We start from the raw sequence: 116,457 nt of genomic DNA on the forward strand, positions 1-116,457 counted from the left end.
CACCCATTTTACAGATGAGCTAACTGAGCCCAGAGAGGTGAAGCAATTTGCCCCAGGACCTTAGCTGGGCGGGTCTGGCTCTCAGGAAACCAGCCCCACGGAGGGGGTTGAGGTGATCCAGTTTCAGATAAGTGAAGCTGTGATGAGACCCAGGCACCCAGCAAGCTGCCCCCACCCTAGGGCTGGACTGACCACTTCAACGCCCCCCTCATGGCTTCCCCCAGCCTGGTGTTTCCCCAGAGCCCACCATGGTGCTCTGAATAAGAATAAAGATTCTTATTTATTTCCAGCAGGCGGACATTTCACCCAGTTGTGCACGTATATCGATATTTTCTTAAGGGTTTTTGTTTCTTTTTTAAACTGAAAATGTAAGCTCTCTCCTTCCACATTTATCCGCACAGTCTCCACCCCGCAGGCGCTCCTTTAGGACAAACATACTTGCTTCTCCCCTCCCTCTGAGTTCCTCTTCGATGGGTCAATTTCAGCATCTCTAAACCTACCCTCAGGCACTTGGATCCTGAAATTGCACTAGCCTGAAGCCAGGAAATGGGATTTTTCCAAGCTCACCTCATCCCAGCTTCTCCATAACTTGCCAGGGTGGGTCCTTGCAATATCCCGTGCTCCTGATGAGGCCAAGAAAGGTGGGAAAGGTGTTTCTGGGCTGATGGGTGGCAGAGCCTCGTGGATCCACCCAGACCTGGGTACTTGGGTGGGGTGACCTGGAGAGGTGGGCTCCCCCATGGGCAGAACTCATGGGCTAGTATACTTTTTTAAAGGGCATTGAGGAGACCACCATAGGTCAGCAAATTTTATTGTTTATTTATTTATTTGGGTGCAGGATCTTAGTTCCCCGACCAGGGATCAAACCCATACCCCTGCAGTGGTAGTGCAGAGTCTTAACCAATGGACCGCCAGGGAAGTCCCTGGTTAGTAATTTTTAAATTGCCAACAAAGAACGTTTTGCAAGTTACTTTCTGCGGTCAACGTCATCTCCTCGGAGGAAGAACTCTTTAATATCAACAAAATGGAAAGCAGCCTATCTCTGCAGAAAGTTCACACATCCCCCTGTTGGTCTCATTTCACAGTGGCCTGATGGAAAGGTCATCCCAGACCAGAAGCAGTCCCTAGCCCTGAGAGGGACAGTCACTGGACACGTTCATTTCTCTGAGCCTCAGTTCTGTCATCTGCAAAATGGAGATAAAAATAACCGCCGCCCAGGGCTGTTCTGCAAGCTGGCAGACTCATCCCTAACAGCGCCCTGCACCTTGCGCTGTGCTGCCCGCGGGAAACGGCTGGAAGGCTATAGAAAGGAGCTGCAGGCAGCTCTTCACACAGGGCTCGGCTCAGAGCCAGGCTCGTCAGTGGCCGCTACCCTGGCTGGGGCTGCAGCGTCGTGGGTGTCACTATTACTGCTGGAGTTGTTGTTGCTGCCTTCATATCCTTCCCCCGAGCCCCATCCTATCTTCTGATTCCAAATCTGAGTCCTTCCCTTAATCAGATCCCGTGTCTGTAAAATGGGGACCCTACGGAGGCCCACGTCGCAGAATTCTTGTAAGGATCTCGTGAAATAATGCAGGTAGAGACCTGAGAACGGTGCTTAGCACGTGGCAGGAACTCAGACTAAATTCACTGTCATTATTGCTGTGGCTGTAAGCCAGCCCGCCCAACTGCGGACCCCATGCTCTTTCCACGACGCCATCTGCCCTTCTCTCTCCCTCCCTCCCGAGTCCATTTGATTAAAGATGTCAGGACCCACAGGCCAGAGTGCCAGGCTGTCCTTGGCCGTGAATGCAGGAGCACTGAGGGGCCCTGCAGGTAGACGCAGTGTGGTTTCTACACTGACCAACTGAGACCTTCCCCAGAAGGAACCAGACCCTCCAGGAAAAGGAAGCCTGGGCCACCTGTCCTTGCAGAACCCAAAAAAGTCCCCCAAATGTCAAACCAAGAAAGCAGTTTGGCTGTTGGATGGCTCCTGAACTAACAGGTGAGGCTGGTCCTGCCGGAGGGGCCCACGCGGCCCTGCTGACCTCGGATAGGTGTTTCCCATCCCCCCAGTCAGGCTGCCTCGGTCACTTTGAACCCTGATACCTCACAAAAGCAGTCAAAGCACACGGCACCCTAAACGGGGCACCTGATGACCCACCCCACAGGAGAACGCAGCAGGCTCGGACATCTCCGAGGCCAGTTTGCCTCCTGGGGAGAAGGCCCGAGTTCATCTGACACATGTTCATTCAGCAGCTCTGCTGAGCTCTGTGCCGGGCAGGAAGCTGGGGTCATGCAGCAAACAAGCCAGACGGGCCCCTGTCTTTGCAGCGCTTATAGTTGGTGAGGCAAAGACATGAACAGCAAACAAACACACACATTCGTACTCAGGGGTTCTTGCTAGGGGCCCAAGGGAAAGAAACAGGGCGATGGGGTAGGACACAGCAGGAGGCCAGGGGGAGGCTTCCAAGAGGAGGTGACACTTGAGCTGAGCCCTGAACGACAAGACGGAACTGGCCGTGAGAAGACCATTCTCAGCAGAGGGCACAGCAAGAGCAAAGGCCCTGGGCTGGGGTGGGTCGGGAGGTGTCACGTCCAAGGTCACGCAGCTTTGGATATGGAGCAAGAAGCAGTGGGAGGAAACCAGGCAGGGCAGGTGACGGGGCAGGTCACGGGCAGCTTGAGTGCCACAGGCAGGGATGTGAAAATACAAGAGGAAGCGTCCAAAGATTGCAGCTGCCCCTGCCAGGTGGCTCTCCTCAGCCAGCGCTCCTAAGGCCCTGGCTGGCAGGAGGCCTCATCTGTCTCAGAGATTCAGCCTGAGGTGGGAGAAATGTGATCTTCTCATCCAGGGGCAACACGTTTGCAATCGGATTGCTTTGTCAGCCTTTGGGTGAGGAGAAAAGGGGTAAGAGTTGAAATCTGGTCCAGGATGGGCATTTGTGGTTTTGCCTGTTTCCCTGACAACATCTGCTCCCAGAGGCACGAGCAGAGTCAGGGGACTCAGATGTCCTTTCTGATCGCTGGACCACAGGCTGCATGAGGTCAGAGACTGCGTCTGTTCTGCTCCAAACCAAATCAGCAGGGGCCTGAACGTGGATGAACACATGAGATGAAGGAACAGGGAAATTCTGGTAGGTGTTTTGGCTGTACCTGAGTTCTTCGAAGCAAACTTACAGAGGCTTTCCTAGGGAGCAATCAACACGCCGTGGATTCGAGAACACCTTTTCCAGGAAAGGGAGCCCTGAATGATACATGCCCATCCACTGCAACTTATGTTCCGTTTCAGAAACCGAGGACTGGACCTCCTGGAGAACAGGGTGGTACCGGGTTGAACGGCAGCCCCCAAATTCGTGTTCACCTGGAGCCTCAGAATGTGACCATATTTGGAAATAAGGCTGTTTCAGATCTCATGAGCTAAGATGAGGTCCTACTAGATTAGGGTGGGCCCCAAATCCAACGACAGGTGTCCTTATAAGGACAGAAGAGATTGGCGTGGCATCTATAAACCAAGGATGCCAAGGGTTGCCGGCAGCCACCGGCAGCTGGAAGAGAGGCCCCTCAGAGCCCCTAGAAGGATCCAACACTACCGACACCCTGATTTTGGACTCCTGGCCTCCAAAACCGTGAGAAAATAAATCTCGGTTGTTTGCAGCCCCAAGAAGACAAGGACCCTTTCGCATCTCCCTTACCGTGGCCCACAGCGGCTGATGACTGGGGAGCCGTGTGGTCCAGACATTGGAAAAACAGCATTCCAGACCTTCCACATTCAGTTCCTGGGGCTGCCCAAACCAATTATCACAAACTTGGTAGCTTCAAACAACAGAAATTCTTACTCTCACAGTTCTGGAGGCCAGAAGTCTGCAATCAGTATCACGGGGCCGAAATCAAAGTGTCTCAGGGCCACGCTCCCTCCAGAGCCTCCCGGCGAATGCATTCCTGCCTCTTCCAGCGTCTGGTGGCTGTCTCTGTGCCATGGCTTGTGTCCGAATCACTCCGATCTCTGCCTCTGAGGTCACATACCTTCTCTGTGTGTATCAACTCTCCCTCTGCCTCTTGTGATACCTGTGATTGCCTTGGGCCCACCTGAATAACCCCGGCTAACTGCCCCATCTCAAGATCCTTACTTTCATCACATCTGCAAAGAGTGGATGGTCAAGTGACATGATTTTCAACAAGGTACATGGCTGGCTTTCCTAATCAAATGACCGTCCTGGAATCCCCCCCAGTCACATTCTAGAACAGATCTGTGAGAGGCCCTGCCTCAAAGGCCCAGAAAAGGAAGCGATGCGCAGGCTCTGGCAAAGGTCCCCTCGGAATAAAGGTCACTTCCATTTTCCATCAGCAGACCCGACAGGCAGGCTGTGGTGATGCTCTCAGGCCAGGCTGCAAAAGCGGGGAGTGGGGAAAATGAGGCAAGCTCGGCCTGAGGTCCTCACCCCCAGGACACAGCACCTGCTCAGCTCTCACCCCGTAGGGTCTGATCGATTGGTTTATCAGGAACAGCCAGAAATCCAGATTTGTTAAGGTGAAATTTCCTCATTAAGTAAGCAACTAATTTAAAAAATTTAAAGTGCTCTGTAGATCAAGCAAGACACATCCAGTGGGTGGCCAGTTCCCAATGCCTGCTGTTGACTGGGGTCTATCAGAACCCAGCCAGCGTTTAGGAAGGTCTTCTCTGGAGCAGTATGGGAGGAGGGTCCACAGCTGAGGCTCTGGGGACAGATGGACTCGGGTCCAAATCCATCCTTCACCAGCTGTGGAACCACAGGCAAGCTACAACTTCCAAGCCTCAGTGTTCCTATCCGTAAAATGGGGTGATAAAATCAACCTGCCCGGAATGGGGACTGACATGTACATACTACTATATATAAAATAGATAACTAATAAGGAACTACTATATAGCACAGGAAACTCTACTCAGTACTCTGTAATGGCCTATATGGGGAAAGAGTCTAAAAATAGAGTTGATATATGTATATGTATAACTGATTCACTTTGCTGTACAGCAGAAACTAACACAACATTGTAAATCAACTATACTCCAATAAAAATTTTTTTAATTTAAAATATAAAAATTAAAAAAAATAAAATCAACCTCCCTGGGAAGTTCACATTGAGATGCTCCAGGCCCCCAGCACAGGGCCTCCCATAGTGAATGTGCTATAAGGACTGGGCGTTATTATTATTGTTGTGTTTCTGAGATGCATCCTTTTGCATATTTTAATCATTCATACATTTGGCTGCAACCTACAATCACTGTGTACATTTAACATCTGTTCTGCCCCCTCTTCTCTCTTCCAAAGATGTTCTTAAATAGATTGTGTGACTTTAAAAAGATCGGATACCTTCCTGCTCAAGGTGTGGAAACGAAGTGCACGATGATCACGTCGGGAGAGATCAAAGACTCGAGACCCAGCTGGGGAGAGAAGTGTCCAGGAGGAAGCTGCGGCTCTCCCTGCTCTGCGGTCTGTCCTGTTCAGAGTTTCATCACTCACTTAGATGAAGTCCATGCTTGTGAAATTTGCAAGTGACCCCAAGGGGGAGGGGGAGCTCCAGGGCTGGTGTGTGAAAGTCCAGGGTTCGCCAGCGGTCAGGAAGGAACAGCAAGTGTGAGTCGCGGCACTCGGCTTCCTTAGGTCAGTTCCAAGGGTCAAGAGTGACATCACCAGCATAGCTGCAATGAAAACAGTGGCGATGGTGAGTGTCGGCGAGGCTGTGGAACACCAGCAAGGCTCACGTGACTGCTGGCAGCAGTGCACGCTGGTACCACCGCCTCTGGAGACTCTGGAAATATCCGCTAAAGCCAAACACAGGCCGACCTCTGCCCCAAAGCCCCACCCCTGGCAGTGACCCCAGGATAACGAGTGCACATGCACGGCGAGCACGCCGAGATGGTTCCAGAATGCCCGCGGCAGCCCTGCCTGCGACGGCCAACAGCTGCAAACAACCAAAATGAACCGGAGGACCCACAGGAGAATCACGGTGCGCCAGGACTGCTGCAGAGCAACGCAAAGGAGCAAACCACGGGTAGAGCGACGAGGATGAGGCTCCCAGAGTTAACAGTGAGTGAAGAGGCCAGACACAAACAGCACGTACTGTAGGATCCTGTTTATATAACGTTCAAGAACAGGAGAAGCGAATCCGCGGTGAAACAAGGTAGAATGATGGCTACCTGCAACTGGGTGTGGTGGGTAGTAACCGGGAAGGGACTGGAGGGAACTTTCTAGACTGGTGGGTGGTGGTTACATAGGTGTATACAACATAAAACGTCATCCAGCTATAGATTTTGGATCTGTGCACTTTACTCTAGATATATGTTCACAAAGACAGACAAAAAGTCGAGTGCGGAGAGCGCCAGCGGCTGTAGGGCAGGTGGCAGGGTAGGATCTGTGAACCAGGACTCCCGAGGAGGTGTAGACCATGCCAGCCGGTGCCTTTCCCTGGGCCCAGCTGGAAACCCTCCTCATTCCGTCCTGGTCCAGGCAGACCTCTTCCAGCAACATGCGGATCTGGAGGACATTACAGGGCCAAAGACCACCCATGGGAGCAGGGCCCATCCATGGGGTGTGACATGGGCAGTCACATGGGACTCTGCCCTCAGAAGGGGCTCTGAACTCTGCCGTCACCACCTCGACATTCTTACTAATTTTTGAACCAGGAGCCCTACATTTTTAGCTTGCACTGGGCTCCACAAATTATGCAGCCGGTCTTGAATGGGAAGCCGTGATGTGTAGCTGGGTCCTCAATTTCTGAAGGGCTATTCTATGGAAACAGAAGCACATTTTTGGTGGCAAGAGCATGAAGTTATGGAAGTTATGGAAGTTATAGAGCAACTGGACCTCAGCTTGATGTAAGGAAGAACTTCCTGCCGGTGACAGTGCCTCCCAAAGAAAGATCAGCAGCCCGTTTGATGAGTGCCTGCTGTGTGACAAGCATCTTCCCTGCATCATCTAACGCTTCACAATAACCCTGAGAGGAGGGACGATTGTTATCCCCATTCTGCAGAGGAGGAAATGGAAGCAAGTTTTTATGGTCGAGCGTCACTCAGCTGCTTAGCAGTAAAGCTGGGATTTGAACCCAGGTTTAAATGAGTCAGAGTTGGCATCCACCACCAGAGTTTTCAGATATTCCAGTGAGGGCTGCACGTCACATCAGGGGCCAGTGGAGGGGCTTTCAGCTTTGGGAGGTGCAGGACTCCAGGGCTCAAGGTGGAGATTCTGGGATTTTAAATGCAGACAGGGGGCAAGGTAAAGAATGCCAGAGCCTCACCTGAGTGCCACCCCTGAGGAGGCTGGTCTTCAGGTGCCTGGCCCCACCTGGGGGCTTCCTTCATGGTTAAACCAGGGGACAGAGACACTCAGGCGCTGGCAGGGACCCTTGAGTAAAGGTAGGCATGTGTGATACAACAGGGAGGGGTGGGGACTGTGGCGACTTATGCTAAAAAGCTTAGAAAAATTGCAAACATTAGGCAGGCAGAACCTAAAACACTTCCGCAGGCTGCCCACAGGTCACCAGTTAGTGGTTGCTGGTTTAGACTGCCAGCCCCATGAGGGCAGGGATGGATCTGTCATGCCCATCAATGTACCGCTGGCCCAGCCCAGCACAGGGCCTGGCGCGCCCCAGTGGCAGCCTCTCTGTTCAACCCTCTTTGACCTCTGCTACCCAGCAGAGCTGGGCAATGTGGTGGGTGGCAGGACTCCAGCTCACCTGGCTGTGCCACACCCACCTGATTCCTCGCTTTTCTCTGAATTCCCAGGAGCACAGGGCTGATTTACGAGAATTTTCTTAGAAAAGAAAAACAAGTACTGGATAAATATTGGGATAAGGCAGTGGTTAAGACCAAGGCCTCTTGAATCTAACCCCACCGCCTCCTAGCTACAGGATCTTGGAAAAGTTACCTGGCCTCCCTCTGCCTCGGTTTCCACATCTGTGAAATGGGAATAATAATGGTACTTAACCTGCTTGTTGTAACTCTTAAATTAGGGAAAACTTGAATCTTGTGACTATTAAATGAGGTAATACATGGCAAGTGCCCAGAGCGCCTTGCACACGATAGGCGTTTAATCAATACTAGCTATTGTTCTTTATTGCACAGCTACCATTTATCAAATCTACTACCTGGCAAGCCCTGCGCTAAAAATCGGTCTTTGAAATAATTATTCCACAAGTACATGTTGAACATGAACTATGGGGCAGACCCTTCACAAGGCACACGGTATCCCCGTCACTTACTCCCCTGGGAAGCTCACATCTTGGGAGAGGTACTGAGTTAGCGCTAGAGAGCACAGCAGGGTGGAGGTAACGGTAAGACACTTGCTGGTCGTTACACAGGAGCGTGGATTCTCAGGGTATCTCTCCTGGGTTCTACCTTATCCCACCAGGCCCTGCTTGGCACACAGTAGAGGCTAGCAAACATCTGTCCGATGAACGAATGCCACTGGATACTCACAAGACCCTATACGGTACCTGCTGATACAAACAGGTGCGGTGAGGCTGATCACCTGGCCCAGGACGCAGGAGGCGTGGAGGATGGCACCCACGCACACCCTCCAGGGCAGAGGACTCTCTCCCCAAAGGCGCCGCCGCCACTGCCGCCCCGCCCTTCCGCCACCATGTGGATTTAAAACCCACGCTGCCGCCGGGCTCCTGCCCCTCTTCTGCCATTGGGCGAAGACGCCCGCACTTGTGTCCAATCGAATGGCTGCTCCCAGAATGCAAACTTGGGATTGGCTCGTTCGCTGTGTCATTTTGGGCTGCTTCTGACGTCAGTGGTGTCTGGCACCCCCGCCTCTTCCGCGTCTTGACTGGAGTTAAAGGAGCCGCAGGGGAGAAGACGCGCGAGTTGCTTCAGAGACACCTTTAAGTAGCCTTTAATTTTTTTTTTTATTAACGTTCATTGTAAAAGCTACAACAAACAGTGTAAGAGAAATATAAGTTTCATTTAATCCATTACACAAAACTAACCACTGTTAACATTTTGGCAGTTATCATTTCATTTTTTTTTCTAATAATATAATTTTATTTGTACAAAATTCGGATCGGTTCTGAAGCCTATTTTAAAATTTACTTCATGAAGGACTTCTCTCTGTATCGTCAAATAATCTTTGAAAACATGTTTTTAAACAGTTGCATTATCTTTGATCTTTATTCAAGCAATCCCCTATATTTTTCTTAATTTCATTGAATTTTGCTTTTCCAAATGAAAATAAATATCCTTGTCCTTAAAAATCAGTTCTCTGATTATTTCCTTAAAATATGTTGTAGAAATGGAACCAGAGGGTGAGGACACTCGTCCTTTAAGGCACATTGCAAAATTGTCTTGCATTCATTCATTCAGCAGGTACATACTGAGCAATTATACCTGCCAGTCGCTGCTCGGAGCTGTGGATACAGCAAAGAACGAGACATGTGTAGCCCACGGCTCTTTCAAAAATGCTGCGCCAGTTTCATCACCTCTGAAGCCAGCTCTGTGTTCCCAAACCCCTTATCTGAGCCCAGGGCTCTCTGTGCAGAGAGGAAGAGGTTGTACCTCCAGCTCTGGCACAGGGACTGCAGACAGAAGGCATAGAGCATATGCTGGGTGCCACACCCCTGGGGGGAGGGGGACTGTTGGGGTACCATGATGCCCCATTCCTCTGGACTCCAACAGTTCCTGTCTGGCATTCTGGAGGCCCTGGGGACATCTGAGCATCTGTTCCTGGGACCAAACACGGGACACGCAGGGCACAGTCCAGCAAGAGACACTGAACGAAGCAACTCACAAATTTATTTGAAAATTACAATTTGGGCTAACTTCTCCAAAGGGAAGGAGGGGATTTCTAGGGTTCATTTGTGTTTTGTATGGAACAGGGAGCTCCTGCAGCACAGAGCATGCAGTAATAACAATAATGAAATTTTTTCAAGAGCTTCTTCCTAGCCAGGCCCTATGCTACCTGCCTTACAGGAGTTTTCTTATTTAATCCTCCCAATAGCACTCTAAGTTCCTTGATGATCTCCATTTTAAAGATGATGAAACTGAGGCCTGGAGTCATTAAGTAACTTTCCCAATCAAGGCCATGCAGTTAGAAGTGGTGGCCTATACTTGTGTGACCCCAGGTTTTGGCATGCAGAATTCAGCGTTTGGGAAATGAATCACTGAATGACTGAGCCCCCAGAGAGTAAACTCTACAAAGGCAGAGCCTGGCTTGCCACGGCTGCAGCGTGGAACAGTCTCTGTGTGCCAGGTATGGTGCCCGTTGCTGGCCCAACCCAGCCAGGCGGACGCAGCCCTCCCTGCACCCTCTGCAACTAGCCTGGCCTGTACCCTCATACCCACCTCCTTCTTCACCAGCCCCCCTAATCCCAGCAGCAGAGTGCCACTGCCCAGCCTGGCACAAGTGCCTTTTATGCCACCAAGTATCACAGGTTTACATTATTACTCACTTCTGACAACAGTAAAATGTATCGTTCATGAGAACAGAGACACAGAACATTTCTGCCCCAGTATTTCTGGTCCATGAAATCAGCTTCAATGACAAACAGTTCTTTCTGGACATGTTTTAGACATGAGCTGAACATCTGGAATCTTCCAAACCCCTCTCAGGCTCAGCCTGTGGCAGGAAAGTCTGTATCCTAAGCTACATAAGGTAACCAAAGACCCCGCAGGGCCTGCGCCAGGAGTCAGGAGCAGGGTGCTGGCTCAGCTTGGCCCTTCTCCAGCAGCTTGACCTTGGCCAAGTCATGTCCCTGCCTGGGCCTCAGTTTACCCATCTGTCAGAAGACAGGATTTAGCTGAAATGTTTCCTTCCGTCCTTTCCTTCGGTCCACCCCTCATCTCCCTGCCTTGGTCTCAAAGCCCTGTCTTCTCTGCAGAAACCAGTTCCCTGATGGAAATGAGAAACTACACAGGAGAGAAGGAGGTGACTCCCCGGTGGCATCTGTGACCAGTTTAGCAGGGCTCCTTTGCTGGTCGCTGGAGAGCTCAACCATGTGACATCCGTCCAGGAGCTAAGCTCCTGCATCAGCACCTAAACACGCACAACACAACCAGCAAAACACACACACACACCCCTCCCCACAGCACGAGTGTGTCTCAGGATACAGCCCACACACGTGCAACACGTATATGCGCACACACACACACACACACTCCTCGCATCTTTATGGTACGACTTCTGGATCACTTAGAAGCTGGTCATTAGGAGAGCACATGGAGACCGGAAGTGGAGCGAGTGAGCCAGCCAGGAAGACAGGACTGTCGGCCAGGCAGGAAGGTGGCCCCAAGTGTGGCTTATCTGTGTACGTGTGCGAGCGCCACTCATTTACTCCACGGAGGTTTGCCAAGTGCCCGCTGCATGCCAGGCCCTGCTCAGTGCACTCGCCAGGGGTGCATGAGGGACAAGCCAGACTGTCCTGCCCCCGTGGGGTTACCACTCAAGTGGAGACAGACGGTGAACACGCAGACACGTGTCTGATGCTGCTGGTCACTGTGTTGAGGCCTTGAAACGCTCTCCCCTCCCCACCCCATGAAATCCTGTTGCTGCCCCGCTGAGGAGTAGAGGAGATGTGGCTTCCACGAGGTGAGGCAGCCTGCCGGGGTCATCTACGGGGCGCCCGGAGGTGCCCCTGCAGAGGTCAGCTGCTCTTGGTCTTCGAAGGCGAGGTTTTACAGACAGAAATCACCAAGCAGTGGGGCAAATGGTGGAGCTGGGGAAGCCTCTGTGGAGCGCAGGACCAGCGGGAAAGGCAAGGCGGACCTAGGCAGAGACAGCGAGGATGGCGCAGGGGAGCAGAAACACCGTTTGCTGAGGTCAGCCCACGGGCTCTGGGGCTCTGCCTTCACAGCCTGCTCCACCTCGTTCATGGGCTCCAGACCCTCAGCGGCCCCATCCGTCCAATGGAAATGCTTCACAGGGCTGACGTGGGGATCCAGTGAGCTGAGCCCTGGCTCCCTATAGAATCCCGATGCACAGTTGTTGAATGATGAAATGTACAAATACGAAGAGGCTAGAACAGGGCCTGGCACACAGGCAGTGTCCGATAAACATTAGCTCTTACTAGTGCTTAAAAGCAAAACAAGACAAGAATAATAATAAAAACGCAAAGTCCAAAGATGCTGACTTGGGAAGATCGATAGGCCCATGAAAGCACCAGTAGCACTGGGGGCTGGAGGAGCTGAGGGAAAAAGTGACTCAGCGGAAGGGGTTTCCAAAATTGGCGAGGCGGGAGAAGAAGTGGTTAAACCACTTCAGGCCACCAGAGACTGTTTCTGAAAAGGCAGCTCTGTCCCGCAGGCCTGGGGATGGCATGAGGTGAGGGGGCAGGGCTGGACCTCACAGGCCGGGGTCTGCTTTGTCCCCACTGGCCGCTGTCAAAGCAGGCCCCAGCGAGCACAGTCAGGACACGGCCGGCCACCCTCGACCACGACCCAAACCCACGCTTGTTTCCCTGGTCCCTGCAGGGCCGCCGACGAGGGCCTGGCACCTGAGTGGGACCGTCTGCAGGACTCGCAGGGCCCATTGTTCAAAAACTATTAATTATGAAGAACTTCAAGGTGGTGACAATAGAACCTCAAACCAAGCAAGGGGCCCTTCGGAGCCCGGGGCCTTGGCATCTGCCTGGGCTGCACACCCGTGAAGCCGGCCAACAGTGCAGCCCAGACGGCAGGTACTGGCAGGGGCGAGGCCTCCTTACGGGGCTGGACCTCAACGTTTCTATCTAAAGATCCCCCTGTGGGAGATCCAACCCCTGCTAGGGGCAGACAGCCGCATGTGCTGTCTGGAGGCCCAGAAAGGCGTGTGCCAACGGTCGTCTGGGGACACACACCCATTTCACAATCCCACAACCTGTAACCGGGTTGGGAAATGTATTCCAAGTCCCAGATTTCCTTTAGTTCCTCTTCCACCAAGGGCTCTGGCCTGGCCATGTGCTGCCCCCAGCCTGGGGCTCCCTCCCTGCTGTCCCACCTCCCCAGAGGGGCCACCTGACCCCTTGGGCTCCAGCTGCATCCAGGCCGGGTTCCTTTGTTTCTTTCCAACTCTTGTCCCTCTGAAACCATCGCTTGGACTTACATGTTTACGCATCTGCTGTCTGTCTCACCCGCAAGAATCCGAGCCCCAGGAGGGCCGTAGGAAGGTGCTCGGTACACATGAGTTGAATGAAACACCACCTCCTCGGAGTGGGCTGCCCCGATCGGCAGCCCAACCTCTAGCCCATCATTACCGTGTCTGAAGTAACCGAGTTTAGCTACGGGTTTTCGGGCCTGTCTCTAGTCTCTCCTGACTCCCACGATGTCACAGGAGGGTAGGGAGTTTGTTTTGGTGGCTGCCCTGTGTCTAGTACCCAGCAGAGAGCCTGGCACTGAATAGAGGCACAACATTTACTGAGCGAAGGAAGGAAATGTCTTTCCCTGACTTTCGGTCTCCTTCCCACGGACTCAGGCTGGCCCAGCAGAGGTGGGCCACCTCCCAGTACCCGCACTGCCAACAGAGTGAGCTCTCCCATCTCAGTCCACATCACCTCTTCCCGTGCCCAGCCTGAGAGCGCACTCTGTCCCCCGATCACTGAGCTCCCGGCACCACATAGGGTCATGCCTGGCACACAAAGGGTTGCCAGATTTAGCAAATAAAAACACAAGACATCAAGTTAAAATTAAATTTCAGGTAAGCAGCACATAAATTTCCAGTATAAGTATGTCTCAAATCCTGCACAAGATACACTTATGCTAAAAATTGTTCATGGTTTATCTGACATTCACATTCATCTGGCAGCCCTAGGCACACGTGAAGCCTCCCATGAGTGTGGGTAGTCAAGTGTATGCTTCTTCCAAAGCATCTTTGTCCTTTCCTGCTACCCACTCAGCCAGGGGCCCTGTCATTGTGGGAAGGCTTTCCAACTGTCAATATTCTCGTCTGCAAAAGTGAAAACAACATAAGGCCAGAGCCTCCCCGGCCGGGGTTCCATGAGGATTAAATAGCAAAACTGCTAATATATATTCAGCCCTCTTCTTATGCCCTTCCAAGGCACTGCCCCCCTCACCCCCTCACAATCACCCCAGGCAAAGCCACCTTTAGCATCCCCACTTTGAAGAGGACGAAACTGAAGTCAGAGAAGTGAAGATACTCAGCAAGGTCACATGATTGTGTCCCACTCGTCCTTGGAGGTGCCGTTGCCACCGCCATACTGAGACCCTGCATTAGGCCTCCAGGCAGAACTAGCTTTGGAGCCAGGACGGAGACCACTAACTAGTCCCAGGTGTCACCATCAAGACAGTGGGGTCACATTATAGGTGCTCATTAAATGTGACCAGTGCCGTTGCTCCAGACAGATGAACCAGAGGTCAGTGTAGTGGGTTTGTTTTTAATCCACTGAATTAACTGGTTATTTTTGCCTGGTGGCAGTTTAACCTGAATTGTGTAAAATGTTGCCTCATTTCCAAGACAGTCAACGGTGTGTGATTCTTGCTGCCAGACAGGCCAGATCGGCTGTAAGAGAATTCAGGAGCGCAGGGGCTGCCCCTGGCCTCACTGAATTCCTGGCACTCAGGGCTAGCTAGAGCCCAGTGAAAGTCTGTTGATTGAATGAATGAAGGAATGGCTGAAATGAGGGGCAAGGCTGGTGGTCTCCTTTGGGGAATGAGTGGGATTCAAGGTCATCCCCAGGCCCTGATAACAATTTCAGGGACTCCCCAAGGCATGTTCCTGACTCTCCAGCTTTTTCTCCAAACTGCTGAGGTCAAATTGCAGCCAGACCTCCCCTGTTCCTTCCTTGGACCTGCTGGTGAGATCGACCCCTCCTTAAGGTAGGGGCTGAGACTGTCCAGCCCATGGCAGGGGCGCCCTCCACCGTAGGCCCTGAGCGCTTCCCCCCTTCCTGGCCCCTGGGCTTGGCTCCCTCACCAGTCAATCACTCCTGAGCTTGAACCCTCTAGAAAAAGTTTCTGGGCCTGCCCTCCTAAGAAAGCAAGAGGCATCACTGTGCCCCCTTGGGGAAGAGACCTCACCACTTTTGGGGCTGCCATTCAGTGAGTTCTACAAGATACAGCTCTGGTTCCAGTCTATTAAAAGGAAATGCCAGTAACTTTTAACACCTACCCCTCCCAAATGCAAAAGTATTCTCCGCTCATTAGGAAAACTCCAGGCATTACAGGGATCTGTGGGTATTTAAAGAACTAAAAATATTTGGGCGGGGGCCAGGGTGGGGAGCTGACCTGGGTTCAGCTTAGACTCCTCCATTGTGTGACCCTAAGCAAGTGACCCCCCTGGCCATTTTCCGTGTCTGTAAAATGGGGATAATAATATTCCTGCCCCTCAGAGTAGGCGTCAGATTGCGTTCATGTTGATAAGTTTCTGGCGCGTGGTAAATAAGTACTTGTTAAATAAATGGCGATTTCGGGCAGGGTCTAGGAGAGGACACACCGAATTGCTGAGAGGATGTGGAGATGGGCCAGGGAGGGGGGCCTCTTACGTAATATTTTAATATCTTTTTAATTCCAGGAGAATGTGTTCTTGCAGCACTTCTGTAATTAAAACTTGAAATAAAAGTACACCCCCGCACTTCCTCCCCCGTCTTTAGAACTCCCGAGCTGTGCCCCTTCCCCGCCCCCCCGCCCCAAGCCGGTGGCCCCTCGGGCAGCAGACGTTGGGTGTGGATTTGCTCCGGGCCCCGCCGGCTGGGAAGTTACGAGTCCCGGACACGTATTTACATGACAAGGGCTCCCGGGCGTTTCTCGGAGCTGTCCGGGGCGTGCCTACGCGAGTTCCAGTTCTCCCCAGTCTACCTCCTCTCGGTCGGGTTAAAGTGCGCGGGGGGCGCAGTGGGCTTGGGGCCTCCTGGGGCTGCAGATCTGGAGTCGGGGAGCTTACTGCGAAATCAGGTAATGGGTAACCTGGAGGGCTCCCCCCTTCCCTTAATTTCCCCTGCCCCGAGTCCCAGGGACATCGTGCTTCTCTGGGGGGGTGGGGGACAAGCTTCCCCCCGAGAGCCTCGGTCAAGGACCCCGGGGACCGGGTTGGGAGGAACGCACCCGCGATGGCTGGGACACAATCCCGCTGCCCCGGGCCTGGTCTGTGCCAGGCAGAGCTTCCTAACGGACCCCCGTAGGGGAGGGGACGCTGCGCCCTTCCTCCGCCGCGCGGGTCCTGGGTCTACGCGGGCCGCCTTGCTCTGGCCCTTTAAGAGCCCGCCCCCTTCCCCGTCACCCCGCCCCGCGGCCCGGGGAAGGGGTGCGGGGGAACCTCGGCGGGGATTGGCGCAGCGCGCGCCCCCTCCCCGGCCCCCGCGCGGTGGGAACCGGCAGCCCCGTCTAGCGCTGACGTCAGACCGTCTGCCTGCCTCCGACCGCGGTCTCGGAGCGAAACCCGATCTCCTTGGACTTGAATGAGGAGGAGGCGGCGGCGGCGGCGGCGGCGGCGGAGGCGCTCGGCTGGGGGAAGCCAGCAGCGGAGGCTCAGCCCCGGCGGCAGCGCGCGCCCCGGCTGCCAGCCCATTTCCCGGACGCCACCCGCGGGCACTGCCGACGCCCCCGGGGCTGCGGAGGGGCAGCCGGGGGGCGCAGGGGAGCGCGGCCCCGAGCACTGAGTCCCGCGGCGCCCCGGGAACTTGGCGGCGCCCCGAGCCCGGCGAGCCGGGGCGCGCCTTCCCCGCCGCGCGCCTCCTGCATGCGGGGCCCGAGCGCCGGGCGCCGGCCGGAGCCCCCCCCGGCCGCCCCCGAGCCCTCTGCGCCCCGCGCCGCGCCGCCGCGCCGTCCATGCACCGCTTGATGGGGGTCAACAGCACCGCCGCCGCCGCCGCCGCCGCCGCCGCCGGGCAGCCCAATGTCTCCTGCACGTGCAACTGCAAACGCTCTTTGTTCCAGAGCATGGAGATCAGTGAGTGACCCCGCGCCCCCCTCCCCGGAGGCCCCGTCAGGCTCGGACCCCGAGTCGAGGCGCAAATGCGGGCGGGGGCCTGGGCCGTGCGCGCCCCCTCGGGCCGTGCGCCCCGCGCCCCGGCTGCGCCCGCCGCGCCCGGGGCGCGCCCTCCCGGCTCGCGGCAGCTGGCGGCCGTCCCGGCTTTGTCCCGCGGCGCTGCGAGCCTGGCACGGCCCCCGCTGCCCGCGCCCCGCCCGCCAGGACTCGGACCCGGGGCCGAGCTGCGCAGAGGGCGGCGGGGCGCCCGGCGCGGGAGGGCTGGGGCGGGTGGATCCGTGAAGTTTCCATTTTATTTCCCTAAAGGGCAGTCGCGATGGAGCAATTAGGCCGGCTCTTTATCAACTTTGGATTGGGGGCAGGGGGGTGTCAGGCGTGTGAGACACTGTCTGGCCTGCGCGGTGCCTGGGGCTCCGGGTGTGTGTCTGGAGCGTGCGTGGCTCTGTGGGTCTCGGTCTGTGTGAGTGGGTTTCCGTACGTCTGTGGAGTGTGCGTGTCTGGGTGTCTCGGTCTAGGTCTCGGCGTCCCTCTCTCTGTCGTGTCTGTGTGTGTGTCTGGCTCGCGGGCTGCCCCAGGAGTGTGTGTGCCCGAGTGGGTCTCAGGGTCTCTCTGTGTCCGGGTCTGGGTGCCTCTCTTGAGTGTGTGCATCTCTCTGGGGGTCTGGGGACCATTTGCGTCCAGGTGTCTGAATCCAGGGCTCAGCGCTGGCGGGTCTGGCGAACGTGGATCCTGAGTGTGTGTCATTGTGTGATTGTCTGTGTCCCCGACGCACCTATAAATAGCTTCTGTCTGGACAGCTTGGCTCAGTCTGGCTGGGACGGTGGTTACAAATGAGTCAAAGTTTGGGGCTGTCTGTATTTGGGACTGCCTTGCTCTGAAAGGGGGAGGTGGACCAAGGGTGGGGAGGGGAGTGTTGGAAGCTTGGCGCTGACTCGCCCTGTGCTCGGAGAAGTTGAGACAAATAAGCCTGGACGTCCGTCACACATAGCCCACCCAGGTGAACACTGGGGTGGATGGGCATTTGACTGGCACCCCCAGGGGACTGCCTTCTAACCTACCCTTTGGAGACCTCTTGTCTCTGAGCTTCAGTGTCCCCTTGGTCTCCCCTAATCTCCCCAGGCGAGGGTGGCACACAGCCCTTCCCTGCTGGGGCCAGCCTTCTTCCATCTGGGACCAGGAGTCCAGAGGCAGCCGCCACCGAGCGAGGGCAGTCACTGGGTGACTCATAAGCCAGTTTCCGCAGGCGGCTGCCACAGTTTTCGACCCCTGAGCCTGTACAGTGAGGCGCAAGGGGTAAAAATAACCCATGACCGGCCCTGCTGGGGCAGGCTGGCTGGCGTTGGTGGTGGGTCCTTCCATCTGCCGGTCCCCACTCCCTCCAGTCCTGGAATTGAAAGCCTTGCTCTCCCTCACCACCACCACCACCACCACCACCACCACCACCACCACCACCCCTCCCCCCCCCGCCCCCCCGCAGCTGCCTCTTGCCAGGCCAGCGAGATGCCAGGAGAACCTGCCCAGAGCCAGCGTTTGCGGAATTGAGTTGCATTAAACCAGATTGCTTCCCAAAGGCCCTTTGTGAACTCGGGAGGCTAATGAAATGCAGGAGGATATTATTAAAATATGTTCGCACATGTTTGGAGAGTCTCTCTGGTGCTAAGTGGATTGGTGCTCAAGTACTCCTCGTGCCTCATTTTCCCCCTCCCGTAAAACTGCCTTGGGGAACTCCCCGCACCCCGGTCCACACTGTCAGGTTGAACTTATCCGTGATGAGGGCTGAGCATGGCCGGACATTCTGCTCTTCTTTCTTTGTGTTCAGGACTCTTTAAAAAATTCATTTTTATTTCTGTGCCTTCTTGGGCTGATCAGCCCTGACAATATTTTGGCCGCGACACCGAGAGGCCGTTAAGTCCGATGCCTGTTTTGACCGCTGTGCTTCAGCGTCTGAATGGGACCCTTGAGGTTATTAGTGCTTGGAACCCTGGCCCGCTCCAGCTGGCCCTGAGGTGGCCCATTAGTCATCATGCTCAGTGTATTTTTTACACACGGCCCTCTACTTCCTGGAAGAAAGCCCAGGGCAGGGAGGGAAGCGGTCTTTAGAGCGCAGGTATAATATAACAGTTTGTTGCGAGTGCTAATCAGATTTCCCGGAAACAGTCTGATGAGGACTGCTTTAAAGGCCTGGAGTTTCTTTATACAAAAATAAGGAAGGAAGGAGGGAAGGGAAAATTGAAGGGAGAAAAGAAACGGGCAGTGGTCGCTGTGCCTTTCTCATGATCTGAGCTGGGGGTTCAACTGGAACGTTAAAGTTGGATTTGGAGTTGGTCTGCAGGGCAGTGCCCGGGTGGCTCCTCTTTTAGAAGAGAAGAGGTTGCCCTTGGTAGGTCCGTTAAGCCCCCTGGGCCTCAGTTTCCTCATCTGAAAAACGAGACCATGATGGTTGAAATAAAAAACTCTACCGTCTTTCAAGACGAGACCTCTGCTCTCCAAAGTCTGGCTGGGGGCACCAGTGCGGGAAATGGCTTCCTGCCCCTCGAATGGCGCTGGGTCCTTGGTGTGGGTCTTCAGCGGCCCCAAATATCAGACCCGGGCGGACCCCGGGCAAACTCGGGGTTCATACCCTCGATTTATAGATGAGGGGAAGTGGCGGTGGAAAGCTTTGTCCCAGGTCCCCAAGCAATGCTAGACTCAGACCCAGGGTTATTTCTCATGGAACGCGCACACCATCTTGAAAATGGAACAGGGGCCCCAGAGTAGGTCCACCTTGAACTTGGGGGCTGGAGGAAATCAGCAACGTCTCCTTTGCACCTGGAAGAACGGGAACTGGGTCGGCCCTGAGGGAGCCAGATACCTGGGATGGTCTTGGCTTTGACAAGACACTGCCAAGACTCTCCAGGGGCCCCCATCTTTCCTGAGGGTCGAGGGCTGTGGGCTGCTGTCCGATGGGACTTTGCTGTTCTCTGAACTCACCCCACGGAAAAATACACCATTTCGGAAAAGAGCCAGGGTTCTTGGACTGGAAAACAACCAGCTCAAGTGACAGCCCACCGGAGATGACAGCCAGCGAGTTCGATGTGGCAACTTTTGAGGAAAGGATTCCTCTTGGCACACGTATTTGCATTTTTCTTGGCATTCTTTGACCTCTTTGCAGTTCTGCTGCATCTCTTAGCAATTACCCCCTGTCTTTCTCCTCCAGCTTCTGCCTGAGGCCGTTGGGGGCAGACAGATGCTAACTGTGCCTTCTGGACAGAGCGAGTTGTAGGGCCAGACAGCTGTTGGCTCTCGTGGCAGCATTTCTGGAGGGTCCTGGGAGGTGCCCCTGCCCTGGCTGCGCCCTGCACCTCTGCAGACAGTGTCTATGGTGGTGGCTTGGTTTTTTAGCGCAACCGGAGCCATTGAGCCTCGGATTCCTCTTCCCCGACCTCTCCTCCGATTCCAAACAGATATCCCCACGCACTAGAGACTCCGAAACTCACAGGAAGCCCACTTTCTGGCGGCTTGTGTGGCACATGGGCTGTGCATGTGTAACGCTGGAATCCAGGGTATGTCACCCTTGGCACTAGGACGCCCGGGCCGGATAAGTCCCTGTTGGGAGGGAAGGTTGTCTTGTGTGCTGGCTGTTCAGCAGCGTCCCCGCCTCCACCCTCTAGGTGTCAGGAATAGGGTTGTACTCCCCCCAGCAAGTGGCAACAACCAAAAATGTCTCCAGCCTTTGCCAGATGCCCTCTGAGGGGCGCATTGTCCCTGGTTGAGAACCACCGTTTTAATCACTTACTGGTTTTTCCAAGGGGGCTGGAGGGGGCGGGAGGGCAGATCTCAGTGGAGAGAAGACGATCCTCAGTTCCTTTCCAAAATCAGCCCCTGTAAACGCCCAAGGTGACACCTGCCACTCCTCCACGTAGCCTTTATTGAGCGCCTCTCGTGTGCCGCGCAGGGAGGATTGGGGCTCCTTCTTGAGGAGATTTCCGGTTTTCGCCTTAGGAGGAAAGACTCGGGCACCCTTGAAAGCTGATATTTCAGGTTTCCGGTTAAACTGTGGACGTCCAGCCGGCACCAGCTTTTACCCCCGTGGACCCTCTCACCTGGGACTTTTAACCCATATGTTTTCTGGCTGTCCGGGTTTTAGGTTGAGGCGCCATAGGAGGCTGAGTTTTGACTGGATCTCAGGTCAGGCCGTTGGCCACAGCTTCCCAGGAAGTCTGGGTTAAGCCAGCTACCCCGCCCAGCACGTCCTGCGGGCAGGGGTGAGCTTAGTGTTTGTCAAGCCACAGAATAACTAATGGCTTTTGTGCACACACGCAGACACAGGCACACACACGCGTGTGCACACACACCCATGCCAACACACACGCACACGTATGGGCTCACACACTCAGCTGCTACCCCTTTCTACCTTTCCGGCCAGCTTCTCTCGAGGTTGGGAATGGTTACAGCTTCTTCTGGGCGTGTGAGACAGACACAAAGGAAAAAAGTACACATACACATACTTTCTCCCCTATAAGTTGTGCAAATGTGTGCACTCTCCCTTTGAAAGAGAGGAAGGGAGATGGAGCTGTGTGTGAGGCTGCCTGGAGAGGAGGCTGGCGGGGCGGGATGGCGGGGGCTGCTTAACTTCGCGACAAGGTGAGATGCACTTGAGCCCCAGTAACCCCAGAGCGGCCAGCTCAGGTGTGCCCAGGTACCACCTCCGTGTACCAGCCCCACCTCGTCTCAGGGTTTTTAAACGTCCATGGTTTGGTCAATTGTTAAAACATAAGGAAGTGTTGGAGAGGAGGACACGGGGCGGGGGGGGGGGGCGCCCAAGCCAGAGGGCCCGCGTGGCCTTGTCTCCAGGTGTCATCACCCGGAGAGAAGTTTGCAGGCAGCTTGGCACCTGGGGTCCCACGCAAAGAGAAAGAGCTCTGGCGCACCGAGTCTCGGAGACTGTGCTCCTGCCAGCCTTGGGCTCCTGTATGGCACACGTGCTGAGGAGGAGATCAAGGCCGAGGACACATTCTGTGCTTTTTAAAAGGTGTCGCGTGCATGCCCGCATGTGTGCGTGTGAAGACGCTTGGCTAGGGGTGGGGCTGGGTGCCACGTGCCCCCTCCTCTTGGTGTGCCTGAGGAGCAGAGGGGATGCACCCCACTGCTCCGGGCCTTCCAGAGGCCAGCAGAGCACGGTTCAGGGTGGCAAACTCAGTATCCTCTGTTTCGGAGCGGGGAGCTGCAGAGAATGGCGGACGGAAGTCCTGCCTAGAGGGACCACTGCCACTGGGCTCACCGTTGTCACGTGGGCCCTGTGAGGCCAGATCTCTCCGTTTCAGGGACCTGGACAGCTAGGTTTTGTTGTAAAACTCCTGGATTTTAAGGACTGACAATTCCTTCTTTTCTCACCTGCTCGCAGGTCCTCTCTCTCCCGAGGGCTGAAGTGGGTTAAGAGGGTGACCCAGGGCCAGAGGGATGGAAGCTCTGCCCCACTCCCAGACTTGCTGGCTGTGTCACCTTTCACTGTCACTTGGCCCATCTGTAGGTCTAGGTGACAGCAGCTCCGGTGTGCTGGGGTGTTGGGAGGATTCAAAGATGATTCTCGGGGAGTGTGGCCTGGCGTGTGCACGGCCCTGCGTTCATGGGAGTTGGTGGTGACAGTGCGGTGAACTAGACCCGATGACCCACTTGTCCTGTCCCCTAGCGGTCACACCCTGGCACTCTGCCTTTTGAGAAGGACTTCAGAAGAGGGTTCCTCCACCCTGGGGCTGGGCTGCCGGCACTGGTTGGGGATGTTGGAACGAACAGGCCCATGTGGGTACCATGACCTTGAAAGTGGAGGTAATTGAATATTTGTGTGAGTTTCCTTGTCCCTGGCTGGCAAACCTCCAGCAGGTCCAGCCTTGGCCCAGGAAGGCCCAGACATCTCTTAGGGTCCCCCGCTGGGTCACTGGAATCCAGAGCCTGCTTTGGGGGCAGAGACTGGGCTCTGGGGGTGGAGGGTATGTGGCCATGAAGAAGCACCACCCTGACTCCAGATACCCCACAGGGTCCATTCCTAAGACAGTTGGGAGCACACAGCCCAGAAACTCCAAATGGTTTGAGGCTCTCACTTTGAAAATTCATGTCCATTTTGAACAAGTGAGGGTGCAGGGGTGGAGGACGAGCCATCAGAAAGAGACCGTGATCTTTTCTTCCCCGGTGGGTTTCACTGCTCCACCTCTGAGCACCCGCGTCTTCGCTCCTGCCCTTCCACCTCCCCAGGTGGGCTGTGCCCTCCATGAAGTCACGTCGACTTCACTTTCCTTTGGGTGGCACCACAAAACCAAGCCCTGACATGGCAGGGTCTTGCCAGGGCCTCGTCAGGCACCGGTAGAGGTGTCTGTCACCAAGCCGGGAAAGGTCCCAGAATGGCTTGCCGAGAGGAGCAGGGGCTTCAGCACCGTGGGATGGGTTGAGAAAGGTTTGGGGGCATCCCCAGGCTTTCCAGGAGCCACAGAACAGCTTCTGTCTCCTGTTTCCAGGGTGACTGATGGGTTTTTGTTTCCACTCGCTTTCCTAGTTGGATATGAAGAGCTTATTATGTGCCAGGTACTAGTGACGCATTTTTCTCAATCTTCAAAACAACTCTGTGAGAGAGCTGTTGCTATCACCAATTTGCAGATGCAAAAACGGGATCAGAGAGGGTAAGACACTTGCTCTGGGTCACACAGCCAGGAACTGATGCTCTGTTGGGATTCAAACCTCAGCTCCCTGACCCCACAGCCCATGCTCCCGTGGTCTCTTCCCCATGACACCACACCGACTCCCATTCATGAGGGAAAAACAAATCTCAGAGCATGCAGTCGGACAGCATGCTGACTGACTTTCATTGGAAAGGTCTCCCCCAAACATGTGTCCCGCATCAGGCTGTCTCTGTCTCCTGCTCCTTCCTGCACCCCCAGACCACCACCATCCAATCCTGTGGCAGGGGCTTGCTAAGTGGCCCAGGGCTGTTCCTGGAGGGACCATAGCTTAGCTTTCCTAGGATTTCCAGGCCGTCCGGGGTCTGAGCACTGCCAGCCTTCTGGCCAGGGTGAGATGATGAAGATCTAGACTTTACGGGGGACCTACGTGGGGCAGAGCATCCCGTAGGTGCTGAGTAATTCAGCGCTTCATCCTGCACCGCGGGCGCTGTTCCAAGTGCTGCTCTGGGCACCGCAGAACATCAGGGGACAACTACGCAGATAAACGTACCCTCCAAGGGCTGCCGTTCTAGTAAGGACAGGGACAAGAAAATGAGTTCATTTCGGGGAGGAGGGCTGAGAGGAAACCGAAACAGGGGCAACCTCAAGGCGTCTTTCGGGGAGGCCCCCCGGGCTCCCAGACCGGTCACTGTGTTTGGGCTCCCAGAGCACCCTGTGGGTCTCTTTCCAGACCTATCATGTGGTATCGAATATTGTGTAATGAGTTGTGTCATCTCTCTTCCCTCTGGTCGCTGAGAGGTTGGGGTCCATTTTGTTCGTTATATCCCCGAGCCTGGTTGGTACCTTGTGTATGAGGGGGGAAGGAAGGGGGCAGGGCGGGCCGGCAGGCTCCTAGAAGATTCCAGGCAGGACAGGAGGTGGTCAGGATATAGACTTGGAAAACCATCCTTTTGGGGATCCCTCCTAAGCTTCCCCGCTTGCCCCTCTGCGAAACAGAGGGGAGATTAACACCTGCTTCATAGCTTGTCAAGACAACTGCCCAGCAATGAAAAGCACCGCGGGCACAAAACATTTTGAATGCTCCAGTGACGTTTCCACTGTCTGGGGCAGGAAGCCGTGCCTCAGCCCCCTCCCCACCTCTGCCTCGGAGGCAGGTACTGAAACCCACGCAGAAAGGGGTCTCTCAGCGTCACTTTAGTACCACTAAGAGCTTAGAGATGACACAGGTGCACCGCCGGGCCTGCCCCTCGCCCCCAAAAGGGGGATTTCTAGGACGATTCTTTTCCGCACACAGCTGTTTCAGACTCGGAGGGTTTTTTGATTGCTCTATCCATTTGTCACCCCCGGTGGAGCTGGCGTCCGCTCGGATGTGACGGTGAGACCCACACGTTGCAAGGAGTTGGGCAGCTACTGTGACTCACCGTCCGAGGTAACCAGGTGGTGATCGGATCTTCTGGACGTTCCGCAAAGTCTGATATGTATTTGTTTTTCACTGGAGTGGGAGGGGGGAGGAAGGGGGTGGTTACCTGGCTTAGAATCGGTGCCTCTGCAATGCACTTGTAGGATGTTGAAAGCATTGGGAAATGTGGAGTCTGATTTTCTTTACCTTCAGATGTATTTTAACTATAGTCATTTATTACTGTAGTCGGTGGGTTTGGGAAGTGGTTCTCCTGGCAGAAAATAGAGTTTTAATTATTTGGTAACAAGTGTAAACTCCCAGGGGCTCTGGGATCTGAACGTTGTGGGTAAAGTTCGCTTCTGTCTTCCTTGAGCCACAGCTGTTCAAGTTACACTGTCCTCCGGAAACGTCTCCTGGTGCCCCATGCCCGGCACCGGCGCTGGGCTCCCCGGGGCTGGACAGATACACCTTAAACCACTGAACAGTCATATGAGTTCAGGACACCAACGTGCCTTTGATGTTTGGAGAAACGGTCCCATATCTTCTGTCCCTAATACGGACTTCGGTGGTGATGGGGCTGGGGGCAGCTGTGCCAGGTTCTACTTAGGATGCGTACAACTTTTGCATGATCTTGGCACAGAGTAGATGTTCAGTAAACAATGAGGCAGTGAGTGAAAGGGTGGGTTTATGGTGTTCCTTCGTCACCCCCGTGGCTGCTGGGAGCGTGCACTGAGGTCCTGTAACTGCCGGCATTTGATCCGTCACCTTCTGTCATCACTGTCACGCTTCAGGGATAGGAGAGTCTCTGTAGGTCCTTAAGGTCTGCAGGAGCTGATGTTTCTATCCCTGGCTTTGCGGTTGCAGGCAAAAGTGACAGATCCAGCTGTGGATCTGTGTGGGTGTCAGTGGTTAAGAATGCAGAAATATGTGCTTTAATATGTAAAACTGCATATCATTGGGTATAAAAAATACATACTTATATAGACTTATATTTATAATATAAAATATGCAGAATATTTTAAGACGTGTGCATTCCACCCAAGGCTAGAAGACTTCTCTGAGGTCCCCCGACTGGAGGCCACAGCGGGAACCACATCCCCACACCCCCTGCAGGTGTGCTTTGCCCTGGGCTCCCCCAGGGAGGTAAAATCAGGGTTCCCAGGCTCTGTCCTCAGAAGCAATAGAAACGAGCAGCTCAGTCAGTTTTCCTGCACGTTGTGGGCAAAGCAAACTGCCCTTTCCCAAAAGAGGTTTTTTCAGCCCCGCTGGTCTTGGGTACCTGGTTGCTGACTGCTCATCTGAAGTAGATTCCGCAAGACGGCCGCGTCGCTCCCCTCGCCTTGCTTTGCCTGAGAGGGTCCGGGCAGCTGCTGGTAAGTGGGGCTGCCCTAGAGCGTCAGCCAGGCGTGAGCTCAGTTTTGTTCTCGCTTATGTCACTTTGCCCACCAGGGTCAGACATTCCTGACGGGGATGCTTTCAGACTGTGCTGAAGCTGCCCTATGACGTTCAAACGCCTGACCAACAGCGTCAACCCAAGCCCTGTGGGGTGATTCGTCCCAGAGGCCACATTTACACTGGGGAGGCTCAGAATTTGCACGTGGCCATAGCAAGCGCTCTTTCTCCATCTGCCTAAGCTTTATAGCAGGTAGAGTAGCTTTGCTCTGATGTCCCTCCAGTGGACGTCAGTTGAGAGACGGTGGAAGAGTCTGGTGGTTGTAGATGATGTATTTCAAAATCCCGATCACAGAAGGGAGAATCTGTGTGGTCTATTACGGCTGCTCCACTTCAGGAATAAAAAATAAAAGTCAACACCAAGACGTTTAGTAAAACTAAGTGCGTACATGCGTACTTCCTTTACACAGCTCATGTGGCTACACAGCAAGGCTTCATCAGGGTCTTAAATAACCCTCCAGAAGAAAGTAGAAAGCGAAGGAGGCAGGGAGGGTCCATTCAGCCTGGGGAGCCCTGCAGGAATTTGGTATCTGCCCCTGCCCCAGTTTGCGAATTCCCAAGTCTGAGAATTCAGGCTGAGGTCCTGCAGCTGGTCACGGGTCTAATCGCCTTCCTGAAAATAATTTAGTCGGTAATAATTCTGTAAACCTATGAATCAACTTTGCGCAAACACCCTGAGTAATTTCTTTGTTCTTTTCTTTCTACTCTGTAAATTGGTGTCTGTAAAAGCCAAAGGTTTGGTCTTGTGGAAGGCATGATTCATTTATTGGTGTCTGTGCTGCCCCGTTATCGTCCAGTCATTTCAGAACCCAGTCGCGGTGAGCCGGGAATGATTCATACGGGGCTGAGTTGAGCAGCCGATGGGGGTCACAGCCACAGGGGAAACAATTTTTTCTAATCTGTTTGCGGTATGGGAGAAAAAGATGGCTGCATCGAGATGATGGAAAGGGTGTCAATTACATCGGTGAGTGTAGCCGATGAAATGACACCAGCCAGCCCTTTGAACACCCCTCCGTTTGCTGCTGTTGATCGTCCTGATGGACCACAGCTAAATGCACTCCTATCTCGGGTGTATCTCTCCTGTGTTTTGTGGATCCCAATCTCTGAGCAGGCTGACATCTAGGGACACCCCCAGGCAAACCTAGAGCAGACTTTCAACCCAAAAGCCACAAATGCAGAGAACATTGCCTTTTTAAAAAGTCTATCCACTAGGTTCACCGCGGGATAGTTCAGATGTCCAGGCTTAAGGGTCAGGGACCACTCCCGTCCCCCCTCTCATGTCTCTAACAAGGACAGTTATTAGGTGTTTGCAGTTGTCAAGTCTCTGCATTAATCTGTAGCGTGTGGGGACTTACACGTGGAACTGCTAATTTTGTCTAATTTTATTAGTTACTTTTCGCCCTAAATAAAATTGTCACCATCCTCCCATCCAGAGGGTAATTAGAGTCGCCTGCGACGTGGCGCAGAGGTGTAATTATGAGTCCAACTTCCAGTCATCCACGTGAATCTGGGCCCTGCCTGCAAGTGCATAACCCAGAAGTCGCTTATGTTTAGTTAAGGACTATTTCTTCCTGTGGCCATTTCTCTTCTGAAGTCTCCTTGTCTGGTTGATTCTCCATCTGTGTGACTTGCTCCACTGTATCCTGTCCTCCGCATCGCTGAGTAAGGTCCTGGCTCGGGTATCTGTGGATCCCCAGCTCCTATAACTCTTTAGTTAGAGGAGAATTTAGCTGGTACTTATGGAACCACTTTGTGACTTTCAAAGTGTGGATCAGGGATGAGTGCGTGGTGTTTGAGCAGCACTCCCCTTGCTGCCCGTGACAGACATTGCTAATCGATCCCAGCATGGGACAGTGGCAAGGGCTGCAGAACTCCTGGAAGGGAAGGGACTGCTCCTGCATGCAGCCACCGGGACTCCCCACCTGCTCGTCATGTCACATGGAGGCCCTTGGGCTGCCTGACGAGTCGGGGACAGTCCCTACTATGAGTTCTTAAGGCTGTACCACCACTTTGATGTGACCCAGGCCCCGGCTTCAGCTGTCAGGCCTGGGTCCCTCCCAATCCTCTGGGCTCATTCATGGTGAGATCTGGAGCAAGCCCCCTACCCATGTTACTCTCAGCTCCCCAATATTACTTCATTTGTCTTTCTTTAAAATCGGGGTCACCAACTCAAATGTCACAGAAGCCTCCATTTTTACCTGGGATGCATGTTGCAGCGTTCTTTTGCAGTCTAGTGAGAATGAGCTCTGAACCCTCTCCTGGAATAGACCCAAGTGAGTGGGGGTGGGCTTCAGGACGAAGAGGAAGAAAGGAGAGGAGCTGGGCAGTCAGTATTCAGGCAGTGAGCCCCCAGTGTCCAGCAGCTCTGTTTCCTTGATGATTTGCCTTAGTGGCACTGTGGCTTTTCGAACCCCAGCCATTCCTGCCAACAGTCACAGACGCTCACCAAGCACCATGTACGCCCTCGGGGCAACCCCGTTGGCACAGGAGGAAGCGGAGCTAAGGCATGTGCCAGGGGGCGGAGATCACCAGCCAGGAGCAGAGCAGGATTTGAACTTGGGCTGCGGGACTCCAAAGTCTGTGCTTTGCCCGCCGTCCCCCCAGCTTCAGAACCGCCTGTCGCCCGTGTAAGGCTGTGGCCGACTCCAGGCCTCTCCGCCTTTGCCCTCGGGCTTTTGCAGCTGGGCCTGCGTCCTGTTCATCCCTCCTGCACACGCTCCCCTTCTTGGAATGGTCACCGGCGACGATCCCGGGGCTCCGTGCCAGCGAGAGCAGGAATCTGTCCCGTGTCGGGTTGCAGCTGACGGGAGAAAAGGGTCATGGTGACCTGTGGGGCGCTGGGCAGGGCCTGGGCTCCCCAAGAAGGGTGCCTCGGGAGAGGGCGCGAGGAGAGGGTCCAGAGAGCATTAGGACTGAGGTCCCTTCCCAGCCTTCTTCTCAACAGCCTTTCTCCATCCTGCTGGTCATGGAAGCCCTGGGGGGTCTGCAACCCTGACCCTCAGGCACACCCCAAGGCAGGAGTGGGGCTTCTTAAAGCTCCCCGGCTAATTTCCAGGGTGCGGCTGTGGTTAAGCCCCGCTGGGCTGGCCCCCACCCCGTGCCTACAGATGGAGAAACTGAGATTCAGTCGAGGGAAAGGAGGAAATCCGGGCTAGTTTTCAACCCGAAGCCTTTCTGTGGCTAATCAGAGCGCTGCCACTAATAATGTCGTCATTGTAAGGACAGCAGGCTGGCGGGACTCCGTGTGAGCCAGGCCGGAGCTCACACTTGCACGTGTCACTGTGCGCTGGGCAGCAGGACCGCGGGGCCCGTGAGCCCTGGCGTCAGCCTCATCTTCCAGCGTCTGTCCTGTCCTTCCAGGCCGGGTGCTCGAGCAGCCGAGCGACCCCTGAGGCCTCTGCCAGCTGCGGTGCAGGGGAAGGCCTGGGGTCTGGTGGGTGGAGTGGGGACCCGGGGCCTGTAACTTACCGTCTAGTTCAGGGAATGGTAGGGGCCCCCGGTTTCACCAGGATCAGGCTGGGCACCCACCGTCCTGGCTTCCTCTTCTGCCGCCTGTGGCTGCCGGACGCGCCTTTAACCCACCCTTCAGCGTGAGCTGCCCCTACCTTTGCCTTCTGGGTTCTTGGCTACCAACGTGTGGCTTTCTGCTTCACCAGGGGCGCACGTCTCTTCTCGAAGGGTATCTTTCCCGGGGGGTGGGAGGGAGAATCCCGCAGAGGCGGGAACAGGGCACTGGTGGGCTTGCAGTTGAAGGCGGAATGTTCCAGACACAAGATTTTCTCATCCTGGAAGCCCCCAATGAGCCCTGCTCATACCTCTCCCCCGACCATTTCTTTCCTTCCCCTCCCTTCTTAATTTTGTTCTCTGTACAACGGGCTTCATTGAACCCTGAGGCTCTTGTGAGAAGGAAGGCGCAGCAAAGACCCAGTCAGACCTCACCGGCTGTCCCTTCCCTTCCCTTCAGTTGTTAAACTTCCTCTTGGAATCTGCACTTCCCCTGCTGTGACGTGTCTGTTGAGGTATAATTCATAGACAGAAAGCGCACAGACGTAAGGGTGCACTGTGATGAGGTTTGGCACGTGTCTGTGCATGTTACCAGTGCCCAGATGGAGACGAGGGACCTTCCGTCTCAGCACCCGGCCCCCGGCCCCTCCCAGGCTGTACCTGCCCCACCCTGCCCCTCACCGAGGCAGTCACCGCAGATTCAATCACAGAATCTCAGAGATTGAAATTTAATCTCAGGGATTAAATTTTCTGAGTGGAGAACTTTGCATAAATGGCGTCACACTGTATGTTCACTCTCTTTTTTTAATTAATTATTTATTTATTTATTTTTTGCGGTACGCGGGCCTCTCACCGCTGTGGCCTCTCCCGCTGCGGAGCACAGGCTCCGGACGCGCAGGCTCAGCGGCCATGGCTCACGGGCCCAGCCGCTCCGCGGCATGTGGGATCTTCCCGGACCGGGGCACGAACCCGCGTCCCCTGCATCGGCAGGCGGACTCTCAACCACTGCGCCACCAGGGAAGCCCCGTTCACTCTTTTTGTTTGGCTTCTTTCCCTCGGCCTCCTGACTTTGAGATCCATCCGTGTTGTGTGTCTCAGTAGTGATTCCTTTTTATTTCTGAGCGGCATTCAGTTGTGTGGATGAACCACAGGGCTGCCATTCAAACAGGGAAAAGCCCCGTAAAAGGGGCATGTGGACCCAGAGGAATGACTATCTAAGGGTGGAATTCCAGGCGCCTTCGTGGGGAAGAGCTTTTATAACCTGAATCTGAGCCCCATAAACGGGCACTTGGGGCCCGGGCACCTGTCCAGCCCTAGCCAGGGAGACTCAGGGTGGTGGCAGAGGCTTTGGAAACTCAGCAGGCCACACCTCTGCCGCCACCTGGCACGGCCCCGCCAGCCACAGATGCCAGCCCGCCAGCCCGCCTCACCTGGCCCGCATTCCTTTGCAGGGAATGAGGATGTGGGTGACCCCAGACAGGTATGAATCACGTCTGGGGGAGGTGGTTACTCAAGCAGAGAGCACCCAGGCTGAGTTCCTGACGGCTGACGGCTGACGGATGGCTCGGACCTCGGGATGGAGCTGTATGTCCTGGGGGTTGGGGCATGCCTCACTGGAGAGTGTGGAGCTGGCAGACGGGGTCCCCGACACTGGGACTCGAGCATTCCCTGAGGAAGAAAAGGATACCCGCAGAATGGCTTCCGAGGCCAAGTGCCAGTTCAGAATCGTGGCTGTGTTGCTTACCAGCTTCGTGGCCGCCAGGCCTCAGTTCTTCGTCTGTAAAATGGGGATGTTAGTAAGCGTGCTGAATTTTGGGGGCTGTACGTGACAACACATAGCTCACCCCAGGTATTTAGTGAATGCCAGGCACCGTGCGACATGCAGTTTTGCAGGAGCTGCCGTTCCTAGATCTGTTTTTCAGACTGGCAGGCTGGGGCTCAGAGGACAGAAGTCACTTGGGTCATAAGTACCTGACCTTGTAAGGTCAAAGAAATCGACAGACCCAAAGCAAACTGGCAGCCCATGAGAAAATTTTAGATGGCATGTGGATGGGTATTTCATATTTAATGGTTCTATTCTTAGGTTAATGTATGTTAAATGTAAATACGGAAGAGCGGAACAAGCAAAAACAGCACATCATTGACTTCATGAGTGTTGTTTAAAACGAGGCTAACTAGTAAAACTCAGTCGATCGAGTATTTATTTTTTTAAAATATCAAGGAATATAAGTTCCTTTAACGGGGTATTTGGAAATGGCAAAGGTCAGGAAGGCTGGTTGACGTGATGTTTAAGATGCGCGCCCCGAGGAGTCCTCGGGGGTCTTTAATAAGCAATTACAGACTCACGGCACCTCCTGCAGAGTAGAAGCACTTTGCTCTTTGCCCCTCTAAGGTCACCCGGCCGTTTGAAGGTCGGGGTCAACTCAGTTCTAATGAGATCTAGGTCACGGGGTCGCGTCATGGGCGGGAACCCGAGGGGAAGGTTCACGGGTAGAGTTATGGATGGAGGGGAAACTCTCATCCTTCCCCCAGACAGACAGCTCCGAGCAGCTTCCGGCAGGTGACGGGCTCCAGCTTTATCCTCAGGAAGGTGCTAGTGGGGAGAAGCAAACCCATTGCCCCACCAGATCTCAGGGCCGTGGTTTGCACAGGAGTGCTCTGGGGCCGGGGTGTCCACGACCTGCCCCGCACAGCTGTGCGTCATCCGGATCTCGGTGTGTGTTTGAATCAAAATTTCTACGTTCTTTCTTTGTAATGGGAAAAATCTCCTTAACTTAATTGCCCCGCGCTGCCTGAAATGATTTGATGTTTTGCAGAATAGACCTGTGATTTATTACGTAGCCTGCTAATGCACCTTTTCGGCTCTGGGGAGAGGGAGACACAGTGGGAAGAAAGGGAAGCGCAGGGCCCGGTGGGTCCAGCTCCGGCCGGGGCCTCGCGGCGGGTGTGGGCTCCTGCCCTCTGGCTGAGATGCCCCCAGCATCACCTGGTCACTGCTGGGACATGTCCCGTCGTTGGGGGAAGTTCTGCCACCTGCCTGGCTTGGGGTTTGGCAGAGCTGTGCTTATTTCTCCTATTTTCCGAACAGTTTGCATGTCGAAATCCCCTAGCGGTCCAGTGGTTAAGACTCTGCGCTTCCACTGCAGGAGGCGTGGGTTCCACCCCTGGTTGGGGAACCAAGATCCCGCCTTGCCCCATGTTGCGGCCAAAAAAATAGAAAAAAATCAATCAATCAATCAGTGTTAAAAAAAGAAAAAAAACAGTTTGCACGTGACAGACGGTGGCGGGAGCTGTTTGAAGACCCCACGTGAGACTAGAATTGAGCCTCTTGGTGGTGTCAAGGCTCCCTGGGGGCCCGACCCCGTGAGGCTGCTCCAGCTGGGGTGTGAGCTAGGCTTCTTCCTAAAGAGCCCCTGACTCGGAGACCTTCCCGCACCCGGACCCCAGGTCTCAGACCCTGGGCCTGGGTCTGGTCCTAAAGAACTGAGAGGAAAGGGCAAACAGGTGGCTCCTTGAACCCACTGACCCTACCCGTGGGGCAGCGGAGAGCACACGGCCCTGGTCCCTGCCCTCCCTGCTCATCTGGGGCCCGCCTCGTCCCTGACTACCTGTCTAGGAATTTTTATTGCAGCCCACAGAGGCATTGCAGCTTGGCTGGAATGTGAAAGATCCTGGTGTGCGGCGGGCATCCGTAGGTCCCGGCCCCTGGGCGGGAGTGCAGGGGCAGAGGCACCCGGCCTGCTCACAGGTGAGCATGGCCGGCGTGGTACCGCTGCTTCGGGCCCCATCTGGCCTTTGTGCTGCCTCTTTGGGCCCTGATTCCCCTCTGGGTCCATTTTGCTTTGACCGTTTCCCCCGAGACCTCAAACCACAGCAAGGACTAAATCAACAGTTGCTTGCAGCACTTAGGCAGCCCCACCGTGTCCCCAGGAACGCGGCCCGGGACTCTCCCTGTGACGTGGGATCCTCCCGGCGCCCCCGGCAGGCAGGACGAAGATTGTTAGTCCCCGTGTACAGACGCACACGTGCCGAGGTCGAGAGGGCGCCGGGCTTCCGGCTCGTGGCTGCCGAGGGGCAGGGCCGGGACCTGAATCCCAGCAGCGTGGCTTCAGCTCCGCTTATGTATCCGTGTGGGCTACGGGCTCGGCCAAGGATCTCATCAGCCTTGCCGGTCAGCAACAGGAAGGAGGGATGGTGGCCTGGGGTTCCCAGAGCTCTGCCTTTTCCCTCCACCCTGGAGAGTGGACAGAGGGGCCCCAGCCTCCAGGCTTCCGCAGGCCACCCTGCCAGTGGGTGCCGAGCTCGCGGTGCCGGCCGGCGTGGCAGAGCCGTCCTGCCTCTGCTCCATCTGGCAGCCTCAGCCCTCGCGGAATTCCTCCTGCGGCCAGGAGTGGCCATGTCATCCCCTGCCGGCCACAGGCCAGGTGGAGACCGGGCTTCCCTGAAGGAGCAGAGGAGGGGGCTTCTGGGGGGCAGGACCAGGCTGCCCCGTGGTTATCCACTCCGCCCCCATGATTCACGGGCACATCTGATCTGCCCTGAAGCGACAGCAGCAGCATTTGGAGGCCTTGGTGAGGCCAGGCCCAGCGTGCAGGGAGTGAGTGGTCACTGAGGACCCAGACCCAGGGAGCAGGGGGCATGGGTCTGCCCGCCGCAGCTTAGGAGACGGTCCTCGGTGCCGCTCCTGCTCTCGGGGTTTCTGCTTCCGCCTCTGCACAGTGGGGGTGGTGAGAGGCACCCACGCTATGGGGTCGTAGTGAGAATTACAGGAGAGAAGACATGCTTAGCTGAGCAATGGGCGCCTCGTAGATGCTTCGGAAATGCAGTCTCTTCTGTGGTTTAAGACGTGGCCAGTATTGAGAGAGAGATGGCTACACCCGCCCCAGGACCTGCCTGTGAGAAGGGAGGGGAGAGTGATGTGGAAGCCCTTGGCTCCAGTGGGAAAAGTTAGACGGGACCTTGAGGCATGAGTAGGAGTTCTACCCAGGGAGAGGTTTCTCCTGTGAGATTACAGGGACCAGCCCCTCCCAGGCACACTCAGGGATGTGTTCACCCCACTCGCCAGAGGAAGTAGAGGCCCAGTTGTCCACGGCCGTGCAGTCGGGGCGGCGTTAGAGCTGAGGCTGTGGGCACCAGCGAGGTGATTCTGGGCCCCTGTGTTGTATGTGTGTCAGGGACAAAACCTAGACCAGGAGACGTGGACCCGGCCCCAGATTGCTCTGCAGCCTCGGGCCGGTTTCTTCCCTGCTCTGGGAGTGTGGAGGGTGTGGGCATCTGCCCATCTCCACTCTGACCTGTTAGTTTTCCACAGCAGAGGAGTGATTTCTTTGGGGGAAAAGTTTGCCCTTCCCCCACCCCTGAGGGACCAGGAGAGGAGTTCTGGGGGATGGGAGGAGCTGCTGCCTCAAGGGGGCCTCTCCAGACCCTGCCCATGGGCCTGCCAGCCTGGGCTCCCCCAGCACCTCCTTCACCTTCCTGTCTACCGGCCCAGAGACCCTTGATGACTCAGCCCTGCAGACCCTCCTGAATCCACCCCTTCCGCTACAGAGCCTGCCCAGGGCTCCTGACCAGTGCCCCACTCAAGGCATCTATGGGGCACCCATCTGTGGATGCAAGAGCCCTTGGCCCATCCTAGGGGTACTGGAAGGCTGGATGGGGTGGGTGTGTCATCTGTAATTTTGTGCTCATTAGGAACCTTACTGATGGGTAGTTTACCTGAATATTTCATTCCTTCACTCGTGAATTCATTTGACACATTTACTGAGCACCTACTATGTGTTGGGCCTAAGACTCTGGAAGTTCACAGCCATGTAAAAGGCAGACTCACTTGAGTGGGGCAGACAGGAAGTAAGGAAACCAATGCAAGTGTAACAGCTTTCCCAAGGTCCCACAGGAAAAGGGAGAGGCGGGCGGGGCGGGGGCCGGGACCCTCTTTCTCTGTTTCCTTTGCTTTTCCATCACCCTTGTAAACTGAGGTTATCCTGTGGGACCAGTGCAGCCCGTTTTATCACGTGCATTTGTTCTTAACTCAGATATGGAGCTGAACAAGAGGAACTTCGCGACTTTCCCTCTGGGGCACTGATCCAGAAACCTGGGGTGGGCCAGGAATCAGCATTTTTATAGGTTTTCTTGTAGGAGATACAGATTCAAGAACACAGAGTCCTGGATTCTCGTCAGCTGGGGCCCCAGCAATGCTGGCATCCAGGGCCCATCCCCAGGGGTTCTAGTGGGTCAGGGCTGGCCTTGAAGCCTTTGTCCCCTCTCTGAGGTTTCCTAGAACAGATAGATGCCAGGCAGTGGAGTCACAGGGCTAACCCGTGTGTTTGCTCTTCAAGCTTCTGCTCGTGTTTCTAAACGGACCCCTCGGAACGCCCAGAGCAATGTATACCAGCCCTAAAGAGATAACGCTGATTTCACAGTGAAAATAGCCCGGTTCTGGTTCTTCTGATAGAAAAAAGTGATATGTGCTCCTTATTTAAGAAAAATTCGAAGAATTTGATAAATGACAAAGACAAAAGTGTAAACGCCCACAGCCCCATCACGTGGAAATGAGTTTACTCCGCAGGTCTGTTTCCAGGCATCTGCACTGCAGGCTGATGAAGGGCAGGTAGCCGTGGTTGGAGGGAGGGGTGCAGCTCCCTCCCCTGCAGCGGTTTTTGCGAGGGGGAGGAAGACGTCCCCTCCAGCTTGCCCGTGCCTCGTCTCCCCACTGAGACATGGGGTCTGAGGCCCGCCTGGGGACCTCCTGCTGATGCTGGTTGCCTGGACAGCAGCCTGCGCCTTCACCTCTGATGGCCGTTGGAGAGGCCGGGCCAGCGCCCGCTGGACCTCAGCTGCTATGGGAGACGCAGCCTCTCACCTCTGGGGCTCACATCGGCCGAGTAGTGCTGCTTCTGTGCCCATTTGATACCGCGAAGCTCCTGGGTCAGACTTTCATTGAATTGAAGGTCCTTGCTGGTGAAACATGGTCTGAAAAACCACAGATCTTATTCGAGCCTCTTTTTACAGACAAGGTGTCCCAGAGGCCCAGAGAGGGTGAGTAGGAACCTGGAGTCACACAGCCAGTGTTCACCACCCAGGTGTCCAGGAACACGTCCCCTCCCCTACTCGGAGCAAGGCCTTCCAGATGCTGGAAGACGCCAGGGTCCCTGCTGGGGACTCTCCACCCTGGTCCCCTCAGCCCAAAATACACGTGAAGCTTCTAAACTGATCAAGATGAACAGCTGACATTTATGGCCACGCCTGGATTCAGGCACTGCTCCGGGGCCTTCCTGTGAATTAGCTCCTCGAGTGAATGAACGTTTTAGTGACAGGCTAAGGAATTCCCTGCATTTAGTTTGGAGATGGCATGCCACCCAGGCTGGATCCTCGGGGCTGAGCTCTGGCCACGTCTCTGTCCCAGGAGGGACAGGCAGCGAGCGTAGGGGACCCGAGAGGTGTCAGGCCTTCACCACGCCCCTCCCGCCCCAACCTTTCCGCCTGGGAGGCCAGGCCTCCGTCCTGGTCATACAATGCCCCCTTCTCACATTCAGACTGGCGGTCTAGACACTCACGCTCCCTTTTGTTCTGGAGGGTCAGGGGTTGGGGAGAGGCCCCAGAGAGTGGGATTTGGGCCGAGGCAGGAAGAAATCTTCCCCGAAAGAAGAAAGGGGTGGGGGTGGGTGAAGAGACACCCATTTCAAAGGAGGCAGCCCATTGTCTCCCCTGCGCGGCCAGTGACCAGCCTCCCAGCAAAACATGCACCGATTTATAATGACGGGGGCAGGTCCCGGCGCAGACGCGCCGTGAAACCCGACGGAGCTACGCCCCCTCGGGCCTGTGCGCCCGAAGCTGCCCAGCGGACGCTGTCTAAATAAAGTCCTGCGGCCCATGCCAGGAGATCTGGGCCAGGCCGCCAGCCAGGTCCCAAGGGCAGTGCTTGGCCCGGCCTGAGCCCAAGAAACCCCGTGGGAAGAGACACAGCCGAACCACATCCCCCGGCCTCCAGCCGCCACCTGCTCAGGGCGCTCCCGATGTCTGGGTGCTTCGTCAAGGGTGAGGCGGACCAAAACATCACTAAGCTGGGAGCCCAAAGCCACCTTGTCCTGTGGCCTTTGTCGACAGGAAGCTCATTGCCCGGGAGCTGGCACTGGCCGAGGAGAGATGCAGAACCTCCAGTTTGAAGCTCAGGTTCTAGGCCTGGTTCTCGGCTAGCAAAGTCTGTAACCACTTAGAGCCTCGGTTGCCTCATCTGTGAAATGGGGACACACATGAGATTGTCCACATTCCCTGCCTGGCACCAAGTGAGTGCCGTCCCTCTTGCTGTTGGTGATTGTGACATCGTTCAGTCTTGGAATGAGCCCCTTCCCCTGGGGAATTCGGAGGCAGTAGGCAGCCTGGGCAGAGGCCATCGCAGTTAGGAAGAGAAGCATCTTCGAGTGGAGGATGGCACTGGGAGGTAGGGGCAGCCGTGGAGGCCTGGGGCTGGGGTGGGGGCGACATGCCCAGGATGGGAGTCAGGCCAGTGGGGCTCGGCTCAGACCAGGACTTGGTGCTGTGTGATGTAGCCAGTCGCTTGCCCTCTCTGAATGGCGTGTTCTCACCAGGAGGCCCCTCCCAGCTCTGCTGTGCTAGGGGGAAGCCCCCAGAATCGGAGTGCCACATAGGGCTCATCACCCAGTCAGGCCACAGTACCTGTTGGCCCAGCCTTGGGGAAGGAGAAGCAGGATTCCATCTCAGGGATGAAGATTTCCCGCTGAAGCCAGAAAAAGCGTGCAGTGCCTTTGGGACCTTCAAAGCCACCACGGTGGCTGGAGCTGATGGGTGAAGAAGGGGCCGTTAGAGTTGGGAGGATGGGGTCTGATCTCGCCTGGTTTCAGGGGAGTTTGGGTACTGGGGAGCCCTGCAAGGGTTTAGAGCAGGGGAGGGGGGCGGGTAACAGGGTCCAGTGGATGCCCATCTCCAGCTGCAGAGTGGAGAACGGGCTTGAGGCGGGGGGGCAGCGAGGGGCGGTCCTGTCGAGGTCCATGATACCAGGGATGACGCTTGGACCGGGTATAAGGGGAGGGAGGATGGGCTCAAGGTTATGGTGAGGACAGAGGTTACAGAAGGACCTGGACCACTAGGCTGACCTCAAGGTGCTCAGAGCTGAGGGCAAGACAGAGGGACACAGGACCCAGAATGGTCAGGGACAGAGGCTGTCCCTGAGCCTGGTGAGGAGAACTTGGTTTCCGCCCCTGGACACTTTCCTCCACTGGTGGAGAGAGCTGCCCCAGCCTCCCAGGAGCCTTCTGGGAGGCCCTGGGGGTCTGAGATGAGTTCGGGAAAGCAGAGCAGGGTGGAGAGAGGCAGGCAGAGTAGGAACCCGTGTGGGCAAAGGTGTGGAGAGAGGCTGGACATTTCTGTGGGTGTCTGTGATCCCTGGGGCCCAGCCCATCAGTGGTCCTCCCAGCTGCCCTGGACCTGGTCCTGCAGGAGTTCTCCTAGTTCCTGCCCGTATTTTATCATTTCCTTTCAGGTCAAAGACTCCCCACGACTGTGTTTGGAAAAGAGTTGGCAGAGAACATTTTACTTACTTCCTGGGACACTGGGGACAGGAGGCTCCCAGAGGCCTGTGCTGGGCTCGGGGAATGTGCAGTTATTGATTAGTTATGTCTGCTGTGGTTGCCAGATGAGAGTGGCAGCAGGTGTGTGTAGGAGGGACTCACCAGTGCAGGAAGTATCTGGGTTCTTTCTAGTTCTGGCTGGGTCACCTGGGCAAGTCGCATCCCCAGTGGCCCTGGCCTTGGGGTCCAGTTGTTAAATGGCTGTGCTGACCCAGCTGGCCTCTCCCATCCTTCCAGAGCTTCAGCCCTGTCCCAGGCGCAAGAGACCGCGTGCTCCCGTTTCCCGTTGCCTCGGTTGAACCCCTTGACCAAAGAGAACACCGTTCTAAACCCCGGTGTCATATACCCCGTGGCAGTGGATGTCTTGCAGAACCTCCACATCCGTGTGTCTGGGTGAAACCAGAGGTTCTGCCTACAGACGGCGGAGCCTGTGGGCTGTTCACTGTGGGAGAAGCAGCCTCTGGAAAAGCAGTTATTAAAAATGAGTCTGGAAACCAAAACCAAATAAGGGAGGAAACACTCCATTCATTAGTCCTCTGACATATAGCCCACAGTCAATCCCCCGTTTATTTGAGTGGATCAGGGTCCCTGTAAGGACCAGCGTGGGAGGCTGCTGACGCTTTATGTCATCAGCACGCTGACCTCCCCAGTGGACAGTGTAGACAGCTTTCATTGGTGAGCCTCCCAATCCTGGCGGTGTTTTGTTTACGGACCGTGTGCCTTGTGTCCTCACTTTCGCCTCCCAGCGTGTGAAGGAGGCCGGTACCCACTTCACAGGTGAGGGCAGCGAGGCCCGGACCTGGGACTGGGCCTGCAGGATGCCGGGCCAGTGGCGGGGGCATTTAATCCTCACGACAGCCCTTCTGGGCAGGTGGCCGGGACCCTGCTGCACAGGTGGGGAAACAGGCTCAGAGAGGCAACCTGCTTTGGGCCACGTAGCCTGAAAGCGGTGGAGCTGGGGTTTGCTCTGTGTCCGTCTGGCTCCAGGGTCTGGACTCCGCACGTTTGAGAGACGGGGGAGGACAGAAACCCAGCACCCTGGCAGAGAAGGCGGTGAGGGTTGATGGAAAGAATGACCCCGCATTGGGCACCAGTGGGCACCAGGCCTTCCTCTAGAAGTTGGCAAATCTGAATTGAAGAGACCGGAGACACCATGTCGGGGACCCGCCCCGTCTGGCCGCCCCAGGTCCTGCACACGCCCTGGGCTGGAGCCCACGAGCTTGGGTGCGGTTTCTCCTCCCTCTGACCTGACCTGGCCGAGTAGAGGCACATCCTCTGGTTTTGGGGGCGTTTGGGGTACACTGAACGTGTCCAAAGGATGCACCCCTGAGGCCGGCCCACCCCCGACACCGTCCTTGCCTGAGAAGGGAGGACTTTTTGCCTGTTTTGCTGCGACTCTACAACAGGGGCAAGGGCCGCTCCTGCAAAATGCACGGTTGGAGGTGACGCCAAATTCCTCCTCCCCGTTTATTCTCCGTGTCTTTCCCCCCACAGAGGCAGGTGGAGACAAGTTCTCATCCCACCCACAGCCCCCGCCCATGCTTTTTTTTTTTTTTTTTTTTTTTTTTTTTGCGGTACGCGGGACTCTCACTGCTGTGGCCTCTCCCGCTGCGGAGCACAGGCTCCGGATGCGCAGGCCCAGCGGCCATGGCTCACGCGCCCAGCCGCTCCGCGGCATGTGGGATCTTCCCGGACCGGGGCACGTACCCGTGTCCCCTGCATCGGCAGGCGGACTCCCAACCACTGTGCCACCAGGGAAGCCCTGCCCATGCTTTTTAATGTAACCCTGCCCAGCCTGGGTGTTAGCAACATTTTAGCAGCCGGCTTCTTAGAACAAGAAGAGCGAGAATTATGTGCCGGTGGGCCACGTACAAGTCCTCTTCTCCAGGCCACCTGGAGGGCGGCCCAATCAGAGATGATGTGTTTTCTATTTCTCCGGGGCGGCCCAAGCCCCTCCCCGCCCCGTCCACCGGCAGACCCCAAAACAGACCATTAACTTAGCGTTTTCATTGAAGTCCATCTGACAAATGGTTTCGACGGAGAAAGCAATACTGCATCTTTAAATGGCGACTTTGTCAGCGCGTCTCTGGGCCGCCGTAAAAAGTCCTTTGTTATCTGTGTCTAGACAGCACGCCAGCGGGATATTTGGTCTGCGTGAGGGAGAGCGATCTGACAAGGTTGAATTCATTTACCGGCTTATTTAAAGCAGAATTTCCAAACACTTGCTCATAAACTGTTTTCGGCCCAGACTGCCCCGGCCTCCCCCTCGCCCACGCTGCCTCTTCGTGCTTTTATAATTTTTCGCCGGTTTGGGCAGTGAGCGGGTTGCACCCGGTGCCCTGGCGAGGGGAGGTGAGGGGCGACGGGGGCTTGCGGCTTTTTTCTTTCTTTAATTGTCCTCTTTATGACTGTCTAGACACCCTGCAGATGTACGTTCGCAGGGAAATGGCTTTTCCCTCTGGTTACGGGACACTGAGTAGGAAGGTTGCAGAGCTCCCCGCCCCCTACCATCTGACTGCCCTCCCCCTGCCCAGAACCTTCTCCCGCCATCTTCCCTCCGTTAACTTAAGGCACTTCGCCTTCTGGCAGCGTCTTTGTGTTTATAACACATTTACTTGACTGTGCTAATTTTATACCGCCACCAAAAAAAAAGAGAGAAAGTGACATCCAGGTTTACTCCTCTCGGAAGGGTGGGCCGAGACCCCTCCCATCCCTTCCCCCAACTTCCCCCTCTTCTTATCACTCTTTGGCATTCCTTCCCCCCGCCCCTGGGGCATAGGCTAATAAAACGAAACATATAGGCATAGACTAATAAAACGAAACACCAGAAGTTAGCTTTTTAAGGATGAAAGTATCAGGGCGACTTGAATGGGGTCCTAGGTTTTAGTTATTCGAAATAGATGCATTCATTAACTTCCTTGCCATAGCGACTAGGGGACTGTTGCCTCAGTGAACAGGGAGCAGCCTGTGCGCCTGGAGGGTCCCCGGCCCCCAGACACCCATCGCCAGCCCTGCAGGACCTGAACCTGCAAACAGGCAAGTTGTCCTGCCAGGAAGGGAGAGTGGGTGCTCTGGGCAGTTTCCAGACCCTGCAGTGCAAGTTGGGCTTGGAGGCGGGACGGGGGTGGGGGGGTCCTTCTCAAACTCCCCTCGCCTTGGGGGCAGCCACAAGGCGCTGGCGTTAGGTAGGAAGTCGAGTTGCTTTGCAGTCCAGCTATACGTTAGGCTTAGGCTGGGAGGGAAGCAGACACCAGACCTCCCGTCCGGAGCGGGTGAATGTAAGACGGAGACAGGGCTGCACTGCCTCCCTGCCTGCCCCCCCAGCCAAATGCCACAAGGTGCCCCCCAAAAAACTATTGTCATCGCTGTTGACCTGGCTGCAAAGCCATAAATTTCCACCCTCCGCCCCGCGGTCACGAATCGGCCCTCTGGGTTTTACATGGTAGGGGGCACAAAAGGTGGGGAGGGGTTTGGAGGCGTCCAGCTGACCAGATGTCTCCTGGGATCCCTGAACTGCATCTCATTTCTGCCGGCCCAAGCAAACCCAGCATATCAATCTACTTCCTTGAGTGGGGGTGGGGGGGGGATTGGACATTTCATCCGCAGGAGATGGGAGATAAATTACCCAAAACACTCTGGGCTTCTCGGCCCGATCCTTTCATTTCTTCCCCCAAACAGACAAAACCCACAGGCAGAGGGGCCTGTGACACTGCTCCTCCCGTTGTACCCCGGCACTGGTTTATTACCGGCTTTGTGCGGGCAGCTCAGCGACGGGCGAAGGAGAACTGGACCGCTGTGGGGTTCCAAGCCTGTCCTGGTCATCGCCTTAGCCTGGAATTCTGTAAGTCCAGATCTATCAGTTCTGATTTGTGACTGAATTGTAATATTTTGAGTTCCACAGTCATTGGGGTCTCTCCCCGCTCCCACATTACTATAACGTACGTCTTGAAGGAGAAAAATCCAAAATGAAGGTCAGGGACCTTTTTAAAACGAGGGCTTCCCTGGTGGCGCAGTGGTTGAGAGTCCGCCTGCCGATGCAGGGGACGCGGGTTCGTGCCCCGGTCCGGGAAGATCCCACATGCCGCGGAGCGGCTGAGCCCGTGAGCCATGGCCGCTGAGCCTGCGCGTCCGGAACCTGTGCTCCGCAACGGGAGAGGCCGCAGCAGTGAGAGGCCCGCGTACCGAGAAAAAAAAAAAAAAAAAAAAAACTAAAAGAGAGAGCCCAGGACAGCATCACCAGGTTTGTACTGTGTGCAGATGCACTGCTGACCCTGCTCCCTCCTCCAAGCTCCCGAGCAGGAATGGTCCTTAAGAAGGATGGGCTATTAGATATCCTCAGGCTGGCAGACGTGTCTGTGCTGTAATTGGGTCTGTCTTGGAGTAATTAAAGGAAAATGATTATATTAACCCAGTCACCAAGCCATCGTGGCACAGAGAAACGAGTGCCACCGGTATTGATGTTCACTCCAAAAATTGGCCTTTTTCAGCACATCAAAAATGCACTCTTGGCTTGAGTTTGGGGGGACTTTTTTTTTTTTTTTTTTGCATTTTTTTTTTTATACTTGATCATATGTCTCTTGGTCTTCTTTTTCCTTTTAAAGAGCAGCGGGATCCCCATTCCCTCTAATACAAGCAGCTTCAGTTCACACAGGGAGATGGGAGCTTTGAAAGCCGAGCTTAAGGATGTGCGTGGCACAGATGCCCCGAGAGCCTGCAGCTTGAGAGATGAGATTGAAAAGAGTCTCGTGTCTCAGTCTCAAATCTGGGAGGCCTGGCCTTGTTTTTTTCTTCTTGGGGAAGCTGCAGTTTCAAGACGGCCTTGCTGTGCTGCCTTATTTAGGAGGCGACTTGCTGCTCATTTGTCAGGCAAAACAGATGTGGTAGGGAGACAACATCTATTTTCATAATTCGAAACAAATCTGGTGGCCGCCTTCCTTTTCAGTGGGGCCTGCTCATCCACAGGGCCCAACTCCCCGGCAGCGTTTAGCAGAAATATTTATAGCTCATCAATTGAACCTTTCTTCTTCCAGGAGAAGTTGGTTTCTGCTGGCGACTGGGAACACTGACTCTTGCAGGCAGTGGGGGCTTGGCAGGGATTTTTTTTAATGGAGGATTGGGGGTGCCAGCCAGTCCGAGCAGCTGTGCTCCACCCCATCAGCAGGTCTTCTCAGAGTGGGCTGTTCGCTAAGGAGCCCTGCTTTCCTGTCACTGCACCTCTTTGTCAGGAGGGGCAGTTGGAGGTTGGTCTTGGGGGACCCCTCTGGGCAGGCAGCTGGCACCCCCGACACTCCAGGAAGACCCAGGACCTGGGCCACTATCAGTGGGGAGTTCGTGCTTAGGTTTGCAGGGTAACCGGGGTGTCATCTCCCCATTTTATGGTTGAGAACACTGAGGCTCAGAAAGGAACAGCTTGCCCAAGATCATGTGATACATTGATGGTGGAGCTGGTCTCCTGGCTCAGGGGCAGGGTACAGAAATGACCCGGTTTGTTCAGATTCTGCTCAAGCATTCATTCCCAACTGCAGCTTTCCAGGTACCATAACCCCCAGCTAAACATAGCCCGGTGTCTGCGTACATGCAGTTTATGGAGGGAAAGAGAGTGGCCCCAGGGTTTGGGGAACTGGCCGTTGCGTGTTCATCCATCAGATGGTTGGACTCCTACCGTGTGCCACTGAGGCAGCTGGTGATGGACAGTGGTGACCGAAAAGGATCTGTGCCAGTCCTCGCGGAGCTCAGGCGCTCACGGGGGAGCAGACGGTAGTTTCAGGCGCTGGTGATGCCAGGGTCACGTGACTGTGCCTGGGGGCGTGTGCTGGGCGGGAGCTGAGAGGCCTCTCAGAGGGGCCGACACACATGCTGAGATTTGAGGGATGAGACCCAGCCAGCAATGGGAAGCTGTGGGGTCTGCTGGCCGTGGCACCTGGTGGAGGGAGAGATGGGGTTCAGTCCCCTCGCCTGAAAAACGCACGTTGACCAAAAAGTGGGGAAGTTTCAGATTCACGTGGGAGAGCCACAAATGATGCAGTTCTGCAGGTTGGTAACCACTGGGGACACCTGGACAAAGGTGTAGGGAGATCTCTCTATAGTATGTGAATCTATAGTTATCTCAGAATAAAAATTGTGTTCTAAAAAGCGGAAGACCTGGCAGGACCCCTTCCCTTCTCGTTGCTGGGACCACCCTGATGCGGGTCCCTTAGTATCCTTACCATTGTAGCCCAGGAAGAGAAAACGTGGATAGCTTCTGTCTCGCGTTCACCTGCAAACTGTCGGGTGGGGGCCCTGGGCAGCTTGCACACTGCCCCTTGTGGCCCTGGCAGAAAGGAGGCCCATGCAAGGGTCAGGGTGACTTCTGGGCCTCACACAGGCAGCTGGTTTGGAGGGCATGGTGGAACCCAGTGAGGCAGGGTTTCCCGTAACCACCAGAAGTTGGAAACACACGCATCTCTTGTCTGTCCTGCCGGCCCCTGGGGCAGACATCACTAATCACTCGCAGCACCCTTTGCTGTGGACCTGGACACAGCCTTACCCCCTGTCGGTGGTAGAACCTGGGGTGGATGAGTAGGGTCTCGAGGCCCAGGAGGACTGGTCGTGAAGATGACCACGCAGAGGGCCCCGCTTTGCATCTGGAGGCTAAGGTCACCCGGGACATTGCAGCTGCCTGTAAGACTGAACGAAGACACTGTGTTTCTTTGAGGCCCCTGAGCTTATGGTCTTTGTGTTCGGGCAAAAGCGCTCTCAGATAGTGACTGCTGTTTGCACAAAACTCTGAAGCCAGAGGTTTTCATAGACCCCTGTTTTCCTACAGATGGTCATCCCGTTCCAGAAATCCCCTTTCTCACTGATCCGGGCCCCGCCCGTGGTTGGTTCCTTCTCCTTCCTGCAGAGAAGGGCCTGTAAACAACACAGGGGCTGCTTTCCCTCGTTTTCACTCATTTGCTCCTTTCACAAGCATTTATGAAGCGCCTACTGTGTGCCTGGGACAGGAGATGCGTCTGTGATCAGGGAGCTGCCGCAGCTCCGACCTGCGGAAATTTACAATCCAAGTGTTCAGTGAACAAGTGCTGTTCCCTCGTTTGTCTCCTTTCACATCAGATGTTTCGACTGGGCTGTTGATACTCTTTAAAACAGCCGTGTGTAACTTAAGTCCTTGCCGCCGTCTCCGTCCTGAGCCTAATGAGGACTCTCGTGTTGCCTGACTCCTCCTGTTCAGGGAGCAGGTTTTACGGACCAGGCGCCGTGCTTGAGATATGACCCATCGTCCAGAGTTTCTCGACCTCGGCACTGGTGGCACCGGAGCAGGATAAACCCCTTCCTGTGGGCGCTGTCCTGTGTGTTGTAGGATGTTCACCAGCGTCCCTGGTCCCTTTACCCGCTAGAAGCCAGTAGGACCCCCTTCCAGGTGGGACAACCACAATGTCCACAGGCATTACCAGATGTCCCCCGGTGGACAGAATCGTCCCCAGGGAGAACCGCTACCTGTACCCTCAGGGCCTGCCCTTGAGGTGGCCGCGTGAGTGTGGGCGGGCTGGCAGTCTGTCCCTTCATCTGTCGGATTAGGCGCTGACAGGACGTCCTGTCAGTGGCAGCTGGGAGCCTTGAACGATAGAATGCACTTACAGCTGTAGCACAGCCCAGCCCAGCCATCGTAGCTGGTGTGGCTGATGGGCAGGAGTCATGCCTCCCGTTCACTCATCCAACCTGGGGCTTTCGGTGACCGCGAGGCAGTCTCCACGCCACCTGGAAAAGGCAGGCAGGGTCCTGGTGCGTCATGCTGACCCCCACCAGGTAATGCCGGTGTGGGCAGCTGGTATCCAAGGGATTGGGAGGCTGGCGCCGGCCCCTCCGGCCTTGCCCAGGTCGCTCCGTGACTCTGAGCAGGTCTCTTCCCCTCTCTGGTCCGTCCTTTTTGTTTCTGACCCATGTTGGGGGTTTCCAAGCTGCTGCCTTCCCCAGAGGCCCAGCATCCCGCAGGCCTGTTTTCTGTCCGGCTTCGTTCCTGACCCCAGTCACTTCAGGGTTCTCTGAACCACTCAAGGTCCCAGGTGTCCACCCCTTCCTCTCCCTTTCACCTTAATTAGTTTAAATATTAAGTTCCGGCATTTGCTTTTACATCTGGGACTTGAGTGTAAGAGTTTATTTGAACAAGTGGATCCTCCACTAAAGGAGTGAGAAGCCTGATAGAAATCGACTAATCCGCAGCAGGGTGATTGTAAGACACACCAAATCCTGCAGGTCCCTGAACACAGCACTGGAAGATGTCGACTCGGTCGTGGACGTGGGGGCCGTGTGCTGCGTTTAAGGAGCTTCCGCGGCGATTCTGACGTGTGGCCGTGTTCGGAAGATCGCGCTGGAAAGTGAATCGTTTCGAAACTCACACTTTCTGTGCTGCTTCTGCTTGCACGCACACACCCAGGCACCCCAGAGACTCTCGTGTACTTTGCCGGCCCCAGAGCAGCTCACTCCACTTCATGCCCTCACTCCGTGGCCCAGAGGCATCAGTCTTCTTTCTTCCCCTTGAATGTGGCAGACGTTCCTGCCTCAGGGCATTTGCACTGGACGTTCATTAAGCCAGGAGTGTTCTTCCCCCAGCTCTCCTCACCTTTCAGGTCTCGGCTTGAAGGCCACCTCCTCAAAGATGGGTCCCTGACTCCCCATCCAAGGAGCCTCCCCCCTTCCTGGGCACTCCCCCCATCACCCTCTTGTGCTGTCTTCCTAAACACCCTTAGCTGTTGGTGCTTACTTGCATATTTATAGCTCAGCTTTGGTCTCTCCCCAGTCGACTTGAGCCCCATGGGAGCAGGCATCGCTTCTCCTGAGCTAGCACAGGGCTGGCCTGGACCCCCAGATGCGGAGGGACCAGCGCTCATCACAGGTCAATTCCGGTTCCGGTCAGGTTTCCTGAGAAGACAGGTGAGCCGTATTTGAGAGGACACTCAGGTGTCTCCCAAGACGCCCGTGTTGTTTGAAGATCCCTGCAGCTCCTGACTCTTCTGAGCCCGAGATGGCGACCAGCAGCAGTTTGCAGTCACTTCGTCATCGGCGACGCGTTGACACTTAACAGTGATGCTTTACCTTGGGGATACCTGACGCTTTGACCTGTCGTTTTGGGGCTATTGGGTTGTATTGGGGATGTGGTGATACTTTGGGGAACCCAAGCTGCTCTCTCTCCCTTTGGGACAGAAGTAGGAGGTGCTTTGCTCTCTGCTGCGGGGGGTGGGGGGGTAGGACAATGCTTAGGGGTTACTTAAAATCTTCCTTCTTCATTTCTAAATTTTAAACGGCATGTTTAGAATTTAATCTTCAAACCTGGGAGCCAGACCTGCAAGTTGAGAGATGACAGCCGAGGGGTGGTTTCGTCTGGCTGGCTGCAGCACAGATGACAGATGCTGTGAGCGGGAGACGGAGCGAGGCCGGGACAGGGGGGCGGGGGGGCTTCTGTTTCGGCTCTTACCCTCCCCCCGAAGTAAGCCATCCTCCCAGCACCAGACCTGGGCCGTGCGTGCCCCAGGGATCGCTTGAAGCAGCTGGCATTGCCCTCTGCCAGGGTGATGTAGGGCCCCAAGAGACAGGGCCCCCCATACTCCTCACTTTTCTTTTTTAACTTTTTATTTTGAGATAATCATAGATTCGCATGCAGTCGTAAGAAATGATACAGGGAGAGCTCTTATACACTTCCTCCGGCTTCCCCCAGTGCTAACAGCTTCTGCGGCGATGGCGCAGTATCCCAGCCAGGAATCGGCGTTCAGTAGCGTCCATTGACCTTGCTCCCATCTTCCCCATTCTCATGCACTCATTTGAGCGAGTGTGTTTGTGCACGTGCGTTTGTGTGTACCTGTGTGCATGCTTAGTTCCATGCAGTTTTATCAGACGAACCGCTGGCAACCAGTAATCTGTTCATCTCTATAATTTTGTCATTTTGAGACTGTTATATAATGGGAATCGTACAGTATGTAACCTTTTGAGATTGGCTTTTTTTCACTTGGTATGACTCTGAAGAGCCTCGCAGGTCGTTTTGCGTATCAGTAGTTCATTCCTTTCCATTGTTTCTGGGCCACGGAGGTACCCCTGGTTCGTTTGACCACTCACCTGCCGAAGGGCATCTGGGGTGCTTCCAGTTTGGGGCTGTTTTGAATAAAGCCCCTGTGAACTTTCACGTCCAGGTTTTTATGCGAACATAAGTTTTCGTTTCTCTGGGCTAAAAGCCCAGGAGCGTAATTCCTGGGTCGTATGGTAGTTGCATATTTCGTTTTGTGAAAGACCCTCCACTTTTCAGCAACACCCGTCCATCCTCTGGCCTGTGGGGAGAGATGTGAGTCCCGGCAAGTGGACCTTGGACGTGAATTCCTTCCTCCTTCAAATATTAATTGAGGGCAGCGTACGGTGCCAAGCATGGTGTTGCCCTCCAGGGGTTCAGCAAGAGCAAGGTAAACAAGGGCCTTCGCGTGGAGCTTCCTTGCTGCTGAGGTGAAATCAGCAATAAACAACCATCGAATCGGTAAAGAAGATATAGTTACTCTTACACGGTGCTGTGCCCCACGCCACGCACTCTCCACTCTTACAGTCCTCAAGCCGGCCAGGGAGCGGGCGCTATCCTTTGCAACGCCCCTCACTGCAGATGCAGATAAAGAAACAGAGCCACAGAGAGCCATGGGACAGAGTGGATAATCCAGGCTCCTAACTGTGCACTATGTTGCCCCTCATGGCCAAGACAGGCCATCAGGAGGTGCAGAGGGTGGTGGGAGGTGAGTGCATTTGGGATAGGATGACCGGGAGGCCTCCCTGAGGTGGGAACGTGAAACATCCCAGGACAGAATTGCACGTGCAAAGGTCCTGGGGTGAGAACAGGAAAAAGGCCAGCATGGCTGGAGTGTGGTGAGCACGGGAAGGAGACCAGAGGTACAGGAATGAGGTTGAGTGGGCATTGCAGGGCTTTAATCTGAGCGTGAGTCAGGGATCCAATTGGTGGTGTTTAAAGACTGCTCTGCCTGCTGGGCACAGGGTGGACTGGGGAGGGGTGTCAGCGTGCAGTGGAGGAAGCAGGGAGATGAGAGAGAACACGTAGGCAAACCTTTTGCTCTTGAGGAAGGACCCCCAAGTCTCCTCCAACCTCAGCCTGGGAAGACCCCCGCAGGCTCCCCGTGAGGGCGGTGGGCTCCCTCTGGAGCACAGCGCAGGGCAGAGTCTCCCCGTGGCTGGATCTGCATCTGATGAGCCGTTAGGGCAGGAAGAGGACCCCCGCCGGCCACCCCCTCGAGCATCTGGACCTGGACTTTGGACTCCCCTGTGGGTCTGTCTCCTGGTGACTTTCCTGGTTTCTCTGTCCTTCTCGCCTTTTTCTCTCCTCCCTCTGTCCACGCCAGTTGTTATCCCACAAACTGAACTCGCCTGCTCAGCATCGTTCACTCCGGATCGCTGACGAACACGTGCGGATGCTCTCGTGTCCCTCACACCTGGTCAGGTGCGGCTGCCTGCTTTTTAATCTAATGATTATGCATTTATTATGCACTTGCTGTGTACCTGTTAGTGTTGGGAGAGCTAGTACACATCTACTAGCTCAGTTCATCCTCCACAATCCTGGGAGGTGATACCGTTACTGGTCCATGCTTTACGATGGGGAAACAGAGCAAAGGGGGCCAAGTAGCCACCGAAGGTCACACATACGGGAAGTGGTAGCTCCTGGACTCAAATCCAGAGCCGGGCCGCTTGTCTCCCACGGCTTTGCTATGTCCCCCTCTCAGTCCTCATCATAAGCTCTGCTTCCCTCAGAGAACAGCTGTTCGGAACCTTGGTCTTTCCATTCTTTGGAATTTTCTGCTCCTGGAAGATGTTCAAAAGGAAATGATACCGAGTGCTGGAATAGCCTCACCCGTGGCGTGGGGACCCGGAGAGGCAGCTGGTGTCTGGGAGGCTTGTAACTGCCCTCTGGGAATTTGTTTTGCTTGTTGCCTGAAAAGGAGAGAGGAAGGGACGCATGAGAGTCGCAGGGAAAGACTGGACAGATCTAGACCCCAGACTGTCACGCACACACACGCACGCACACACACACACGCGCGCGCACACACGTATACACACACACGCACACACACACATACACACACGCGCGCGCACGCAGGAGACACCCAGAAAGACAAACAGCCCGAGAGAAGGCCATAGGAACGCAGACAGTCAACGATGCGAGACAGACACACAGACGCCCTCAGACAGACCCAGACTCACAGGCCCTCGGAGAGAGGCAGAGACAGACGCTGGGGCTCCCACCTGCTGGGGGAAGGGGGGTCCTGCCGTGGTGACGTCACTTCCCCCACCCGAGCTCTTCCTGGCCGTGGGCCCTGCCCAGCCAGGGAATCCACGCAGTGGCCGACTGTCAGTGTGTCCAGCCTTGTTTCCTAGAGCCCACGCCCCCACCCCCGAAACCTGTAAATAAACTCCTGGGCCAGGGCTCTTCCTCGGGACCCGAGGCCCACATCGAGGTGATGCACCACCTGCGTCCCCAGGCCAGCACGTTGGCACGCGTGTCACCTTGCAGCCCAGTCTGTCTCCTGACGGACTCGGCCTTTGCCTGCTGCCGCTCTTTCTACGAGACGAGAGGAGGTGAGAGAGAGTGAGGGACCACTTCAGCCTGGGGCTGCCGGGAGGCGGTGGTTTGTGGGGTGGCTTCGTGTTGAGCTTCTTGTCGGGAGAGGGTGACGGTTAGGACACCAGGCCCCGCGTGGAAACCTGTGTGAGTGTGGGCGTGTCCCTCCCTGAGCCTCAGATTCCCTGCCCCTGTAATAGGGGGACCATAAGACTAAGCCCGCCGCCCAAACCTGGAGCTGCTGGGAAAGCTCCATGAGATGAAAACTCGGACCCGGGAAACACGGGGAGTGGGGGCCGCACCTGTTGTATGCGTGTGTTGTTAGAACGGCCTTGGGAGAATCCAGATCATTGATTTCCTGTCCCAGAAATAAATCCACCCAGGGTTCTGAGCACACAGGTTCGAATCCTTTTGCCACAGAGAGCAGGATTTACTTACCGCCCTGGATATCCTCAGCTCCCGGGGCCTGGCTCTGAATCCCCGGGGCCTGGTGCAGGGCCTGGCACATAGGAGGTGCACAGTGAACGTGCGCCCTGGAGTGAATGAGTGGGACTGAAAAGTCCCTGAGGCTGGATGTAGATGACAGAAGAGAACGTCCCTCCTGGAAAATAAAACCACATGCGCCCTGGGAGATTGCGGGCAGGCTGCTGGCTGTGCTTCTGTCCCCGTGGGTGCACTTGTGTCTCCATAGGCCCATCCCCACCTCCCCACCCAGGGCAGGTTTCCTGCCTCCACGGCTTGTAGTTGATTTCCCTGCATCAGCTCCTACTGTTCAAGGTGCCAGTAAATTGGGTTCTGGTGAGGGCTTCCCTCCTTGCTGGTAGACGGGCCACCTTCTTGCTGTGTCCTCACATGGCCTTTCCTTGGTGTGTGTGTGCGGAGAGAGAAGGTGAGCTCTCTGGTGTCTCTTTTTTTTGGCCACACCGCACGGCTTGCAGGATCCTAGTTCCCTGGCCAGGGATTGAACCCGGGCCCCGGCAGTGAAAGCTCTGAGTCCTAACCACTGGACCACCAGGGAATCCCCACTGGTGTGTCTTATAAGAATACTAATCCTATAGGACCAGGGCCCCACCCTTATGGCCCCATTTATCCTTAATTGCTTTTTCGGAGGCCCCATCCCCAAATACAGCCACACATGGGGTGTTAGGACTTTAACATACTATTTTTGAGGGAACGCACATTCAGTCCGTAACACAAGGTACCCTTCTGCTCCAAACAGAGGATTTGAGAAGGCAGGTGAGAACTGCCGCTCCTTGTAAGTTGATCTGTTAGCACCAGCCCCCGTAGTAGCTATCACTTTAGGGTTTGCTATGAGCCTGGCACATCCAGGTCTACACCTCAAGCCTCTGCACTGCTCTGGACATTCCAGGCTCCTTGCTTTTTGGCAATGTATTGACCAATACAAGTTTCTTTGCTGCCTGAGCACCATGGTGGGCCAAACACCAGTGAGAAACCAGAAAAAGGGATTCCCTTTTCCTTGGAGCTGGGAATCCCACATGGCAATGGCCTAGGCTTGACACCATGATAGGATGTAAAAGTTGCTCTGGGACAACCACAGGTGGGCTTTGAGGGTTGAAGAGGAGTGCGCACCCCCCCCCCCTTGCAAAGACTGGGCAGAAAGGCTCCTGCTTGCCAGTCTTATGCTGGCTGTGAGGAAGCTGCAGGACAAGGAGACAGCATCCTGATGGTGTGGACAGACTGACAGTGGCAAGAAGACACAGACCAAGGGAAGGCTAAGTCATGACACATACATTTTCTTGGAAGTCATAGCGGATATCCTGGTTGGTATTTACAACATTAACCACCAGTGACATGGGAGAGCTTAAAACTGCCAGAGAAAGCCAGAGAAGGAAGTGACCGCGGGGGGTCAGGTAGCTGGAGCTGGGCTCAGAGCCGGATTAGGAAGAGGAGAGGGGGCATCCCAGGAAGGTGGACCACCCTGGGCAAAGGCCCAGCAGAATGGAAGTGGAGATTCTGCTCACGGGGCAGCAGGGATGCTGTTGGCTGAGAGGATCTTGTAGGCAATCAGGAGGCGATGAGCAATGAAAGTCGGAGAGCCGAGCAAGTAGCCCTCGTGGATGACAGCTGATGCTTATGGGCCACTTAACGTGCTCCGGGCACTTGATACGGATTCAGCCGCCCCATCCACCTGCATGACTTAAGCTGGGCGCTCCTGGTGCCCCGCCTCTCCAGATGCAGAAACTGAGGCGCAGAAGATGAAATAACGTCCTCAGGTCGCACGTTTGGCCGTAGGTAGAGCTGGGGTTTGGATCTAGGCAGGCCAGCTCCAGGGCTTCTGCTGAGGCCACTCTAGGTGTTTGCTGAACCAGATTCAGTTCCTGGGAGCCCAAGGGTTCAGGGGACCCCGTCCTGCTCTTATAGCTTCTCCAGCCTCTCCTGACGTCTGACCTTGGCCATCACTGCATCTCCTGCCGCTGCCCTGGTTGAGACCCAGAATGGCTGGGCCCTTCGTGGTCCTAAGGGAAGGGGCACCCGTGGCCAGCGCTGAGATCCCTCCTGACGGAGCGGATCTCGCCGACCCCGAAGCCTCCAGCACGGGGTCGGGTTGATGGAGGAGCTATTGAGAAGCGGCTGAATACCGGCCGCATTGTGGGCCGATTCAGAGCTGAGCTCTTTGTCTGAGAGGCCTGGAGACGGAGCCGCATTCACTTTCCCTCTCCTGGCGCTGCCCTCCAAGCCCCTCCGAGCTCATGTTGGGAAACACCAGGCCCTTGAAAATTGGTAATTGAGAGAAACATCTGCTGGTTTCCAAGGAGCACACGGTGACTCCTGAGTGGTGAGGGCAAGCGAGAGTCGCGTTGTCACCGCATGCTGAAACTCACACACACACACACACACACACACACACACACACACACACAGGCACACACGCGCCTGAGTCTCTTTGGTATGTTAATTAAGATTGATTAAATTAAAGTTGTCAATGCTTGTTATAAAGATACAAGCAATATAGGCATACAGAAAGTAAAAAGGATAGACTCCCTCTTTCAGAAGTGGCCATCACGAACAATTTGATTTTTATCATTTTTGCTATAAAAATGGGTCCATATTATATATACTGTTCCGGTTTCATTATTTCTGCTCAGCAGTAATTGCAAACAGCCAGCCACCATCCGACCTATAGATCAGCCGTTCTCAGCCAGGGGTGATTCTGCCCCCCAGGGGACCTTGGGCGATGTCTGCAGACGTTTTTGGTTGTCACAACTTGGCAGTGATGGTGCTCCTGGTATCTAGTGCGTAGAGGCCAGGGGTGTGGCTAGATATCCTACAATGCACAGAGCACACCGCAGAGAAGAATCCAGCTCAAAGCAGCAGTAGCATCAAGGTTGGGAAACCCCACTATAGATTTATGTACCTTTCTAGTGGCCCCATTGTATTCAATAGTGAGATAGATAGATAGATATATTTATACACACACCAGGGTTTGTCTAGTGGGATTTGGACGGTCTCTGGTTGTTCACGTTTACCAGAAACCCTGCAGAGGTGTCCTTATACGTATATGCTCTCAGCTCCTTCTGCAAATTTTTCTGTTGGATACAATCCCGGAAGTTAAAATTGCTGGGTGGAAGGGTAGTATGCATTTCAGGTTTTGGTAGGTACTGCCATGGTGCCCTCCGAAGTGATTATGACCGTTGACATTGCCACCACAGACAGCTCACTCACCCATGCCTCCTCTCCTCAATTAACAAAACGCATTTCATTTATTTCCAATCGCTTTCCACTGCACCTCCTTGTCCATTGACAGGAAGGGCTCTCTCACCGCAAATTCACTCCATCCTGCCAATAACTCTCCAACGGTGATTGCTGTTTTGCTGACAGTGGGTGTTTAAAGACGTTCGACATCAGTGACAACAGAAAAAAGCAAGTCCCGTTAGTTCTTTCCATGCGGATAATAGCAAGAAAGGTAAAAGGCGCTGCTTTGTCTTTTCTTATTGAAGGAGCTTTTAATCGTGAGGTTCTAAAATGATTATAAAGACCTTCTGCTCTCCCTGGAGTTGATTTCCCCACCCCGTTCCCACACGCACTTTGAGACCCGGGGCTCACCCATCGCCCAGCTGCAGCCCCTTCCCAGGCCACCTCCCAAAAGGCGACTTCGGGGTGTGTGGGGTGAGGCCCCGCACACTTCTGCCACTCGGCTGCAAGAAGGCAGTTTGCCTGTAACCGGGACAAGGTATCTTACTAGTTAAAAGGAGACGCACACATAAGCAGGATACGTGGGGCTAATGATTTACCATCAACACCCTTTAAACCTGGCCCTGTATTTATTGTCTACTTAATGAACCTTGACTGTAGGGTCCCCTGGGCTTCCGGATGCTTCCACCGCCACTGGGACAGACTAGAGTGGACCTTCTCTGTTAGGCTGCAGCTGTCGGGGGCTGCAGAGCTGCTTCCGGTGCTCCCATCCCGTGATGCTCTAGACTAGAGTAGATGAGTATAAGAGCTGGGAGACTGATGCCCACATGCTTGGGAGCTCAGGGGGGCGTGGGGGGCAAGCCCAGCAGGGAAGTACGTGCGTGTGTGCGTGCGTGTGTGTGCGTGCGTGTGTGTGTGTGCATGTGCGTGCGTGTGCATGTGTGTATGTTCATGCATGCACGTGTGCGCGGGTGCAATCCGGGGGGGGAGAGGGAAGTGGGGGAAGGGGTCAGCTGGACGAGGAAAGGCTGGAAGTGGTCGGGCAGAGGGTGTGGCTCAGGTGTGAGCGTGGACCATCCCCTGTTGTCCCATTCGCTCTACAGCACCACACACTGCATCCCTGGGGAGGCCGTCAGTCCAGCCAGTGTTGGGGAGAGACAGGGAGCCACAGTCTCACAGGGCACGCTGTGCATTCATCCACACGCGTCTCCCCTCTCCAGGCGAGGGGCGGCCAGGCCCGGGGACTAGATGACCACCTGGCACCTGGGTATCACCTTGGGCTCCTCAGCCGGGGCCACCTGGAGGGGCCATCAGGCCCTTCCGTGCCCCACCAAGGGCAACCTCAGTGCTGCACCTAATCTCCCAGGAACAGTCAGAGGCTACCCGATGCCTGGGCTCCACTGCCCTCAACCCCAGGCTGAGAGACTTGACCCAGACCTGCTGCCAGACCCAGGATGACGGCACCTCTGCCAGGAGACACCTGAGAAGCCCCATTACGGGGAGAGGCTGCCTGTTCGGATACTGACAGGTGCTTCTTACATCTTTGTTTTTCTCTTTTATTATGAATGTAGTTACACACGCTCAACAGTGCTGAGTGTGCAGGAGCGTGTGTTACAAGGAACGGGCCGTCCCCTCTTGGGCACCCACCAGGGTAACCACACCTGTCCCCTGGTCTGCGTAGACGCATGTAGTCACGGGCATATGTATTTATCGCAAGATTCGCTTTTGTTTTAAAATACACACGTCTGTGCTTTTCTAAACAAAGATGGGCTCGTCCTACCTGGTGGCTTCTCCTCTTTCTCACGGGGCATCTTTCCGTGTCAGCGCCCACAGACCTGCCGGCCGTGCCTTCCTGGTCGCGTCGACCCCTTGCAGGGACGTTTACGTGATTCCCAGTCATTCTCCCTTTTCGCACACACCCGCCGTGGGCCTTCCTGACCCTCCTCTGTTTACCTGAGAGCCCTGCGATCCTTATTCCACACACTTACTGTGCGTCTGCTCTGGGAAAGGTGCTGGGGACACAGAATGCTCACAGGGTCGCTGGACACTGGCATTCGAGGAGGGAGAGGCAGGAAACAAGCTGTTAGACAGGCCGCATGTGGCCTCTGACTACAGCTGCAGAGAAGAGTGAAGCCCGCACGGGACGCGGGGTCCTGGGGACTGGAGCAGGCACTGGTTCAGACAGGATGCTCAGGGATGCTTCCTGAGGAAGTGACACTGGAACAGAGACCAGAAGGTAAGGAGGGAGCGAGCACGTGGATGTGGGGAAGGATCATTCCAGGCAGAGGGAGAGGCACGTGCAAAGGCCCTCAGGTGGGCTGTGTTGGGACCTTTTACAGAACACAGAACAGAACTCTTATTAGAGCAGAGAGAGCGAAAGGGAGAGGGTCCCGGGAGAAATGCACGTGGAGATAAATACCCAGGAAGTGATTTGCCTGGTCAAAGGTTGTCTCTTGGAAGTTCTGAGAGATTGTTCTTTTGCTCTGCAGAGATGCCCCCAGCTTGCACCGTCCATCAGCTACCGCACTGGCAGAGGGGCCCACTTGGATGGGCCTTCTCCAGCTACTGTGGATTCCACAGCTCAGGTCTGCTAGGGGATAGGTGTGGCCCAGGGCCTGGAGTTCTTGGTTCCCGTAATGAGGCTTCCCAGGTGGTCTCCCTGCAGAGGTGCTGTCATCCTGAGTCCGTGGCTCCAGTTAACTCACTTCACACAGCCATGTGAAGTGGGGACTGGGTGATCCCTCTTCCCCCCGCCCCCGGATGAGGACACTAGTGATATACCGAAGGTCACAGTCTAAGTGGTAAAGTTGGAACGCGAACCCAGGAATCTTGGGGGCAGACCTCGTGTTCTGAGTCTGTACCCTAAATTCTTCCACGAACAGCAATGCGGGGAGCCCCAGGCCCCTGTGCAAGGCCGGACCCCCCCGCCCCAGCCAGCCGAGAACTTGTTTGCCCCTAGCCCGCAACACCAGACAGTGGTGGGTAGTATCTCACGGTTGTGTGTTCCGGTATGAGGTGCCCGGAGCCCAGCCGTGTGCTTGGCACAGAGTAGGTGCTTGGGTAAGCGATGTGGTCTGTCTTTAAAAAAGAGAAAACTGGCCTAGATTTGCTGCCCACCTCCCAAACCTTAAGAGAAAGACCCATTTTTTACTTACAAATGGTCTTACCCTAAGAAAGAAAGGTGCGTCAGGGGTGCTTGAAATAGCACCAGGAGCGATCAGAAAGTTATTCCTTTGACGTCTGGTTCAATTTTATTTGAAATTCCAGGGGGGGGAAGGAGCTGGGCTCTTATTCAAATGCAGTGGTGGAGGAGGGGCAGCAAATGAAGTGGCAGGAACCCCAGGCAGGCTAGGGCTCCACTGAATGACAATGAGGCCCGCCCCGGCCCGGCCCCGTCGCATCCAGGCAGGCCTAACGAGATTAGATTTTCATAAATTTCAGACAGTGCCAATTCCTAATTCCTCGGCGTACGGCCGGAAGGCCAGACAGGGCTGCCTGCACGGGCTGCTTGTTAACCAGGAAGCACGCTGGCTGCCCCGCCGCCCGGAGCAGACGCGATGGGGGCAGGCGGCGGGGGAGGGGGGAGAGCCGTCTGGTCTGGAGACCTCCCGTGGGCTGGCAGGAGTTGGGTGGACTCTGGCCCAGCTCTCCAGCCAAGGAAGGAGAAAAGAGCCCCAGCACCGGGCTGCCGCTCCGATTATTAACTGAGAGCCCAGTGACAGTCGTGCCCACGTCGCATGGTGAATTCTACACCAGCCCCATTTACAGCTGGGAAGTGGCCGGACAGGGGTTTGAACCAAGGCTCCTGCGTTTGGTTCACGTTATGGCTCCATCACCAAGAACAGGGGACCATAAGCTTGGACGCAAAAGAATTGCATCTTTACCTTAACCAGCCCGAACAGGAACATGGACACCAAACCGCAGGGCGTCAACAGCACCTGCAATGTGGTCGCCGGTGGAAACCACAGGCTGCCTGTCGCATTGAAACCTGCCGGGTTATACTTACTGTGATAGTGTCTCCGGGTCACACGTGTGATCCTGTGTATTCTTCCTATGTCGCAAGTCTGGTTGAGAGTTTGAGAACTATTTTGATACGGTTGGCTTCCTTTCAAAGCCTGACTTGAATTTTTATTCAGTTTAATTTTATTTTAAAAATCTCATTCTGAGAGCGCGTCCTGGCTCCCCCAGGTGCCGGAGGAGGAAGCCTCGGAGTCAGGACTGTTCTCTTCTGACTCTTGGTCTGACCGACGTTGCTGCCCCTCGGGGGTTTGTGGGAACGAAGAGGGAAGGTCCTGTTCTGGGCGGGTGCCAGGCACTCAGGTAGCAGCCGAGGAGAACGCAGCTGTGCGTATCTTTCTGCAGTTTCGCGGGAGGTGCCCAGAGCTGCCCTGAGTGCCTGGCACGAGGTCCTTCTAACCATCCTGTGACTTTCCTCCATGCTGGTGGGGAGGTGGCTACTGCTGGCCAAGATACTGGGTTCGAGGACACATGACAAGCGATGCTCCAGCGGTCCTGAACCAGCCTGGCGACCAAGCCCAGTCCACACAAGCGCCTGGCTTGAACCCACACTGTTCCCGACACTCTGGGGCCACGGCACCCAGGACCGCTGGGTGTGGGGCATCAGCCTAACCTGGCCCTGAAAGTATGGGCTTGGGGGGGTCTGGGCTCTCTTGGGCTGTGTGGCCTTTGGCCAGTCACCTCCCCTCTCCCAGCCTCAGTTTCCCCATCTGTAAAGTTGGCGGCGGGGGTCATGTTAGTATCTACTTCACGGAATGCTGTTGACGGTTCAGTAAGATGATGCCTGTACGGATTTGGGCTGTGCCTGGCCTTGAGGGGCCTCTCTGCGACGCTGCCTCTCTCACTAGTGTCAGAGGGACTGGGAGAGGATCAGAGATGCCCGTGCACGCGTCTCGACGTGACTGCGTCTGTCTCTGGAGGAGGAGACAAAAGGAGGGTCAGGCCGCTCCAATGAGGCGGACGAACCTGTTAATTTGAAATTATTCACGAGGAAAGAAGACACTCAAATTAGAATGACCTTACTTTGCATGTGGAAGATGGGCTTGGCCACCCCCAAGAGCCTGCCACATCCATCACCCATCCCAAGGGGGAGATTATGAAGAAAAGTGGCAGGACCTCTCCCCCACCCCCACCCCTCAACAGCGAGCGGACTTGACGCCCAGAACAGGATGAGGGAAATGTGATGTTTCCTCCCCAAAGGCTCCTGTCCTTGGAGCAGAGACCAGTGCCCAGAAGTCCAGCCGCCACCCTGGGTGACCTTTCTGGACTGACCCTGGGGCAGAGGCCCGTGAGGCATGCTCAGCGTTTCCAGGGCATCGGCCTGGGTGAGGGGTGCCTGTTGTCCCTAAAGGCATGTTGGGAATTGTGACAGGATCATGTGCTGTTTTCTGCCCCGTCCTGAGCTCTTGACATCTATTATTTCATCCCCCGGGGACCTCACAGGGGTGCCTGTGCCCAGGGTCACACAGCTAATAGCTGGCACATGTAAGGAGACAGGACTGGGCATCCTCAGAGGTATTCCCGGCGTGGGAAGGGGAAACTAACAGACACTTCGGGAACGCTGGGAGAATTTAGCAGTTTCCCCTTCTCGCTCCCTGAGGGAGGCTCTGGGTTCGGGACCGGCCCTGCCCTTTGATCTAGAGCAATTTCTCCCTATGCCTCGGTTTGCCCATCTGTAAAATGGCAGTGGTGGTGGCTGGCGCCTCACAGACTCGGGGGAGGCGGGCTCAAAGCAGGGCCGTGCGTGTGTTGTACGTTATCATCCTGACTGTAGTCCCAGTGAGTAGTCGCCACGACAACAGGGAGCTTGGGCTGTGGACCAGCCTGCCATCTCCTCTTGCTCTAGTCTCCCTTTGTCTGTGACCAGGCTTTGCTGTGAGTCCCATGGTCACAGGAGACTTGAGCTGAGTGGGGGGCAGTGGTTGGACCCACGCCTTCCACCACTGTGCTGGGCACTCGGCCGCATGTCCAGCAGGATCGGTGTGGCTCCACATCTTGGGGGCTCCTCTCTTGGCTGGAACTCCCGAAGCTGCCCGTCCTGCAGGCTTTGGCCTGCTCGGTGCTTTCAGAACTCTAGAATGTGTTGCCGGCGTTAAGGCCCAGGCAGTTCTGGGGAGATGGGGAGGTGTGGCTGCACTGGGCCAGCCTGCCTGGGGGCTGTCCTGTTTGGCCTGCTGGGCTTTCAATTAGCAGTGCCTGTCTAGAGTGCCCTGTGGACCTGGTGAGGAGGACCTCCTGCTCGATTAGTGATGCCTGCTGTGGGAGCAGGATTGAGGAGTTGGGTACGAATGCTGAAACCCAGGCTGCCCACAGGGGCCAGGCAGATGCGATCAAGCAGAATGGGGGCCGAGGTGGAGCTTGGGGCCAAGTGGACAGCACAGCCTGTGTAGTGAGGGTGGCTGCCCTGCAGCTCCGTTCCTTTGAGTGGGGGCAGGGGACTGTGCATGCAAGCACCTTCAGGTCCCCAGTTTGCCACCGTTCCCAGCAGGTCCTTTCCGATACACTTCCCGGAAAGGTGGGTTCCTATCGCCCAAGGCAGTGTCTCCCGGAAGGAGCCCCCTGAGAGTGAAAGTTCACTGTGGTGCTGTCGGCGAGACCAGAGCCCCCTCACCCCGTGGCCAAGGTCAAAACACCCAGCCCAGGGTGTTCTCTGCCTCATGGGTTGGGGTGAATCACCTGCCGGCCGGGGGGGCCTCTCCTGCACCCCTTAGTGCCCGCCCTCCCCCGCCCAGTCCGTGTCTCTGCACGGCCCGGAATACCCAGCTCGGTCCTGCTCGACCCTCTCTATTCAGGCTTACGGGTTCGGGCCGCCCTTGTTTTGCCGTGGCTGGAGTGCTGCAGGGCCCCCCACTAACTGGTCACCCTGAGGAGTGCTCTCCACGCTGGGCACGTCGCCCTCGCACCACCTCCTCCTCCACACAGGGAAGCTGGGATGGATTCAGCGAGTCAGGGTGCTGGAGCCAGCCTGGGGGTCCCCTTGGGGACCTGCCCAAGGGTCTCGGGAGCCCGCAGGAGTCTCCCTCCTCCTCTGGCCAAGACCCCAGGCCTTTGGCTTCCAGAATGGAGCCTAGAAATGATTCGTGGTTTCTCTTCTTCTGAGCGTTTTCCCCTCTCTTCTCCCACATGGATGTGCACAGGGCTGTGGCCCAGGGACCAGGGTGGTCACGTTGGCACTTCCGGCACCCTGGGCTCCTTCCTAGGGGTGACGCTTCACGCTGGACCCCGGCCCCCAGAAATCAGGTCCTCCTGCCCTTTTGGGGTCGGGAGAGCTGTGAGGTTTGTTCACACCCGCTCGGCCTGCTGGGGCCTCGTCCACTGCTCTCTTTCAGGCCCTACCGGCCTTGTTGCCTCGCCGCTGGACAACACCAGGAGGAGGGCAGAGGCCTGGCCAGGGCCCTGCAGGCCGCCGGGGCCAGGGACAGAGACGGAGGCAGCGCACACCTCCTTTCCTGCAGGCCCGGGCGGGCAGGGCGCCTGGAGAGGGCGGGGGGAGGAGCAGAGAGGTGCCCACCCCCAGGTCCCCGGCGGGGTGAAGAGTGCATGGCCTGGGGGGAGCGGGTGCGGGCCTCTCTGGGGTGGGCCGTGGGTGTTGCACAAAGCCAGCCTCTGTGTCTCCTGAATGGGCAGCTTCATCCCAGGCCCTAGCGGACGGGCCCTGGACCAGCCCGTCTGGGGAGGCGAGAGGTGTGGCCGCAGTGATCGGGGCTGAGGCCAGAGACCTGGCCTTTGCCCAGCCCAGGCCCTGCCGTCCTCCTGGCGGGAAAGTGAAGAAGCCCCTCAGAGGGTTTGAGGCTTGTCCGATTCCCCGCTAGGCGGGGCACGGCCTTCTGGGGCTCGGGAAGGTCTCACCAAAGTCCCTGGCTACTTCTTCCTCCTTCCTGGGCCCCCCAAGGCGAGGGAGGGCTGCAGCTCCACACAGGCCGGAGCCAGGGCCCCGGCTCCAGACCGAATTCCCGGGTGCAGAGGCGGCCGTCCAGCGGGTGGTCGAGCGGGGGCGGGGGGAGGGGGCCCAGCACTGGGCCCTGGGGCTACACGAGTCTGTCACTAGGCCTGAACCTGGGTCTCCTCACCTGCAAGACGGGATGATAAAAAGTACCCGTGTGTACGCTCAGCCCTGAGCAGAGGTCCTCAGCCCCGGCACACTCTTTGTCCGGGGTGCCCTGTGCCCTGTAGGATGTTAAGGTTCCAGGAGCGCCCCCAGTTGTGACAAGCCACTAGTGTCCCCAGACATTGCCACGTGTCCCCTGGGGGTTAGACTAACCCGACTCACTGACGGCCTCAGGCAGACATTGGCACAGCTGGGCAAAGGCTTGACATGGTGGAGGAAGGTGGGCGTCCTGCAGAGCCCTGGGTGGGGGAGAAGGGGTGGCCGGGGCTTCGGAGAGGACGTGCGGGCAGGCTGCGTGTGGAGGAGCTTCCGCGGCTGTACCAGCAGGGACGCCCACCCGGGATGCCCCGATCTCCCGCGGGACACCGAGGCTGGCGGCAGGAGGGTGGGCCCTCGCCGGGTTTGGCGGGGCCCCGCTTGAGCGACCCGCGAGCGACACAGTCCCCGCCTGTGGCCCGCCCTCCGCACCCCAGCTTCCTTGCGTCTCTCTGGGGGGAAGAAGAGCTGAGTTAGTGGCCCTGAGCTTGAACCTGTGCCCCTGGGGAGCCCTCCGCCAATTGCTTGTTAGCGGGGGAGGGGGGCCTTCCTGCTTGCCCTCTGGGATCGTCCGTGGGCGGCCTCAGGCTGGCGGAGGCCGGCTGCGCCCCCTCTGCCGCCCTGTCCCTCCCCAGGTCCCCGGCATCTCGCCCGCCGCTGCTGGGGACTCTGCTGGCACCGGGCACGGCCAGCTGCCGCGCCGCCCGACACGGACCCGCTCGAGTCAGCAGAAACCGCCCGACTCCGGCAGGATCAAAATAACCTCCTTCCTTTTCCAGCACTTGAGGGTTTTTCCGCCTTCTGGGGGAAAAACAAAACAAACCCAAAAAAAAGAAATGAGAGCTGCAGTGTTTGCAGCCGCCCGGAATGGGGTTTCTCTGAGGCCTCTTCCCGGCGGTGGCCCGCACACACTCTGTCCCGTGGAGGGTGGTGTGTCTTCGTGCGTCTCGCGTGTGTGATAGATGTGTGTGTACGTGGCTGTGTTATCTGTGTTCGTTTGTGTTGGCGCGTGTGTGGGTGTGTAGGGGTGCTGACGCTTTTGCGTATTAGGTGTGCATGTGTGTTGGGGTGTGTGGGTGCTCAGACGCCCCGAGCCTCTGCCCGCACCAGCGTCCCTGAGGTCTCACGTGTCCCCTTGGTCTTGCAGCGGAGCTGGAGTTCGTTGAGATCACCGTCATCGCGGTGGTGGTGATGGTGATGGTGGTGGTGATCACGTGTCTGCTGAGCCATTACAAACTGTCCGCGCGCTCCTTCATTGGCCGGCACAGCCAGGGCAGGAGGAGGGAAGACGCCCTGTCCTCGGTGAGTGCCTGCCCTCCCTGAGCTTCCGGGGGCCCGTGGACGCCCCTGATCAAGTGCCTGTGGTGTCGGGGTCGGGTGCTCACAGGAGCTGACGGCAGGGAGGCAGTCTGGGGGGAGCTTCTAGGTATAGGCAGTGACCCAGAAGGAAGGGAGCCCGTGGACCAGTCCATGCAGTGGGGCTTTGGTCCCCAGATCCATCCGTCCATCCATCCGTTGGACAGACATTTACTGAGCACCCTCTGTGTGTCTAGAGCCTTCCCAGGCATTGGGGGGAGATAGCTTCGAGCAGGTCGCCGGGGGGTGCTGCCTGATGGGAGGGATGTAGACAGACAGGAGCGCCGGCTGCTCCGAAGGAAGCTGAAAGGAGTCACCGGGAATCCCAGAGGCTGGTTTACCCAGGACAGTCGAGGTGAGCCCCTGAGGCCGAGCTCTGGAGGGAGAAACAAGGGTGGGGTGCAGAGTGGGTGAGTGCAGGAAGGGTGAGAAGGACAAACGCGGCACGGCCCTTGCTGTCCCTACAAAACTGCAGTTTGATATGTTACTAGAACTGTGTGCCCTGTTGGGCATTCTGGAAACCCAGGAATATCCCCACAAAACTCCACAAACTGGGGCAGGTGGAGCAGCTCCCAGCGGTTTGGGAACTCGCCCTCGTCCAGACCTGAGCACCCACGTTCCCCTCATTCACCTGCACCTTCGGTGCCACCCCTGCCCGCCGCTCCGTGTTCCTCAGCAGATGGACCAGGGGGCGGTGTAGAGTCCATCACTAAACAGTTTCCATCTCCACGCCTGTCAGGTGTAATTTAACAACCTGGACAGGAGTAGCTGTCTGAGGGACGGGCTGCAGATGACACGGAGAGGGGGGCCCGTGGGCGGCCCCGGGGCTGTGCAGGGAGCACATCTCTGAGCCCGTGTTCACTGGGCGCTGGGGGGAAGCGGCAGCAGGCATGGCCTCCCGGCTCTGGGGGACGCCTGGGGCCAGCGCTGGTGCCCAGAGTCTGTGGGACTGAGCTGAGTCAGGCTGGCAGGCCTGTCCCTGGCAAATTTGGGCATCTCCGCTTGCGTCAGGCCTCAGTATGTCACCAGGTTGCCAGGGCTTGGAGCATCCGCTCTGGTCCCTCTGACGGGAGCACTGGGTGCCCCAAACCCGAGGCCGGTGTGTCCGGAGGACGCTCGGCAGCTCCCTGCAGGGCTTACCTGCGTGTTTATTTGCTGTCTCTGTTGCCTGAGTGACAGTGCCACCAGCTGCACTGCCACGTCCGCGCTCAGTAATCCCTCCCACATTTTACAGAGGAGAAACGGGGGCTCAGAGAGGTGGGAACATTTGCCTAGGGCCACACAGCTTCTCAGCCACAGCTTGAAGAGCCCATGACCCGTTTTGTCCCACCTCGGATGCTGGGGCAAGCTTTGGACAAATGAGAAGACGTCAGCCTGGTAGCCGTGCTCCAGGGTGGGGCATCCTACCCCCTCTGAGCCTCAGTGTGTGCGTCTGCAAAATGGGTGGAGCAAGCCTTTCTCCTTCCTACCCTGCATGGTCACAGGGAGGGTGAAGTTAGCTGAGGGAGCTGGGGAGATGGCAGAGGTTCCGGCGCGAGGGACCCGTGCCACCATAGCGGGGACAGCCCTGTAGGCAGCACTGGGACTTCGTGCCCAAGTGGAGGTCAGGATTCGGGTTCTGGTTCCTGAACATCTGAGGTTAAAAGAAAGTCTCCCCTGCCCCCCTGCCCCCGGCCGACTTCTACCAGACACCTGCACAGGCCCCCGGGGATGCCCAGCTGGGTAAACATGGAGGCTTGTTAGACCTGAAGTACGTGTGGCGGCTCCCCTGGGGCCCCTGCCAGACAGGGCGTGTCTGAGGAGTCTCGAGGGCCCATGACCTCCCAGAGAGACCCAAACGCAGCCGCCGTCTGCTTGGCGCTGGGCCCACCCCTGGCATGGCTGTCCTGCCGTGGCCCCTTTTCAGGGTGAACCTCTGGGAGTTCATTTCCTCATCTGTCAAGAGGGTGGGGCTCAGGTGCAGGTAAAGCCCTGTGGCCCTGGGACCTCACTTCCCCACCTGATGCTGCTGCCAGAGAAGCTGGAAAATACTGCAGGGGTACAGACTGCAGCTGAAGGCAGGGCGGGAGTCAGCCAGGTCCACATAGACCAGGGTCGGGTGCCCACTCTGTGAGTCAGGTTTCTGGGCTCATCCCCACGATCTCTTCTGTGGCTGCAGTGGCCCTGCAGCAGCCTTCTTGGTGGTGTGACAGACTGTCTGGCCCTTTATGGAGCCAGTTTGCGGACCCCTGGTCTAGATGGGGAAGCCATGGGCAGCTGGACGAACTCTCGAAGGAAGCTTTTAGAAAGAGAAGGAGGTGTCGGGGAGTGGAGGGGGGGTGAGAGAAGGAGCTGCCAGGAGCAGCCCTGTGGGCACTGGCACCTGGAAAGGCGTCAGGGCCATTCACTGAATAAGAGAACGAGGTGAGTTAAGACACGGCCTGTGGGCAGGTGTAGTGTAGCCAGCTGGCCTCCGGGTTCCTCACAGCAGGGCCAGGCTGATACAGGAGCTGAGATGCTGTGGGAGGGGCATCCGGCAGGTGGGAGGTTCCTGGAGGCCTCCCTGGAGGAGGAGGTGACCTCCAGGTGCACAAGTTGGGCGTAGTCAGGTGACAAGGATGGAAGTGATTCTGGGGTCTGCGGTGGGGCCTCCCAAGCAGTGACTGGTATTTTCCTAAGCACTGTGGGTGGAGACTCCCCGGGCTAGGGCTCGACGGAGGGCTGGGGGGTGGGCAGTGGTGGGAAGACATTGTGGGGACCTCGAACAGAGGGCCTCCTAGGGGGCTTTTAGGCAGGGGCCCGTCTGGGTCACATTTATCCAAGTTGACCTTGGCTGCTTGCACCCCTCCCCAGGACTCCCGACTTGAATGGGGAGCAGGTGGATGTCCCCCCATCTGCTTCCTGGTGCTCACATGGACTGTGCCAGGGGCCCGACTGGGGGCCACAGAGCCTGCCAGGGCCGGCTTGAGCCCGAATGCTTCTGGAGGCGGTGGGCGAGGTTTGGATCCCAGCACTGCCCGCTACCAGCGGGAGCAGCTCGGCTTAGCCACCTGACCTCAGCCTTGCCGGCTTTGTCGGGATGTCGGGAGAGTTGAGTTAGTGCTTTAAAGAGCGTAGCACAGTGCCTGGCGCCAAGGCGTTCCTAATATCAGTAACAGAATGGCCCTTGATGGCCATATTAACAGTAATCGTGTATGTCTGCCCTCCGTATCCCCACGCCTGGAATAAACTAGACCCCGGTGAGTCTTTGTGGGGTGCTTTCCTCATGAGAGACACAGAGCTCCCCTAGTGGCCATATAGGAAATTGCAGCCCTCCTGGCAATTCCTCCCCAGACTGCCGGTGAGAATCGTCTTACAAGGGAACCCTCAAGAAAACATGTCCCCCAAAAAACTCTGGGGTGATAGATATGTTCATTATCTTGATTGTGGTGATGGGCTCCTGGTAGATACCTATGCCACAACAACCAAATTGTATGCTTTGAATAGGTGCAGTTGATTATATGTCAGTTACATCTCAATAAAACTATAAAATTAGAGGAAGGAAGGCATCCCTCCCCATAGGCCCGGGCCTATCCACGTGTATCACCGGAACAGAAGTGGTGCTGCATGATTGCATGATTAACTCTCCTGTATTTCTTCATCTATAAACTGGGCCCCCAACAACGGGGGCAAGACAGACTATAGTAAGTGCTAAGTAAATACGCGGACAAGGTGATTACAGACATGACGGATGCTTTGAAGGAGATAAGCAGGTGACGGGATGTTTAATGGGAGAAGGCCCTTCAGATAGTGGTGCTAGAGAAAGCCTGCGGTGGGCACTGGAATTGAAAAGCGAGAAGGAGCCAGCTGTGCAGTGGGGCAGCCAGTGCGAAGGCCCCGTGGTGCACAGTTAGCACTTCCATGCACTAAATAGCGGGTCAGCGCGACAGGAGGGAGAGTGGTGGTGGCACCCAGCACTGTCACAGGCTCACTGAGCGTTGCGCGCACCCTGGGGGCTTTTGCATGTTCGCCTCCTTCAGTTCTTCGACAGATACTGCAGTATGCACGTTTTCAGATGCAGTAACTTGACCGAGGTCGCACAGCAAGTACCTAGGCTTTCTTAGCCGGTTCACCCGTGCATTTGGATGTGTTCTAAGGCCCACGGAAGCTGCTGGAGGGTTTTGAGAAGGAGGGACCCACGAATCAGATGTATGTTTTGGAAAGTGTGAGTTCGGAGGATGCATTTTCGGGGGGCAGCCTTGGGACCTGGGAGATCAGCGATTGTGTCATGTCCGAGAGAAACGTCCAGGCCCGGGCTGGGGTCGCTGCAGTGGGGCTGAAGAGGGGGATGGGTGCAGCATCTCATGCCGAGTGGAGGCTCTCAGAGTCCACGCCAGGCTGCGCCTTGGCTCTCCCACCTCTGCCCGTCCCGCTGACCCTGTCCTCTTCCTCCCCGTACAGGAAGGATGCCTCTGGCCCTCGGAGAGCACGGTGTCAGGCAGTGGAATCCCGGAGGTGAGACCCAGCGCCGCCTCCCCTCCACCACTACCCTCCCCCCGCCCCCCCACCCCCCCACCCAAGACTGCTATAGTGGACGCCGAAGGCCCCCTACCCAGTAGCTCCCCTAATCCGGACCAGAGGCACCTCCCCTGCTAGTAGAGTGGCTACAGGAGGCCCACACCTGCCCTTCTCTGAAGAATCCTCCTTGGTTGCTGGCATCGTCCCTACCGGGACATCATACGCTCCCCACCCCCAGGGAGCAGCCCTCAGTATCTGCGACACCGAAGGCCAAAGGCTGCCCTCTTCCAACTGTGTGACGATGTTCACACTCCAGGGCTCGCCAGTCATCAGGGGGCTGGACCCTGGGCTTGGCTCCTCCCCCCCGCCACCCGGCGCCATCTCTCCCTTTCCCCAGAGAGCAGAGTCACAGGGGCTCTGCCGCTGGGGGGACACTCACTCTGCTCTTCCCCTCCAGCCGCAGGTTTACGCCCCGCCCCGGCCCACCGACCGCCTGGCCGTGCCCGCCTTCGCCCAGCGGGACCGCTTCCACCGCTTCCAGCCCACCTACCCGTACCTGCAGCACGAGATCGACCTGCCGCCCACCATCTCGCTGTCGGACGGGGAGGAGCCCCCGCCCTACCAGGGCCCCTGCACGCTCCAGCTGCGGGACCCCGAGCAGCAGCTGGAGCTGAACCGAGAGTCGGTGCGCGCGCCCCCAAACAGAACCATCTTCGACAGCGACCTGATGGACAGCGCCATGCTGGGCGGCCCCTGCCCTCCCAGCAGTAACTCGGGCATCAGCGCCACGTGCTACGGGGGCGGTGGGCGCATGGAGGGGCCACCCCCCACCTACAGCGAGGTCATCGGCCACTACCCCGGGGCCTCCACCTTCCAGCACCAGCAGAGCAGCGGGCCGGCCTCCTTGCTGGAGGGGACCCGGCTGCACCCCGCACACATCGCCCCCCTGGAGAGCACAGCGGCCTGGAGCAAAGAGAAGGATAAACAGAAGGGACACCCCCTCTAGGAGTCCCGGGGGGCCAGGGCCGGGGCCGCAGTAGGTAAAACAGCAAAACACTCCGCACTTCTTGAAAGAAAAGAGAGAGGAGGACGGGGCGACACACAGGAAACTGCGACGCATGACCATCCTCTCCCCACCTCTCTGTGTGTAAATATTTACATGTTCTGTCTGGTCTGAATGCACAAAGCTAAGAAGACTTGCAAAAAAAAACCATGTTTCTCTGTTGAGCTGCGTCTTGAAGGCAAAAGAGGAAACAAAATTCTACGCTAGTCTTTCCTGTTTCTAGTTGAGCTGCGTGCGTGAATGCTTACTTTCTTCTGTTTGTTTATGATGATTTCACTTAACTTTAAAGACATATTTGCACAAAACCTTTGTTTAAAGATCTGCAATATTATATAAATATAAATATATATATAAAATAAGAGAGACTGTATGTGCGAGGGCAGGAGTATTTTTGTATTAGAAGAGGCCTATTACAAAAAAAAAGTTGTTTTCTGAGCTAGAAGAGAAAAAAAAAGGCCATTTTTGAGTGCCAACTCAGAAAGTGTGTATTACCTTGTAAAGAAAAAAAACTACAAAGCAGGGGTTTAGAGTTATTTATATAAATGTTGAGCTTTTGCACTATTTTTTAATATAAATATGTCAGTGCTTGTTTGATGGAAACTTCTATCAACGTCTGTCGAGACTTTTAAGGGAGAAATGTTGGAATTTCACGGTGGACGTCAGGCAGAGGGTGGGCTCCACGCTGAGTCTGGAGAGAGGCTCCCAGAGGGGCTGATTTCCTGCAGAGTGGAAGCTTCTGTCTAGTGATAGGTTATTACCTCGTTATACATTCCCTCCCGAAGGAGACGCATTTTTTTCCCCTCTGGGCCAGGACAGCCTTTGGATCGCAAAGAAAATAGGAAAGTTACTCGAGGCCCCAAGTTCCAGGAGGTGGGCTTTGCTCTTCCCAAAATGAAGATACACTGTTACTGAAGGAATCTTAGTATTTTCTCCTCTTTTCCGAACCACGAAGGTCCCTGTAGGAAGGGGCTCGCTAAGGTGCTCTCTGCCCCCTGCCTGCCTCTCCAGGGCCACGCCAGAGGCGGTTAGGTGGCTCACGCGTGCGGGATACTCTGGTCATTCAGACTCTACCGGCTGAGGTGGGTGCAGCCCACTGGCGTATAGGAAAGGCCCAAAGGACTAGCAATGTGACCTCATCCCTGTCTTTATGTATTGATTCTCACGTAACAGGCCCATAACCAGAAGACCAGAGATGAAAAGGTGACACGCCCAGGTTTCTCCCAGGACACTGCAAAAGGGTTATAACGAGAAAGACAGTCGAACCAACGCGAACTCGAGCTTTAGGATGTAGAAGCAGAACTCTTTCCCTTCTCCCCTCTTTCGCATTTCATTCCCTTCCCCGTGGAAACCATCGTTTTTGATGTGTTTGTGTATCTGTGTTTTCATAAGCGTCTTCATCAGACACAACTCTTGTTTACCAGGGTTTTACTGAGTAGATGTCGGCGGGACCCCTTGCTGGTGGCGTGCGTGTGTGCAAGTAGAGAAGGCGGGGAGAGAGCGGAGTCGGGGTCCTCCCTCCCACCAAGGGTGGGCTAATACTCCATGGGGTGACGCCCTTAGCAGGAGAGCAGGCCGCCCTGCCCCCTGCCCCCTGCATCCCACGGAGGTGTCTTTTCATCTTCGGCAGAATGCCAACTAGCCGGTTAACATAAGAGAAAGGTATAAGAGGCAATAAGTATTGATTTTAAACAACTTTTTTATTACTTGAAAAACAAAAACTCGAGAACAGTTTTGAAGTTCTGACCATTTGAACTCTATTTCTATACGTACCTTTTAAGACCACGGTGACCAATAGATGACCGAGGTGTCTGAGTGCCCGCTCACCAGCCTGGCAGAAAGTTCTGGTACCTTGACAATAAAACCTGCCTCTCCGTGGGGTCTTCAGCCTAACCTTTGCCTAACCTTTGCTTCTCTCTCAAAGATTCTTTGAAAAGGTCATTCATGCAGAGACATCCATAGTTTGTCCTGAAAGGTACAGGGACACATTTATAGATAAAGTTTAAAAAAAAAAAAAATATATCGTTCCTTTATGTGAAACGTCTCCCTAGTGCCTTACTGAGAAAGCGGTTGACCCCTTTTGTCCCCCGGCAGCGGCGTTCCTGGACAACGCCCTGCTCACCCGGGCCCGGCCTTCCCGCTCGAGGTGGACAGAGGGCTACTGCTTCTTTAAAAACATCCCCATCGCCTCGTGCCGTGTCCCACCCACCCGCCCTCCACCCTGGATGTGCCTCCCTTGGGTCAGGCCGCCCCTCCTGCCCCTCCAGCCTCTTGTCAGTACTCGTTGATCTCCCACCTGGGTCACAAACCTAGTCGTGGACCTTGTTTGTGTGAGTAGCGTAGCAGCAGACGAGAGCCAGGCCCAAGTGTTCCCGAGGTCCTCGAACCAAACCTTGAATCTCGTTGCTGGGTGGTGCGGTCTGCCGTTGCCGTATGAGCAGCGAGGTAGAAGAAGGAAGCAGGTGAGGGGGTTACTGACCTCAGCTGGCTTGAGGGCAGAGCACCCTCCCCACGCCCCCATTACGCCCCAGGATGGCGGTCCAGGCCTCAAGGCCGCCGCCTTGTCCCTGGGCTCCGTGCCTAGCGGATGACAGTTGCAGAAGTTCATGGTGGAGCAGCTCGTCAAGGCCAGGGCACCTCCCAAGAAAACCATGGGGTGTGTTTCTGCAGACCTCTTGGTTTCCCTGCTGGACCCAGAGCCCTGAGGGTACACTCCTTCCACTAGGTGTTAGCTGTCGTGTCCTTACCTTTGAAAAGCCTTTGCGCATCCCTCGGGAGGCCCCCTTTTTTCAGTAGAAAGTTGGTGGGGTTGGGGGTGGCCCTTGGCAGTGGCCGGTTGGAGGGGGACCAGGCTGGGCTCAGAGAAGGTGGCAGAGCTTGGCTTTCTCTAAGCCTCTCATTGTTTCCCCGCTTGTCAATCATCACATTTCCTCCGGAGGAAAACTCTTTCCCCCGCCAAGCCCAGGTCCACACAGACGGACTTAGCAAAGTGCGCTAAGAGCCGTCCACGTCCCCGTGTCTTTGCCAGGAGCTGAGAGCGACGCCTCCCCACGGCTAGCAAACACCGGGGCGGGGCGAGGACCGAACCCTTCCCAGTCCTTTTCTGTCTGCTCTGTGAATTGTACTTTTCAGAGAATTTTCTTTTCTACGTGCAACACCAAGCTTCCAGATCCGTAGAACATGCTGATGACAAAGGAGAGAAAATGTTCCGTTTTGTTTGGTTTTCCGGAAACTGCGCTTCAAATTCTGCTGTACTATAGAGCTCAGAAGGACCTGCTGCGTTCTCATTTGCCTGCCTGGTTCCATGGTGGTTGTGCTGATGGTGACGCTTTCACGTTGCTCCCTTGGCATTGGAACCGCTCTCTTTCGCAGCCCTGTTTCCCAAGTTCTGTTCAAGTTACACGTATGTAAACTCTCCGTGGCACGCTGGGTGCGGCGCCCGCGTTGCTGCTGCGTAAGACTCTGTATTTGGATGCCAGTCCACAGGCCTGATGAAATCGCTTGTTGTGTATCAATAATCATTAGTGGCAATGATGACATTCTGAAAAGCTGCAATACTTATACAATAAATTTTACAATTCTTTGGAACGAGGCTCTTTCGCTTTCTTGGGCTGCATTGCTTTCCCTCTACCACCCCACCGCCCTCGGCACCAACACTTGGATGCCTTTAGTGGGAAGGAAGCAATCCCTCGGAGCTGCTGTGTGGCCTTGAGCGATTCCATCAACCTCTCTGTTTTCATTCAGGCAGCGTTCAGGGAGCCCAGTGAAAACACTTGCACGGGCAGGGGGTGCGTTGGGTGACATTGGGGTAAAAGAGTTTGCAAAATACTGCCTACTTTTCCCCCCTCTTGGGATATCAGCCACCGTGGCGTGATGAAAGCTCTGGTAAGGGCTGCGAGAAAGAAACTGTCTTAAATGGGGCTCTTCCAGAGACGTGGACTTGTGTGAAGGGATGTATCAAAGTTCTGCTCCCAGGGGAGACAGTGAAGGGAGCTGGGAAAAGGCCAGAGGGAGGAGAAGTGCGAGGGGGACTGTTTTAGGCCAAGTCCCAGCCTCAGGCTGATCCGCAGGGAGTCTGGGAAGCTCTGGGATGCAGACTGCACCCGGGAGAGGCAGGCTCTCAGATGCTCCTGGCTCTTCCTGCCTGAGAGTGGGGCAGAGAGGACTCCCCCAGGCCCCAGGGTGGCCCGCTGAAAACATCCCCGGATGCCAGCCCCTAGCAGCGACCCACATGGAAGCAGGGAATGGGATCCCGAGGGTCTGGGTGGGACACTCACAGTGCCCACTACAGAAATTCTTGTTTATTTCTCTAAATTGAACCATTTTTCATGTCTGGTCAAGGATTTTTTTTTTCAAGTCAAAACAGAGCTGACCCCCAGGGATGGACATTGTTTGGCCTCATTCCAGGTCTTGTAATCTTCTGGGCCATAGAGCCCTGTGATTGGGGCAGAACCGGACACACGTCTGCCTTACCTGTTTCCCTCTCTGGTGAAAAGATTACAGAGAACTGGGGAGACACCAAAAGAGCTCATTGCTCTTGGCTGGTGAGAGCAGGGACCGCGGTGCTCTGCCCTGGCCTGGCTCCAGAACCCGAGTGCCTCTTACTGGCGGTCACTCCCCTTGCTGACCCTCAGTCACCTGGTCTGTAGAATGGGTTGACAGCAGTGCCTGTGAGGTGGTGTCTGATTCAATGATGCCAAAGGGTGCCTGGCAGACACAAATATTAGCCACTCTCATTAGCCACAGGCTCCCTGGGACAGTTTCCCTATACCTGAATGTCCCTCGAAGATTCTGGGTGAGTTTGCATGTCCCGGGCTGAGCACACAGACAGCATCACCTCCCCAGGTGGTGGGGTCGGTCGGAACAGAGCTTTTCCCCACTGGAGAGGGGAGTTGCGGTTCTAACCAAAGAGCTGACACCCCTGCCCCACTTTGAGTTTAGCTCGAGCAGAAGTCGCCATGTGGGTCCAGGCTAACAACTGACGTCGCTACGGCTAATACTCACTGAGCATCTACTAGGCTCCAAGCACAACGCCAAATTCTGAGTGAAGGTGGCATCTCCTTTCGGGAGGCCTCACTTTGCACTCACTCCCCCCACGTTTTCTGAGCCCTGCTGAGGGATGCTGGCGCATCAGACCCAACCCTGACCTCAAAGAACTCACCTTCTGGTTCTAGAGACAGACTCGCAGCCTGGGACCACTGCCCAGTATGGTGAGGGCAAGGAGAGTGTGCTGTCAGGAGCTGGGAGAGGTCTGTGAAGGCTGGATTTGGAGCTCAAGGATGTGAGGAAGGAAGACGAGGACAGCAGAGACCGAACCAGGCGCTCGCGTGAGCAGAGGCCGCGAGGGCACTCAGCAGGGCACCTGCGCAGCCTGGCAAAACCATGCCCTGGAGGGGAGGCTGAGCCCCTGGCTGGGTGGGAGTGGGGGCACGGAGAAGCCCAGCGCGGTTAGAAACACCAGGAAGATAATCATGCGACCAAGAGAAGGGCGTAAGTTTCCTTTAGAGCCTATCTGATAAGCAGGTATTTCACATCCTCTGTACGCCCGTACCAGGGACACAGGATGACAGGAAAGACCCCGTCCTCCCTCCGCAGCCTCCAGGCTGGTGTGTGCTGCAGGTGATGGGAAGAGCCCCTGACTGGCCTCCCGCAGGTCTGACATTGAGATGGAGTAGCGGGGGGCAGCCTTAGGTAGCTCTTTGTGAGGCCAGGACCTCAGCAGTTACCTAAAAATCAACAGGCCAACTGGTCTCCCCCATCACCCACCATCCCCATCACCCAGAGCCAGTGCCTTCTCTACTCTCCTATGACCCGTGGACCAAATCCCCAGCTGTCTGGTTTTGTAAATAAAGTTTTATTGGCACAGAGCCCCACCAGCTTAGTTACACATCATCTATGGCTGCTTTTGTGCAATAACGATAAAGTTTAGTTGCGACAGAGACGAAATGGTCCACAAAGCCTAAAATATTTACATTTGGCCCATTACAGAAAAGTTTTCTGATCTCTGCTTTAGAACCCCACGTGGCTACAAGATGGCTGCTGCAGCTCCAGGCATCACAACCAAAGATAGAAAAGAATCCCATTCTTCTTTGTATCTTTTTTAAAAAAAAATAAATCTTAAAAAATAAGCTTTATTTTTAGAACACTTGTATGTTTATGGAAAAATTGAGAAAATAGTGGGCTTTCCATACACCCAGTTTCACCCATTATTAACATCTTATACCAGGGTGATATATTTGTTACAATTAATTAATCAATGTTGATATATTATCATTAACTAAAGTCTAAACTTTATTCAGATTTCCTTAGCTTTTCCCTAACATCCTTTTCCTGGTCCAGGACCCCACCTAGGACACCACATGACATTTAGTCATCACAACTCCTGAGGCTTCTCTGGGCTCTGACAGTTCCTCAGACTTTCCTTGTTTGTGATGACCTTGAGAGTTGGGAGTCCTGGTCAGGTATTTATTTTGTAGGATGTCCCTGTATTGGAATATGTCTGAGGTTTTTCTCATAGTTTAGACTGGGATGACGGGTTTTGGGGAGGAAGAACCCAGAGGTAATGTGCCCTTCTCATCACATCATATCAAGGGTCATACATTTCCAAAGATACTTAGGTCAGCACCCTTTCCCCCAACCCCTTTCCCTGAGGCAGTGACACATGTTTGTAAGACAGTTACAGTGTCTTGTCACATTCTGCCTTCCATCCAGGGATCCTCTGACCTCCTAAATGTTTTTTAATTTACATACACCAAGGTTCATCCCTTGTGTTGTAAAGTTTTGACAAATGCATAGTGTCATGTATCCACCATTGCAGTATCATACACAAGAGATTCACTGTCCTGAAAAACTCCCCTGGGCTTCACCTGTTCCACCTCCCCTCCCTTCAAGGTCCTGCAAACATGGATTGTTTTACCAACCTGAGTCCTGTTTTCTTCCGGGAAACAGGCCTGGGAGGTGAGTCCTGCCCCATGGTTCTTGCTGAGAGGCCCACTGAGATCAGCAGGACACTGTCCCTTATAGTCTGTAACAGGCGGGGATGTGGTTGTTTTTTTGTTTTTTGTTTTTTTATTGTGTATATTTTACATTCTTATCAAAGTAAAACAGCAGGTCCAAAGCAACAGCCTCCTGCCCCATCTTTTCCAAACCCACAGCCCAGTCCTTGGAGGCAACAACCGTTCTTATACCTCTTCCTTCTGAGAATGACTACTTCATCTCCAAAACAATAATCTTCTACCTCTAGCTTGCGGTTTCCCAAAGTCAAGACGTTACTTACTGACTTCCTGCTTCGACAGACAAATATTTAGCACATTGACACGCCTCCCTACTTCCCAATAAAGAAATGTTCTTACTTGGGTTCCTTTTATGATTGTCTTTATGACTTCAAGTACTGTTATCTACACCTCTGTTTTGTGTTCCTTCTATGAGGACAGTGTTTCTGGACTCCCCACCTGGCAAGTTGAGGAGACTGTACCCCTGGCCTGGCTGGTCTTCAGCTCACCCCCTCTTCCCAACCTCCTTTCACTTCCTTTCTACCTGTGTTCTCTCCATTTTTACTTCCAACTTATCAAGATGAGTGACATTTCTATTCTGCCCATAGCATAATTCAGTCCTCTGTGCTTTATCTGTGAGTTGATCCTAAAACTGAAATTCAGTAAATGCCATTTACATTGTTGTGACTATGTGGATATTGTTCATTGCACGCAAAGTCCCATTCAATATAAAGAACTGAGTTTTGATATTATTTTTTATTACACTGTGCTATGGACTGAATTGCGTCCCCCAAATTCATGTGTTGAATCTCTAACCCCCAATGTGTTGGTATTTGGAGATGGGGCCTTTGAGAGGTAATTAGGCTTAGGTGAGATCATGAGGGTGGGGCCCCCATGATGGGATTAGTGCCCTTAGAAGAAGAGATACCAGAGAACTCTCCCAAGCCCCCACCCCATGCTCTCTCTCCCTCTTTCTCTCTCTCTTTCTCTCTCTCAACCATCAGAGGACACAGTTGGAAATCAGCCATGTGTAAGTCAAGAAGAGAGTTCCCACCAGAACCCAACCAGGTTGGTATACTGCTCTCAGACTTCCAGCCTCCAGAAGTGTGACAAAATTAGTTTCTGTTCTTTAAGCCCCCAGCTCCCCATCTTCTGTGGTATTTTGTTATGGCAGCCCCAGCAGACAAGATACACAGGTAATCCACATTTATTGTAGAAAATGTAGAAAATTATAGAATACAAATTATATTGTAGAAAATATAGAAAACCAATCAGCTATGTATTGCTAAGAGATAATCCGTACTCTCTCTAGGCATTTTTCTATGTTATAGGTAATCACATATGTTTAAAAATGGAATCATCCTCTAGCTTTATAAACATCTTTCCTTAATATACTATAAACACTTTTCTTTATCCATAAATACAGTTCTATATGGCATTTTTTTCATAGCTTCAGAGAATTCTATTGTACAGATTTCCTAATTTACTTAACTAGTCCCCTTTGGTTGGACATCTAGGTTGTTTATAATTCCTTCACGTTTATAAACTATCTTGTGATGAACAGCCCAGGCATACGTCTCAGTACACAGGTGATATTATTTCATCAGGATAAAAGAAAGAAGCTCCTAATATTAATGTTTTTACAGAACACAGTGGTTCAAACTGAGGGTGAAAAAGCAGAGGCCACATGCCAAGCATATGGCAAAAGGATTCTCTCCCTCTCTATCCTCCCTCAAAAATGCTTTCCATTCCTAGATATCCACCAAGTAGCCTTGAATCAATTCATCCAGTATTTTAGTCTTCTGTCTGATAAAAGTGTATGTTCTTGTTAATTCTTTATATAATAAATGACCCAAAACAACTGAGACTGAATTCAGCAGAAGAGGGAATCACTGACTCTTGCAACTGGTTGGGAGCTGGGCTAGATCACATGCCCTCCAGGTCCAGATGTGCACACCATGATGTTAGGAAGGTGTCTGTCTCCATCAAACTGCCACCTCTACCGATTTCCCTTTCAAGTAGATCCTCCTCTCCCACCACCTTTTCTCCAGGTGCATTTCCTGACAGCTCTAAGTCAAGTGGGAAGAAATTAGCTCTCAATCTTCTATCACGAGTCCCAGAATAGAATCCCATTGGCTGGCTCAGGTCATGTGCCCATCCCTGAGCCAAGCACTACAGCCAAAAGAAGAGAGTGCTCTGGTTGGCCTGGTTTGAGTCTCATGCCCTGCTCTGGACCTAGAGGTGGGGTCAGCTTCCTCCCATCCATGTGGATTGAGAAGGGGGTGAGGTGGCTCACCAAAGGAAAATTGGAGTGATCATGCCAGAAGAAGGGGGCTGGGTGCTGGACAGCCAAAAGCAGCAGGTGTCATTACACTGGACAAGTAAAGGCCTTAATAATGAAAACAGAAAACTTTCTATAAACACAGCAACACTTTTGCCATGTGTAGCCTGTGCTGCCTCCTTTGCACCGAGCTGGGGAAGGCCGCGGTGCCTGAACCAGCCCTGCCATTTTGACTACTTCAAGTTGGTTTAAAGTTGATATTTGTTGAAATTATTTCAGCATGTGTGTCTGGCTTCCTGTCTCAGTCGCGGGCATAGATGGAACGTTCAGAGTGAGGAAGGATGTGTGAGCCAAACGGGGGAGACAGAACACACAGGAAGTCTGTGCCAAATCAGCATCGCATTTTCTTTAACACGTTGTACAGTTGTCTCGAAGTAAAAGAACTGTTTCTAAAAATAAAACAAAATATTATAAAAGCTTCACAATTAAACGATTTGGAATAAATGATGGGTTTAAATGTGCAAATAAAAGTTTAAAATAAATATCCACCCGTGCGTGTGCGTGTGTGAGTACGTGTGTGTTCATGCCCGTGTGTGGGGGCTGGCATGATCTGCCCCTCCCCGCTGCCCCACGCCCCCACCCCCACTCTCCCCTCTCCTTTGTGGCCCCTCCTTGCCATGACTGATAACCCTGAAAGCAAAACACTGAAACCATGATGTTCAGCTTATTAAAAGGCTTTTATTGAGCTCAAAATAATTAAATTTGCCTTTAAAAGCATCTAACTTGATTGAGTGAGCAAACGTAAAAATGAATTTTTAAAATTCATGGAGTTAGACTTCTGCCTGCTCTTTACAGTTGTGGGCAAATGCAGGGGAAGCTGCAAAGGATGGACTCAGGGCCCAGCTCTGTGATCATTTGATCTGGATTCAAATCCACCCCTTGTCCCTCTCCAGCTAGTTAACCCTTGGGGCCTCAGTGCCAAGAGGAGTTACTTGTGCAGAGAACTGCAGCAAAAGCCATCAGTAACCCCATCATACCTCCTTGGCCTTCTCCATTTCTTTCATGTGGGTCCAGCTGCCCACCATGCTGCAGGCCAGACAGGCTGGCCAGGCAGGCTGACACAGTTGGGAGCAGCCTCCTTCAGGGATGGGAGTGGAGGGTAAGCACCCCAGCTCCCTCAACCTCGGTGGGGAGCCCTGAGAAGATGTTCCCCATGCTCCCAGCATTCCTAGCGCTCCCTGTGGCACTGAACCCCAGGTGCCCCCAGGGGGCTTGCTTGACGGCGAAGCCCTCGATTAGCCCATCCTTCCCCTGTCCCAGGTCCCCACCACCTTCCCAGGGTTTCCTAGCATCACCTCCTAAATAACTCCTTGCACTCAACTCTGTGCCTCAGAGTGTGCTTCTGGGGCACCCAGCCTCAGACTACAAACTCTAAAGTGGTGGTGGGTACAGCGAGAGATCAGAGCACCTTAGAGAGAAGAGCTCCCTGTGAGGAAGGTATGGAGGGGGTCCTGTGTGTCCGCTCAGGTGTGGACATACAGTCACCAAGTCTTGTTTTTAACCCAATATAGCCAAAATATCATTTCAATCAATCAATATAAAAATTGTTAATGAGAACAAAAATTTTAAACATTGGACTCTTTTCTACTAACTTAGGTTTCTGTGTCTCCGAGGACTTAGGACAGGGCTGTGCTCATAGGGACACTGTTAGGAACTGAATATTTGGGTCCCCCTGCCAGCAAATTCAGTGTTGAAACCCTACCCCACCATGAGACAGTGTTAGGAGGTGGGGCCTTTGGGAGGTGATTAGGATTAAATGAGGTCATGAGGGTGGATCCCCCATGATGGGATTAGTGCCCTTATAAGAGTCAGGAGACAGCTCACTCCCCCTCACCCCCACCATCTGAGGACACAGAGAGAAGACGGTTATCTAAGAACCAGGAGGTAGATCTCACCAGACACCAAATCTTCCAATGACCTTGGACTTCCAGCCTCCAGAACTGAGAGATACATATTTGTTGTTTAAGCCGCTTGGCCTATGGTATTTTGTTATGGCAGCTAAGCTGACTGAGACAGGCACACTCAGTCAAAGAAACTTTAGAAAAAAGAATAAAATACCAACCTTTTTCCTGCTAGATCTGATAAGTCACAGCAGGCAGCACTAAGCTGTCCAGCATAGAAAGCGTTGCTCCTTATCCTGTGGCAGGATGACACGTACCTGTTCATAACAATAGAAATAATTGCGAAGAGCTTGGCTTCTAGAGCTCGATAGCCTGGGTCTCAACTCCATCAATTTCACCCACTGGCCACGTGATCTTGCCCAGGTTACTTAGTAATCTTTCTGTACCTCAGTTTTCTTATCAGATTTAATATTAAAATGCAGATTTAATATTACTTGTCGGATTGCTGGAAGAATTGAATAAAAGAATGTAAAGCACTAGAAATAGTAAGCTCTAAATAAATCAGTTGCTATCCAGTTGATAAGTCTTTTAAGAAACATTTTCGGGTCAAATTTTAGAGTGCGTTACCCATTTAAAACTAAAAGAAGTTACGAATTAACTCATAAAAGTATTCTGCTGGTGCCCCATCTTCTACCCCATACTTGACAATACCCTGGCCACAACTCACCTTGGGCCACGATCCCCAAAAGACCAGGAATCCTGGCCCTCGCGATCTGTCTCTCTGCCTTTCCCCGTTTTATCTTCTAGGTGTAGAAGTCTTAGCACCTCAGGCCTACAGATGCTTCGAGAGCTTTTGAAAATGAACTCCAAAATATGGGGGGAAAACCTGGCAAAATCAGAATCAATACATGTTTAATTAAACATCTAGAAGACGTAACATTATGTCAAGTTCATTAGCTGTTCCATTTGGTCATCAAAAATTTTTCGTTATATTTGAAACGTTATATTTTTCATTATATTTGAAACAAATTTATAGGTGAGATCTCTTCATTGTGCAAGAATTCCCAAGAATACTGGACCCTCGGTGGAGGAATTGTGGCCAATTGTAATTAAATGAATTTCTTGTAGGCAAAGAATTTTGGAAGCAGCATTATCAAAAAGTCTTTTGATTATAAAAATAAAAGTTAGTTGTGAATTCATTTCAATCTATTTTGGGGGATGTGGGGAAGGACTTCTAAATAGAGTTAGTGGGGGAAGGAAGGGTGTGAAAGCAGCCTGATGCTGGCCACAGGTCCCTCCCCTGGACTCCACACAGCCTCCTTGTGGCCGCAGCCCCTCTCCCCCGTCAACCTCCTGCCAACGCTCTCTGGCACCCCTGGCGGTCTCTCCCAATCCCCAGCCCACCTTGGGTGAAAATCTTCCAGGAACTCTTCCTTTGCCCCGAGGGAAGATCACAAGTTTCAATCACGGCCTTCAATGCCCTGGCCCCTGGCCAGCTCCCTGACTCATGTGACCCCTGCCCAGCTCCCCTTTACCAGCCAGCACTGCTGGGAGTTGGGGGAGGGGACCCAGGACTTGGCCTGAGTCACCCGTCAATCCCTCGATTGGGTAGTGTGGCCTTTTCTGCAGCCGACGTGGGAAGTAGAGCCAGGAACTAGGAGGGGGTCGGGGCTTTCTCCCTGCAGCGCCCTCACCCCACCCCGCCCCCCACTGGCTCCAGCACTTCGCCTGGGATAAAGGAGGCACAAGGAATGAGTTGGTGCAAGACCAGATGAGTAAATGGGACTGCTTGTCACTCAGAGAGGGACAGGTGGGTCATACCATGAAGATACGGTAGCTCCTGTTTATTGAGCACATGCTACGTGCGCGGTGCTCTGCTGGGACCTTCCGGAGCAAGATCTCGGATTAGCTTTGCCACAAGCCCAGGGTGGGGCTGCTGTGATCCCCTTTTACAAAAGGAGAAATGGAGGCTCAGAAAGGGTAGTGACCGGCTCCAGGCGCAGAGGTACGAGATCGGGGCCCGGGGATCAGAACCCCAGGTCTCTCCGACGTGATGACCCAAGGAGGCTCACTGAGCTCTGCCTTGAAGGTCAGTGAATGGAGCCCAGGCAGATGCCTTGGGGGGCTGCACTGAGAACCCGCTGCCCGCTGCAGCCCCTGGTTGGGTCTTTGTCCCTCGCCCTCCGCTGGTAGCTCTTGTGATCTCGTTCAGTCCCTGTCTCTGGCCACCTCTGGCTCTCTGCCCTTTGCCCCTGGCCAAAGACACATTATTGTCCCCGCTTGGTGCCTTCAGACCTTTCCACTCCCTCCCCCCGAGGTGAATTCACAGAGGAACCCTGATCGTAACATCCAGGCTGCCGGGTAGAAAGGAGACTGGGTTTTGCCAACACAATGTGCAGTAAAAATATCTCTCTTTTAAAAGAGAGACAGAGAGAAATTTAAAGACTAGAGATCAGTAACATGTAATTATCATCTGGTTTGGGCGGAGAGTTCTAATAGTTTCCAGAAAAACACAAGCCATGAAAAAGGAGTGTGCTTTCCAAGACAAAAAGGGATCTGGGCCCCAGCAGGCAGTAGCGCCATCTTGGAACTCCTGTGGGCTTTGAGGTCCTTCCCAGGCAGAGTCGGGGGTCACCAGAGTCCCTGTCTCCCTTCCTCTCCCCTTTTGTCTTGCATGCTGGACGGGAGTCTCTGAGAGTGTGGGAACTACCTTTGAACTCAGCCTCGGACCTGCTCAATACATAAGCTCTGGAGAACAGATATACTTCAAGGCATAGAGGAGGTTTCCTCGTTCCTTTCTTGGGGGGAAAACAGAGCCTTGCAATGGCAGGGACAGCTAAGTATCCTCTGATATCTGTTGTCACCTATTTGGAAGTTAGTCGATCCCTTAATTTTAGCTAGGTGCCTGGTGGCCCAGAATAACGATCTTTCCTAGTCTCCCTTGCTGGGCCATGGGACTGACGGATGTCAGGGGAATGTCTGTGCAACTTGTGAGTTTTCTTAAAGGAGCGGTACCTACTCTTCTTCCCTTGCCTCCTTCCTGCTGTAAGTAATGCAGTTGTGATGGCTGGAGCTTGAGCAGCCGTCTTAGAACATAAGGCCACATATGGCAGAGCAACAAGATAGAAGGGGCCTGGGTCTCAACACTATGGTGTGCCACACCACACCTGGACTGCCTACCAGACTGTTGTAGGAGAGAGACACAAGTTTCTGTATCGTTTAAGCCACAGATATTGCAGTTGAAGACAAACCTCATGGTCAAAATTACCTGGAAAGTCTCTTAAATTGAGAAGAGGAAATGCAAGCTAATTAAAACTTTAAAAGCGAGAGCCCCACTCAGTGTGGTGAGATGCTCACAGCAGGTACATGGCTTCCATGAATTCCAAATTGCCACAAAATGCTATGGAAGATGGAGCCCACCCACATTAAATTGTTTTTTCTTTCTCTTTCTCTCTTGCTTTCCCCCCCCCCCCAATGTCTAGAAGTTATATTATGGAGTTATGGAGCTCCACCACATCACATTTTCTAAATGATGCAAATTTTGTGAACACCAACTAAAGGTCAGATAAACATGCTTTTTCTTATCTATTATCTTTGTTTTATAATTAAAGAAACCAAGGCTCAGGGAGGTAGTGACACAGAGCTAGGGAGGGGGTGATGGGGACACAGGGGCACCGGAAAGGGCCATCCAAACATGTCCAGACAGACACGGGCCAGAAGCAAAGTTGACCCTCAAATCAAGCTTGAGTTCCTCAGCCGGACCTGCAAGCCCACCAGGCACCCTAGTCAAGGCCTAGGTCGGGGTGTCCATACTAAGGGGTCAGCAGCACGCAGGGAAGGAGCCAAGGAGCCTGTGTAGGAGAGGCATGGGGAGTGGGGAGAAGCTGGGGTACAGCCAGATGGAGTTTGGGTTTTTCTAGGGTGGGGGACGGGGTGAGAGGCCTCCCTAAATCAGAGGGACCGGACGAGGGAAGCCGGGACGCAGGCTGGTGAGCGGGCGCCATCTAGTGGCTGGTCCAGGCACGGCGCCTCCCAGCCTCCCGCAGGGGCTCAGCAAGAGCCCGGAGGGCGCCCCACAATCTCCCTCAACACCTCCAATTACTTCGCATTTAACATTAAGACTGTCAGTTTACATAGAGATACACGTTTCTTTGGTTTTACATGAAAAAAGGAACAAAAGCATCATCGTGGCTTCCTGTTTTTATTGAGTTGTCCAACACTCCCCCTTTGGTTGGAATGAAGTCACCTGGGACTCTCGGCCCTGCCTCCCGAGATTGGGGTTTAAGTGGTCTGCGTGTGGACTGGGCATCAGGATTTTTCCTGCTTGCTCTGCAAGGACAGCTTTGAGTCAAGTCTCCGGGGCCCCTTCCATGGCTATCCTTGCTCCTGAGCTCCTCCCTTTGCAGAAATGCTAGGGATGGGGACCCCTGGGAGCCTGGGCCTGGCCCCCTCCCCAGCTTCTGCAGCTGGGATCCCAGGCCCAGGGACTTCCAGGGTTGAGTTCTTGACACTCTGGGCTGCCTCACACAAAGCCGTTCACCTCTGTAGGCCTCAGTTTACCGTTCTGTTACCTGGACCAGAACAGTGGCTCTGAACTGCTTGGGGCAGGGGGGGTGTCAATGGCCCCTTTGAGAATTTACAAAAGCGATGCATCCTTCTTCCAGAAGCAGGTAAGTGGGTGTCCAGCTGTGTTCATGGCTGTAGAAGGCATGAATTAACCCTTTTAGTCCTCACTACCACCTCCTGAGGTTGCTACTTGTATTAGCCCATTTCATAGATGAGAAAACTGAGGCATAAATAGGTTAAATAACTTGCTCAAGGCGCCACAGACAGTAAATGGTGGGGCTGAGTTAGAACCCAAGCATCTCTGTGGCCTTGGACTAGTGGCCTCACTGACCCAAGCTTCAGTTTCCTAAGAAAAGAGGCCAGTACTAGCCCCTACCCTGTAGATGATTCAGGGGCACACGAGATTGGAAAGCACATAGTAAGTACTCATTAAAGAGGGTTGTTGTTCTGATATGCACAAACGCAGGCACCCACCCATCCACCCACCCAGGTGTCTTGGCCTGAGTGTGGGGCTCAGGGTGGGCAGCGGTGGGAAGTCCCCTGGCCCCAGAGGAAGCGCTGGTCTTGCCCAGCTCAGCTGTTCCCTGCTAGCATCTAGCTGGAGGCCTAACTGTGTCTCACTTATCAATTTCATTTTCGGTTTTGTTTCCTTCAAAAGCCATACACAGAAGTTTCATTTTCTTTTTCTCCGGAATCTGATCAGCTTGGGCTGACTAGGCATCTGTTTCCGGGGGGTGTGAACAGCTGACAGCTGGCTGGGTGAAGCTGGAATAGCTCCACAGCTGGCAAAGCACCGCCAGGACCACAAAAGCACACCCAGCCTCGACCGGACCCACCTTCTCCAGGCCACGGGGTCGGGGAGCCTGCCGCTGCCCTCAAGTCGCCTGGGCTCGCAGCTGCCAGCATGGCCGAGGCCCCTGCCAGCCCAGGAGACGCAGGTACGTTCTTACTTCTAAGGAACAGTGGGAGTGCCCGGGTGGGACTTGCACCTTTTCTCTGGTTCCTTTTCTTGGTCCAGATTAGAGTCACGAGAGGACAGTATCTGAAAGCACAACGGTAGTAAGAAAGAGGGACAGAGGGCACGGCATCAGGTTCAGAGCCTTGCTCTGCCCAGGCCTCTTGCAACATGCTTTGTGTGCATTTTGCAATAACCCGCAGGCCCGATGAGGTTTCCATCTTACGAGTGAGATCACTGAGGCTTGCAGGTGAAATGACTCAGGGGACCACGGCAGAGCCTGGGGCCTTAACACCCGTCTTCACACTCATTTTGAGGAAGGACAGAAGTTGTCTGCTAAGAGGGGCAAGTGCATGTATGTGGTTTTCCTCCTGCTGCATTCATTCCTCGGATAGCACTCTATTCCTGGAAGCACATGATGCAAGTTAACTGTTACTGAGCAGTGCTTTTTCTAGGGTCCCCACTGAAAGCGTGAGGGCTGTGGGCTGGGACGCTTTTTGTTTGCCTTTTTTTTTTTTTTTTTTTTTTGCGGTACGCGGGCCTCTCACTGTTGTGGCCTCTCCCGCTGCGGAGCACAGGCTCCGGATGCGCAGGCTCGGCGGCCATGGCTCACGGGCCCAGCCACTCTGCGGCATGTGGGATCTTCCCGGACCGGGGCACGAACCCATGTCCCCTGCATTGGCAGGTGGACTCTCAACCACTGCACCACCAGGAAAGCCCTGTTTGTCTTTGTTTTGTGATTGTTAGCTATTTAATCCTCACCACAATCTCTGAAGTAGCTGCTATTATCACCATTTCACAGATAGAGAAACTGAGGCCCAGAGAGGTCACATAGCTAGTAGGTGGCAGAGCTGGGGCTCAAAACCAGGAAAATAGGGTGTGCTGGGGAGGGGTGCCGACTGGGTGTGACCCAGGACCCCAGGCTGGTTCCCAAGCTCCTGTTGCACTTCCCCAACGAGACATGTCAGGGGCACCCGGTAACTGAATTTAACTTGCCCCCCGGCAGATTTTCCTTTTAACTGACGTGTCACTTACACTTCATCCGTTTCACCAGACTGAAGACTCAGCAGGTGACGCCAGCCCCGCCATGGACCCCATTTCCCCTTTGAGGTCAGGGCACTGGAGGGGGAGGAAGAGGCTCCCCCAGGGGCAGGTTTTTTAAGAACCAAAACTCTTTTTAAAACTAGGCAAAGCCACAGTGGGTTGGACGGGTATCCCAGTTGAGGGGTAGTTTGGTGGGTGAAGGGGTGGGTGACCCCACGTGTTCTAATTGCACATCACCTGCGCCCAGAAGGACGCAAACATTCCGACCATAAGGGCAAGGCCACGGTGCCCAGCGCAGAGTTGGCAAATGGGTTGTCCCTTCCCCCGCTAGTGCCGCCCACTAGGAATCCAGGAAAAACCCAGAAGGTAAAGGATTGGGTTGCTGCCCTGGAAGGGGACCTAGGTCTTCCCAAGAAGGGCCCTGCTTTGCATTTTCCTCAGGGTTCTCGGGGCAGACATTTCCTCTCCCCAGCCCCTGGCGCTGCAGGCCCCGTGTCTGACCAGTTCTCTCACTCCCCACAGGGCAGCTGGCTTGGGTTTACGGGAGCCTGTCTGGGAGGAGTAGGGGCCATTTGGGGCCATTTGGAAAGTTCCTCGTTGAGCCTCGAGGCACCCTGCTTAGGACCATTAACTCAGGGGGGGCGGGAAACAGAGGCCCCGGAGAGCTACTCATCCCTCGCCCAGGTCATCTGGGCAAACACCTACCCAGCAGTGTACGCTCACTTTTTCACTCAGTCACTCCTTCATTCAAATGCTATTTCCTGAGACCCTACTGTGTGCCCGGCCCCATGCTAGACACTGAGCCACTACACTGAACCTGGCAATCCCAGCAGGGGATCCTTGGGGACACTCTGCAGGGGACCCACACACACCCAGCACCCCACCCGCTCAGGGCATCCAGGACAGCCTCCCAACGATGGAGTCTGAGCAAGACCTGAGGAGGAGTATCCGTTGGACAGGTGGAGGGAGGGAACATTGCTCCTAACAGAGGGAAGAGCATGTGCAAAGGCCCAGGGGTGAGTGCGTCTGAAGGGAATGCAGACAGGTTGGCCCTTGAAGGGAAGCTGAGGGCGGGTGAAGACGAGGCTGGCAGAACCACGAGTTGGTGGCGTTGCTGTCATCCGGGAGATGGTGGTGACAAGGAGTAGAAGGTAGAGGCAGCGAAAGGAGAAGAGAGGATTTGAGGCAGCCAGGGACAGTGTTGCTAGGACTCTGGGATTGGGCATCAGGGCGAAAGATCCATTTCTGAGCGGCCGTTGGGTTCCTGGTGGGGATGAATAGTGACATCGCCCGAGTGGATTGTGAGCCCAAGAGGACGGGCAGATTCCACCGGGAGGAGAAGGATGGGGGATGGAGGACACCGGGCTGGGCCTCACTCCCCCCTCCCCCCTTCCTGTGCTCTGCCCCACCCTCCAGCATCCTGCCGCCTCCACTCCCCTCTCTCTGAGGACGTCTGAGAGCTGAGCGTTCCCACCTGCCCTCCAGCACTCACTCAGGTGGGGGACGCTCGGAAGGCCTGGCACCGCCTCTGGCCACCAGGCTGTCCAGCCAAGGTCATTTCTGAGCAGCCCACGTGCCCCTCCCTGTACAGAGATGCTGGTGGATGTCTGCTCAGACCTCTGTGCCTGCCTCTGCCCTGGATCCCTCTCCTGGAGGGCCACCAGCCCAGGCTGGGTAGTTGTGGGGACTCAGTTCTGTCTCTGCCCCTGTCTCCCTCCCCCAGACATTGAGCAGAGGATTTTGGAGGTGCTGAGGGACTCTGGCTCCCCTGTGAAGACTGCCCAGCTGGTAATGAAATGCCAAGTGCCCAGGAAGAAACTCAACCAGGTCCTCTACAAGATGCAGAAGGAGTCCAAGGCAGTCCTGCTCGTAGGCCCCGCGACGTGGAGCTTGGCCAATGGTGGGACCGAAGAAGTGGTTCCTGCAGAGCTGGGTAACCTGCCACCCCGGGACAGGGGCAGTTGGAGGGGGCGGGTGTTGGACCCAGCACGAGCAGTCCTGGCAACGGCCTGGCCCAGATTTGGGCCTGGGTTCAAATAGAGGCCCTGCCCTCAGGGACACATGATGTACCCTCACTGCATCTTGATTTCTTTCTCTGGCCAGTGGAGGTAACAGTAGGGCTGCTTTGTAGGGTTGTGAGAGGATTTGATGCAAACGGCTGAGCCTAGTGCCAGTATGTAGTAGGTGCTCAGCAAAACATTAATAATGATGATGATGGCGGTAATGATATGATAATAATAGAAGAGCCGTAGCATCGCACGAGATCCACTTTTCTAGTTCTGGTGCGGTGCCCGGGGGTCCTCTAGCCCGCACACAACCACAGAGGGAGTAGATGGTCTTCCCCCCAACCCCAAGCCACACAGCTGGAAGGGAGTGGGGCGGGCTTTGAAGCTAATTTCCTTCCGAGTTTGGAGCGTCCATGCGCTAGGGGCTTCTGCAGAGCAGCCCACCTCTGTCTGGTAGGGTCCCCATCCCCTCTCCCGCTCGGCTGACCCCTGACCGTCTTTCCTCCCAGCAGAGAGGCCCCAGAAAGGTGCAGCTGCAATTCCCCGGAAGCCTGGTCCTGAGCTCAGTCAGCGGCGTAAGCATCTTGTTTCCTTTCAGCTCTTGTTTCCTCTGACCCCAAACTCTCCTTGGCCACTCGAGAAGTTACAAGTGTTCAGGGCCCACGGCCCACCCACTAACAGGTCCCCACAAAGTGTTCAGAGGCAAGACTCTGTCTTTCGGTGAGAGAAGCTAAACGGCTGAGAAACCATGTGATGGGTACTTGGCAATTGCTGTGCACCTAGGACGTGCCAGGCACTGTTCAGAGCCCTTGACGAACATCCCCAACCCCCAGAACAACCTCTGTGGTCCATTATAATTATGCCCATTTTACAGATGAGGAAAATGGGCACAGAGGCTGTGTCTGTCCCAGGTCACACAGCGGGTAAGCAGGGGAGTGGATTCGGCCTCCGGGGTCCTCCTTAACTACTTGCTGTTCTGCCTCCCAGAGGAAGAGATCTTCCGGTTTCTGGAAGCCCATGGGCCCCATAGAGCCCTGATCATTGCCCAGGCCCTGGGAATGAAGACAGCAAAGGAAGTCAACCCAGACTTGTACGCGATGAGGAACAAGCACCTCCTGGACTTAGACCAGAAATCAAACACTTGGGCTATTTATCGACCAGGTAGGCCCTTTACCTGCTGCCCACACCTGGACGGGGCAGAGGGTATAACACCCAACACCTGGTCCTTGCTGGGCTCCTGCTAAGCTCTTTGCCTGCCCCACCTCGTCAGAAGCTTGCTGTGCTCTTGCTGACCCGTCCCTGGAGGAGGGTTCCAGGAGGGAGGGGCATGCTGGCAGGAATAACCAGGGAGGGCTTCCTAGAGGTGTGGCCCGCCCCTGACTGTATCAGTCCTGGGCGCAGGTCTCAGCCTGAGTTTGCTAACAGTCTTCTGTAAGCACTTTGCCCAACTTGGAGTTTTAAGGCTGCTGAAGGAATAGGCTAGGCTGAGCTCAGATACCCACAGGGTAGAGTCCCAGAACCGACTTATCCATTACATGCAGCAGGTACCAGGCCTAGAGCCCACGGTGCTTTTAGGGGGTCACAAAAATGCTCTAGTTTCTCTTAAAATCAGAAGAAAAAATGAGTATTATAGTAACAATGAATAGCTAATAATGACTCTAGCCGATATTATATTTGTCTATATCCCAACGCAGTCATAAAATGTAATTTTAAATATTTTTTATGGATGTAGGGGCTCACAAAGGCACAGGAGCCGAGGGCTCCCGAAGGTGGGAATGTGGCCCCGTGTGTGGAGCCCACGTGGGGCTGACACCCCTACTTATGGTACCCAAGGAGGGTCTCAGCCTCCTAGGCTGGATGTTAAAACACTGGTGACAAATCCAAATTCTTAAAAATGCCTTGTGAGTCAAGCAAAGTTTATCCCATGGCCAGAAACAGCCTGTGGACGGCCACCTTGCATCCTTCCCTGAAGGAAGAGAGGACCCTGGAAGCAATGGTTAGGGCTGTGGTTTCCTCGCAGTGAGAGGTACAGAGGGTGGGCAAGCATCAAGGCATCTGCCATCCTCCCAGGGTGGCAGAGGACACAGGGGTAGGGTGGCCTGCGGGACAAAGTCCAAGCAAGGCTCGTCTGTGATACCTGCAGTGTTTGGTAAACACTCCACTTCCTGGGGCACACCTTGGACCTGCTGACTCAGAGCCCCAGGGTGGGCCTGGGAATCTGTGTTTTAACCAGCTCCCCAGGAGATTCTGATACTGCCAACTAGTATTTGGAACTTCTGACTCCTAGAGAGATACAAAGGGATTGAGTGGAATGTTACTTTGCAGAAGGTTCTACAAATCAGTCCACCCCAGTCATTTACCAGCAAAATCCAATCAACATGATCAGTCAGAATGGACCAAACAGCCACATTTCCATTGAGAACTCCAAAGCCATCCAGATTGGACACAGGAATATCATAGTGGGACAAATGGCCTCTGGGGAAAAAGGTGAGTCCTCTGAAATGTCCAGGAGAAGGGACCTGTCGGGGCATCTGCTCCATCTGGGTGGGGGCAGGGAGTGGGGGGGCATTCAACCTTCCAGGGAGGAAGGGCAGCTTTCAGATCTCCAAGGTCCTTCCTGGCTTTCTCAGGAATAAGGATGTCCCTGCTTGTGCCTGGATCAAACCTCTCCTGCTTCCCCTTCCTGCCGACATCTTTTGCCTCATTTTCATCGGGACCCAATATTTTCCCACAAGAAACAACTCAGTTCGCTCTTCCTCTCTAGGATGTCACAAGGGGTCGTTGAGCATTCTGTGTGTCCCGAGACACTCTTTTTTCCCATGTGTTCACATCTCAGAAACTGGGATGCTTCGTATGGGTGTATCCGAGCTTTGGTGAGATACAGTAAGCAAATGAGTGCCTGCTGCACGGCGGGCACTGTGGGCAGAGGGGCCAGGGCCACCCATCAGTCCAGCCATGGGACGTGAGTGAGAGCGCGGGCCCCAAAGTTGGAACGCTCCCTGGGACCTCGAGAGAGCCCTTCCCTGCTGCAGGCCTCAGTTTCCCCAACTGTGAAATGAGGAACTTGATTCTAGAATCTAGATCAACCTTTCCCCAGCTTTGGTCCTCTGAGCTCCACCTCCCTCATTTTGGCCACGCCCATGGCTGATTCTTTACGCCATGTTGTTAAATGGTTTACTTTTTATTCTACTCAAGTTAATTTTAAAGTAAACTTTCACAGCATTACCTTGAAAACTACCAAGGTTACCATCAAAAATAAATGCTGACAAAATAGAACAATGTCAGAAGCTCTGAGGGCCCCATGCCAACAGCAAGTTAACCCCAAAGGAGACTTTCTCCTGACGGGCCCAGAGGACTGAGAACAGCTAGGAAGCAGTGGATATGCCCATTGTCTGGGTTTTCAGTGCCCCAGTGACGCCCCAGGCACCAGTGGTAAAAACCCCGGAGCCCCACGCTACCTGTTCTGCCGGCCCACCTGCTTTCCAGTCCAGACCCTGAAGTAATCACTCCCAGTCTGATGGGGTCCAGAAAGAATCCCGAAGCCTGTCTCCTCTGTCCGGCCAGGACTTAGTGTGTGTGTGTGTGTGGGGGGGGGGGGGGCGGGTAGGGGGTAGGGGGAGGTCAGAGGGGGGGGTCAGGGGTCACGTTTCTGTGTCCCCTGCCAGGCTCCTCGGCTCCCCTCTACCTCCCTCCAATGGCACCCACTGATCCCTCAACTCAGGGCCCCCTGGCTGGATCCTGGGGGCCCCAGGACATCCGGATGGAGAAGTCTGTGCTCAGACATGTACAGATGGGACACGGCAACGAGACGAGTCTTCACAGCAACCCAGCCAAGGGCCCTGCCCACAGCGCCTGTGGCAGCCCCCCAGGTAACTGGAGAACAGGCTGCCACCCCACCCCCAGCCCACTGCATTCGGCTCCTGGCTAGATGGAACTTGAGCCGGTCCTTGTGGGGAGAGAGGCATGATGGGAAATTCTTTCCCTCCCACCAGGAGGCTGTAGAGCGGGGGGCTCTTTTAGAGTTAGCACCTGGGTTCCCATTCCCTACTACCCCCCTCAGGAAACCTCAGTTTCCTCATCTGTACAATGGGCAGGGGTCATTTCCTGGGCCAGCTGAAGCGGGAACAGAGGAGATGGCTGGACTGGAACTGGACATGCATTTAAGGAGCCACCTAGGCGCTGTCACAAGTGACCAGAGCTCCCAGGCCGCGTCCTCCCTGGCACTGGTCATCGAGAGACAGGCTGGGGTGTGGGAGCACAGCAGAGAGGCCTGAGAGAGAGAAGGAGAACCAGGGACGCCAGGGGACGGGTTTCCAGAGGAGGCGAGGCCGGTGAGATCAAGGGAGGGCTGTAGGGTCCAGCAACAAGGGGTCAGTGGTGACCTGAGGGGACAGAAGGGGCACGGAGAGTGGAAGGAGGGGAGACAGAGCACGGGCAGCTCTTTCCTGACGTTTGGCCGGGAGAGGCAGGAGCGAAACAGCTGCGGCTGGGGGCCGGACTGGGGGGCCACAGGGAGATTCTAACCGAAGATGGAGAGGGTGTTCCAGAGCTGCCAGGAAGCAGGCAGCAGAGAGACAGGAAGCAGGAGGCAGCAGGGGGAGGGGTTGAGTCCCAGGGGAGGCCCAGAGGACCAGTTCAGCTGGGCTGGGCTGCAGGAGGAGGGGCACCCAAGCTGGCAGAGCCGGGGCCGAGGGAGCCGGCAGCCCCAGCAGGTGAAAGACATGCGCAGATACGCCGTGTGAGGCCACGCGTCCACCAGTGACAGAGCACGGCATGGGCCACTGAGGGGAGGTTCCAGGAGGACAGCCGTGGAGGACCTGAGAACCAGGCTGGGGGTCAGGCCCACCGTCCAGCTGCTCTCACCGTCCACCTCCCCTCCCGCCCCCCCCCCCCCCCCCCCGGCATCTCTCTCTTTGGCTGACCTGCAGTCTCTGTCCTGGGTACAGGCCCGGAAGCTTCCATCAAAATTCAAATCCCCGAACCAGGACCTCACTCCGAAGGGGGCGTGGCCCAGAGAGTCCACATCCGCTCGTGCTTCCTGGAGGAGACCACCGTAGGCAACAACAACAAGATGACTGTCAACCCAGGGGCAGCTGATCCCAGAGGAGTCGCAAGGGCTGGCGAGCCAGGAGGGAGCACAGGTGAGCCTGGGACACCCCGTGTGTCCTCTTTCCCTCTCTCATTCATTCATTTATTCAACAGTCACGAGCCTCCCATTTCTGGAGTCTGGGAGACAGGAGAGGGTCGTAGCAGGAGCGGGGGCTCTAGGGTAGAACGTGTGGGGTCCACCTAACCCACCACCCAACTTGGAGCCTGTTTCCCCGTCTGTAAAATGAGGGTGGTTAGACTAGCCTGTGGCTCCCGAGTTGGAGTGAGGACTGGATACGCTCCCCTCACTGCTGGGACACCTGGACCGGACCAGTGACGTGACTTGCGGTGCCCAGAGCAACCAGTAAAAGCAAGGCTCCTTGTTCAAAACCTAGCAAGAATTTCAAGACAAAGACAGCAGAGCAGTAAACTGAGCACAGGCCCCTCTGAACGGGCCTGTGTGACTGCCCGGGCCACATGCCCGTGAAGCTGGGCCTCCCTGGAAACTTCTGGAACATGATCCCTCCTCGATTCTTAGTCACCCACTTCACCGATTCTTCCCCCCAAATAATGCGGTAGCCACCTTACGCTTCTTCCCCGTTTCAATTATTAGGAAGAAGTCGTTCATTCATTCATGCACCTGCTCAGGCCCCACTCCTGCCCTCAAACGCTCCCTCCCCCGGAGATACAGCTAAGGGCACAAACAGACAAACGCTACCCACTCACAGGGGCCAGAGTCCAGTACAGGGACTAGAGACAGTCACAAACCAAGCCTTTTGAGGCTGTGAAGACCAACACTATAAAAAACTATAAAAGCTGGGGCGGTGGCTGGGCAGCGCCGTGACGGAGAGGAGCTGCCTTAGCCAGGCCGCCAGAGAGGCTCCAGGAGGAGGTGACATCTAAGCCCAGGCGTGTGGGGAAGGAGAAGCTGGCCAAGCACAGATGTGGGAACAGCATTGCCAGTGGAGGGAACAGCAAGTGCAAAGGCCCCGTGGTGGGAAGAAGGGTGACGTCCAGAATCACACACACACGAGCCCAGGGAGCGGAAGGGAGTAGATCCGGTGGGCAAGGCCAGGTCTCTCTGTGCCGGGAAGCCCAGAAGAAAGGTCCGGATCTTATCTGAAGTGACCTGGCGAGGCCTGGAGGGTTCAACCAGGGGCAACTTGATGTGGGGCACGATTTAAAAGTCTGGCTGAAGACAATCGGGGGAAAGCAAAGGGGGCTGAGGAAGCGGGAACAACGGTAGAGGGGAGAAAGGATGGGGCCTCGGAGATGGGGACACAAGGTCACCCACAGGGGAAGCCTGTGTCCGGGGCAGCAGCCTCAGTCCCGGTGAAGCAAATCGACTTGGCTATTCGGTAATTCGAGGGGAGGCGGCTCACGTGTTCCTGGGGCCCCATCTCTTCCCTAGACCCTCCCTCCGGAGCTGCAGGATCCAGAAGCGAGGTCCCTCCCGGCAGCAGTCAGGCTGCCCCCGTCAACGCTGAGACGCTCATCTCAGAAGAGCTAGCGGCTATGACGCTCAAAACGCAGGGGTCCCAGAAGTGCGGAAGACACCTGCTGAGTGACAGAATCGCAGAGCCAGTGTCCCCGGAGGGTGGAACTCAGTGCAAGCAGCCTGTAGGCGGACTCCTGCAGGAAGGGCCTGGGAGCCAGTGAGCTCTCTGCTGCCGTCATTGTCGTTTTTGACCTTCTCGCCTCCTGACACGTGGCCAGCCTGCCTCTGCATTTGGGCTGGGCCCGGCGTGGGGCAAGGGCAGGGCTGCTGGTGGCAGGAGCAGCCTGCCAGGGGGTCACCTTCCCGGGCCTGCCGTCCATCAGGACCACCCATTCTCTGCCCTTCACTCAGGACCTGACTTCCTCAAGGCCTATCTTGGCCACCTGACCACTTAACTACCTGACCTTTCTAGAACCTTCCTACCTCGGCCTTGAGGGCTAGGGATGGGTCATTCTCTAAAGTTGCCAGAAAAGGGATACCACCAGACGGGTAAGAACCTCAGAAGTCGGCTGTATCTCCCCAAGCGCTGGCCAGCGAATTCACTAGGTACAGAGGCCCTGTCTTTTCACTCTTGAACCTCCGGTGCACGCTGGACCGGCCCCTCCACTGACCACCTCCTGAGTACCATGCCGTCGGGCTACAGAGAGAGGAAGACCAAGCCCTGCCCTTGGGGAGCGGTTCACAGCCAGCGGGAGAGGCAGCCTGGGACGTGGGCAGTGAGCCCTGAGCAGGAACCATCATGGGGAATTAAAGGAGTGCAGAGCACCGATGCAGACACTGTCCGGAGCGCCCAGGAGGCTCCCCGGGGAAGGAGAAAGCTCTAGGGCTCATTCTTCAACATCTGGCAGAGGGAGGAGGTTGGACGGGGAATGGTGTTCTAGGCAGGGGCTCGGCCTGGCCAAAGGCATGATGGTCAGAACAAGAGGACTTATAGCAGCACAGCAGTTTGGGTGTTGCTAGAAAGCCCAATGCAAAGAAAATGCAGGTGGGAGTTTGGCTGGAGAGGAGTTTGGACTTGATGATGAGCTCTGGACAAGCACGGCTCCACCTGCGCAAATATTCCAGGAGGAACTGGGCAAGTCCATGCAACAAGGAAGTTGGGTTCATTACAGGGAAGGAAGGCTTTTGTCCAATGGGCCGGAATGGCCCAGCCTACAGGGGGCAAAGGCATCTCGGCCACCACCGTGACCTGGGGCCCCCAGATCCCTCCTGCCTGGGATATCCAGTTCGCAGACGTGCCACACGGTGTAAGGGGCTGGAAATCAGGTTTGACTCGTTGCTTCGGGCATTGTCTGCCCTCTGGGGTGAGCTGAAAACTAACTGCTTGCCTCAAAGTTTGCCTGAGGTCTGTGGCTAACCAGCCCCGTATAAGTGGGCCATCAAAATGCATCTCAGAACTCAGCCTCAGCTCCCACCTGCAGCCCAAGCCAGAACACTCAATTTTCCTGCGGGATTTCCCCTCTCTGTATAATTAATTTGTCATAAACTCGCTGACAAAGCATTGCTGGCTGTTAATAGGGGCCGGAGGTGAAGGTCAAAGCTGGTCTCTTCAGGAAAGAAATGAACTAGCTACCATTAAAAGCAAAGAATGATTAAGTCCATCCACCCCCCAATACTTTGCTCTCACTAGCTCATCCACCGTCCCCCCTTTCTGCAATGATACCTGTGCGCACAGAACTTGCCATCCCTGGAGTTGGATGGGGTCGGGGTGGGGATGGGGGAGGAGGAATTTGCTACAAGAGTTGGAAGTGATTTTCCAAAAGCACCATGACCTGGTCACAAATGCAATTCTATTTTCTTTTTCTTTGTAAAAAAATTTTTATTGGCGTATAGTTGATTTACAATGTTGTGTTAGTTTCAGGTATACAGCAAAATGAATCCGTTTATATATATACATATATATCTCCACTCTTTTTTAGATTCTTTTCCCATATAGGCCATTAAAGAATATTGAGTAGAGTTCCCTGTGCTGTACAGTAGGTCCTTATTAGTTATGTATCTTATATATAGTAGTGTGTATATGTCAATTCCAATCTCCCAATTTATCCATTCCCCCCTCTTACCCCGTGGAAACCACAAGTTTGTTTTCTACACCTGTAACTCTATTTCTGTTTTGTAGATAAGTTCATGTATACCTTTTTAGATTCCACATATAAGCAATATCATATGATATTTGTCTTTCTCTGTCTGACTTACTTCACTCTATGACAATCTCTAGATCCATCCATGTTGCTGTAAATGGCATTATTTCAGGTTTTTTTTAAATGGCTGAGTAATATTCCATTGTATATATGTCCCACATCTTCTTTATCCATTCCTTTGTTGATGGACATTTAAGCTGTTTCCAAGTCCTGGCTATTGTAAATAGTGCTGCAATGAACATTGGGGTGCATGTATCTTTTTGAATTATGGTTTTCTCCAGGTATATACCCAGGAGTGGGTTTGCTGGATCATATGGTAGCTCTATTTTTAGTGTCTTAAGGAACCTCCATACTGTTCTCCACAGTGGCTGCACCAATTTACATTCCCACCAACAGTGCAAGAGGGCTCCCTTTTCTCCACACCCTGCAATTCTGTTTTCTTATCCCAGCTTCTCTGCTCCTCTCAGAGTAAGCTTAGACAGGACTCCTCACCTGTGGGGCTTTAGCAGACAGCCAAGATTAGAGGCTTAGAGCAAGAAAAATAGTCTAGGGAGAAATCCAGGAGCATTTGGGCTGCAAATGACAGAAACCTAAAAGGGGAATCTATTTACTCATGCAACTGGGAAATCAAGAGATAACTAGCTTCAGGAATGGCTGGATCCAGGGGCTCAAGCAGTATTTTCAGGCCTTTTCTCTCCATCTCTCTGAGAGACTCTTTCCAGATGGCTGCCAGCCACCCAAGACTTACATCTTGTCAGCTTAGCAACCCCAGCAGAAAGAGAATTCTTCAAGCCAAACACAACAGGTAGAATGTCCCAGGGAGGATTCTGATTGGTTGAGCATGGATCACATGCTGATCCTTGAACCAATCAGGGAGAATGGAGTGCTCTGATTGGCTAATGTGGAGTCAAATGTGCTCACCTCCATGGTGGGGGAGGTGAAGGCATCCTGGCTCTCACTGCCTGGCCCACGTTTTTTGACCCACTTGCACATTCTCTTTCCCACCCCAACCTGAGACCCTATGGCCTTTGCCTCCTTCAGCTGAATCTCCACCAGCTGCTGGAGAAGCGGCCCAGCTGGGAAAAGGCCACAAAACCCAGAGATCAGGGGTGTCAGACAGTGGGCGTGAGGGCCGGGCTGCCCCTTACCTGGGCTGCAGAGCCCCCGAAAGGCCTGGCATCTCCGCGGGGAGACAGACCCAGCTCCGCCCACTGGTGGGAGGCATGAGGGTGCAGGGACGCAGAGTCTGGGAAGGAGGCTGCGAGATTCTAAAGGGGAATCCGTTTCACTGTCCTATCTGTGTGACCCCCATCCCTCACTGCCCATTTAAAGGATCTGAGCCTCAGCCATTTCATCTGCAGAATGGGCCGGGGAGGCGATTAAGGGCACACAACTCAGGTGTGCGAGAGTGCTGGACGGTATGGGGGCCTCCGAAGGCTGGACCGCACGTGGGAAGAACTCAGTAAAGAATAAGTAGTTCAGTGGTTCCCCATTGGGGCCCATTCTACCCGCATCCTCCCATCCTGGGGACAAGTGGCATGTCTGGAGACTTGGTTGTCACGGGGCAGGGGAAGTAGTCTCCTGTTGCTCCTGTAACAAATTGCAGCACATGAGTGGTTTAAAACAACATAAACTTAGCATCTTCCAGTCCTGGAGGTCGGAAGTCCCACACGAGCTCAGCAGGCTAAAATCAAGGTGTGGGCAGAGCTGGTTCCTCCGGAGGTTCAGCAGAGAATTGCTCCCTTGCCTTTTCCAGCTTCCAGAGGCACCTGATTTCCCAGCTCGTGGCCCCTTCCTCTGTCCCCAGATTGAGCAGGATCACATCTTCCAATCTCCCCTCCACCCCCTCCTCTTTCCTCCCTCTTCTAAGAACCCTTGTGATTACTCTCCGCCTACCCCGCCAATCTAGGATAATCTCCCCTCAAATCCGTAATCACAACCACAAAGCCTGGTTCACTACGTAAGGTGACATACTCATAGCTTCTGGGGATCAGGGCTTGGCCATCATTGTGGGGTGGGGGTGGGACTGTATTCCACCTCCCCCTCCGCTAGGCAGCACCGCCCCACAGCAAAGAATTGTCAGGACCCCAATGTCAGCAGTGCCAGGTTGAGAAACCCTGCATCGGTGATGTTATTATTATTAATATCCTGGAGATAAAAGAATGAGTGGGGCTTAGCATTGCAGCCCTAGGTGTAACCTGAGCATAACCTCAGGTAAGTCCCATCACCCCTGAGCCTCAGTTTCCTCCTCTGTGAGATGGGCAGAGATAAGGACAGCACCCTCTCCATGGAGTTCCTCGGGAGGATGGAAGGGTATTTCACACAGTGATTCTCAGCCCTCAGAGCGTCTAACAAATGCTGAGTCCCGGTCCAGCCCAGATCGATTGACGACAGTCTCTGGGAGCGGGGCCTGGGAAGCAGTATTTTTTAAAGCTCCTCCATGATCCCAAAGAGCCCCTTGGGGGCTGAGATGTCCCTGCCTGGCTCCGGGTGGACACACCCAGGGCACCAATGGACCACAGCCGTAGCTGGGACCCCAGAAACCCCCCACCCAGCACCACTTTCTGGCTGGTCTCTGTGGCAGGAGAGCGTCTGTGGGGAGAGGAGCCCCAAGCCAGGTCCCAGCCAGGTCCCAGGTCCCAGGTCCCAGACGACCTCAGCCTGAGAGCCAGCAGTGGAGGATTCGGGGCTCAGCCTGTCACGGCTTTGGTCCGAGCGCCACCTGCTGGCTGGATATGGCCCCTCACCAGGCAGGGCTTGTGAACTTCCAGGGTCCCAGTCTGGGGCCAGGCAGGATGGGACCATTCCCTCCCACCAAAGTGGCCAGACCTACGGCATTTCCCCTAGGGTTCTGGGGCTCTGCGTTGCACCCTAAGCCTATGCACAGACCCCAGGTCAAGTCTCTGCACTGCCCTCCCCTCCCACGGATGCCAGCACCCCAAAGTCAGAAACCCAGCCCCCACAAGAGCTGATTTTCTTCCCTCAAGAGGAACCCCCCTGTAAGCTGGGACCCACCCCCAGAAGACCCCAGACCAGCTCCTGCAGGAGTCCCAGGGACCTTGCCTGCAGCCCTGAGCCCTGACGTTTGTGGAACTCCCACCTGTACTCAGTCACTTCATCCTTCCATCCAGCCTGTGAAGAAAGGGATTCTCAACCCATTTCACATGGTGAAAATACTGAGGCACAGAGAGGTTAAGCTACTTGCCTAAGGTCATACAGCCAGGGTTGAATCCAGGGGACAAAGTGGGATAAGATAACCCCCTTGGATGTAAAAGAAAACCTTCCTGCGTGGAAGGCCCACATCATGTTTGGGCAACACCTTGGTCTGGGAGGGCATATGGGGGTGGGGCCCCGTTGGTGAGTGGAACAGGACCCCATCTGAGCGCAGTCAGGCCCCCTGTCCTCACGCAGGCCCACCACGCAGGTGGATGCCCCCGGGTCTCTGCGACAGTGTAGGACTGAAGAGAGCAAGCTCAGGGCCACCCCAGTTAGAAGTTCAGTCCCACCATTTCCTGCTGTGTGACCTTGGGCAGATACCTAGTCTGCCTGTGCCTCAGTTTCCACATGTGTAAAATGGGATAATCACAGCCCCTCCCTCTCAAGATGGTTTGCAGGATGAAATCAGTGTCTGGCTCATAGGAACCAGGAGTCCCTGTGTCAGTGCTGTTGGTAAGTGTGCCCTTCGCCACACGGCCTCCCGAGCTGCCCACATCTCAAAGGCCGCCCCCCTGCCATGTTGCCCCCCCCAGACCCCATCTTCCCTCCCTGACTCCCTAATTTTAATCTGACATCAGTTTGGATAGGATGGTCAGAAGCTGAACCGCCCCTAGTGAGCCCTGCTCAGGCCCAGCAGGCAGCGGCTTCTCCCTCTGGGCTGTGACCTCAGCCGCCTGACCCACCAGCACACACACAGCTCAGTGTCCGGGACAGAGGGGGGACCTCCTGACAGGGCAGCCCCCTCCCACCATCACACACACACACATACACATGACACACACACATCACTCACACACACACGACACACACATCACTCACACACATGACACACACAGCACTCACACACACATCACACACACATACATACATCACACACACACATCACACACACATCACACACACACACGACTCACACACACACATCACACACACATCACACACACACACACACACACACACACACACATCACACCTCGGGGCCACTGGGCAGCATCACCTCCTCCTGCCCAGCGAGGGGCAGCCAGGCCTGGGCCCCGTCAGGGCTCAGACTCTTAGCAGAGGCTTGGCCCTGGAACCGTTGTGCAGTCTCCCTGAGCCTCGGTTCCCCATCTGCAAAGCGGGGGGTTAACAGAGAATCCGTGGCAGTGCCTAGCACGCAGCGAGCGTGCCGTGGACAGCCGTGGAAGTGGCTGCTGTCATCCCTGTGCTCACGGTTCCCCACAAGGCCACGGCCACAGCGACAGCAAACAGTGAGTGTAACCTGCTGTGACTTAATGACATCTGTCACTCAGGGGTAGGAGGTATCCGAGCCCTCTGCAGAGGAAGAGGACAGGCTGGGCCGTCCCAGGGTTTGCCCGACCCACAGCCCATGAATCTACATTTGAACACAGGCCTAGGAACTGTCCCTCCACACAGACGGAGGCTGTTTAACACTCACAACAGCTCTACGAAATGGACAAACAGATTTTGCCCATTGCATAGATGAGGAAACTGAGGCCCAGGAAGGCAAGATCAAATCCAGGTCTGACTGGCCCAGACTGGTCCCATTGTGCGTCAGGACCCTCCGACTCTGCGAGGAGCCTGGGGTGGGTCGTGGGGTAACTCAGAGCGCCGCTGGGAGGCTGGGTGGGCCTGGTCCCCAGAGCCATGAGGGTTGTATCCGAATGTGGGTTTGTCAAAACCCCCTTCTCATCACAGAGCCGAGGGCTTTGAAGTTTCAATCTTCCTCAAGGGAAGCAACAACAAAACCAAAAAACTCTGGAAAGCTCACTTTGCTCCAATAAATCCAACCTACAGCGCTCAGCCAGCCTGAGTCCCGCCCTGGCCACACCCAGAGGGCGTGTGCAGCTGCTCAAGTTATGTTGTGAAAGAATCTTCAGCGACACGGAAAGAGATCCGGCATCTGGTGGCGCATAGGGACAATCCCAGCAGGCCCCAGAGCTCTGTGTGGGGTGTGATGCACTTTTTGGGTTAAAAAATGTCTGGATGCATGGAAAAGGGATTGAAGGAAGTCGGTGTACATGTGAAGAAAGGCTCTCTCTGGCTGAAATCCCAGGTGGTCAGTTTCTTTTGACTTTGTCTGGGTTTTCGACTTTACCTGCAGGGCACGTGCATTAATTGCTTAACTATAAGCATCTGTCATAGACTCCTGGGCCCCCGGACACTGTGGGCCCTGACGCGGGCCATGGCCACGGCTCTGGCCACCAGGTGGCACCCCCGATCTTTTTTCTGCAAAACGAGCCCAAGTTTGGAATTAACTGAGCAGTGAGACAGGGGGTCATGGGATCCACTTCTCTGCCTCAGCTAAGCCGGGACGCCTAGGGTGAGGACTGATTCCTGAGGTCCAGAGCTCAGACTCTAAGATCTCCACCTCATCTCTGTGGACCCGCCACCCCCAAGCTGGGCAGTTCTTCTGCAGAGCAAGGGTGACAACCCTGCACGTGTATCCCGTCTGCCCAGAGGTGTGTGTCCTCAAGGTGACCTTTGGGTGCCTTTGTGTTCAGTTCCTCAGGGGGCCCCATCTTCTCTGGCCCCTTCCCAGCCCTCTCCGACCCCCTCATTCTTGTAGGTATCATCTCCTAGGTGCGCCTAGAGCCCTAAGAGCTCTTGTCTCTCTCCGCCCGTCTCTCTGCATCCTTCTGTCTGATTTCCTCTCTCTGTCTCTGTGTCTCTGTCTCCCGCTCACCATCCCCTCCTACCACATGACATCTTATGGTCCAGCAAAGTCCATGTGTCTGCACAGGTGGCCTCCCAGCCCCCCACCGATGAGAATTCAGGCCAGCAGGTCTGGGTGGGGCCCCGGAAACTGCATTTCATGTAAATCTCATCAGACTCTTCTCTGCTGAAAACCGTCTGTGGTGAGCTCACTGCTCAGAATCCCTCCCAACCTGGGGTGGAGGACAGACCTGGCCCTGCCCGCCCCTTGGCTTCATCTCCAGATGTCCTCCTGTCTCCCTCCCTAGCCCCAATCTCACCAGTCTCGAATTTACTGCAATCCTCCTGCCTCAGGGACTTTGCACACACACTCCCTCTGGCTTCCTTTCTCTGTCTCTTCCGGCTGGCTCATCTTCCAGGTCTTAGAGGGTCCCCTCTCCAGAGAGGCCCCCTCCCTGTCACCCAGGCCCTCTCTGTCACACCCACTGAGCAATTTCCATTTAAGCACCCAGAGCAATCGGCCATCGTTTTACTTCCCTGTTCCTTTCATTTCAGTCTCTCTCCCTGGACAACACTTTCACCCCACCAGGGCAGAGATCTTGTCTGTCAGCTTGTCCGCTGTCCCCTCAGTTTCAAGAACTATGCCTGGCTTTCGAGTAGGGACACAATGTGTATGTATTTCATAAATGAATGAATGAACTCCCGCAGGTGACTGATGTCCAGTACGGCTGGAAACCTGGACGATTAGCCTACCCTTCAGGGCCTTTCAAGATATGGCCTCACCACTAGGCTTCACTCCCTACACCGCCTCCCTCATGGGCTCCCCAGACCTTACTACTCCAGTGTAGGGTCCCCCTTTCCAGCCGCCTGGATGCCCTCCTTCAACTCTGCCCACTAAACTCAACTGTTAAGGTCCCACCCAACCTCCAACTCCACCAGGAAGCCTTCCTGGGTTGTTCCCTAAGTCAATATTTATTTCTCTGTCCTATAAACTCCACCCCACACTTTATGGGTTTCTAGGGGTTCCACCCAAGGCATTTGCTGTTTTCTCCAGGGGCAGCCCCACCCGGGGCCCGGCCTGTATCGACCATCCTCAGATCCCAGTGTGGACTCCATAGAAGTGCTGGTTCCGGAGCTCCCAACCAAGAGGTGTAGGGTGAGTGTGGCCCCGGGAATCAGCATTCAGCAGCCTCCTCCCTGGGAGCTGACGCGAGCTGTGGTTGGCTGGACTCGGTAACTCACGTCTTCAGGGGTCCAGAACCCAGAATAAGCAGCTCCTGCCCCCTGCCCTCTGCCAGGACCCAGGGCAGCAGGATAAACTGAGGCCTCCTTCTCCAGCTTGAGCCAAGGGCAGGGGCTTTGCCCCAGAGCTGCCCCGGCAGTTCAAACCCTCTCCCAGGCTGGGCAGCTGTGGGCAAGCGCACAGCCTCTCTGTGGCCGGTTTCCCCCCTGCACCAACCTCGCAGGCTGCTGTGTGGGTCCAGGGATCCCAGACACCTGATGCGCCCGGACAGGCCTGACACAGAGAAGTGAGAGCTGTTTGTTTATTGAAGAAGGGAAAGTCAGTCCAGAAGCAGAGAGCGGGCTCTTCCTCGCGGCCCCGTATGACGCTAAGGCAGAGAGGCGAGGGTGCTGGTGACCCTCCGAGGCTCTTCCCTCGCCTGTAACAGGGTCCCTCATCCATCCGACCTCCGCCCGGGATGGAAGAGAGGGACTCAGCAGCTGTTCCCTCCGCTGGACAGTGAGCTCCTGAAGACCACGGCCCTGACACTGTGCGCGGTCCCACATGGTCCTGCCCCCTCCCGCATCCCGGTCCACGTTCCCAGACGGCCCTGTGCCCTCGCCCCTGTGTGGGGAGTCTGTGACCCCCCGATGAAGCCATCACGGCGGGGCTGCACCTCGGATTCCTTGGGGGCCCCAGTCAGGCTCCAGGAAGATCGGGTGCCTTGGGAACCCCACAGTCTCTGCGCCCACTTCCCTTCGGGCTCCAGCCGCCGAGCACCCACACGCACAGTCAGGCGTGTGGGGCTGAATCCCATGGCGGCTGGGACCTCGCTCCAGGCTGGGACCTCGCTCCAGGCTGGGGTGGTTACGGAGACCCAGGGCTCGCGCCCAGTGCTGACGTCGTGGCCGATGTCTCCGTCAGAGTCCCTGGCTTAAGCATTGATGTTTCTGGCTGATTCTGGCTTTGGACAGGGGACATCTAAGGGAACTGCCAGGGGCTGGACGTGGTGAAAACGGTCCAGAGATTTTCCACCTGAGGCGGGGGCCACCCCTCGCACTCCTAACCCAGCCTCTCCTTTGCTGGCATTCAAGGCCCAGACCAAGCCCCTCCTCTCTGCCCTCGGCCCCAAACCGCCATCCCAGCCCCCCACCTGCACCCCGAGTGTGCCTCCACTCCTCTGCCCAACTGTGTCCCCGCTCCAGCCTGCCCTCACCCTGTGAGGGATGGAGAAGGGTAGGGCTGAGCCACGCCTTCCCGGCCTTTCCAGCAGCTCTGAGGTTGTTCCACCTCCTCCTGGGTGAGACAGAAGTCCTCGAGGAACAGGACCCGGCACCCTGGGTCTCGGCCCTCCCAGCACCCCAGGAGCAGGCAAGGGCCTGGCCAGGGGGCTCTGGGCGTCCCCCATCCTGCGCATCACATCCCCCCCAGGACCCCGCAGATCGTCTCCCTTGAGAAGTCTCCCCGCGGATGGTCCCGACAACACTCACTCGTTAGAGCCCTCAAACCCACCAGAATCCCCACTTCCAAAGCCACTCTGGCTGGGACCGTCTTTCTAGGGACACTGCAGGACCAGGACTCTTCTAGGGACACTGCAGGAGCCTCCCCACTGCCCTCCCTTCTCACCCCTCCGCCCATTCTCCACGCAGCATCCGGGAGACTTGGGAAATGCCTCTCCGGTTCTGCTGCTCTCCCGCTGCAACCCTCCATGGCTCCCCATTGCCTCCTTGAACTTGGCCCTTGGGCCGGCCAGACCCTCCACCCCCTCCACCTCTTCTCCCTGCTCCCCGCCCCTCCCCCAGCTCAGCCCGCCACCCCCAGCTGCTGCATCTGGTTCCCCACGCGTGTCGGCCTCACCCTGGCCTCAGAGCCACCGGACGAAGCCATTCCCTCTCACGGGACGCCCTTCCTCCTTCTTCATGTGGCTCAGCTTGGGCGTCCCTCTTCCAGGCAGGAGGTTCCTGTCACTGTCCCCACAGAGGTGCCGTCTTGGTGCCACGGGTGGCCCTGGGATTGGCACTCAGCCGCGGGTCTCCATTGGAGACAGCTGTGTTGGGCCGAAGTGAGCCTGGGGCAGCAGAGGCTGTGTATGTTCCCAGACACAGCAGAGTGCGGAGGGAGGTCCAGCTCCCTGCCCGGCCCTCATGGGGCACATTCCACCTGCTGCTCGGGTCCCCTCCCGGCAGAGCCCCTCACTGTACCCTCCAGCTGATGTGAGTGGGTCTTGGTCCTGCCCTCAGGATCTGTGTGAGTTCCCAGCGGCGCCTCCCACCGGACCACCTCATGGGGAACTGGCCACTGGCCGCGGGTCCCCAAGGGGGAAGTGTCTCTCTCCATCTCCATCCCAGGCCTGTCCCACACCTGGCTCACAGGTGGCCGAGGGGCTCAGAGCTCACCTGCTCTACCGTTTCCCACGTGGGACCCTGGGTAGGGGGCTGACCCCGCTGAGCTTCAGCGGCGCCCCCCTTCCCCCGTGTGGAGCTAAGGATGATTTCCCCACCCAGCGGGGCCGGTGTGAGCCAGGCAGGTGTTGAGCGCCCAGAACCGTGCCTGATGTGTAGCAAAAGCTCAATACATGTGAACATTTCCTTTTCAATCGCATCATCCTTTTACCGAGATTTTATTTTCATATTCGTGTCCACATCTGGAGTCTCCCGCCACCAGGTGCTCCTTCGGTGTTCAGTGAATAAGCAGTGGTCCCCAGGGCTCCAGGAAGACCCTGCCCCTCTTGATAGGCTGTGACGGGAAGGGGGCGTCTCTGGGGCTGCCCAGCTCCTGTGCACCAGACCCCGTTTCTCATCTGATCTCATCCCACCGCATCTTGGCTCTGGAAGGACCGTGAGGTGGTGTGACCCCAGCCACGGAAGCTCAGGCCTTCCCCACAGACCCCAAACCTCCCCCTTTCTCGGGTGCTCACAAAACACCCCACTGGAACGATCGTGGCCGGGCGTGATGCTGGGGCCTGGAAAATCCATCCAGGCGGGCTCTCTGATGGACAGGGAATGCTTCACAGAGCCGGCTTGGGCCGGATCTCTGGCTGGAAACTCCTGAGCTCTCTGAGACATTGGTTTGGGTTCACTGCCCCCACTGCTCAGGACTTTGGTAACGAAAAGCCAGGTCCTGCCAAGCCCTGTCCTGGTAGGGCAGGGGTCAGTGCAGGGGACACCGGCTGGACTTCCCCCCGCCTGCCAGAGCTGGTGGCATCCAAGGAGGGAGGAGGGGGACTGGTGACCTCAAGTGCACGAGGCAGCTCTGTCCTGGTTTGCTCCTTGACTGGTTTTGAACTTGGAGGCATTCCTGGGGAGGGGGCTGCTCACTCGCAGGCTCTGAGCCCAGGCACCCCGCAGGCCAGCTGGGGACTCATGCAGGGCAGCTCCCCCAGCCCATCCCTCTGCCCTGGGCAGCCCTCCTCTGAGCTGCAGCTCTCCCCCCAGGGCCACAGCCGCAGCCCAGAACGCAGCCGTGCAGGGTCGGGATGGGCCAGGCCTGTTGTGTGCCAAGCTGGGCGAGGAGTGGTGTGAGAGTTGCCCCAATTCCTCCTCCCAGCACCCCAGGGGTAGGACAGGGCGGTGGGGAGGAACCAGGGCAGACTGGGAGCCTCACTGGCTGGGCTCAACCCCAGCCATGGTTTTGTTCTCTGCAAAATGGGCACAGTAATCCAATTCAGAGAGCCGAGATCAGAGTGGGTAGGCCACTGACCACGGGTCACACAGCTGGAGAGCAGCCTTGCAGGATCTGAGTCCATGACTCCCCCGGCCACCACTGGCAGCCCTGCCCCTCCTGCAGAGGCTGCCTGCACTACAGCCACCTCTAGGCATGTCACAGGGCGTCAGTGTAAAGGGTACTGACTTAGGGTGGAGCCAGCCTTTGCTGCCCATGAGGAGGAAGCAGTAGGGAAGTACTGTGTGGTTGGTAATTACTGGAGCTCTGCTCTTCGAGAGACTTGAGTTCAAATCCTGCCTCCCTGTGTGGCCTCAGGCAGGTCTAGTCTCCCTGGTCATACTGTCCCCATCCATAATGAGGACGATAGCCCCTCTTAGTGGGGGGTCCTCAGAAAGCACCTCTGGGGCCACAGCCCCCAGAATCATCCTCACTTTCATCATTCATGTCCTTGAACTGATCCCTTGAAATGTCTGGGTTAGTGTCCAGGGTTAATATCCAGGGTTCAGCCCAGGGCTCAGGAGGGTTGATCATAAATCACGCTTTCTGGCCTCAGTGTCCTCATCTGTTGAATGGGACTAATAGCAGTCTGCACTTCTCAAGCACTTAGAAGGCACCAGGCCCCGTGAGTACAGGTGTGGGGAGGGTGGCCCACACCTCCCCAGGCTGCTAAGAAGAGCACATGGGTCAGTCCTTCTAAGAGGCTGGAACACTCCTGGCACACAGAGAGTGCCGAGCGTGGCCGGCTTTGTCACTATTCCCGAGGTGAACCATATGCTTCGCTTAACTGCTCCCCAGCCCCGGCACCCCCGAGGATATGCCAGCATCCGTAGAGCCAGCCCAAGGGTCCAAGCCCGCTGGGATAGGTGCCCTTCTTGCTTCTTCTTACTCCCTGCAGAATGTGGAGTGACACCAGGGATGCTGCAGGCTAAACCCCAGAAGCTTCCTTGGAAGACCAGGTCTGTTTCAGGTACTGGGTTAGGTAAGCAAGGGCAGAGCCATCCACATCAGGATAGCAGGATAGAAGGAGGAACATCTGGGCTCATTAAGGGTTGTTTTTAATCACAGGAGTGTTTTCTGGGACGTAGACTCGAAGCCCTTGAGGACTAGAGTGGGCTCGTGGCTGCTGGCACTGTTGGGCATAGCCATTCTGCAGCTGCTTGGGAGAGAGGAGGGAGTTCCCCATCCCTGGAAGAAACCAAGCTGGGATGTGCGTCCCGTTGCCCGTGGTCCTGAGGTGGCTTGCCTGGGTGGGAGGGTGAACCGGACAGTTCCCTAAGGCAGCCGTTTGACAATGAGGGTGGGTGGGTAAGTGAGTTAAGACCTGGTCAAGCATCAGCACAGCGTCTGGCTCACAGCGCCTTCCATGTGCTGGTTATTCGTTAAAGGTCCCTTCCTGTCCTAAACTGCATGAGTCTGTGGCTTTGTGTATGTGCCCCAGTGCATAGCATGAAGAAGGGACACCAGGCGAGAAAATGCTGCAGGATTAAGGATTAAGTTAGAAACCAATTAAGGAGTGAGCGAGTCTAGAAGCACCTCTGAGCTCCGGCTGCCTGTGCACTAGAACACCCGTGGAAACGTGACCAACTGGAGAAACTCATATTTATTAGAGCCCCTCTCAGAGACAGCGTGTTTGTGATTGCGAGAAATCTCAGGACAGACTAACTGGTCTGGGGATGAAACCTCTTTTCCAAAGATGTGTTTGGACCATAGAAGCGCCCCTACAGCTCCTTCTAAGGAGGTGCAGTCATGCTGCAAAGGCCTCGTGTTCAGCGGAGCACGTTGGGGCTGGCGCAGACCTGCTCGGGCCAAAAATGGAGGCTAAACCCTGTCACCTTCTACACTCTGAACACAGGACACAGGCACGAGGACATCCAAGGGGGAGGTGGCCTGGGGGCCTTCTGCCCTCTGTCTGTCCCAGAGTCAGTCCCAAACTGAGAAGCCTCTTTCAGGATGGAGAAAGATGGGAGACAAACAGGTTCCTTATGGCAGCAAGAAGGTGTGTCTCCTCCTTCCAGAAGAAACCACAAGGTGGACCGTTCAGTCCCCTTTGCTTGAGATGCACCCCAGCTGCCCTAGAGGAGAGAAGAGGCCCCTGATGCGCCCCCAACCTGCTCCCAGGGAGTCATTGCTCAACGATGACCTTGTACGATGACCCCTGGGCCGGCCCACCAGAGCATGTGCTCCATGGGGACAGGGCCACATCTGTCCGGTTCTCCATTGTGTCTTCACATGTGCAAAGTTCCTGCACGTGGTGGGTGCTCAATTAATATGCGCTGGATCAGATTACATACAATCAAAGCCTCTTCCAGAGATAAGCATCTGTTTTCATTCTCTACTTGCCATTCCTGAGCTCCTACGTTCAGTGAACCCATATGTCCCTCCCCAGCCTGACAGGCTTCTCCCCAGCCCATCCCCAGGCATCTTCTCCTGAGCTCAGGGAGCCAGCTGGCCAGCTGGTCCCCAAACACGGTCCTTCCCACCTCTGCTCCTTCCTCTGCCATCGGTCTGTCCTCACAGCTCTGCACTTCATTCCAGATTTCTGTAAGTCCTAAACACGTTCCTTTCTCCCCACCTCTCCATCTTGCGCGAGCGTCCTCGGGCCATATCAAACATCGGTTTCCTGAGCATCTGAATACCACGTGCAAACAATGGAATTATTTTTCAACGCTTTTTAAAGTGATCATCTGGTTTTTAAGTTGGTTCTAGTGTGGGGATAGCTCTGCTCTCCGACGTGGAAATTCACGGTGAGCCCACTGGTGTCCCAGCCAAAGCCCTCTTCGTACCTTGGTACTGCCAGGGTGTGGCCATCCTTGGAGGGCTCCATGTTTGGCTGGACAACCATTCTTTTAAAGCTTTGAATGCAATTGTGGAACACAGCTATTGGTTTTTTCTTTCCTGAGTGGGGCACAGCCAGGTTCACCCCCGGTGTCCTCTACCCTGGCACCTATGCCCACGCCCTAGCTGAAGCCAGAAACCTAGGGGGCATCTTTGGCTCTTCTTGTCCGCGCCCCCCACCAGCCCATCCATCTCCAGGTCTGTGGCTCAGCCCTAAATGTAGCCTGACTCTGACAGGTTCTTTCCACCCTCCTCTCTCCCCTGAAGACTCTCCTCCCTAGGATGGAAAGCCCTCTGCTGCTTCCCACCTTTCTCCCACATGGCAGCCAGAGGAAGATTTTCAAACTGTATGTCAGGTCACATCTACACCGCCGTCTACGCTGGTGGCTCTCAGACGTGAGTGAGTGTGGGCCAGAGTCTCCTGGGGGGAGATCCTGGGCCCACCCCGAGTTTCTGATTCAGCAGATCAGGAGTGGGGCTCCCAAGTCAGCCTCGGTAATGAGTTCCCGAGGGCCACTCTGCTGCTGCGGGTGCTGAGAGACCCCAGGAGGAGAACGGTGGTCTGCTCGGGGCCTTATCCTGCCTCCAAACCGAAATCAGAACCACGCGTCAACTACGCCACAGGGTAGGGTGTTAATACACACCCTGTGTGGTTTCAAGTCCTGGCTCTGCCGCTTCCTGTGTGTCCTTGATCAAACGACTTAACCTCTCTGTGCTTCGGTTCAGTTTTCTTCTCTGCAAAATGGGAGCAATAACAGTATCTTCTTTCCAGGGTTGTTGTGAGGAAGGAAAGAGCTCATACTGTGTCTGGGTCGGGTTCTCCCAAGGGCAGACTGGAGACGAAGATGAGAGTGATCCCGGAAGCCCTGAGGGAGGGGTGGGGAAGGGACACCGGAAGCGGGAGGCAGGCAGTGTAGGGGCCTGGACAGGGTGGGTTATCCCCCTGGGCAGCTTGGACCCGGCCCTTCAGGGGAGCCCTGGGAGCCAGTGCAGGACATGCCATTGGTAACCTTGAGATCGAGGCTGCTCCCTCCGGGAGGTGAGGGAGATGGGGTGTTTATCCAACAACGGGGAGCAGCCGCGAGTTGACAGCTGCCCCCAGTGTGGGTGTGAGGCAGTGTGAGCAGCCTGCCCCACAGCTGGAAGAGCAACTCCAGTGGTCCCAGAAAGCCCCCCGCCCAGTGAGTCATGCTCACCACTGGGAGAGAGCCAGGGGCACGTGGGGACCTCCCGAAAATCCCAGCAAGGCAGGCAGAGCACTGAGGAAGAGCTGGTGGAGCTCCAGCTCCTTTCCTAACTCTCCCCATGACCTGAGCCCCATCCGAATCGCCTTCAAGGCTGGCTGGCCCATGCCAGCCCCCCGGCCGGTTTCCTGCTCCCTGACACTCCTGAGAGCCCTTGCGCTGGCTGTGCACTCCCGAGAGCCCTTGCGCTGGCTGTGTCCTCTGCCCCGAGCATCATCCCCAGCTCTCACAGGCCTCTCTTCCCACTTCCTCGTGTGTCAACACCATCCCTGCTCAGGGAGCGCCTTCCTATCTCTCCTGTAAGGCCAGCCCCACCGGCCCTCTCAATTTCTCCTCCCCTTGCGCTCCCAGCCTAGCACACCTACTCCAGAATCTCCTCGTCCAGTTCCCTGCTTACTGGTTCACAGTCTGTCTCCCCCAGCTAGTCTGTTTCACCCTGGATTCCAGAAGCAGTCGTGTTTACCATCCTGTCTCCAGACTCTAGCAAACAAAGAATGGCCTTCACTGAACAAGTGAAGGAATGAATGAATGAATGACTAGAAGTACCTGGCTGAGAGTCAGAGAACCAGCAATGTCGTCTAAGGAACATGCGTTCCTGAGCTGGCACTGCAAGGTTTGAATCCCAGCCCATTTCTCCCTCCTGCATCTTTCCTCTGACCCTCTTGCTTCACTTTTCTTGTGGGACCACCAACACCCCTCCCACCTTGGCAGCTGGGAGCACTGACCTTGACAGTCTAGGTGGGACTCCTTCTAGCTGAAGGGACCCATGAGCCCCATAGGTCTGAGAACAACCTGGACAACCTGGACAGAATGAACAACATCTGCTTCCTCCTCCATCCTAGGCACTCCCAAAAGCCCAGAACGTGGGTTAGGATTCAGTGTGGCACATAGAACCAAGAAACCAAGGTAAGAGTAACTTAAATGCAACAGATTATTTACCTTCATGTAAAAGAGGCTCAGAGGAAGAACGTCTGGAGTGGGTAAGGTCACTCGCAGCAGTCAGCAAAGCCCAGGTCCTTTCTGCCTTGTTGCCCCTCCATCCTCAACACAGAGCTCCTACTTCATAGTCCAAGATGGCTGCTTGTGCTCCAGCCATCATGTCTGCATTCTAGCCATCAGTTAAAAGAAAGAGGTGAGGGAGACCTTGCTCGCTCCTGATACAAACACCTCCCAGAATGCCACACATAAGACTTCCACTTATAACTCATTGGCCAGCGCTTGACTGCACAAGCAATTGCCCAGCAGTTCTGCCATTCTGTTGTTCTTTGATTCATCTAGTATGTGCTGATGAAACAGCAGGGGACAACATGAAGAAAGCCCTGCTTGCTGACTGATGGAACCCACATTCCAGAGCAGGGGGACAGAAGAGAATCAGGCCAACACACGCATGAACTGGTGGCTATGGGCAAAGCCCTACGAAGAGAATGGGGACTGGGGAGAGAGGAGGTGAAAGAGAAAGAGCAGTGGGGAGAGAGGGGGTGAAAACCTGCCCGAGCCGAGGGACACAGAGTGAGCCTTGCTGGGGAGGAGACATTTGGATGGAGCTACTGACCATTCCAAGAAGCAGGAGAGGCTTACATGCCTCCGCTCAGCCACGTGCCCGCTGTGCACCCCTGGGCAAGTCCCAGTACCTCTCTGAGCCCGTTTTCTGTCCTCTGCAAAGTGAACGGTAGCCACTCTCTCACTGGTTAGTGGGGTGGAATCTTATTCGCACGGTGGGGGTCTCCGTGAAGAAATGGAGGCTTACGGAGACTGAAGAACCTGGCTCTAGACCAGTAGTTCTCAGATGGGTAGGAGGGTGGATTTTGCACCCCAGGGGACATGTGTCAATGTCTGGAGACGTTTCTGATGGTCACGACGGGGGAGGGGGCTGCTGCGAATGGCATTCAGTGGATGGAGGCCAGGGATGCTGCCAGAAACGTCCTGCAATGCCCAGAAGAGTCCCCAGGACAGAGAATCATAGACCCCACAAGTCAACAGTGCCGAGCCCGAGAAACCCCGCCCTCTGCAGTCGCCCAGCTGGAAGGAGCAGAGTCAGGGTCTAAAGGCAGGGTCCCTTCACCCAAAGCCCACTCTCTGTCTTCTCCACATGTGTTTCAGAATCCCCACCCCAGACCCCTTCCTTGTCCCCCAGACAATGGGGTTCAAACGTCTGCTTTCTTACAAACACCCACGATGGCTCTGATATTCACGGAAGTTTAAGGAGAGCTCAACTTTGTGCTTATGAAGTGTCAGGCACGTAGTCGCCACCCCCATACACACCCAAATCCATTACAAATCTAAAGTACAGCTATTATTTTTGCAGCATTGCTTAGAAATGGCTTGCAATCTCTAATTTGCTAAATTGGTGTGTATATTGACTAAATAAATATTCGGCACGAAGCCCGAGTCCCTCTCCACACTTATTAA

The 116,457-nt window shown here is 55.3% G+C and overlaps 2 protein-coding genes across 5 annotated transcripts; both read left to right on the top strand.

Moving 5' to 3' along the window:
- Nucleotides 1–15,821: 15,821 nt before the first annotated feature.
- On the top strand, nucleotides 15,822–74,329 carry PMEPA1 (prostate transmembrane protein, androgen induced 1). Of its 4 annotated transcripts, none has more exons than XM_060033369.1 (4): nucleotides 15,822–15,838; nucleotides 64,997–65,151; nucleotides 69,625–69,678; nucleotides 70,139–74,329. In XM_060033369.1, exons 2-4 carry the CDS (start codon nucleotides 65,041–65,043, stop codon nucleotides 70,685–70,687), a joined length of 714 nt encoding a protein of 237 aa, XP_059889352.1. In that variant the 5' UTR covers nucleotides 15,822–15,838; nucleotides 64,997–65,040; the 3' UTR covers nucleotides 70,688–74,329. The 4 variants fall into 4 exon arrangements, with proteins under 4 accessions (XP_059889352.1, XP_059889350.1, XP_059889351.1 ...); XM_060033367.2 differs by lacking the exon at nucleotides 15,822–15,838 and adding an exon at nucleotides 16,305–16,832; XM_060033368.2 differs by lacking the exon at nucleotides 15,822–15,838 and adding an exon at nucleotides 16,305–16,832 and having other exon boundaries at nucleotides 70,145–74,329.
- A 12,923-nt stretch (nucleotides 74,330–87,252) lies between these two features.
- Nucleotides 87,253–98,735, top strand: ZBP1 (Z-DNA binding protein 1). Its single transcript, XM_060032641.1, has 8 exons — nucleotides 87,253–87,419; nucleotides 90,204–90,413; nucleotides 90,996–91,061; nucleotides 91,474–91,647; nucleotides 92,812–92,973; nucleotides 94,152–94,355; nucleotides 95,433–95,627; nucleotides 96,986–98,735. The coding sequence occupies exons 1-8, from the start codon at nucleotides 87,386–87,388 to the stop codon at nucleotides 97,231–97,233; spliced, it is 1,293 nt and encodes a 430-aa protein (XP_059888624.1). The 5' UTR covers nucleotides 87,253–87,385; the 3' UTR covers nucleotides 97,234–98,735.
- Nucleotides 98,736–116,457: the final 17,722 nt, after the last annotated feature.

This window comes from Delphinus delphis, chromosome 15 (assembly GCF_949987515.2).
Source record: "Delphinus delphis chromosome 15, mDelDel1.2, whole genome shotgun sequence".
Taxonomy (NCBI): domain Eukaryota; kingdom Metazoa; phylum Chordata; class Mammalia; order Artiodactyla; family Delphinidae; genus Delphinus; species Delphinus delphis.

What these genes read in the sequence shown, in the direction of transcription:
- PMEPA1 (XM_060033367.2), top strand. Translation starts at nt 16,712, where the DNA reads ATGCACCGCTTGATGGGGGTCAACAGCACCGCCGCCGCCGCCGCCGCC. An exon ending in GTTCCAGAGCATGGAGATCA is followed by an intron (nt 16,833 to 64,996) that starts GTGAGTGACCCC and finishes TTGGTCTTGCAG; the next exon opens with CGGAGCTGGAGTTCGTTGAG. An exon ending in CAGGCAGTGGAATCCCGGAG is followed by an intron (nt 69,679 to 70,138) that starts GTGAGACCCAGC and finishes CTTCCCCTCCAG; the next exon opens with CCGCAGGTTTACGCCCCGCC.
- ZBP1 (XM_060032641.1), top strand. Translation starts at nt 87,386, where the DNA reads ATGGCCGAGGCCCCTGCCAGCCCAGGAGACGCAG. An exon ending in TGCCAGCCCAGGAGACGCAG is followed by an intron (nt 87,420 to 90,203) that starts GTACGTTCTTAC and finishes TCCCTCCCCCAG; the next exon opens with ACATTGAGCAGAGGATTTTG. An exon ending in CGAGCCAGGAGGGAGCACAG is followed by an intron (nt 95,628 to 96,985) that starts GTGAGCCTGGGA and finishes TCTCTTCCCTAG; the next exon opens with ACCCTCCCTCCGGAGCTGCA.